The sequence below is a fragment of the Megalops cyprinoides genome, chromosome 4, assembly GCF_013368585.1.
Source record: "Megalops cyprinoides isolate fMegCyp1 chromosome 4, fMegCyp1.pri, whole genome shotgun sequence".
In the NCBI taxonomy this organism is placed as follows: domain Eukaryota; kingdom Metazoa; phylum Chordata; class Actinopteri; order Elopiformes; family Megalopidae; genus Megalops; species Megalops cyprinoides.
Genome location: NC_050586.1, coordinates 38,774,916 through 38,899,171, shown reverse-complemented (window position 1 = coordinate 38,899,171; position 124,256 = coordinate 38,774,916). Strand labels below are relative to the sequence as shown.

Here is a 124,256-nt window from a genome sequence, read left to right as displayed (position 1 = left end):
TATTCTTGAAATGCCTTTATTTGGTGTTCTTACCATCGGTCAAAGGCCCATTTGAAATAACATCACTGTCTTGACATGCCTAAATTTCAGGGAATAACAATGTCATCCCTAGATTTCAGTGAATAACAATAGAAATAGTTATTTCTGGAAGCATTTCATCTCAATAAGCATGCATGAGAGGTAGGACACTGTTGCTGTAACTTTTCCGTTCTGAAGGTACTTAATTGTATCAGTTTATTCCTGCCCTCCTGCCTTCAAATTGACTCAGCATGCGTGGTTTCTTAATTACATCCACATGGGAGCCTTGGGCAGCAGCCAAGAGAGCCTCCCTCTCCTCCCACTCCCATGCGAGCGGCCCACCTTCCCGACGCTCATGGACAAAAGGAACAGATGAGCCGTTCTCCTCACCAGCCCTGACACACAGAACAACAGCTGCGGGGCTAAATGTCCCTCCTCAAGGTGGGTTTGTCAGGTGAGTAAGGCACCGATCTTGCGTTGTTGGTATGAATAAATATCATTTTCTTGTGAAAATGGAAATTCTCTGATACATTTGTGTTTCCCCGAACAGGATTTTGCTTTGAATTCCTCTGGAGTTGAAGGTTTTGGAAAATGTTGTATTGTGCTGCTGTTCTTGGAATACATAAACAAGTATATTATGTCAAAAGCAGAACAAGCCGAAAGTGCTGCAGAGGAGCTAGCTATTCAGTGTTTAATGAAGGACAACAATTATAAAAATAATAAAAATCCAAGGAAAGGTTTGTTTGAGAAAGCAAAAAACAGCAAGCTGGAAAAAACAAGACAAACTTCCTTTGGGATGTGACTCCAAAAGGGAGTCATGGATTGAGCATTCTTAAACATCAGGTAGAACACCTTAAACGTCCCCCACAGTACCTCTGCAGAGGCAAACCACATTTTCAAACCCCGTTGTCCCTTATCTGAACCATCTGTCGTCATTGAAAATTTCGACGTCCTTGTGCAAACTTGAACTGCAAACACAATTATACATTCACAGCGCCGAGTGTATCATCTCTTCCCTCTAGAAAGAGACCTTTTCTACATTAACTTTCCCGGGGCAGCACCAATATAAAAAGGAGAGTTCTGACATTTAGGATTGTGTGTGTGTGTGTGTGTGTGTGTGGTGGATTTGATACCTCCTTCAAATTCTCCCTGCAGTCATAAAAGCTCACAATTCGCTTACATTAGCATTCACCACACACTAACTGAATGACAGAGAAAATAATTTTCTGCACAAATGATTTTCACTCACGCTAAAGAATGATGTTCATACGAGGGGGAATTGTAATTTAAGCGGAACACAATTGTTTGATTTTTTATGATTTTATAACTTTCATGCATATTTATTAGAGATGGACTCTGTACTTCTACACAGACTTGAAAAGTGCATAGACCTCTTACCTTGGTTATGCAAAACAGCAACCCCAGCATCACATTTTACAGTGAAAACTGCATTTGACGTTATATGCAAATCCTGTTGAGTCAGTAAAATATGATAATTTATCATGTAAATTAACTTTGTTGAGCACTGATTTAATGAAGAGCTGAGTGTGAAGACTGCAGCTGAGTCTGCCTTTGACTGAAGTATGTCAAAAATGTCATCACAATTACACATCAAGCACAGTGTCAAAGACCCGCTCACTAATCATAATTACGCAGCCAGCACAGTGGGTTTTTTTTAGTTATCATTTAACATAACAATATGACAGAAGCATATCAATCAAGTCATTATCATGTTAATAAATGTCATTTCATATCTCCAGGTGGTCTTCTGACTGTTTGTATTGTAACATGTTTTCTTCCCGTAGATAAAGGTATTTAGTTGGATAGGGACAGTTGTAAAATAGTATTCTGATGTTATAGAAGTGTGTATATGAAAATATGAGGAAATACATATGTGTTCATTAATTATAAATGCAGATTACAGATGAATGCATTTTCAGCACTACAGTCATTTCATTTTTTGCCAAAGAACATGGCATTGTTTGTGTTGTCATCTCCACAAATCCTTGAGGGAATACAACTCCTCCTTCTTACCCACCAAAGACAGTCATAAGTTACATGTCCACTTTACCTGATAATCACATGTGTCAAGCACATGGTCACTCCACCACTAGCACTGCTACTGGTGCTAAAGCTAAAGTGTATAGTTATCCATGTCTAGTTACTCTTTATCCAGATAAATGCTAATTAGCTCTAAACATATTCTCATGGCAAAATTAATAATTTAGAAGTAAACAGCATTATGCAAAACTAAATAATGTATCTCCTCTATCTATAAAATGTCATCTCTCAAAATCTCAAATTCTACAGAATGTCCATTGGATAGCAAGAGATTGCTACAGTAAGTGTTAAAAAACATTTGCCTCAAACACCATTTGTTAATGGTACATGTTCTATTCAACATTAAATATTAAGGTGCATGGTGAATGCCAGTAATTTTATTATGAACAATGCAGATTCACATTTTATTAAACATTAAACACGATAGCATGTGCAATACAACCAACCAACATGCAAAATGAAATATCACAGAGGTGAGTTGATAGCGGCCCTGAAATCTCATTAGCTGCCTGTCAAGATGTCATGTGATATCAACATGAAAGAGGGAGAGGGTGAGTGCTCTGGAGAAACGAGCAGGTTGTTCAGCTGGGGATGGGACATGGGTGTGCTGCTGAAACAATCTGAGAGAGATGACCTGTGTGTACAGGTGTTTGGTGAAAACAATCACACAGTTACAAGTAATGGTCACAGATAAACAAGACATATTGATTCCTATCATGTTAACATTTCTATTAAAGGACTGAGTAGGGTTAAAAATATAGATTTTTTTTTTATTTAAGAGACTTCTGTTGGAATTAACTCCAAGTGATGTATTAGGAGGTAATTGTCGCAATTATGGTTTTGACACCCAAATAGAGGAGAAACCCTTTAAAAGGTTCAAAAGCACAAAGAAAGACTGAATATTTTTCCAAACATTTTTGGAAAAAAAACCCTCCACTATTGCTATTGCGTTAGTGGAGTATTGCTGAGTGATATTTGCCCTCCTGCTTTCAAATTGACTTAGCAGGCATGGTTTCTTAGTTACATCCGAATGGGAGCCTTGGACAGCATATGCATACATTTGAAATTTAAACTATTTAAATTTCAAATGTGTGCATGATTGACAGTCATGTTTGGCCTTGACGAAACAAATCCATATGAATACGATCGTATTCAATTTATTTTCCAATAGTTCATATATTTGTTATGTTTGAGATTAAAGGCTTTTAGACAACATAAATGGGAAAGGGTTCTCAACCATGGCAGACAATGCAATGGATCATTTAATTCATTTCACTGTCAGCTGAATTGTAAATAAATACAGACAGCTGCATATGTTCACTCATATGAAAAATTCATTATCCCCACATTATAGTCTTCATAAGCATGATATCTTTTTGTATTTTTCCTGCATATCATCTTCCATGTGTGTATGTGGTAGTTCACATCCTCTCCCATCCTTACGTTTACAAACTAATTTGTTCAAAATGTTTCATACATCTGTTCATTCCCATTATTTGTTAATCCTGTGTAACCTTGAAGTCACTTAGTATTAACATGCTGAGTGACTTCATGATTATTTAAGAGTAACCTATGACTATAGCCTATTAGTGAATGCAAACTTTTAAATGCTGAATGTGTGTGATTCTGTAGATACACATAGACTCATAGAGAGAAGTTTGGACTTTTGATACGATAGTTACTTGCTATTATTCTGAGTCCTCTAGTAGACACGGGTTCATATTTCTGGATGAAACAGGTTATATATGAAGCTATGGACATTCAGGACAGAGCACAGGCTTGTTTAATGGTGACAGAAGCACATTTTGGAATAAAAAGGAGCAGAACACATATACTAATCTGTAGCAACAGAATGAGTTAGTTATGCTACTGGGGACAGTCATGACTAATGCAGTTTAGCAGCATGTATACTGAAGATGCATGTATGCTGTAGATTTCTTGTTTTTGATCAACTGCAAACCCCATACACAATACTTCACCAGCCCCTTAGCTGTTGAGGGAGGGACAATAAATCAAACTGAAAATGGTTTAGCAAAGCCCGCTCTGCCATTACATTTCCAGGCAGTGCACCAAAGAGCATTCCAATAACAAAAAGAAAATTGCAGAACAACAAAATAACTTAAGATACAGCCCTACCATACAAACAGGAAAACAAAAATGATTCCCTGAACACCACATTGTATTTGATCGCAATATCAACATCACAGCAAATACCTGAGCACAAAACAATTGTATCGTCGGTTCATATATTGTTGTCTGCACCTTTTTGCATCATTTCAAATGGTAACCAATCATGTAAACTGATCAAATTGGGGAAAAAAGCAATGCAGTGTGCTCCATTTATAAGAAATACTGATAGAAGAATCAGTTTCACACAGAGACACTGGGACAGTATAACTCCTATACTAACACGCTCCACTTTTGAGAATCAAGCATTCTGCTTACATTTATTTTTGGCTCACCCAGATGATATGATACTCAATCAATTTGCACATAATAAGCAAAAAGCTGTTAAGCATTTGACATTTCAGAGTTCATCTTGTATCTCGCAATAAATACTGGTACCTACAATGTAAACTATTTTGGGAAAGGGTTGTGCAGTGTAGCTCTATGCTTGGATGCTAGTCGATGCAGCAGAAAAAAGGTTGCCAGGAAGTGGTTCAGAATGCAGCAACAGAGTGTGGGCTGATAAATGGAAATAATGTATATAGATTTAGATGTAAGTAGTATTGTTGTCAGAGAATTACTGGATACATGTGCTTATAGGATACTGAAATATTAAAGCTACTAAAACAGGATCAGGCAGTGTGGGAAGAACCTAAAGGGGGTGAAACCTGAAAGGGTATCAATGAGGTGCAAGAGGAGGATCTAGCCTGAACACAGGACAACAGATAGGGTAGTGTAATGGTGGGAGACAGAACAGAAATATCAAGTCTTTAGGAAGGTATACTGGAGCAGCTGACTCCAAGACAATGGTTATGCAAATTGCCAGATTGCCTCGGGGACTATGTGGGATACATGGCAATGTGTTCTATGATTACGAGTTTGGTTATTTTTTCCCCCAATAACTGCATAGGAAAAATATATTCTGGCCAAGTGGTGATTCTTCTGGTACTTCCCTACAAGTTTTGCGTTCTTGTTAAAGTTTACATGGTGCACTGAACTACCTGTGTAAACCAGCTGAGGTCGCCATTGTGTAAATAAATCCAGAAGCTGATTGGAAACAGAAACTGAAGAAGCCAGTTCAGACTAGACCGTGAGGAGTCAGAAATAACACCTTTTTCCAAGTAATTTTCTTTTCGTTCATCACTTTATCAGTGTAGCTAGTAACACCTTGTCATTCACATTGCTGTGTTTATCCTGTACTCTGTGCATTGAGCACCTGTTATTATTAGTCTATTGCTATGAATGTTGTAATGTGTTTAGAAAAAAAGAAAAGAATGTACAGCCTTGGTTGGTGTTCTTGCATTCAGGACAGTTTCCAGAGGTAACTATCACTGCTATTTCAACACCAATAGGAACAAAATTCCATATTCATGTCTTCCTCATGAGAGATATTTTGGCTGGTAAGTTTGTATTTTACACCATAAAAATACAAATACTGAAGGAAAATTGGAATACATTTACATTTGGCAGACGCTTTTATCCAAAGCGACTTACATAGGTTACAGTTCTTTACAATGTTATCCATTCATACAGCTGGATATTTACTGAGGCAACTGTGGGTTAAGTACCTTGCCCAAGGGTACAGCAGCAGTGTCCCAGCGGGGATTGAACCTGCAACCTTTCGGTTACAAGTCCTGCTCCTTAACCACTATGCTACACTGCTGCCCCGTATACATGCCTCATTGAACCGGACATAAGATGAAAATTCCAAAAGCATGCTTTTGCCTACTTGAAGAACTAGTGTCAAGTGCAATTTATAACACATTCATACAACCATGAGTATACATGATAATGGAATGCATAGTGGTACGACACCCGAGTCACGTCAGCTGCTACTTAAAGGCATGTTTTCACTTATGTGACCAGGTTGAGTTCTTTCCTCACAATGCGTCAGCCTCCCTAATGACCCGGCGCTTTGCGTGCGTTGTTGGAGCTCTGTCAGCGTCACTGGCCGAACCGTCAGACGCAGTGTGAAAGAGTGTTGTTGTGTGCCATGCTAATATAGTCACATGTCAGTATCCTTCAACACTGTAAGCAATTGTTGTCCTTTGCCCAGTGCTGGAATGTATGCTGGGGGAAAAAATCAAGGAACAGACAGTAATTTTAGTCTTTGATGGTGATGCTTTGAATATTTCTAAACATTTTGAGTACATAACAGGTGCTTAGATGACACTCGAAAATTACATACCTTACAATTTGTAGATGTGATCAGTTTATACAGGTGGATATTTACTGAGGGAATTTGGGTTAGGTATCTTGCCCATGGATACAACAGTTGTGCCTAACCTAGGAAGTGAACTAAAAAGCTTAACACTCTCCCGGGTGCTGCCCCTAGTTTGCATTAAAATCAACAGAAAAAAAAACTCACTAAGCAGAGAAACTGAAAGCAAACAACTGAGTCCGAACTAAATGCATATAGTGTACTGTATTCTCTGTCCTCATATTCCGCCACAACCTTAACCATCATACCCATGAAGACAATGACAGAAAAAGCAACAAAGCCACAATGATTGTTTTTCAGGCACAAGAAGGACAAGGCCACGCTAAGGATGCAACAGGGCCAAAACAAGGAAAAAACAAGGACACTGCAGGGGCACAGAAACTGACAGTGGGAACATGCCATGTGCAAATCGGGGACACGGCGGACTGGACGGCACAGACACTGCACTCTGACCGACCGGCAGATGGTCTCTCTTTCCCCTCAGTGTTTGGAACAGCGTGGCAAGGTCGAGCCGAATGTGCTCAGCTTCGAACAACCCCATCCTCCCTGTGTGGGCACACTTTTGCCAGTTGAATTAAGACAATGAAACTTCATTCAAGTCAATGAGTCTGTCTTGGATTTATCAAAAGATCCCTATAGAAGGTATAAAGAATGGGCTTCCTTTGAGAAAGAGTGTCCTCTCGCCACTCTTTGAGGTACAACCAGAATGTGCATGAGTGAAATGTGTTGGTGAATTTAGATTCAGCTAATTTAAAAGCTGAAGGACAGATAAAATTGTAAATGAAAGTAATATCTTTCAGACGACAGCCCACTTAACTCCATATCTATGTTACCTGTGACTTACTCGGTGCAAGAATCATGCTGTATAACACAAAGAAAGAGAAGGAAAGGGGGCAGGCAAAGACTGGTTGACGAAAATATACAATAATGAGGGGAAACAGGCTAGGGTTAGGGTGATTTCCATGGATGTATGCCATACCTCTCAGAAAAAATGGGGAATATTTTGACGCAGTCTATTTTAGCTTCGCATAGCTTAACTTCGACGGTCTCGATTGTTTAAAAACAATCAGATCCACTGGGGGAAAAACTGGGTTTGGTGCGAACAGAATGATGCTCGCTGCATAATCCCCTTAATTAATTTTGCTCTGCAGGCGCACAGAACACCAGGATAGGTCTGAGTGGAGGATTTCAAAATCCGCGCCGGGGAAAGTAAAAAAACTACGACATTTGTTATCACACTACCCACAATTTCCAACACTGTATATTTATTATATCTATTTATTTATTTCTCGAAGGAAGAGAAAGGCAGTTTCCTTTATAACTCCACACATCACCCTTATGGCCACTGAGAAATGTGACGTTAATTTGGAGAGATAAGACTTGATCTTTTCATAACCAATGCGCCACAAACTCGTGGTTCTCTTATTACGTCCAACCGCCTGCATCTTTCTTTTCTCTCATAACAACTCGATTTTTAAATGCAGTCAGTCTCTGTCCCCGTCAGATGTAAGTGTACTGCCTACTACGGGTGCACAGTGAATCTACTCAACAAGGTACAGCAAACAGCTTCGGAATAAATGCCTGCGTGCCTACGATGTGGCTCAGATCTCGCGAGTTTTGGTTCCTGCCTTATGCCCTCCGCCACACTACTACCCACTGTACAGTGGTGCTGAAGCGTGAGAACAGCAGACTTGGCAAGTGTAGCTGGAGGAGTCGCAGAGAGGGCGCACGGCAGCATCCTTCCAAACCCCGAAAAAGCTGTGGAGATATATATTTTGAAACGATAGGACCGGACTGAAAGCTGAAATCTTTATCATTTATTTAATGCATTGAGAAGCACATCTTAAAGTTTGCAACGGTTTATCTCGATAGCCAGAAAACGTGACAGCTTATTAACGAACATTCCGTTTGCATCCAGGCTCGTTGAAGTCGTTGAAGGCTCCAGCAGTAACTGTCTTCAGGTGCGCTGTATGTTTATGGTGGACCAGCATGCATGGGTTCTGCTTTTTTAAAGTGAAGAGGGGTGATGCTTGGTACTTGCCATCCTGCAAGTTAGAATGACACTTTAAAATAGTTGGAGCGCAGTGAAACTAGGGACCGGCTCCGCTGTTGTTGCCTGACAAGTTAGAATCACGGAACTTTCCCAGGAACAGATCACCTTTAATACATTTAATTAACTTAACACACTTTAATCTGTCCACAGCTACGCATTCACCGGCTGGCTCGCCCAGCTGAAAAGCTTTTCAGCATGTCTGGGAATACATCGTCTACTTCTGCCAATCCGCGAGAGAAGCCAAAGGAAGAACCGACTGCGAGCCCCAAAACAAACCAGAGCAGATTCCAGGTGGACTTGGTGGCAGAGGCAGCCTCCGCTGCAGACAAGAGCAAGGGTGATGCGCCCTCTGCGCCTGCTGACAAACCCGCTCCTGCCCTGAGTAAGCCAACAGAGGGGCCGACAGGGGGTGAGGAGGCTAAAGGTAGATTTCGGGTGGTGAACTTTGTGGATCCTAGCGGGGTCGAGATCCCCCCAGATGCCGTATCTGACGCAGATACGATTAAGAGCGAGGGCAGCCTACACTCGTCCACCGGAGGTCAACATCATTATTACTATGACACCCACACAAATACCTATTACCTGCGGACGTTCGGCCACAACACCATCGACGCCGTCCCGAACATTGATTTCTACCGGCAGACTGTTGCACCATTGGGAGAGAAGTTGATACGACCTTCTCTCTCTGAGCTGCACGATGAGCTCGATAAGGTAAGCAAGGGAGTGTTTAACCGCAACAGCGGTTTGCTAACTTGTCCAACTTTGGGTCGTCGTACTTTCGCACGGGTTATTTAGTTGTAAGCCAGCCGACATTTTCACAATTTCGCATTTTAACGAGGCATATTGTGTACAAATAATAATACACATACAGTAACTGCTACCTAAATTCTTTACTCAAAGTTAAGCCCGTAACAGACATCCCACATTTTGTTACATTTTGACAGTCAAACGTTAGGCATCTACTTTCCAGAAATAATAGTCTCGAAAGAGGATTGATGAGAATAGCTTGATTTACTCTGTTGCAGGCTCCGGATGCGTAATGTTTCAGTAATCCATGTTACACGCATTAATAGCCCATTGCTCACTGACGTTTTTAAGAAGAGAAACGTTCCTTCCTCTGGGTGCGATGGGTGCCTGAACAGGTCAATAAGCGAAATCTGCAAAACACGCTGGCAAACCCTCTGTCAGAAACAACTGATATATAGATTAAAACTTTATTGTGGTGACCCATGAAATCGGATACAGCAAGTGTGTATTTGTACATTAAATAAAATCAAAACAAATCAAAGCATGTTTGATACTGCAACTTTTACAACCAGCGGTCGCTAAGAGCTTCACCGTGGGCATTTAAAAGAAGTGGAAAAAAATCGAAAAAAAGTTGTGAACCTTTCTTAAAAGTGCGATTAATATGTAAACACATGGTGAAAGAAATGAAAAGGAAATCCACTTTGCACAGCATGGCTACATATACTTTTGTCAATGTACCTGAGTTCTCAGTTAGGTTTTAATGAGCCATTAATTAAAGCATGCTTTGACATCACTTAAGTATTTGCTGTTAGTTCGTTGTTACAGATAGGGGTAGTTGGAAACACATCTCGTCTCAGGCAAGGATACACGTGTCTCTGTAAGTTAGTCATATTCATGTGAGTACCTCACACAAATTGATAATACAAGCAAGCGTTCAGATTAATTTATTAAGAGTAATTACTTACGATGGGTGCCTAGAGCAAGTAATTGGACAACTAATTATGCTTAATTGAGCCGGATTTACCAAACACATTAATGGGGCAGATATTCACTAAATTATGTTGTGCCAGCATATTATTTTTTCCTATTAGTACAAACACATCTCTAGCATTTTTATTTTGCAAATACATATTAGCAGAACAAATGTACAGACATCAAGTAAAGATCAGTATTCATTCAACAGCTCACTGAAATCTCATTAATTGTGAGCTCAGCTGGAATGAAAAGTAGCATACACTGTGGGTCCGCAGGACACAGGTTGAGAAGCACTGCTGTAGTGTATCCCTGCATTTTTAGCAGTAGTAACTGGCCTGCCCAGGGAATCGGTCTAACATCCCTTCCACACCAACAGACAGTGTTTTGTGAGCATGCAAAAAATACATCCATTGTAGTCAGCGGCGTCCCCTGTGCCGCTGTTGCCACACGACTCTCTCCCTTTGCGTGATCACTCAGATCGGTCCAATTTCTGTCTTGTTGCTGGGTGATTATCACCCTGCCAGGGAAGGGAGCCATTCAGTAGCCTCACGGATCAGCCCACTGACCCAACCCGAAACGGTGTGAGCTACATGGTTCTGCAGGGGAAGCGCTGTGGGACAATTGCAGCTTTAATAAATGGATTGTCACGGGGAAAGCTTTGATTTGTGAGACGTGGTAATGACCTATCTGGTGGCCCAGCAAAATTTCTGAGACGGCAGTGTGGCTGGGGTGCTGTATGTCTGCTCTCCTGCACAATTTAGCCTTACTAGCATAGTATACATTACCAGACCCAAACACTCAAAGGTGCCATTCAGAATTATTCCGTTTACCACTGTCTTTGCAAACATTTTTGGGTTGTAAAATGTTTGCTTGCCAATTACATGCATAGTGAACACTTTTTAGAGTACTTTGTGACATACACAGTGCATGTGCACACCTTATGTTAGTTATTCTAAAGGGGACAGTCATTCTCCTCTAGTACTCAAGAAATTCAAACAATCCTACCATAGCTCTTTACTTACCTGTTTTGTCAAATGTGCACACTGTATTGTGCAAACTGCATTGTTAACTGGTACTATAATGCATGTGGGTTCACTTTTAACAGCATGAATTCAACACTGGGCAGTAGGTTGAATTGGTTAATTAGGATTTTAACCCTTCAGAGCTTATGTGCAATGGAAAGCAGTTGTATTTCCTTCCCCTGTACAAGTGTTTTGACAACGCGGAAAGAAAACAAATGGAATCGATACAAGACAGAGCCTGTGTTCCTGTTGGTACACCATGTCCTCAGTCCTTAGTGCCGTTCACACTTGAGTAGCTTTCCTGAGGTCCCTAATGTGTGTAATAGCTTATGTGCTTCTCAGTAAGTGGTCCCATGTGCATTTGCAAGTGTCCTTTCATTACCACAATTTCACTGGCCATTTTACCTACAGGTTTACACCACAGCTTTACCTTGCAGCAATTGGTTGATTATCTGCTGCATAGCATTGATTTTGAAACTAAGGAAACAGCTTCAGCAGAAAAAGAAGCTTCATTTATTGAAGGAAATGTAAGCAAATAAAACTGTTGTCTTAAAACAGTGGAATATCAGAATAATATTTTCTGATTAAACAGTTTCATGTATGTTCATCACTATAATCTTGCATGCCTTAACATTTAACTGCCAGTCAAGGCAGATGTCTATACGTCACTGGAGTGTCACATTAATTTTTCTGCAGGTGTTCCTGCTGTGTTTGCACGTCATACTTCCTTTTCCAAGGTCCCCCAAGAGTCTTACTATTCATGTACACTAAGACAGGAGCTGAGATTTGAGATGCACTGGTCCCCTAGCATTGGCTATCTCCTGTCTCCGTGGCAACACCCCTCCCTAGGGTGGGCGGTCTGTTTACCTGCAACCGAGTCGTCATGAGAGGAGCTGACACACGTGACGGTTACTGCACAGCTGTAATAGTTTGCTGTCGTAGCAATAACAGCCCTGCAGAATGGGGCCTGTGTGGCTCTGAGCTGCCTGTGTTCTGTGCTCATAAGAAGCTCAAGAGGTGAAGCTCTCTGCCAATGCTAAAATACATTCCCTATCCACTGGTGAAGGATAAAGGCTTTTCAGGCTCAAGTGTCCTGTGACTAGACTGACTGGCTAACAATAAATGCTCTGATATAATTTTCATTGACTGATTGAATAATAACCCTTCCTGTGTATTTAAAGTGAAATGTGAGATGGATATAAATTAAGAGTTTTCCTATTCAAGGAAGTTAAAATGCCTCTAAAACACTAACAGTGATCCTACAGCCAGTACTTGCAGAGCACATGTCTAGCCAAAATACCTAAATGCATTTCAGAGGTATTTAGAAGGAGCTTAAAATAGTCTTTCACGTCTTTTGGTTTGTTTTTGTGTCCTAGAATGCTAATATTTACAAAGAGATCAACAGTAAAGGTAATTGTACTATGTTGCTGCGAAATTATAATCAAAATTATACAGAAAGGTTGGTTAGGTCTTATAAATACAGCAGTAGAGAGAAGAGTTAGTACAGTTTAAGAGATTAAACAACATTAATTTGATTCGTAATCCACTGATAAGGTTCTTGGGAATGAAAAAGCCAAATGAAGGTTTCAGGCGCGATTGATTTAAGATTTACAGAAAGGATAAAAAGGATTAAAGATTTTGAAATATTGCTGAAATTTATAGGTTGCTGTTTCTCACATCACTGATGTCCCAAAGAGGATGACAGTTTGCTATTTTTTATTTTTCCATTAGTTTTCCGCAATGACTACTTTATGACACAAAGCACTTCATTTGTGTACAAACTTGTCTGTCACAGTTGATTAAAATAAAATAAAAAGACTGATTTTGCATAACTGTAAAGTGCACATTTCCTTGAAAGCTGGCTAACTACACATACCTATTGATAGCTTCATAATGTACTAAAAACTGAGTCAATTCAAAACACAGTCTGTTAAATAGCCTGTTCTAATACAGCACAAACTTGAATTTAGGGCTCACCATGGTAATTCCTGGCCAAGTATAACTTTTTGAGTTAGCTATGTATGCCTCAGCAAAGTTATTAAGGAGCAATGTTTCCTATTATTTGTAGGATGTAAATCAATGCAAAATTTTAAGCCTATAAAATTCACTTTCTTTAAGCGGGATGAGAAAACTTAAAAACTTCTTTAATTCTACATGTCCTCTCTTCTCATCACTTCACTAAGCCCACTTGTGAAAACGTTTGCTTAAAGTGAACCCACATCATGCTTATTGGCCAACCACTAAGGCATTGGAAATCCTTTTAAGAGCATCAGGCCTAAAGAGGGCTTTCTCTTGTACCTTTGGACGGCCACCTCTCACTGACGCCATCCATAGTCGGAGCACCAGCGCTGGACCGCGGTGACGGAAACGCAGTTTTGACCTTGCCCGATACAAGAATGTCGTTCCCTCCCACCTGCACTTTTTCCCTGTCACTGGCACTTTGTTGGCCTGGCGGGTGTGATGTCAGAGGCCCAGCGGTCACATGCCGCTCTGACAATGCTCCCTCTCTCCGCGCTCCCCCGCCCAGGCCGGCGCGGCCCCTCACAAGTCTGTTGACGGCCCCGGGAGCCAGCAACAATGCCGCCGTGTGTCCGCTCCCACCCCGCTCAATGGCCCAATGTCCCGGCCACTGACAGACCCCAGCCACGCCGTCTTGTGTGGTTACTTGTGACTGTCGTAGCAGCATGGACAGAGCACAGCTGTGCACAGGCAGGACAGGTGATTAGTTGCCGTGACATCCTGACACACGCTGGCTGGAGCTGTTGTGCCATTCAATATTTCACCTGCCTGCTGCCCCAGCATTTCAGCCCTGCTTCTCTGCTATAGGCAGTCCCAGAAGTCAGGTTGACTTTCACCTACTCTGGTCCATACATTTAAATATATACACAAACCCCGAGGGGTGATCTTGTTACTATATTTAATTCTGAAATGTTTGCGTTTGCAAGAAAAGCAGAATGTGCCAGACAGGCTGTTCTGATAAAATTCAGTTTTCTTGTCCCTTGAATGTCGCTTCAAAATATAATATTTTCAAACTGAAACTAGATAAATACTGGTCAACAGCACAGTCTGAAAAAAAACAATCAACTTGATGGAAATTTTTAGGAAGAAAAGTGTTCATTTTGACTGTCCGGTCAGGTGGGGATGTTATAAACTTATACAGATGGAGTCTAACATTTCTGTTATGTAAAAGTTGGTTTTAATTGATATCAACCTTTTGTTTGACAGAAATAAGTTGAGGTATTTATGTATTTTACTAACATAAACATCATCTCTCTACTCATTGCTGTCACAAAAGACACTTACCTTTCAAGTGATGTCAAGCCTAGATCAGTTTTCAACTGACAGCTCAATCAGAGAGCACAATTAGAAGAGATACAGTACCAGCACACATCGTGCAGTTGAAAAAAGCAAGATGGGAAAGGATGGAAAAGGATTTATCTGATCCAGTGTGTCATTTGAAAGTATACAGTAGGGCACACAGAGGATAGAACAATAAGTGCCCTGCTGTGTCAGCCTGTAGACCTGAACGTGAGAAGGTCCGCTGTCAGAGCTGAGTCAGACTAGTCAATACAACCTCTTAGAGGGTAAACCATATGTTCCATTAGCATGCCCTGAAAAAAATAGTCCTAATTAATCCAGCTAATATGCATGTTACAGGTGTTCATAATTTAATATAATTAAACAGGAAACACATTTGTTCAAAGCAAAAATAAACAAAAAAGAGAATGACTCCATACACATATTTTTATTCCTTTACTGACTTTGCTTAAAGGCAGTGACACTCAAAGACAACATGAACAGTGATGTATCAATGAGTGAGAGGTGAGGACACACCACCACAACAGCCCTTTTGCTGCTGCTGGTTGATTTTGCCCCCTGTTGCCTGCCTTTCACAGGAGCCTTTCGACGATGGCCTCGCGAACGGGGAAGAGCTGACACCAGCTGAGGAAGCCGCAGTCATTGAAGTCACTAAAGAGTCAAAGGGTACGGTGAAGTTTGGCTGGATCAAAGGTGTCCTGGTGAGTGCCCATCCTCCTAGAGATTGTCTAAAAATGTGAAGTGGCACAGCATGCAGAATGAAATAGCTTGTGGCTTATTTATGTTCCAAAAACCTCTGATTGCTGCAAAATGAATGAAAATCTTTGCCACAGCGTTTGCAGTCAAAGGGGTTTTGAGTGGTGTCCCCTTTGTACTTGATTGACTTCTGTAAACCCAGTATGGAATAAATTAATGGAGCACCACCATACAGCAAACCCCTTTCTTCTCTTATGTAACAGGTGCGCTGCATGTTGAACATCTGGGGTGTTATGCTCTTCATCCGAATGACCTGGATTGTGGGCCAGGCTGGCATTGGTAGGTTACACCACCAACCCTGTCTGTGTCTGTGTGAATTTCTTTTACAGCTCACGCCTCCCCCTCACATTCTACAATTTATGGTCTGGTATCAATACGCTTCTGCATAGTGCCACAGCATGATTGCTTCTGTTCACACTCATTCATCTTTTCAGCATGATTGCACCTGTTCTCAGCATTACTGGATCTGAGAACAGTTCCCAGATAATCTGGAAGATTAGTTTCCAGCTAATCTGGGATATTAACTGCCACATAAGGGTCAATTATAGTACAGTTTGGATGTTATAAACAGATGTTCTGTCTTTATACAAATTATATATATTTTGCAATACAAATTATTTGTCATTTTGACATGTGAATGAGCATGGCATCTTAAAATGTGTTGCATAGTGGTTAGTGGGAGTAGGAACATAGGAATAGGAATAGGAATATTTCATAGAACAATTCTGTGCTTGTGTCTCAAAATGATAAAGCTCCCATTTGAATTGCCATGTTCCTTTGTGATTGACATGCCTTAACGTGAACGGGAAGTAGTTTATCATATGTTGATCATTTTCAATAGAGCACACCTCATAAAAATGTTTTCTTGTTGGATATTACAGATTTGCTTGGAAATGTAGGACATGGTGCCTTAGTGTGGAATAATCTGTTCTTGTGTTCTTCAACAGCTCTCACATGTGTGATTATTCTCATGGCAATGGTTGTAACCACCATCACCGGACTCTCCACCTCAGCAATAGCAACCAATGGCTTTGTGCGAGGGGGTATGTCATCATGTCATTCAGTGTTCCAAACAAACAATATCAATACCTGGTCAAAAACAGCACAGGTGAATTTTATGAACAATTTAAGACAACGTGATTAATAAATAAATGGCAACAAGAGGAAAAGGAATGGAAAGATGACAATGAAGTTTAACCTTAACCTTGGATTTAAATGATTAAAGCATACTACACCTAGTTTGAATAACTGCGTTATGTGTAGAACTAGGCATATTTTTCAGAAATTTCAGAGAGGGTACATTTTTAATACAGTTAAAATCCCCAAGGCAGCATGCTGGCAAATGTTGTCCTAATGCTGTATTTTTAAAACCTAAAGACCTTCCCACACAATCTGCCTAGGGCTGACACTAATACAGTTTTTCTTTGATCAAAGCTGTAAACAAGGGATGATGTCTGGCAATATAGAAAGGTGACATTTTAAGAGTAGGACTCAAGGAGACAGAATTTCTGAAAATTAATTTTATTTTCAAAATGTATATTTTTATCCTGTTCTATATGCATGGGCTTCCACATGTGCAAATAGCAACCAGATTAAAACTCAGGTAGAGACAGGAAATATGTTTTAAAAATTCTAATTATATGCATTACAGCATTAAGTACCATTCTCTGCTGTGTAGAAATATTTGGTAGGTGGTGCATGCATAATTACTCCTTAGAACATTGATTATGCAACCAGATTAGTTCCAATGAACAGCTTTTGTCACAATGCCCTCCTAAACTGGGCACATTTGATATGAGGAAACTCTTGGCTCGAGCATGGATTGTGGAAACTAGAAAGGACTGTGAAAGAAATATAAGGACTGTGAACTTTATTGAAAAATTAAGTGATCATCTATTGTGTAAAGAAGTTGGAAGAATGCAAGGAGAGGTGTGGACATTAGCAGAAGGAATATCATAAGTACCACATAATGTACTAGGACAGTGTAAGGACTTGTGACACGTGACATTGTAAGACCTAAATAATCCAACCATTTTATAAAACCAGAGTTGCATACCTTTGTTGAATGTGTCACCCTTCCATAACTGAGGAAAACTGTCCACCTAATTTCACTTAATATGGTGATCTTAGCAACGGAATTGTGTTACAGAGCACACGACAGGTGCATGCAGGGAAATAATGCAAATTAAAACAGAAACAGCATGAAGTGGAATGGAAAAAGAAGGAAAATGAGACTATGACAAACAGGAAACAAAATCCTTAGACTGAGAGTACAAATAAGAAAAAAGATATATTGAAGTGTGATATATTTAAGACAGTCAGTGCTGTAAAACAAACATGGCTTGTTGCAACATCTGGCTTTTATATGTAGTAAGGTAGCTCATTCATCCTACATCTGTGAGAATTTTTCCCTCATTCACTCATGCGTTGGACTGATCCCTGGTCCTTATCCTGTGCTCCATGTTATGTCTGTGTCAGCACTTGAGATGCTTTCAGAGGCAATTCCCATAGATCTCAACAAAGAGAGGGTGTGAGCCCATAATTCATAGCAGGACCTGAACACTTCCTCTCCAGCTTCAGCTGCCTTCACCAAGGATTTCTGAGATCACAACCGTAGTGCAATGTCACCATGTTGGCGGAGCTGTGGCGTATTTTCAGTGCTTCATTCGGAAAAGATTTCATCTTATTTACAGGGACTTACATGGTCTGCTGACTCCCATGCTTTATCTGCTTATACCCTTTTTGACACTGGCAGGAGCTGGCTGTCTTGAGCTGGAGCCAAAGCTGGCTGAAGCAGAACCAGAACAGCGTGATTGCTTTTCCATCGCATTATCCATAACCACAGCTCTTGCACACATTTGGAATGTAGTCATGCAGCTTGCATGACTCTACCCACAGCTCACTTGCAAGTAAACCAGCACCAGTAACAAATGCAGCCTGAGCTGACGCCACAAGTTCTTGTTTGACTGAAAAGAACTACATGTAAATGAGCCAGCCTGGTTCCAGTGCTAAAATAGAAAATGGGTTTTGTGAACCCTGAGGTAAGTAAGGTGGTAAAAAAAAAAAATAAAAAATAAGGATGGATGTGGATGTGTCATTCTATGTTATGTTACTTCTGAAAATGAATGAAATCTATATTGCGTGTTCTTGCCTGCTTACTTTCAATGTAGGTGGGGCATATTACCTAATATCCAGGAGTCTGGGCCCAGAGTTTGGTGGGTCCATTGGTCTCATCTTTGCCTTTGCCAATGCCGTGGCTGTCTCCATGTATGTCGTCGGCTTCGCTGAAACAGTCGTGGAACTTCTCAGTGTAAGCAGCTTTGAACGGGCATACCTTCTCTACCCACCACACATAATACAAAAAAAACTTTGACAGAAATGGTTTTCATATAATTTAGTAGATCATAGACTTAAAGCATTTTGGAAATCATGACAACAAATGACTAGAAGTCAGGTTTCACATTTCTCTATGGCACTAGGGGGTGGTTTGAGTCGTTTGCGCACCGGAGGCTGGCTGGGCCATATTGCCCCTTGTCGTTATTACATTTTTAAACACATCCCTGGTTTCCTGCCTGTGAAGACAGCCTTAATAGAGGATTACTTGGTTCCACTCTTGGTCATGATGAACAAGTGGTTTTTCTTGCTTGTTTTTATATTTTGTTTGTAACTCATGCAGCTTTCATTAGCACTCTGAGATATTTACAGTGCCAAGTGCCATAGCCTCCTTTACTGCACAGTATTGTACAGCTGTACAGCAGTGGAAGTTGTATGGCAAATACGATGCTGATATCCTGTTCTTAATGCTGCTTCTCTCCACCCAATGAATGACAGACTATAGATGCCCACATGACAGACGAGCTCAATGACATCCGGATAGTGGGCACCCTTACCGTCATCCTGCTCTTGGGCATCTCTGTTGCAGGCATGGAGTGGGAGGCTAAGGTAGAGTCACACAAAGGCTTTTCTCTCTGTAAATCTGGGTGGGCCCTGTGGCGATTTTTGCAGAGGTGCTATTGTGCTTGTCTTTCAGGCCCAGATTGTCCTGTTGGTCATTCTCGTGGCAGCCATCTGCAACTACGTCATCGGAAGCTTCATCCCCATGGAGTCCAAGGAGTCCCAGGGCTTCTTTGGCTACAGAGGTTTGACCCAGTTCTGCATTCACATGAAAACAGAAAATATTCTCTGTCTGTGTATACTCAAGTTATTGATGAAAAAGTATTACCCCCTTCCTGCAGCAGTGAATTGCTCAACTGCCCCAAAGTGCCCCAAAGTATAATAAAGGAAATCAGAAGACTAAATGATTTGAATGACTGAGTGGCTTTGTAATCAACTCATATCATAATTGACCATTTTGCTGTCTTTTAAATACAGCGTCTCAGATTTTTTTCTGTCATGTCTTTAAGCGGAAATTATGATGGAGAACATGGTTCCGGACTTCCGCGGTGAGACCTTCTTCTCTGTGTTCGCCATCTTCTTCCCGGCAGCTACGGGTATCTTGGCTGGGGCCAACATCTCAGGAGACCTCACGGTTAGGACCCACTGTCCGTCTGTCTTTTGTCTGTTGTTTCTGTTGTGCAAAGCATTGTTAGAACCTGCTATTTCACACAAATATCTGATCTATTTATGTTTAAAATATTTGATAAAATATTCAAATGGATGTTAAAGCCAGGAATATATTCATTCTGATATTATACGGCTCATAATCATTGTGGTTATGATATCCCTTAACTGTGTGTGGCCAGTAAGAATACTGTCTTTTCAGAACTTCTGTAGAGACTGATGTAGGAAAGAGGAATTATATAACTCTTAGTATTAGCTTTATTTTCCCATTATGAGGATGTTTTTAGAGAATGGCTGTATTCTATGTAGGATCCACAATCAGCCATTCCAAAGGGAACTCTTTTGGCCATCCTGATAACTGGACTTGTTTATGTGGGAGTTGCCATTTCTGCAGGTAGGTGATATCACCAAATATATCCAATCTAATTCATATTTATTTGCGCTCTGGGTTTGTTGGCTTTGGTTGATGTTTGTGGTTATGCTGTGCAGCTGTGCATTTATGCAAGCATCACTTTAACTGCCCTACTGTAGAGAAACCTGTGGGTAGTACAGAGCTCCAGAAACGATGTAGTCTTAGGAAAAATCAAAAGATTAAATACCTTTCTTGTTCTGAACATATTTCTTAAATAAAAGGCACAGGACAGCAGTGATGACATTGAATATGTCATGACTGTGATGTGTGAATATGTCATCACTGTGATGTGATTACGTCTGGATCCTCACAGGAGCTTGCCTCGTGCGAGATGCCACAGGGAACAACAACGACACCATCAGTGGCCAATCTGTGAACTGCACAGATGCGGCCTGCAAACTAGGCTATGACTTCTCTTCCTGTAAGGCAGGAAACTGCAAGTTTGGACTCCAGAACGACTTCCAGGTAAGTCAAGGGCAGTGGGAAGTTTTGGCTTTAACATGAATGAATCAGTTGATAGTCTGAGGTAGAGTGTTAACTGTATGTATCATTTTCTAACAAAGAACTAATGTATGGTTTGTTATTTATATTCATCATGTTTGAAAGTGCAAGTTAAATTCCTGCCTTTACTTTAAAAGAAGATGTCAGACAACGTAGGAGTTTTAATGAAGTATTGTTGTTCTAGGAGAAAATAAAACCCAGGGAAAGTGTTTGGGTGGAAAACTCTATAATTCAACTTTGTAAGGGTCATTCACTTGCTAAAGGTGTGGTATTTCCAACCAAGCATCCAATATCCCTTGCTCTCATCTTCAATACTTTTACCTAAGAATTTAAACAACTAGGTACATTGAGAGACAAGTTTTAAGTGTTGATCCCTTTTAGAGGTAACCCATTGGTTCTCTTTAAAAAAGTTACTACTGTACTCTTAAACAGTCATTTGAACCATGTTGACAGATCAAGTAGTCTCTGATTACATTGAGTTGCAATGAGGTGTGATTACATTCATTCCTGACATAGAAAATGTGACTTCCTTTCAGTAATTAATGCATTTCCTGTGGATGAGGCCTGGTTCAGCATTCATTTTGAATTTGTTTTGTGTGATTTGCTAAGATACATCCAACCCTGTAGTACTCTAGATTGTCAAGAAGAAAACAGATAAGAATTAATAATAGGAATCCTCAAAATGAGAACTCAATACCTTTGATATTCCAAAGCATTCAACATTGTCATTTGAGTTAACTCACTGGTGTCAAGCCAATTGGAAGGTGAGTTGGTGTGTACGTTCTTCCTGTTTCCACCAAAAGCTAGGGTAGATGCAGAGTCATGAACACAAAGGGCTGAGAGAATGGTGTTTGTGTGGTCACAAGGCCCACTGGCAAAGCTCTGAATGGAGGCATTGACTGCCGCCCATCGCTGCGGACACCCCGCCTTTCTGCAGCACTGATATCATGAGCGAGTGGCGCAAGGGCACGGCTGGTATTGCGGAGGCCCAGGTGCCCTGTGTCATTGTCCGGGACAGTGACGAGTATCGCCCTTAAAGAGGCCCTTGTCTTCCAGAGGGTGGAACGGAACTGGCAGTCGGCGAACAAACAGCCCTCACTGTTCGCTTTGTCAACAAAGGCACGTCACAAAACTGCCTCGGAGAATGCACACTCGTTTTCAGCCACTGTCTTTGTCTTCTGTGCGCACCTTGGCTTTGATGCCAAGTATGCAGCAGACAGTTGCAATACAGCATAAAAAATGCATGCAACAAAGGCATGAAATTCAAAGTTGATTAGAATTCCTGCTGTGTGGTCAGCCAGTGAATTTGCATCTCCGAGAGGATTTCACTTTGCATAGTACATTCCCACCCCTTCCACTGACACTATCCAAAGCAGTGGCAGAATACGAGCAAAATATAAAACATCAAACAGTCTATTGATCCTGGTCCTTTTGTTACAATGGTGCTGATACACACTGAGATGTGAGAAGAAAACTGAGGCACAGACTAGAGTAGTGCTTGAGGAATAGAGTGTCTTTCTTGGTACTTTGCTTTTGTGCTCTGCTATTCAGCACTTGTCACCTACTCACCAGAACTGGCAACCTACTGTACCACTTTGCAAGCTATATATTAACGCTCCCCTTGTGAGTCATGTACAAAGCAGTTCTTTTGAAGCTATGTTTAAAAGATAGGGGATTGTGGAGTAGTGGTTTGGGCTTTGGTTGGTGTGGGCTTATATGGATGAGGGTGTCGATAAGAGAAAGGATGATGGAAGCTCTGTGCTCATGCCTTAGATCATGAGCATGGTGTCTGGGTTTGGACCCCTCATCACTGCCGGCGTCTTCTCTGCCACTCTGTCCTCTGCCCTTGCTTCACTGGTCAGTGCTCCAAAAGTCTTCCAGGTGAGTCCCTTCTTTCAGTATTTATATAAACAACCAATAAACATCCATAAAACTCTTTTACTTTTCCTCAGCTGACTGTTGTTCTAGATCTGACCAAGAGTTTACACGCCATTGACTTTCTTGGAGAAGGTACTGTCAGTTATCGGACTACGGGAAGTTGACCAGTCCACATGGTCTTTGTCCTGCAGGCTTTGTGCAAAGACAACATCTACCCTGGCCTGAGCATGTTTGCCAAGGGATATGGAAAGAACAATGAACCCCTGCGTGGCTACGTCCTCACCTTCTGTATCGGCCTGGCCTTCATTCTGATTGGTAGGTTTGTCTTAAAATATTCTCACTTTTATGTGTTTTTTTTTCAAATTTGTAACAAGAAAAACTGAAACGCGTGTAGTGTAGTTGTCAAAGTAATATAGTCCATTCAAATAGCTATCATTGTGTTTTTGTTCTGTAGCTGAGTTGAATGTCATCGCTCCCATCATCTCAAACTTCTTCCTGGCATCCTATGCCTTAATCAACTTCTCTGTGTTCCACGCCTCTCTGGCAAACTCTCCAGGTAAGGCCTTACTGAAGCCATGAATATATGCATTCTCAGACGAAGAGTGTTCATTCCATCAACTACAGATTTACATTACGAGCTATTGTTGGTGAAAACATTGGAAGACAAGTGAGGTGTGACAGTACAGTACCTGAACAGTGTCCCCGTCTTGCAATACAGGATGGCGCCCCAGTTTCAAGTACTACAACATGTGGGTGTCGTTGGCGGGGGCGGTGCTCTGTTGCGTGGTCATGTTTGTCATCAACTGGTGGGCGGCCCTCCTGACCAATGTTATCGTCATGGCACTGTATATATATGTCAGTTACAAGAAACCAGGTGAGTCCTACATAATCAGCATGTCCTCTTTAAGATTTTTGACCTCTTTTTGTAAGTGTGAGACCCATTGGGACATGCTGACCTCAAATATATATATGTATATATTTATTTATATATAGTACATACCATTGGTATCTGTAAAAGATAAGGTCTGCACTGTATTGAAGTTATTACTGTATACTGCATTACCATCACTACCACTGTAATAACATACCAGCTATGTTACTCTCACTATATTATTATACTATAACCATAGTAACACTCTATCCTATATTATAATTGATGTGGGCATAACATTTAATTCCATGTACAATAGTTAATTTCATAATCTACACCCTTTCTATCTTATAAAATTGTCATTACTGTTACCACAGCTATACAATAACACACTTCAGGTACTGTGTGCACTTTTAGCTAGAAGCATTTAGCTAAAATGCTTCTGAATTGATATTTTGACTTTATGGTTTTATTACTGCCCTTTCCCAGTGGCTCAGGGTGGGGTGTACTCCATTCATGTCCTCTTGAATGCTATTTGTATTTTTGCCAGCCATTTGAACTGCTCTCTCTTAAGAGCATTCTATCACCCAACATAATTATTTCACAAGGGAATGTTTGTATCACAAACTCCATTTCGTGAAATGTATTGTGAGCTGAGCATATTGTCTCATTCCTACCTGTTCCGCAGTCAGTGATGACTTAAAGACAGTCTCATGAAAAGGTTCCGAAGCTCCTAGGTTCAGAGGGAATCCTGAACTACAGCATTCAGAATGACAGATACAGTCTTACCATGTTCACACTTGCAAACTGAGCATTGTGTTGTATGCAGTGAGACAGCAGACAGGCGTAGGTGTGTACAGTAATTAGCATGGGACTCTGACTGGTCTCTGGTCTTCTTTCAGGATGGCTGGAATAGGTTGTCCCGTCTGGCTCCTGTTGAGTTTTTCAAAGCTATAACGGGACCCGCAAAGGAGAACTTATTTTGCTGATTGCCTCAGCATTTGTTAAGTCTATCATTGTGGAGCAATGCACTAAATAACGCCGTAATAAATAATCACGACAGCACCATTACTGCAGGTTCCCATAAACCGGACCAGATAGGCATGTGTCCCTTGTGTGGTGACGGCTGAGATTGGACTTTCTGAAGTATACATAAAAGGCCATAAAATCCGCAGGGAATGATATCAGCACACTGTCTTCAGAGATGATTTAAGAAGCTTTTGACAGTCCATGGCTCTTATCTCTGGTCACATCAAAGAGACAGTGTGTACATCCATTGGACTACACATGATACAAAGCATGAACCCAGGATAATCCCTTCAGCAGCAGCTGACAGGTTCATGAGCATGTGCTCTGTGTTACAGATGTGAACTGGGGCTCCTCCGTGCAAGCACTGACTTACCATCAGGCGCTCACACACTGCCTGCAGCTCACTGGAGTGGAGGACCACATCAAGAATTTTAGGTAACTCAGCCATGCGAGCAGAGGTTTTACTGTTTGAGTGAAGTCCTTCACTAAAGGTGAAATTGAGATAAACTGCGGCATGACAGTAACACAAGAGCTGTGAATGTGCCTGTTGAAAAAAGATTTTGAAATTTTTGATCCTGAAAACCTTTTCTTTTTTCCATCCCTGTTTAAATGCCCATTCACTATCTAGCGACTCTCTAGGAAGGATGAGTGGTTGTCCTTTCAAAGGCTAACGACCAAATAAAATTTTTGAGAACTGAAAACAACCGTTGCTATGACTGCTGTTCGGCATCATAAAAAGGTTTTTGTCCATACTAAATATCAACAGGAAACTGGGCACAAGATGACCGATTTACTCCCTGTTGGGTTTATCATCAGGGTCAAGAGAGACGCTTAATTAAAGAGCAGTTGAGAACATCATGCAGCCATAATATGTTATACCCCAGAATAAATGCCTGCACTCTACTATTAGAGAGTAGATGACCACCAAAGATTCATCTCCTATTCATTACAGCGGTGTTCATTGATCACTTGCAACAGTACCATTAATTCATAGTGCCCTGGATAATAGTCACCACTACATCTAGCTTTTAGATAAATGCATTCCCTGGGTAGGGTTGAATATCAGTAAAGGTCAACCTGTCTGTGCTAACAAGGACAATTAAACTTGTTTATGAATTATATGAATTGAAATCAGAATTTATTTATGCACCATGTTCCCAAACATCAAAAAGGTCTGATTGCCTATATTCAGCTGCCCTTCACTGACTGTGCAGCTATATTGGAAATTGCCCAAGATTATTACTGAAGCAATGTAGCTCAGAGGAAGAAATAACAGATTTTAAAATTTAAAATTAAGTTAAAATTAAGTTACTTTAAAAGTTACTTTATTTGCATACATAGATTCTTTACTTCTTTTACTCAAGAAAAAAGCCTATTAAACACCTAGTCTTACAGTATATATGCAAAGTGGATGAGCAATTGATGACTAAGAATACATTTTGGGGTCTGTATCAGTTTTACTGACTATCAATGTATATCAATATATCTTTTATGAAACTAACAAAATTTTTCAAAAATTTTGAATTCACTTGTCCCTGTTTGGGCATGTGGCAAGTGGTTTGTTAGAGACTCTTTTTGTTTTTCCTGACTTCTATTGTCAGCATAGTGGTAGTAGGCATGGAAAATACACGCATACATACATACATATTTCTACATACATTTTCATCCGATGGCAATGATCTGTATTATGCTGCTATACTGCTGTATTATGATGCTATACTGCAATCAGCAGTATTAACTGTGGTACTCGTGTCTTTTGATGAGGGTATTCCATTATTTCAAAAGATCTATAGCTTTCTTTAAACCACTTACACTCACATAACAGGGGAGGGACCTAAGCTGGTTCAGTTGTTCAGTGGTTAGCTGGGTTAGGTAGTTGCCCAATGGTAGGAAAGTCTACAGACCTTACAGCCCACATATTTTGATCCACAGAACTTCTATTTGTTTTGATTACCATACTTCTCAAATTGGTGTCTTACAAAGGAAAATAAGATTGCTCAGGATCACAAGAGGTTTGCAAGATCAGTAAAATGCACATACACCTTAAAACTGTTATGATAATAATAAAGTAACTGATAAAGTTTCCCTCCCGTTGTGTTTTTCCTGATGACAGCAATGTCTGTATGAGATATGGGTGTGCATGTTCATCTTTGGTTTGACTCATTTTCCCCACAGACCCCAATGCCTGGTGATGTCAGGGTACCCCAACTCCCGCCCAGCGCTGCTCAACCTGGTGCACGCCTTCACAAAGAGCATGGGGCTCATGGTCTGTGGGCACGTCCGCACGGTGGGTAACCGGACTATTCGGGTCTAGCAAGGCCAGCTCATGTCACTGATTTTACCCTTACAGCATCATACTGCCGCATTTAACAAGGGTATGTCCTACCACTGCTCATTTCAGCTGTTTCAGATAGTGAAATGCGTGTGGTTTCATAAAAAACAATTTCATAAAATATTTTTTTCATAAAACACAGTTTCGTAGAAGATTATTTGTTGCAATTTATTAGACCTTAAATTCCTACAATCTATCAGTTTTATCCACCACTATTTTATGAGTTACTTTCTTTCCACGTTTAGTCCATTTTGCATTTTGGATTGAGTTCCTACCTCAACCAATGTCCAGAACAGTTAGTCTTTGATCTAGCTGGAGCAGTCGAGCTCCCCCACCCTAACAAAAGCAAAGTGACAATTCACAGATTCATGTCTGCCAGTGACCTGTTAAGGTAATGGGTAATGAAAGTAATAAAGGTAATGAAAACCACATTGCCTGATAGTGACAGGGTCCGCAGACCCATGCCAGAGTAGCAATCTCAGCCTGGAGAACTTGGAGCCTTCAGTTTGGCTATCTCTTTCTGTCAAGAGAATGAAAACAGTCTTTCCTAATTTTGGTCCATTTCCCAGCCTGGAGGCAGCATCACTGGGTGTTTTTTTGAGAATAGTCAAACAGTGGTGTTATGTCTTGTTTCATATTCAAAATATTTTATTTGATGACCACCCTGTGTGTAGATCATTATAACAGCTTCATCAACATTGATTTTCACTCCTGCATTTGGATATAACCAGTACTGTAGATGAAGTTCGTAATCATAATATGCACTTTCAAAGGGTGTAATTACAATGCTGTGCATTCACATCCAGTCATTTCAAAAGGCTTTACCAAGGTATAGACCTTGACTGGGTAGTGTCTAGCCATCAGAACACCATCAGCTGAGCTGGAGCAGCAAGAGTTTAATAGGGCAGTTAGACTGGGAATTGATTAGATGGTCAGATTAGGACTTTTGTCAGGGGATAGAGGTTAATACGCAGGGGTGCTGTTGGATCTACCCTCAATAAATTTGTAAAGTTGTAGAAGCTCCCACTTTGAAACTTGTTGCACTAAAAATCCTTATGATGTAGGATTAATATTTATGAAAAAAGAGGATCATAAAAGATGTTTTTGAAAGTTGAATATTCCTGTTTTTTATTTTAGGACATTATGCTTCTAAATCTCAACACATCATGAACTGTGAGGAAATATTGATGACATCTACAAGCAGTATGTACACACTGTTAAAGATACTGACAAGTCTGATGGTGTGTTTTTTTCCAGCCTACCCGTAGGCCAAATTTCAAAGAGCTGGCAAACGACCAAGCTCGTTACCAGCGATGGCTACTGAAAAACCGGACCAAAGCCTTTTACACACCAGTGTTTGCTGAGGACTTGAGGCAGGGTACTCAGTACCTGCTACAGGTGAGACCACAGGCTATGCTACAGTCACGAATGTCTTAGACTGGAGGAACAGCAGGTTTATCATTGTAGCATTCTGTTCTTTGGTAAAATTTTAATGGTTCATTTGATCATGTTTAGGAGAGCAGACATGATGGATGTTGATCTTATAGGATGACAAAATAAGCTAGACATGAAAGGAAGTAGGTGATTCAGATTTAATTGGGTTATTACTTGGAATGGGGAGCTAGCAGTGTGAAAAGGAGTTAAAAAAACTAATTGAAATTAAAAGTCAAACTGTTTTAAGAAATCCAACATTGTTTTTTAAGGCTGCAGGCCTAGGCCGCTTGAGGCCCAACACGCTGGTGATAGGCTTCAAAAACAACTGGAGGAATGGAGACATGAAGGATGTGGAGACCTATATCAACATGATTCAGTGAGCCGGCCCTGTCCCACAAAGCTGTCATAAAGATACCCATCAATAGCTTTATAGTAATAGTTTTTATGAGACCATCTTAAATTTCATTTGGTTTAGAGATAAAAACTGTGAGAGCTGAGGTTGGTTTTTGGCTTATTAAAACCACTTTCCCTACTGTATTTCTGATGAGCACAGAAAAGGAATTTTGATAAATGGTGAATGGTGAATTTACCTTTTTAGTGTAGGACTATCATAAAATTCTGAGGTTGTATTAGTTTCTTCCAGCACGTGAAGGAGTTTTGTTGATTTGTTGATTTATTGATTTGTTGATTTCTTTGCTGAAAAATAAGTCACAGCCTTTAAAGTATGTTATCCACATGACAAGTACGTGTTTAAACTAATGTAGTGAAAAGGATTCACGTGAAATGGTTAAAGTACTGGTTTATTTATCGGTCATAGTGATGCCTTCGACTTCCAGTATGGTGCCGTTATCCTCAGGCTGAAAGAGGGACTTGACATTTCCCATATTCAAGGTCAAGGTCAAGGTAAGCCCTCATATAACTCTCTCAGTGTACCAGTATGAAAGAAGGAGTATCTGCCATGTCTTTTTCATTGAGATTAATTAAGAACCTATGTCTGCTTTGTTTAAGGTGTCGTTTTTGTTTCTGATTTGCACAAGCTGTTGAACAGTAAGTTCTAGCCAGAGTAGCACCTGTTCATTTTATACCCCAGATGAGCTGCTGTCCTCCCAGGAGAAGCCTTCGGGGATAAAGGACATAGTGGTGTCTGTGGACCTGAGCAGAGACTCTGATGGCGACTCCTCCAGAGCATCCTCCAGAGTCTCCACAGCCCAGAGTAGCCCCATCATCCATAAAGGTGATGCTCCTCACAGCTCATTTCATGGCCCGCTTATATTAGAATTCAATCACAGCTTGCTTCTTAATCACACGTTGTCGACAGCATTTTCTTCCCCGAGGGAAACTGTAGTGAGAGTTATTATTTAATCTTGTAGTCATGATTGAGTCACCATGATGCCATATATTAATTTGCTTTTCTACTAATACAGTAAGTGCTACTGAGTAATCGTTTCATCTTAACCCGCTGTTTACACGTTTGTCTGCCATTGCTACAGCTCTGAACATTAACTGCACTTGTCTCTTTCTAACATGATTCAGATAATGACCAGGATGCAAGGGCCCCTACTCAGCCACTGCTGGAAAAAGGCAGGCACTCAAACCCAAGGAAATAGCATGTTTGGATTTTCTCATCCTCTTTTCTCTGGCCCTCTGTTCTGTGTTGTCTCTTCCTGTGCCTCCAGCGCAATCTTTGAAGCTTTGTTTTTATCCAGCTTGTGTGTATCTATCAAACTGCCAGAATCTCTCCCACTTCAGTTCAGCTGTTATGCTTTTTTCACCCCTTCACAGAGATTGGGCCTCGTCTTAATCTTTTCTTTCTGTGCCTGTGGACAAAGAAGGATTTTTTCTTTCACGCAGTTGGCTCTTAGATCAGATACTTGAGAGGAAAACACAAGATAGTTTTGCAAGCAGGGCCATTTTCTCCTAAAAGATTGATTCTTTCATAATATGGAGTTCCTTCCATTTCTACTTTACTTAAAGCATTGTGTTCTAGCCACAGCAGTTCAAGAACTATCAACTGATAACAAAAGGCCAGAAAGAGAGATTAATCAGGATTGTGGAGAGCAATTCATTTTCCTGAAAACCCACATTTTTTAATACCCGTGAAGATTTTCAGTGCCCTGTACACGGGCAAGACGTTTGTGTAAAATATATACGGCCTGTATTTTGTTTTTCATGTCATATTCTCAGTCAAAGAAGCATGAAGGTCTTTATTTGTCAGTGATGGTGATGCCATTTTCAGACCTGTCTCTGCTGTGTGACTGACCTGTCCCCCTGTGCGGTGTTCAGATAAAAAGATCCCGCCCGTGCCGCTCAGCCTGGCCGATCAGAGGCTGCTGGAGGCCAGTCAGCAGTTCCAGAGGAAGCAGGGCAAGGGCACGGTGGACGTGTGGTGGCTCTTTGACGATGGCGGTATGTTGAGCACAGTCGAGAGTTCCGTAACAGTCTCTGGGGACTGGGAGGTACGGTAGACTCACAGTAGGAGCAGCAGACTCATGATTAGTAGGGTAAATTTGATTGGTTTACCCCGCAGCATAGGAATCACTTCGAGTATCTTTGCATTGGAGGTTATTAAGTCCAGCCCTAAAGTGGTCTGGCCTGAATTTATAGTATGTGAATGCAGTGTGTGAATGCAGTGTTACAGTTTGGTCATAACTCACAGTGTATAACTTATAGTACACAAAGTAACAATGGACAACCTACGTAATGCTTTGACTGTGAATGTTGCAGGCTTGACGTTACTGATCCCTTACCTGCTAACCAACAAGAAGAAGTGGAAGGACTGCAAGATCCGTGTGTTCATTGGTGGGAAGATCAACAGGATTGACCACGACCGCAGAGCGTGAGTTTTCCACTAATCCCTCCTGAAAGCAGGTGTGACCACTTTGTTGTCAGTGGTCACGGTTTTCTACAGCTGTATTGGGATCGATGGTTAAGACACTAGGATTTTGATCATTCTCATATATTTCTGAATCAGCAGTTGAATTTAATTCCCTATCCAGATATGGTAAACTGTTATGTGTTATACTGTAATGTTTTTTTCTGTATGGAAAAAAGGTAACTTTGCTTCTGTTTGCTATCACTCAGTATTTGATAGACTGTGCTGTAGCAAACCTTTGAGCCAGTATGCATAAGTTTGTTTACAAATATACAGAATTCCTTGATAGTCTAGATAAATTTATTTTGAAAGCCCAAGCAACTCCTGAATAAATAAAATAATTCCTTCTTATAGTCATAAATAATTCTTTATAACCTTGACACACGTTCTGATCACTTGGGAGCATCAGAAGAGTATTCTGAGAATGCAGCTGCAACTGCAGAAATACTGCTTTTGGTCAGCAGCAGCTGAATTTAAAGTGTGGCCTCAAAGGATAAAGCCCCTATTGCATCATTCTAATCCCACTGGTCTTTTTGTGTAAATGCTTTTTTTCTGTATTTGGAGAGGGCCGAATTGCTCGGCACAGGGAACGATAGAGACACACGCTGATGTCGCATGTCAGGTTGTCCTCCACAGCTGCCCTCCTGTTCTTCAGCCAGCTAAAATTAGCACCACGCCAGCACAGAGCCTATTATCCTGGTGTGGAAAACCATTCGCTCATTAGCGGCCGAGCGCAAATTATTCCCGAAATCCGACGTCCTGCACACCCCCTCCCTGCCTGTGAAGGGCTTGAATCGGGCACTCCAAGCTTTAAGCGTATAATCCCTTCAGCATGTTTCAGCTCCACTCACAGACTCTGTTTCTTCTGTTCCCTGTCAGAATGGCAGCTCTCCTCAGCAAGTTCAGGATAGGGTTCTCCGACATCACCGTCCTCGGGGACATCAACGTTAAGCCAAAGAAAGAGAAGTAAGCTTTGTGCTGTGTTCAACACCCCTCTGAACCCGCCTGTATGCATGTTCTTTAAGGGAGCCTTTTGTCCCAGCTCCTGCAAAATAAAACACAAAGTGGAGGAAGATTTCTGAGAAGGCTGGCTCCAACCCACAGACTTATAAAGAGCTTTACAGCAAATGCGTATTGATGAAACAGGAAGGAGCGAATTTAGTGTCATGTAGTGTCACTTGCAGCAACACTAAAACAGAAGCATACCTGTTCCTCAGTGCTGTGTCTGGCAGCATTTCCACTGGCCCTCAGCCTGCTCTATGGGGGATTAGCATTCAGTGATCTTGCATTGAAAGGTGTGTATTGTGCAGGAATTGGTTGGGGCATATTTTGCATATGAATCATAAAATGTAATTCATTTATTATATATAATACATATAAATGTATGTGTAACTATGATTGTAGTGATGTACTTACTATGTTCAAAGAGCTGTGGTGCAAACCTTAATAATTTAGGTTATTTAGATTATTTATGGTGCATTTACATTACATTTAGTCACATGGCAGGCATTCCTATCCAGACTTATAAAGCAAACGGTACAAAAGTGTCACGTGAACCACAGTACATAGAGAAGATAACAGAGCATTCGTGAGTGTGTGCCAGTTTATCACACAGTGAAGCATTTTAAAGCAGCAACGTTGGCAGTGATTTACTCACACTCGCGCACCCCTCCACCCCCCCTCAGCATGGCGGACTTTGAGGAGATGATCGAGCCGTACAAACTGAGGGAGGACGACATGGAGCAGGAAGCAGCAGAGAGGCTGAAGGCCGAGGAGCCGTGGAGGATCACAGATAACGAGCTGGAGCTGTACAGGGCCAAGGTCAGCCTCTTATCTGCTCGCTGGCGGAGCCGACTGCAGCCGCAACCTGCCATCCTCTCCTGCTATCGACAGCGATCAGCAGCTCAGGACCAGGGGCCTGTCTCTGCTCTGACTCTAGCATGCCAAAACACCCATTTAGGGCCTCAACAACAGCATGAATGCCTTACAATATCAAATAATCTATGCAGCACCAAAAAGTTTGTAAAGGTCAGTTGAGGTGAGTTACAGCAGTAAGTGCCATGAGACAGCAAGTGTGTGTTTGGCATTGTCAAGGTTCTCAGACTGAACAGTGTGGAAACAGTCATCAGCGGTGATTTGTGCTGGCTGGTTAAGAGAAACGGAATGGCATTGATAAAGAGTGGAGAGGAAAATAGGGAGAGGACAGACTGGAGTGTAGCTGAAACAAAAGAAGATGGATCTACAACACCAAGGTAACTGCAAAAGAGTGTGGTTACTGCAAAAGAGGTATGAAAGGTTATTAATAAACAGGTTAATTAAAATAACTTCAGCACTGAGGGATGCTAGTCCCCTCCCTGTCAGTCTTGCCTGATCCCCATCACACTGTAATGTAGGAACTGTAACAGCAAAGCACATGTACTAATTGTCTGTGTCTTTGTTTCAGACAAACCGGCAGGTCAGGTTGAATGAACTGCTGAAGGAACATTCAAGCACAGCAAACCTCATTGTCATGTAAGGAGTAAATATTAGTCTGGAAAATACAGAAGTGTACTTTCCTATGTGTATCATGGTGTGTAGAGGATCTGATACTTGTGTGTGTAATTCTACTCTCTGATATGTTTGAAGTTGCACTCATACTTGAATTTGATCTAAAAGTAGGAATGGGAGAAATCAATATGGAATATAAATCTGTTTGTTTGCTGTTAGATTGGGATGAAAACACCCCAAAAAGTATGCCATCTCTGTAAACAAAAAAACTTTAAGTGCCTCTAGTTTGTGAAGGTGTGGTGAAGGTGTGAAGGTTAAACAATTATAGAGAGGCACTAAAACTGTTAATCTGAAAAATTTACAGAGCACATTGCTCATGTTGTGGTCCACTTATCACTGCCATGGGTTTTAAATGGGCTTCAGAAGCTGTGCCTGATTAAACCGCAGCCATTGATTATCAGTTGGTCAAAACATTGTCTAATGTCATAGGTTAAAATAAGTATTGATGCAATTTTTGTACTACAATATGATTTTTGAAAGGCAATATTTTGCAATTGAAAAAAATACCAAGTGACAAAAAATGATGGTAGTTGGTAGATTTTCACGGTGCGTATACTTCATTGGAAAAATTAACACATTCATGGTGTTGCTTCATTGGTTTTTATAGATCAGACACTTTACTCAGCTGCACCTGCTACGTCCTGATATTCCACAGCTTCTTTGGCCTCAGTACTGAAGATGGATGCATCCTATAGAAATCTGTAGAACTCTGGATAATGGATTCTGTACATTTTGCTCCAGGGCTGACAATGACAATGCCATCTCCCCCTCACTGTCCCACAGGAGCATGCCCCTGGCCAGAAAGGGGACAGTGTCCAGTGCCCTCTACATGTCCTGGCTGGAGGCCCTGTCCAAGGACCTTCCCCCTATTCTGCTAGTGCGCGGAAACCACCAGAGTGTTCTCACCTTCTACTCTTAAAGCTTTCGCCGCCTTTTTTTCGCCTTCATTTTTCAATGAATGTGTCTAAGAGAAAAGGATGAAAATGAGCAAGTGAAAATACAAAGATAATGATAATAATAATATTAATGTTAGTAAAGGTAAATCTGAAAACAATGCTTCAAAGACAAGCTGCACCTCTGTGTACCATGAATGGAGGTGGAGATGAAAGAGGAGTGTAGCAAGAGTAAATATATCCCTTTATTAACATCAGTGTGTTAAGAACAACCACCAAAAGTCTTGTATCATATTTTTTCCACTCTACTTATTCTGCTTTTGAATACCTGCACTTCATGTTATTTTTGGTATTGGCATTGACTTGTTTGTACAATTTCTCTTTTAGCAATAATCAGAAATTTTATTTTATAAAATAAATTAATTTTCTTAAGTCTTTTTCTTATGTTCTTGTAATGGAGTAAAATGGGAATTGTGTGAGAAATTGTTTTCACAAAACAAGAAAACACATAATTTTTTGTAGTGTGCATCAGCCTCTAGTGTTTCTTCATCACAGGTGTTCTACCAGAGAAAGAAATGATAGAGCCTGTTGCTCTTTCTTTTCCCTATGCTTGCCTGTTTATAGCCAAAGTGCTTTCTCCTACTCTGTGAGTAGTTAACCATGAGAATGAAATAAATCAACTAGTCCTTCTCAGAACTACACTAAAATAGATTGCACTATGATTCTTTAATAATCGGTGAAAGGCTAATATCATTAAGCAAATGGAATATTAATGGGAAAATTAATGCCATTGAAGACTATTTATTGTCTCCTTATTTATTTTTGGTTGTATTTATTTTTACTTAATGAAAATAATTTAACTTGACCTTAGACTGAGGCATCCTCCACCATCTGCAATACGACAGTTTCCAGGGACTGTGTGTATTTCTGTTCTTTATAAGACTTTGAAATACAGCTATTTTGAGAAATGGTTTTAAAGTAATTTTGGACCTCTTCCATTGGTACATCATCTGCCAGGGTGGTTGAAATTGAAAGCTTTTGATATAATACACCATAAATTATCAGTGGTGGGGGTTTTCTGTACTGTCATAAAGTTTAACATTTGTTACCAATACTTTGTATGTCCTTACTACAATAAATAAAAAGTAAATTGAACTAGATGCTGAGCTTCAACAAATCTATGTCTGTGGTGTCTCACTGTTTTTATAGTTCTTTTCTGAACTGAGTTCATCCTCATTGTAGTAGAGGAAATCTGGACCTCAAAGTGATAATTAAGTGATGAGTGTGAACCGATAAATCACAAACCACTTTTATCAACGACTGTTATAGAGTCTATCATTAATCCAGGCCTATTGTACAGTCTAATATTAATATTGCTCAATAAAATGACAAGTTGATTTACAATATAGTCTGTGTGTAATCAAACATTACTGAGGAACACTTTCTAAATTATTTAAAATACTTCTATTGGCATACTTTTGGCATGTTCATGTGCCATTAAAACAACAAAGCACACTTTGGGTAGGAAAGCATTTGTCAAGATGTGAATAAGACACTACAGCATGTGTTTTTGAAAGGTAGGAGAACATGTCATGACTTGAACTCGATCTAAAGGAGTCACAGTGATTACTTTTGATCACTATTCCTTTGACTGTAACACTATAGTGTTGCTACAGGGGCCAATTAGTGAAGATGATAAGATAGCTACTAATATACCACTTATTAGATGCTCTGATGCTTTGTTTTTTTACCATTAAGCAGGATCTGGAGCATTCCATAAGGGATGGATCAATCTGATATAAACGCAGAGAACTGAAAAGTGGCTATATTAATGAACAGAAACAAGGATACCAGGAATCACTAATGTAAAAAGAGTGAACAAAATTTAACATAAATGTGTTTTATTTCTGCTGGTATCCATTCGCTTCTCAGTATGTATGCAATATGTCATTACAAATAATTTAATAATAATAATGTGTATATTATTTCACAATAATGTATGTATTGTGTCCAATATATCCAATTGGTTACAATTGATCAAGGCTCCAAGGAGTTGGTTGCAAATCATTTTGTAGGAGAAAATGTAACAGCATTATGTGAGGCCATTTTTTGTCAACAGTTTCATATTTCACTGGCAGTCCCATTCAGTACCTCTGTGAAAATGTCACTTTCAAAAAAAATCTCTACTCCAGAAATCTTCTCAAGAAGCTCAACAGGCTGCATCAACGTATTAAGGAACACTGCAAACAAAAATGGCAGGTTATAGTGCAAAAGCTGAAAATAAATATGGTAGACTATAAACATCTGCATGACCAGTCATCCATGGGCAACCACAGATCAACCTAGAATTACTAGAGAACTTCCAAAATAACAAAATACATGACTGTAATACAACTGGTGTTGTACGAAGCACAGTGCTCACGGAAACGTTGTCTTCAGCTTGTGCAGAATTCGTACGCTGGTTACTCTGAACATTCACTTCAGGGAACACAGTTTCAACCTCCGTAAAAGAGAATACAAAAAAATGGTCAGCACACGTATTTGTTGCACAAAGTAATTTGCTGTGACACCCTAGAATATAGGAGTACAGCAGAACTCTCCCCACAGCTTGTAATCAGGGAGCAAAGGTGGCGATGGTTCTGTACTCATGTCTTGTGCTCCGAACAACCTCGGAGAAATTACCTTATCCATCACAACACAGCACAGATGGCACCTTTGCTGAACTCATCGTGACCCATGAAATTGACATTGCCAAAACCCAGAAAAAAACTCTCTCTTCAGTCTGTGCTAACGTCTGTGATACTGTGCCTTTGGGGCTTCTAATGTTTTATTGGACATCAGTAGCAGGGAAGACTGAAGGTTCTTTTTGTCCTTGCAAAGTAATCTGTTAATATTGTTAAAAAAGAAACAATTCTGATAATTATTTACTTGGTGTCCTTAATTACTGAGCTCAGTTTGAGGGGTCATGTCAATGGTGAAAGCCAGACACTGTAAACATACTGGTAAACAAAAGTTTTAAGTGCTAACCTATTTCCGTGCTTAATATATAAGCAAGCAATTATATAAGCAGGTAATACACAGACAATAATTCAGCATTGAGGCATTCACCGTTTCTAATTAATACACTTTAATTAAAATGGCTGGCAATCTTCAACATTGTGGAAAGGCTTATGATGCATGTTATTATCTACACTTCAGTTCCAGCACTAATATTGTGAAGTTAGTACACACCAGTGGGAGTTATGAAAGCATCTGCAATGCACGTCATGTCCTAAGGCACAGATTGACATGGGTCTATAGTATGTTTGTGTATATACTGGAGAACTGCTTATCTTTATCTGTAACTGCACAGTTATATTTATCTATGCCCTTGCTATGTATTTCGGTTGGAAAATTATATTTCTGACTGCACAGTCCCTCATTCTTCCCACTATGTGTGGCATGTCTTTCTTCTCCATGTCAATACTGCCACCTAGAGATTGAATACTCAAATGTGTGCTGCTTAAAGAAGCAGAGGAATTTTTCATATTGGGTTTTTGCATGTCCAAAATTTACAAGAAAGGAGAAAAAGGGTGTTCTGAAACAGAAACAGTATTTACAGTTAGTAAATAAATAGCATCTAATGTCAGATTAGACCCTTAAGATAGTCTGTTAGTGGTCACCAGGGTCAGTTTTACTGGTTCTAATGATGAAATTCTAATGTAGATGATGTATACTAAGGGACATTACCAGTTACCATGTTCATTTAAAAGCGTCCACTCATAGCCCTAGCCACAGCAAAATTAAATATGGTTTTCACATTCTGTTTGCCAAAAATTCATTTTTTCTCTTAAAACTTATTCATACCAGCCTTAGTGGAAATTTTACAGCAGGGAGTAGTTGCTTCTAATAATCATAGTGTAAAGGCATGTAACAGTAATAGCTGGGATATTTTTTTGAGAAATGTATTTGTGCGCACATTTGGACACTTTTTGCGTGTGGCACTTAGTAAAGACCACGGGAGGCACTGTTTCGCTTCTTCCCGATGCCTGGTTTTTGCGGCTTTTGTGGGGCAACTTGTTCCTTCCTCTTTCTTACCAATTTCTGCCCGTTCACACCTTCTGAAAGCGAACAACAGCCGCAACACTGTATTTGCAATTTTCTGCACAACCAAACAGCAACATACAATATTATCAACTAACGTATAACCTACCGTAGCATACCTGTTCGCTCACGTTCTTTGCATTGGGATTCAATGCACGTCAGCCCGGAATTTTCTCAATTACCTTCAAAGGTGAAAATATGATTTTTCACTTCTCTTGGAAAGGATATAAGCAGAGCGATTCCAGCTAATACTGGTAAGACTGGGGGTTTTACTTATCGATTGAAACGGGTCAGGAGATAAACCTCCCTTCTTGAAACAGACCTGTGAGAATGGCAGCTAATTATCAAAAGGATGTGCGGATTGCTGATTTAGCTAGTTAACAAGATAAACATGCTATCGGCATGTAAGAGAAAAATAGCACCTTGCCTTAAACCGTTTGTGTCATTTAACTGGCAAGATAAGTGACATTACTATTTGCTTAGTGTGACCTGGTTAGTTATGTTTTGTTCACATACGGAGAATGTGACTGTTGTTGCATGTGCAGTTTTTCCCCAACCATAAAATAATCGATGGATGGATACGCTTAGCGTGTGAATTCCCGCAGTGGCCCCTGCTCCTAGTCTGGCACAGTAATTACTACAACCTGAAAAGTCTTATTAATAATGTAGGCCTAAGCTTGAGCGTTGTTCCACTTTGTGGGATATATAACATGGATCTTCTGGACATGAAGGCAACCCTGTGTAGCCATGCATTAATAGGAGATTTTCCCACAGCGTTGGCACTTGCAATTAAAGCGTGTACATGCGTATCTTTAAATTTACTAGTATCAACATGAATATCGAATCTGATATCTGGTCACAGAGTCAACACATAAAATGTGCCATGTTCACAAAATCAGCTTATAGGCCTATACAATTCTCAAGTACATGTCTGGCGCCCAGTCACTGGAAGTATCAGAAGTATTATTTTTGGGCTTAAGTAATATTTTTTGGGCTGCAGCCTGAAACAGAAATACTGTATTACCCCCGATATAATCCAGGTTTAATTCTCCATAATATACATCATCCCAGTCTCTTCACGTCGCCCCCCAATTTTTTGTCAAACTAGCCATTGCTATTGCTAATGCTAAGTAGCAAAAGGCGGTGCTAAAGTGACCCAGGCTATGGATAGATAATAGATGCCTTCCTGATTAGTAGCGTGTAGCTTGTGTAGTTGTAGGTAATCGGATATGTCTACCTAGAGATATCATGTTTAGGAAAGTAGATAAAAAGCTGGGCAAGGTAGTAAAGCAGTGAGATGGAGGTACGATGCTTAATTATGTTTGAATTAGTGTTGATTTTATAAACACGTGTTGTTCCTCACCTTTGATAAAGCATGTGTGTATTCTTTTGTGGCATAATTGGATCGGCATCTGAATTTAGCAAGTTTCACCATTTCAGTAGTTACTGAGTTTTGCTTTTGGATGAGCCAAGGTATAGTGAACAAATCAGGATTGCACTGAAACAGGAAATACGATAACCCGTTTGGCCATGAGGAACAAGCAGCAAGAATGGAGGATGCAAGCATTTGTGAGAGCATGAGAGTTTGAGGGCAGGCATGTGATTCTGTAAAAGATGGAAGGAGTGGAGTGGAGTATTTAAACTGTTATGTAACAGGAATTGTTATTCAATTCACAGAGAGAACGTCAAGAGTGTAGTTAATTGTTAAAGGAGCTGAAAGAGTGTAATGGTACAATTACATACCTGGGGGGTCACATTACTAGTTTAGAGTTTGAGTTCTCCATCCAAATTCCCCAGTTTCTTTGCAGTTTAAGGGTATCAATGCAATCCGTCATTTATGGTACATGTATGTTGTAATTCCTGTGATACACCCCATGGCAGGTGCTAAAGTTGCACACAGTTGACCTTGGGAGAACCTGAACCTGAACCTGAATGTCAGTTGACCCTGAATGGAAAGGGGGCTTAATTTTGGAGGAAAGTGGTAGGGTTAGGGTAAACGGCCAGTAGGCTGAGGTGGATGTGGCCAGGCACTATGGAATATATGTACAGGAAATGCCCCGATCTCATCATTCATTCCCTTTTCGTGGATGTCAGGTGAGTGGAAAGTCAAAAGTGGTGTAATCATATTAGCTGTCATACTCACAAATTACAGTTAAGATTAGATTAGATTAAGATTCAGGTTTCAATAGGCCATTTTTGTTGTTTTACGGGCTCTAGTTACTGTATTTAGTCTGGTCTCTTTGGGTCATTTTGATTTCTTTGCCAAATTCATTAGCTTAAGGGTAGGTTCTGATAGAAATTACATTTGATGATTGGCTGCATGATTAGACTTGAGGGACACATTGACAAAGTTTTATTGTCATTCCACAGCAAGCTCAAATGCGTAACACTCACTGTTAAATGAGGAATCAGCAGGTTCTATCCACAGAGGATTAGCTGTTTACCTTTGTCCTGGTAATTTGATAAATCCCTGTTCCCTGAACAGGTGTGGGAGGAGAAGATCTTCTGGGTAATTTCTGTACGCCTGTGGCTGTAATTCCCCAGGTGCACAGCTGTCACCCCAATTTCACAGATGTCCCATATTCATACCCTTCACATCCCACCTCTCTGAAGAAATTTATCAACAGCACATGCCTCAGTCTGTCCACACAGGGTTGCAGCCCTGTAAAGATCCACAGTCAAGACCACTGTGGCAAATTGCTGCCTAAGAACAAAATCACACCACAGAAGCTTTTAGTTGCTTTTTAATGTACATTTTCAGTGCCCATATTTACATTTGTGTCTTTATTTACATATTTATAGTTGATTAATGTGTACAGCTTGTAGGGCTGTGAGTGAGTCTTGGGCTGGAGTTGTTGAAGGTCTTGGGTTACCTGTGAAAGAAGAGATGAAATAGGGTGGGGAGGGAGAAGGGTTAATTCGGGTGCGGTACAAGGCAGTACCATTTGCTATGTCATTATTCATGAGACTTGGAATTCTGTGCCATCTGAAAGAACCTTTTTAAATTTATAATATGTCTACAATGTTATGACAAGCATGATGTCTAATATTTAATTTACTTTAAAAGGTTAAGCAGTTGCAGTACTGGGATGTCTTTTGATTTACAGGTGCATTCTTTAGAAGTAATTTATTGACATACCCTGTTTCTTGAGCCTTGGAGTCCTGTGGTTGTTTGAGCAGTGGGTTTGTTGGGGAAACGCCTTCAGTGGCAGCACCGTGTCCAAACCAAAAGGTGCTGCAGGTGGCAGAGGCTGAAACAGGCACAGGGGCAGAGGTCATGGACAAAGAATAATTCGAAAGTCAAATGCAATGGTGGCATTAAAATCAATGGCTATAAATGCTAAACATCTAATTGATTTATGGTTTTTAAGGCAAGGCATTTAAAAACACAGCATTTTAAAGGAAAAGTACATGCATGTAAGGTGATGTAGAAATGACCATTTGAAGAAATGGTGTTAAAAGGGAGCAGATCCCACCTGTACAGTTAGCTATCGCAGGTACTGCGGACCCAAATTTAAAGGAAGAGACGGCAGTGCTGGTTGCTGGACTGAATTGGAAACCCTGTATTTTGGAGAGGATCTCAGGAATCTTCCAGAAGTCAGCTGGCAGGGGCTTGCTGTTCTGAGACATTCCAAATCCAGTGTTGTTGTCCGCGATAGACTTGGTTGAGATGCCCTGCCCGAATATGAAAATGCTGGGAGCAGAGGCTGGGACGGGCCCAGTGATGGGGACAGAACTGGTGCTGGCCCCAGTTATGGCGGGCGCAGGTGCATCGGGTACATGGATGAGACGGCCTGGGTATCGATACAGTGCCCGGACCTGCGGACGCTGCTTTTGTCCAGAGGCTTGGCTGGGCTCGGGGGCAGAGGTCACAGATGGAGAACAGGTTGAATCCGTCATTGAGTCTTCTGCATCTCCTGCAAGACCAATACAAACAGAAATAAAAATTAACAGTGTATGTTTATTATGGATGACAATACTGCTATCAAAATTAGCATGTTAAAAATGATATTACAGATTAGCAAGTCCAACCTGTAGAGTCAGTTGTAGCGGGCACTGCAGTCCCGAAAACTTGAAATTTGAAAACTGCAGTGTTGTTTGCGGTGTTGAAAATGAAGCCCTTAGCTTTGGAGAGGGCCTCAGGAGTCTTCCAAAAGTTAGCTGACAGGGGCTTGCTGTCCTGGTGCATTCCAGATTCAGAGATCTTGCCAGAGACAGACTTGGTGGAGACACCTTTCCCGAATATGAGGATGCTGCTAGGAGCAGAGTCTGGAGTAGGTGCAGTGCTGGTAAGGCGTGACCCAAATAAGATGGCTGAAGGCACACCAGTCTCTTTGCCTTGGAAATGCTGCGCCTGGACCTGTTGCTGCTGACCACAGGTGGGAATGGGCGCAGGGGTGATGGTTGCATCTGCCATGAACCCAACAGCTCCCTTTGAGACACCTGTACAAGCATGATAAATACAAACTTTTAACAGTGATCAGTACTATAAATTAAAGTGATGAATGTTTTTAAAACAATACAATTGGCAGTGCTTCCAGTCATATCTTTAGTATCTATAAATGTACCCAGCACAAAAAACCCTACAAGAATACACAACACATTCATACATTCTGTTGTTAGAAGGAATGTTTAATTTGCAGAAAAAATGCCTTATTCTCCTCACTCGTGGAGGTTGTCCCAAAGTTGCATGATGGCTTTAGGGTCTCGGCTGCATTGTTCTTTCCTGCAGGTTTGTCCTTAAAGAGGTTGAGCTCCCTGAAGGTGAAGGTGAATTTAATAGGGGGCTTCTCTACCTCCTTTCCTTCATGGCAGAGTAAGCCAGAGGTGGAGGTTGTGGTGGCCTCCTTCTCCTCTGGCTTGATAAAAGCAATGGTGGGGGCAGGATCTTGATGAAGAGAGAGGAAGGTAGATGTGGACACCACCAGGTCTTCATTCATTGGTTCAGTGATTGTGTTATCTTCTTGTTTCAGCTCGCCAGGGGAATTACTCCCCGGGAAATTCCCAGAAAAGAGGGGTGTCTCTGAGGAAGGGACTGGATTAGTCTCATGCTTATTCTGAGAAGCAGAGAAGATGAACTCTGACTCCTGCAATGTCAGTGATGTGTTGGTCTTCTCCTGAAGATTTAGGAGTTCAGAGGATTTTTCAGTCTGTACCTTGCCCAGTAACTTGTCTGTGTCGTCATTACTTTTGCCATCTCTTTCTGCGTGGAATAGCATTACATCACTGGCAATGGCTTTGAACTTGTCTTCATGGCTGTTCAACTCTACTTTCTCAACGTCCTCACACTCTGCTGTAGAGGAGCTTGTTTTGAATCTGCCGCTGAGTTTGATTTCACCCTGATCCTCAAATTCAGGGTCGCCTAAATTGGTGGAGGTGGGGTCAGAGGTGATATTAGAGGGGTTGGAGGAGGAAATGGAACCTGAAGGGGAAGAGGGGTATGTGTCAGCAAATGAACACATCACATCAATCTTCATACATTAACATGTTTGTACATGATATGCTTTGTAAAATGAAATAAATGAGGTAACTGCATGTCAGGTTCAGCGTTTTTTCATTCTGAGCTGAGTGGAAGAGACGGACACAAATGCAAATCACTTAATACAGAAAATAGAGTATTTGCCCTGGTATCACAGAAACAGAAGGAGCTGCAAAACAGTCTCACCTGTTCCCTCAAGGACATCCAGCACACTTCCCTGCTTCAGAGTCTTTGCTGGTTGATATGGATCATTAAATTCTTCCTTCTTTTTGGCTGCAGTGAGAGCACTTGGGGAAAAGTTCACTACAGAAAGCAATAGAAATATACCAACATAAAACTAGCTATGGGGATGATACACTCCAAGAGGCAATGATGACATTGGTTTCAGCATACAATATGTGACTTTCAACCTGGCACTGCGTACAATCAATGCTTACCTGCTGTCACTAATGAAGTGGCCTTTCCACTGATGTCAGACTGTTCTCCTTTCACAGCTGCCTCACTGAAGGTCAGGGGCAGGTAGGAGAAATTGAACTTGGGAAGGGAGAATGTGCTGAAGGGAAGTGAGATTTTGGGGAGCTCTGGCACCTCCACAATCTGCAAAGGTAGTATGTTTGTTTAATTTAGGAATGTGTTGCCACTGTCTTATTACAGTAGCTGAGCTTTTATCCGAAATGTGGGTGTCAGATAAGTAACAGCAGTAATAACAGTAATAATAAGTGTTTGCAAAGTTTGACAACAGCACCATAAGACACAAAGCCAGAGGTGCACAGGTTAATCAGCATGGCCAGAGCACATGCACAGTAGCAACAGATAAAATGCTGAAGCAGGTTCACCTCGCTCTTTTGGGCAGTTTTAGAGGAGGCGCGGGCGCCGCTCTGTCTCTTCATCTTCCCTGTGAAGCCCTTAGAGACGGGGGCGTTGAATACAGGTATGCTGGAGAGAGGACAATGACTGCTGGCACTGGGGTGACAAGAGGACGCACAGTGTTAGTCTGATACGGGTCCTGTGTGGGCCACAGTGGTATGATCGACATGGAGAGGTTAGCATGGATATGGAGCAGTAAACAAAGTGATGATTTTACAGGAAAGGAGGGGAAAACAGCTAGACCTCAGACAAAGATCATTAAAGCGAAGTCACTATCCCCTTAGTATCATGGCGCTTGTATTCATAATTTATTCTGAGTGAAAAGGACTCACCATTGAGAGGAGGACACTAAGGCCTCAGTTGTTTGTGTTGATCGTGCTGCAGACTGGAAGAAAGGAGCCGCAAAACCACTGACTTGACAGCACAGAGCACAAACAGAGCTTGTCTGTCGATGAATTAAGTTTGCTATGTAATTTCACCTTTAAGACGTATACGTACGAGAATTTTTTACAAAGACATGTTCAGCATAGACACTGATATATCAGAACTAATTCACAGGTGTTTGGAGCATGTTTAGGGTTGATTGGGTGATGGCGGCAGAGGTCCTTGCCTTGTCTTTGTCGTTCGATTTCCCAGATGTCCCGTTCTGGGTGTTGCGGGGCGTGTGGCAGGGCCTGAGAGAGGGCCGGAAGGAAATGGAGTGATTCCCCGTCACCAGGGTCACCAGCTTCTGCACAGGGGGCAAGCAGGAGTCCTCCTTCTGTGGGACAGGAGTGTTACTCAGAACCTGTTAAAAAGCCACTTAGGATGGTGTGGTGAGAACATGCATGACCTTACTAAGTGTTGTGTGAGTGGAGCCCTGAGGACTCACAGAGAGAAGGCTGGGTGTGTTCTCCAGTGACAGCAGAATCTGACGAGCAGCCCGGCTGAGCACGAAACAGGGCTTGAAGAACTCCTGTGTAGCTACTGCCCGTCTCCTCTCTGGAGCCTGGGATACAGCAGTCCAGTACTGCTTTAATTTCGCTTCTGCATTTCAGGGCTTTGATAAATGTGCTTTCTCATTGAACCTCACATGGTTAGATTTGTCAGATTGGACCCCAGCACTGCTCCTGGCTGCTGCAGCCCCCCCGTAAGTTGTTTTACCAGGGTAGAAAGGGGAATCCCCCAGCTGTCTGCCTTTCAGGTCTATAGTCTTGGCCCAGGCCTGAATATAAAACACATCACCAACACAAATGCAAGAGGTGTACAATGTCAATAGAGAGTAATGTTTTAAGTGCCCCCGGAAACTGCAACGGTAAGTGTTCTTTTGGACACTGCAGTGCTTTCTCTTTTTTGATGGTTTGGTATCTTTTATACATTTACCATTGATGAATTTGTTGCCAATGGCACACATGATACAATAATCCATATGTTTTGCTGAATATTTATTCCAATGTGTAACTGTGTTTGACAGTAGCATAAATTGTAACAGAAACATTGAAACAGCTCTGTCATTTATAGTGTGAGTTACTGCATATAATTAAAAAAAATCATTTTGGATAGCATGTATTTAGCCAACAGTATATTTCTTATTGGGTACTAGTAGCAGGATATGGGATCTGGTCAGTGAGTTAACGACTAGCTTGCTGGATAAGAAGTGTGTAGTACATTCTGGGTATTCTGGACGAAACTGGATGATGCAGTGGAAACTCTTACTTTGTCTATTTGGTTCCTGAGAGAGGCTCCACGAGAGGGTCTGAGGAGCATGTCTGGGATCACCTTCTTCTGGACAAGAGTGGACAACATGTCCTCTTTCTGTGGGGCAGAAGTGTTACACTGAGAACCTGGACTCAAAAGAAAATGTATGTCTTCAACAGTAAAATTCTGTGTTTAAAGTGTTGAATCTCCCAATAAACAACTAGTGTTATAATAAATACGCACTGCTCTCTGTGATTGATGATGCAAAGTGTCTCTACTTCAGGACTCGAGAACATGCGTAACCTTACAAAGTGCTGTGTGAGTAGAGGCCTGAGGACTCACAGAGAGAAGGCTGGGTGTGTTCTCCAGTGACAGCAGAATCTGACGAGCAGCCCGGCTGAGCACGAAACAGGGCTTGGAGAACTCCTGTGTAGCTACTGCCCGTCTCCTCTCTGGAGCCTGGGATACAGTAACACAGCAATGGATTCAGTACAAGTCCACTACTGCTTTAATTTCAGTTCTACGCTTCAGGGCTTTGATAAGTGTCTTTTTCATGTAAAGCCCATGGAAACTCACATGGTTAGTTCTGTCAGGTTGAACCCCAGCACTGGTCTTGGCTGCTGCAGCCCCCCCATAAGTTGTTTTACCAGTGTAGAAAGGGGAATCCCCCAGTTGTCTGATTTTCAGGTCTATAGTCTTGTCCCAGTTCTGAACAGAAAGTGTATGACAGACACAAATGCAAGACTTGTACACTGTCAGTAGAGAGTAATGTTCTAATTTCCTGACGAGACTGCAATGCTAAGTTCCCTTTTGGACACTGCAGTGCTTTCTCTTTTTTGATGATTTCATATCTTTTACAAATATATTGCTGTTGAATTTCTTGCCAATGCCACACATGATACAATAAAAACAGTGTACATTTTGTTGGGTATTAGCAGCACGGTAAGGGGTCTGATCAGTAAGTTAACTAGACAGCTGGATAAAAAGTATGTAGTATATTCTTTGTATTCTGGGTGAAATTAGATGATGATAGTGGAAACCCTTACTTTGTCTATTTGAATCTCGAGAGAGGGTCTAAGAGGCATGTCTGGGATCACCTCCTTCTGTACTGGAGGGGGAAAGGAGTCCTCTTTTACACTCAGAGCCTGAAAAAGGCACGAGGCAAGGGGTCCCGAGTTGGTAAAGGCACTAATCCCCAAATACACAATGAGCCCTACAGCCCAGATATTCACTAGTTCAAAACTGGGTGATGTCATTAATCAACTATTATTGTCCACAGTGGCAAAATATTATAAGCTTTGGCCTGCTAAATTGCTAAATGCCTACTTGACCATAACTGGTGCTGACCATTTGAGAATCTTTTCTGTCAAGGAGAGAGAGGAGGTCCTCTTTGGCAGCAGGTAGAGGCAACTGGCTGTCCTGGTGAGGCTCTGTTTGCCCCATACATGTCTGTTCTGCCTTTCCTGGCATCTCATATTGAAAGTATTTCTGCAAACAGCAGGAGTATGGAAAAGACAGAAATGTTAATGGAAGGAAGACAGGACCACAAGAGAAAATAATGAAAGCTAGATTATGTTTTACTGCTTTATCTTTTCTGGTTCTGCCATGCCAAAGTTGTCAAAGCTATCAAAGTGAGCTGTGACAACATGATGATATTTCAAAACAATCTAGTACACTGAGTTTTCTTAAGTAAAGTTCACAGACATTTAAGGACAAATCAGATATAAACAAGACACTGAATCGTATGGCTGTGTTTCACTCACCATTCCACAAACCAGATGGTGCCACCTGGCATAGCAGGTCTCCCATATGGCCTATAAAACTGCAAAACCGATATTTTATGATTTTAATAATGCTAGAAAAATGTAATGGTTCAATGTGAAAAGAAATGCTGTTCTTTTCTCTCTGTATTACTCGGTACAGTGTATTAGGGTTCTATACTTACCGCTGTAATAATGGAAGGTCTGCCTCGATTCTAGAATGAGAACTGTGATGTCATAAATGTTGCCAAAACACAGAACTTAGTGTGTAAACGAATTCTGGATACATGGAGTTTGCTAGATTGTAATGAAATTATTTTATTGACATTTAAATAATTACTGCATAAAATGATGTTTATGTTCAAATTTTGTTGCTTAGCAGATCCTGAGTGATAAACAACACAAGTTTATCATTATGTTTACATTTTTAACATACAGAAGATGCATGTATGACAATGTAATGTTATATGTACTCATCTTGTACATCGCTCTGGATAAGAGTGTCTGCTAAGCAACAAAATATAATGTCAAAGGGACTAATGTTAAAATTAACAACGTGTGTAAACATATGTATCATCCTAGAACATACAGGATCTTAGAAAGCTCTCGGACAATAAGGCTAATTTCCCTTGAACCCCAACTATGGCATAACCCTGAGCAATGTCTGTCTGTAAAAGTTAAGCTATGGAGAGAGATCTTAGACTTTCTGTTCAGAAGAGCTGGTAACACTGGATGTCCTTCACATAGCAAAAACCTACCTACCCAGGTTTTTCCCATGTAGCAGACTAGCTAATAAGTGAGTAGCGAAGAAAAGCCACTTATGAATAATTAACAAAAATGTTGTGGATCTAGCTATTTTGGCTATGAAATAACTTGATTCTTACAGCTGGTGATTATTTTAAAGCAGAATTTATGCTGTATGCCATTGTGGTGATGACCATAAATTATAATTACCACCAATGTATACCTTGTCGTGATGCTAATTTTGCACTATTATCTTTCATCATTGTTAATAAGTGTATAGTGCTGTCATATTTCTTCTGCAGCAAGTTGTATACAGAACAATTTTTTTATTTCAAAAAACATTTTAAAACACATCCATTGCTTATTTAAGTCTCTGTCACTGAAAATACATATTTTAGCACAGCAAATAACCAATACTTGAGAATGGGCCGCATAAAAAAGGAGTGTACTACATTGCTGCAGACTAGCAAGACAAAAAGATATATTCAGTGTCCAATCACCAGTTTAGCAATGCCTACAACACATATCTGGCACCTGGTCACCGGTTTTACAAGCATATAAATGCCTTATGGAGTTTTATATACGTATACACACCATGTAGAAGACAGAAAAGTTACAGTAAGGCACTACAGACACAAAATATTTATCAAAATTGACATGGCCACTGGGGATAATCATTTATAAAATGTGACACCTTGCCATATCTGATCTTAAGCAATTGGTGAGTGGAAAATAGTTGACCATCTAGAACATATAAATATAATTCTTTGGTTACTGTTTGCAGATTTTAAAAATAGTTCTTCACTTCTGACTTTTCTTCACACTCTGGACATTTGCTGTACCCTGCGTACGAGTGTCAGCAGGCTGGTTGAAAAAGGCAGGCCTGACATGTGATTGGTAAGAAAGGCTAATTTTATCCCTGCACAAGAAAATCATGTTTTGCCAATTGTGTGAAGTCTCTTATTTATATTTGAATATGGGAGAGACTTAATGTATAACTATTGTCTATAAAGATTGGAGATCATCTAATTTCAATGAAACTTTTGAAATTTTGAACTTTTGTATTTGAAATTGGGTCATCCACTCTGCAGGTATGTGCTCTGTGTCACATTAGGCTATTTATGTAGTTATTATTAGAGTTCTCAAGAGAGTTACACAAACGTGTTTGCCTCTTATCTGTGCATTTTGTGTGATCATCATCTCAGGGCTTTCCGTTTCTGGTATATACCTGCAATTAACATCCATTTTACTTGCAGTACTGTCAGAACACCTGTTTTGCAAGTGTGTCAAATAAACAGTCTGAATCAGCCCCAACTAATGCATATCCGTCATTGTTTGGCAAACACTCAGCCCACTGCCTCTTTGTAGAAAACCGTTGATTTCCCACATATCAGAGTTGGAATTTTTATATTAACTACACCACCTGCTGTGCAAAGTCAGGCTGGCAGACTGTTTGAACATGGTCAAAGGGAGTCTGAGAGCCTGCAAAAGCTGTATATGATTGGTGTCAAATTACAGAGCAGCAGCAAAAGCTATCCATATATTCATCAAACACTGCAGGTGGAGAGCCCATTAAAAACTGTATGGATGGCTTTTGCTGCTGGCCTGTAATTGGTTTACCAAAATGTTCCCATATTTTTGTCTGCGTATTTTCTTTCCATTACTACCCGTACACCAGCAGGGGGGCTGACTGTGATACAGTAGCTATTTTCAACCCCAAAAAGGGAAATCTACTGGGCTTTGTAATTGTAAACCACTCACAGGGGCCTTTGTTGCAGACACGAAGGCTCATTCAAGAGGGATTTTATTTGGGAAAAAAAGCCACACATTTTCCCTGGGTCCTAAATAATGGGGTCTGCTGCCAAGAGTGGTCACCTTGCTGTAGGTCTCCACAAGGAGGGAGAGAGGGATGTACAGAAAGTGAGGGAGATGGTGAGTGATGAGCAGAAAGAAAAAAACAAAAGATTATGTTAAAACAGACTTCCTACGCAGTATGGAAAATTATGGAAAAGTATGGAATTTGATTTTAGTAATTTCCAGATCTGGATAAATATGGAAAAAAGAAAAGAGAGTATGGAAAATATTTGTGTTTCCAGACTATTGCCCCTATTCTGTTTTCTACAATATAAAAATCAGAATTTCTAAAAATAAATCTCCAAACAAGGGCATATGTTAAGTGGGTAGATTAGATGGTAAGCGAATAATCAGTTCTTGTAGTCAACGTGTTGGATGCAGGAGAAATGGGCAGGAGTAAAGACCTGAGCGACTTTGACAAGGGCTATATTGTTATGACCAGACGACTGGGTCAGAGCATCTCTGAAACGGCAAGGCTTGTGGGGCGCTCCCGGTCAGCAGTGGTGAGTACCTAGCAACAGTGGTCCGAGGAGGGACAAACCACAAACCGGCGACATGGTGTTGGGCGCCCAAGGCTCATCAATGCACGAGGGCAACGAAGGCTATCCCGTCTGGTCTGAACCAACAGAAGGTCTACTGTGGCACAAGTCACAGAAAATTTTAATGATGGTTACGGGAGGAATGTGTCACAACACATAATACCCTGCTGTTTATGAAGCTGCGTAGCCACAGACCGGTCAGAGTGCCCATGATGACCCCTGTCCACTGTTGAAAGCGCCTACAATGGGCATGCGAGGGTCTAGCTACAATCTTCTGGCAATTATTTGGCAACATAATAGCATACACAGTCAAAATGTTACATACATGTTAACAGTTGGATTTTAAAACGATTTATTTACATAATAAACATCTAGCTATTTGGTCAAATATGGTCTGAAAAATCTACGGAGAAGTCTGGAAATCTGAGTCTGGAAAAGTATGGAATTTTGAAATGGAAAATGTGTAGGAACCCTGTTAAAATGCTTTTTATGTCACATCAGAGTCCATCAGTTGAGATTTCCTGTAACACTGTGCATTTGTCTTGTGCAAGAGGAAAGGTTCCTTTCAGTCTCTCAGCTACAGTTTGCCACAGTAACATGTGTGAACTCAGGGGGTCACAGACTCAGACCCATTTGTAACACAGGGAGGTTGTGCAAGCAGGAAAACTCTTGTGCCACCACCATGTGTGAGTGGCAGTTCTAGAGTGGTAATGCTTACCTCTTCAATTGGGCTGTGGGAAGTCAGTTTTCTGATTCATTTTTTTCAACAGCAAGGTTATACCTGTTACTTTTTTTTTAAGTACTGAGTTTCTCATGTACTGCGTACTTCGAGAACCTTAGTCCTGTTTTTCTGAATGTTCATATTTGTAATTCACTTTCTTTGCTGTATAAATGGGGTGTCGGGAATAGCTGCTTTAGGACATTATTAAACACAATATGAGTTCAGTCTTTTTCTTAAAGGCCAGTTTCTCTGTTTTGTAGTAAATTGTGTTTTACATCTCTTTTTACGTTTTATATTGCAGTGGAGCTCTGGAAACCCTATTACTGAGGTCAGACTGCTCCAGTTAGGTACAAGATCTGGTTAGCCTTTAGTGGAGTTAGGTATAAAGTATGGCTGGTTTCTCCTGAACAACAGCTGTACAGCGCATTAGCATACTGTGGAATCATGTCCCTTTTGAACTTTCTACCTCATTTCAACAATGTAGCATTTAGTTAGTTCAAAGTGATTTCCTCTGGACAGCACATGGTTATGGCAGCTTTTGCCATGCACATTTGTAGTAGGTGGAAATGAATATCCCAGAGAAACAGCGCTCTCTGAATGGGCATGTGCATCCCTAATGGCTTGAACAACCATCCATGAACTGTGCTCCACCTATTGTGCGTGGGAGCATGGGAGCTTCCTCTTTTGTGAAGGAATGAGTCCTTTTTGCCTACCGCAGGCACCCCATACCTCCAGTCTGGCCCACCAGGCAGTTGCCACCCTGGCAACAGGGTCCAGGACAGAGGAATGAGGGTGGGCCTGCAACAAAAACATCGAAGACGGTTGTTGTTGTTTAACGCTTTGGCTAATGAGCCTCACAAGACTGTGTGAAGGTATGAGGACAGGACCGGTGATGAGGACCGGTAGGGAATGCGGGTGATTACTGTGGCTGGAAAGCTGTTCGTCCAGGAGTCTACACAGGATGATGGCTTCACGGTCGAGATGAAATCGCTGGATGCACTGCATGTCAGTGAACCCCAGTATATCCAAACGAGGTTGGAATACTCGTGGCCGTCTTCTCTGCGGTTAGCGAGCTCTTCTCCATCTTTCCCACTCTCTCAAGAGCACAAGAAAATTAAGAGCAGGCATTTTGGTTTAGGATTGTTAAGGCATACTATAATATTGGTCCTATTTATACTCATCTTAATTGATATTTCTGTTTTATTCTAACTGAACTAATTATTTACCAGGCTTGTTCACAACACCATGTGATGTAAAACTTTTTTTTTCTGTTTAACAATGTAATATAGGGTTACATGAAATGTTATTGTAGTTTCAAAATAATGACACACAAATATCGTAAATTTTGAACTTTATTTGTACATGTATAATAATGTTAAAAGTAGGCCTACTGCCAACTTAAAAGACAATATGGTGTTTCACCATGTTGTGGCGCTTGACTTACTACAGCCCTCAGAAGCGCATAGCTGAAAAGCGTGTAAGTCAAGGGCAGAATATGCTTGAATGGTGTTTACATAAGAAATGCCCATATTTTGGGATTGCTCCGCCCGAAGCGCGTAACTGCCTTCATGGAGTTAAGTCAAGGGGAGAATGCGCGTAGGCTGAAAAGTGCGTAGCTGCACACTTTTTTTGAATTACACACATGGGAGAATACGGCCCTATGGGATTTGGGGAAAGTATTACATTTGAAACATAGGACAATGAAATGGATTTTAAACAATAATTAACAAAGACTGCTGGGGTGATGTTAAAAAAAGAAACCCCATTCAAAGTGTGCTTATCATAAATTAATAGAAAAGTATTAAAAAATCTATTGTATTATCATTTTGGTAAATGTATTATTCAAAGACCAGTCTTAGTTGCCTTTGATCTGTATATTCATAGGAGAAGCCCATGCTTACATCTTGCGTGCTGCAGTCATAGCACAGGTGGATAGCACAGGTGATGCTGATGTGCTTCTTTTGAATGTGTGATTCATAGAGCTCCCAGAGTTATTCTTCAGGAGTACAGCCACTTCACTGTGTTCATTGCGTCACAGCGGGAGTGACTTTGTGAATACCACCGGTCCGATGATCTGTGACTAAGTTGGGGACAGAGGCCTCTTGTGGGGGGGTGAGGAGTTCTCAGAGCGAGAGGTACCCCTTGGCTCTGCGCAGTCTTCTGACTCTCTCAGACGGGAGAACCGAGGCTCCTCATTCTTCTCATGGACTTCTGCCAGACACTCTCTGGTGTTCCCATTCCTGCCCCTGCCGGCCGTTCCATTCTTGGGAAAACGAGGTGGATGAGAGGCCTTTGGCAGTTGTTTGTCTTCCACTTGTAGATGCGGTGGACGTTAATGGGGGAGTGCTTGTGTGAGACGTGTCTCCTCTCTGCAATTATCCACAGCTATTATGCCGTCGTCCCCATGGAACTTCTTAACTAAACTTGATTTCACAAGGCATGCACAGCTCTGTATAGGGGTTCAGGCAGTGCTATGGACCGATCCTGTCGTTATTTGTGTGAGTGACGCACATGGTGTGTGACGCACGCGGTGTGTGCGTGAGGTGGGGGGGTGCGGTACCCATACCTATTCATGAGAGCTGCTGTTACCTCTGGACTCACCCAAGGCCTGGGCCCCTAACCAGCCTCTCATCTTTTCAGCTCTCTCTTTCTGAGAACAAGTAATGTACAGGCGTGCACAGCCCTGGAGAACAAAGGATAGCACTGTTCTGTACACCTCTCTGCAGAGCATCACACAAAACCTGGGCTCCAGCCACTCTGCAGCTCCAAACAGCCCCTTTGCCTGCCCTCTCTTTACAGCAGTCGTAATTAAGGTTGGTCCCTAAGGATGAATCTTGCTCGTTCTTCCTTCTTAAGCAGTGAAATGCAAATTTCATGCGCTTTCTGAATTTGAATGAGAAGCAGCTTTCTCTGCAGTAATATGCAATCGATTCCTTGTTAAAGATAAATCGATTTTGGCCTCAAGAGATAATGAATGCATACTAAAGAGAAAATGAATACATAGTTTTGGATTGATTTGTTTTTTTTGTTTGTTTAGGTTCAAGGCTGGATTGATGGATCTGTGTGTACTCCACACTATGTTGAAATATATAACATTTATTTACCTCTTTGTTTCAATTATGCATTTATGATGTCAGTCATTAATGGACTCTTTGATAAAATATGTCTGTTCATCTCAAGGAGACATTTTTCTTCAGCCATAACTTGCAAGTCTTGATACAGGCAGATGTACATTAATTTAAAAGATGCTACACTGTTAACAACTTTTTTTCACAGGCATCAGTTCTTGGCAGAAGCTGTGCATATCCATTAATTTTTCCATTACATGGATCCACACAGCTTCTGCTAAAAACTGAGGCCTGCGAGAAACTAGCACGTCCATCTGACGGCACCAGAGCACAGCATTTGGTTAGAAATCAAGTATCTTTTACTGCAAAAACAAAGTTCCTGGAAAACCTCCTGCTATACACTTTTACACATCACTTAACAACCGTAAGCATTTGTATCAGTTTTAGGATGATGGAACCTTAAACCATTAAATGCATTAAATGCATTACACCTTCATGCATACACTCCACTAGTTTAAGGCATAGTGTGTTCCAGCTGCCAATCCACAGTGTAAGGAAACCCCTCTCTAGATCCTACAGCCCTCAACGGTACAATGGTACATCTCCATTCTAATGAGTTCACGCTGTTGTGTTTAGACAGTGTAGTCTAGGTTAGCAACCAGTGGTTGGTTCTCCATTTTTCTGTCTTTGTAGTTCACAGTATTTGTAGTTTCAAGCATCAACCTGAAAGTCTGTGGCTGAAAGGGGAGGACCTGCATACTGAGACGCAACTGAACTGTTGACCGGCCTCATGTGAGATTTCATTAGCTTACATTCACTCTTATCTGTATTGGATGCTTGTTCCACAGTTCTTTGCACACACATGGTGCGTAGTTGCTATTGAGTGTACCTGTGAACACACAGTTTGATACTACTGTTGTCATGCCAAAATATGATGTTGCGATTGGTTTCAGTTTTCATGTTTCACAGTTTCACATGCTGCAGCACCATGGCTTGAATAAATGAGTGGCATATTTAATTACTCTCACTAAACATAATTATTCCAAACTGAGGATTTTCCCTCCAAAAAGGCGAGAAGGTGTAAGGTTCCAGCACGGTGGCACCACCACTGTCCCAGAAAATTATCACACAGAATAATAATATAAGTAAATAAACTGCATACCTCATAAGGAGAGTCTGTGTAAGAGTAAGTGCAGTGGAGAAACAGAGAATGTCCCATTGAGGCAGTAATACCAGAGCAGCCCTACATCCTGGTGTCATACCTGAGCATTCCTTTTTATTGCACCTCATTAAAAATGCAGCAGTTTGTCTCGTATGGCAGCATGTCGATATTCTCCTAAGGGCGTGGAACCACTGATTAGCAGTCTCAATTACAGCAGTTAGTAAAAGACACAATTCAGCGGGCTGCATGTTGGTAGATGTCCTTTTGCTCAAACACATGAAGGAGCAAATTAATTATGTAGTAATTCTAATCTGTGTCGGTACAGAAAGTAGATAAACCTGGAAACTTGTGTCAGAAATTAAGTGTCTGTCACTTCAATTTTGTAGCTATGAACTTTTTTTCTTTTTTTGAAAACAAATAACTTTTTTTAACTTTTGTTTCCATCCTATTCTTAAACTAGCGAAAGGAATGGAGAGTTTTCCCCGTTAGAATAAAATGTGGGATGAACACTGTATCGTTTGGGAATGAGGGCATTCATTGTTGTCCAGAATCTGCTTTTAGAAACATAATTATTTCAGAAACCTCCCTGAGAGTGCTTTTGACTTTGTCACAGGAGTTAGTGGTCTGTGAAAATTTAATTTAGAGGGTGGTGTCTCACTGACCTCCTTTACCAGAGGTGCTGTTTCATGAGATAATGCCCTGAAACGATCTCTCAGGAGAGAGACAGAGGCCAAAAGCGTGTCTCATATTCAAACACTTGGTGCAGAGCTTATCTATGGATCGCTCTTAGACAGCAATTATGAATTCTGTGACTTGTAGAACAACCTTTGTTCCCCAAAAGACTGCTTGCTTGAGATCTGTTCTAAAAGTATTGAAAGCTTTAATGAAATGGTATTTTTTGAAGTTTAGTTAATACTGTGCTCATTAAATCAGTTGGCAGTTTTTGTGAGTTATGCCAGTTCATACGACTAGACCTCCTGTGCTTAGTGTTAGGATAGAACAACTCATGCTTAGTCAGTGTCAGTCATCACAGCTACAAACTCATTGACAATATTTTTCTGCATGATTATTAGTATATGTGTGATGACTGTTGAATTAATTGCTAATGTCTCCCTGAGCGACAATGAATATTAGCAGCCAATCCATCCCTCATTAATGCATACTGTCTGCACTTCTGTAATGCTTGTTTTTTGTGTGTAATCATGACAATGAATCTACAAAGCAACATTCAGCTGTAAATAAGGGCCTTGTTTATTCTCGCCTGTTGCAGGTCTTGCTCAATGGGCTTGGACCAGACTGCCAGGGTGACTTGAATTTCTATCCCCTGCTTGGTCAAGGGTTGGCATGTTTTCCGTGAGGTAGAGCTCACCTCGACTGTGAAGCTCAATCTTCCTAAATCCGGACTTTGAGCACCCTCCATTGGGATCTACCTGCTGGTTTTTATTGCTGTCGTGCATTACCCTTGTGGACATCTTGAACTGGAATGAACTTGTAAGGACAGTTAAGCATGAGTGAATTCTGGTTGTGCTTCAGCTGCTGTATTACAGAACAGCCCCAGACGGTAAGTTTATTGTTGGGTTTCCTTGACCTCTGTTCAAATGATCCCACCATCACTTGTATAAATGTAGGATGGTGACAGAAGGGACTGAAAAAAGTAGCTGCCATAAATTATGGGATGTCACATTAGGGTTTTATAAGTCTAATTTAAGTCTTTCTAAACCAGAGGGAAATGGTGAGAAAGATAGATTTGTGGGATGTTGGCTGTGGGTTGTGAAGATATTACCAGAATTTTGTGAACATAGATTTCATTAAAGCTTGGTCGTGTGTGTATGAGCATTCATTGCTTTGAAAAATTGCATTGACCTGAAGGATTTCTAAAGACCAAGGGCATCGTATAAACGATTCACATCAGTACACTTTTATGAACATGCTATCCTCTCTGGACATAATACACGTACTAATCTTGTTCGGTGATACTCTATCATTTCACAGGTTTAAATGATGTTGTTTTGTCCATGCCCCTGATGCATTCCTCCCTCATGCTGATGTCTTGTACTCCAGGTAATTTTCTCTTCCCCTGCAGAAGAGACAGAGGCATATTGACCGGAGTATGATCGGTGAGCCGACAAACTTCGTCCACACCACTCACGTGGGATCAGGGGACCTCTGCAATGGCGTGAACTCTGTGAGTCAACAGGGAGCTCTTCTACTGAGGTTTAGCCATGGAGCTGCATGATATTTGATGTTAGCTGCTTACAGCTACGTTCTAGCTGTTGGCCATGTGGTGCCGGTATGGGATAAATGGTCTGTTTCATCTAAATAAAACATTAAAAATATATTTCACTTCCAGAGCCTTTATTGACTGGTTGTGGAAGTGTTGTTGGTTATATTTTAGGGTGCTCCTCTTCACTTAAGACTATAATGCAGTTATTGGACCACTTTGCAGTGTGGAAAATAAGTGGCATTCAAAACATCAACTAACAAAATGACTGCATGAATAACAATCTAACAGTAACAATAACCCACAATAATCAAAGTAATTGTGGTTTAATTCCACCAGAGCAGCACAGTAAGTCTTTTTAGATGTAAAAATGTACCATTCAAGCTTTCCTTGTCGTTTATAACAGAAAAGGAAATGTAAAAAGAAACAAATGTTTAACTATTGAAGTGCTACTTTATTTTTGAAACACATTTTGAGTAACATCACCTGTAATGGCTCGAAATGTTTTCCCTTTCCCCTACAGGTGAACTCCATTCAGAGTCAAATGCAGTCGAAGGGTGGGTATGTGGGCGGAGACGTATCTGGCAACTCCCAGATGTGAGGAATGGACACAAAAGCAGGATGACCTGTACAGAGAATGTGTGTGGTTATTGGCTGAGCTATTTCAGGAAGGAATTCACTGACATTTACCAGTGCAGAGTTTGGCACTGCAGAAAGATGAAATAAAAACATGAGAGGTCTGTTTCAAAACTGGCCCCAGATTGAGCCTACCTGCAATGTGCTTTGTTCTTAATTTTGTGTTAATGACTTTGCAGTGTTACTTTTTGGTATTCTTACGCAACAACATAAGTTTGGTGATTGCTGAAATTAGTGAAATTTCTTGTGTAAGAATTTAAAAGCACTTGACAAAGAACAGAACACTTTCACAAAGGAAATAATCAAGTGCACGTCTGTTAGACTGAATCTGGGCCATCATCTTTGTTTCATCTGACTTAACTGTACTGCCTTAAGTTGTGCCACAAGCTCAAACTTCTGTTCAGTGATGTATCGACTACATGCTAGCATGTCTGAAAAGCAGATGTGTTGCTGTTATAAGAGTCTGCAAATAAGAACATTTAACCTGAACAAAAGAAGATGAGTATGAATTTATGAGGTGCCTCTAAGGTGAAGACAGCCTTGATAATCAGTGCCACTGATTATCACTGGGTTCATCACATTCAGCTAAACTCAGAAATGTCAAAGAGCCTCTGTTGTATTTGAGCACTTAATGACGTCTGAAGATGACCACAGAGATTCATGTGAATTTTGGTCTTGCTTTGTTTTTATGCCAGTAACAATGTCTGTTTACTCATGCCTTTTGGACAAGACAGTGAAATACATGACAGCCTTCAGGATAATATCTTATTTGGTGTCAGGTTGGAGTAGGAGTCAACCCCTGTAGTGACCCTGCTGACAGGATTACTATGCCCAGGCTACACTTGCTGATGTGCTGATGTCTTATTTTGACTCTCTAGCTTTATTGTCTTGCATAATTGTGCCCCACACATCTTCAAAGCTTGCAACCAATATATTGCAATGGTCTAAACTGAATCATTTCAACTGGAATCAAATAAAACAGAGGAAAGCATGCATGAACACACCATTTGTTTTAAATTATAAACTGTTTTGTCCAGAGATGAGGAAATGGGTGAGGATTGTAAATAACTGTTCATCATTGCATATTGCTACAGAACTGGACTTACTACCCATAAGAAAGGTATTTAACTTGCAATGCATCCGGTGGAAAAATGGACCCCAGGTCAGATGTAAACAATGTAAGGGACCATGGACTTTTCTTAAACAATAAATTCTCCTTTTTAGGTTGTGTTGCCCTGTCTTTTTTTTTTTTATTAACAACTGCCAATTTAGATAGACTTCCCGAGGATTCCACTCTGTTAGTTCCTTTAGGTCGGGGTTCCTTCATCCTGACCCACTACTTTAAGTGAATGCCATTCACCCTCTTGGTCTGGCAAGAAGGAAGATCCACTGCCCACCTCATCTGTGCTAAGGGAACAATTCTGATGTGAAGAAACACACAGTTTTGCACTTGATCACTGTGAGGGTGCCCTGTCTGGCAGACTTGGCATTTGATACTGAATCTATGACCAAGGTGACCTGCCTCCATGCCGTGTCAGTTCAACAGCATTCTTGCATGATTTGCATCTCTGCAAATGCTGGACATTGTATTTCTGATTTATTATGAGCAAAAGTATTTTGTTTTTCTTGCTCCTTGCAGGTCTGGCACCTGCACATATAAAGACATTTTGGTTCAAGTTTAGATTCTGTTGTTTCTTTGTAGGCTCTTATATTTAGGCATACTTTAAAGGTTGATTATGACGTTTGTGAAAGTGTGTGGTGACGTGGGTCTACCAAATTGTTTACAGAATTATGCTTTGTTATTGGTTAGAGGTAAGTTTCAGCTCACTTCTCATGTTGTTCCAGTTCTCTTTTTCAAGAAGAAAAAGTCTGAGTGTTGTTGAGTTCTAACTTATGTTCAAAGCAATGTAACTGCCACTTGACAATTTTCTTTCAATTAGCTAAGAACATTTTCATTTGAAGACGTTTGAGATACTGTGTGTACTTGTCCATGCAGGTAGCACTAAATACTCATAGGACAATAAAGTTTACGTGTTTTGTTTGAATATCTGACTAATGGGCAAAATCAGACTAGTCAACTATCATAATTCAGTTTGCCCTTCCAGATGAATTTATGAACTGTGCACATTTGGTAGTAAACGTTCACAGCAATTTCCATATTTGTGTTTGAAATGCCCTAGGGTCAAATGTGTTGAGCAGTTCATGTGAACACATGTCAGTGCAGTTACCATCAACAGATATTTCATTTCTGCTTAAGGGCATTTTTGTCAAGATTAAAGTTACATTTCAGGTAAATATTAACAATGTTGAACTGTTATGTAAGTGTTATGCAACAACATAAATGTTACCCTTATTAGAGGAAAGGTGTATGGTCTAATTTTACCTGTACAATTAGATGCATCATTTGGGGTAAAACTAACAGGCTGTTTAGGGTCGTACATGTTTGTCTTCCCCCTCCTATTATTTATAAAACCACGAATATATGAATGAATGTGAATATTACTGTTTAAAAACGGACCAAATGTGCTGCATACTAGTTATTGTTAGACTTCTTTCATCCATGTAGGCTATTCATCTTTACCATGCCTATTCTGTTTTGTGGGTAGTGTATTCCGTGCTATCGAATAACATATTTTCTACACCATTTTCATGTAAACGAAACAACAAAAAATGTCTGTTACACATAATATGTTGTTGGAAATGTGTTTCTTTCACAAAAGTATAAGTGTGACTGTTTTGTAAGTTACTTCTATTGAACAGATTCACCATAATTGAAGTATTTAGCTGTTTAGGGGTGCTTAGACCAAGAAATTGAACAAGAAATTATACTTTATTGGGAGAGCGGTACCATTTTTTTCTACGGGAAGATACTCACAAAAATATTTTGAATGAATTTCCCTTTATATTCGCACAAACACATCTGTAACAGCATAATTTCCCGCAAGTAATATATACAACATAATCATAAGAGATACAAATATGTATTAATACGAAGTAAGAGCAGCATTTAGTTAACAACTAAATCAAACATAAACCAGTGAAGCTGACTCGGCTGAAATGGAATACGCAGAGGGTCCCCATGATCAGAACTGGGAAACGCTTCGTTACATGAAGTCAGACAACAGAGTGGAGAATAAATTAGTTAAGGAGTACTTCCATTTCAAAGCCCTAAGCTAACACTGCCACCCTGAGGCTGAAAGTGTGCTCGACTGCAATGCGTGCGCGTAAATAAAGAACCCAGAGCAGCTTCACAATGACAGTAGGGGTCTTTTTATATCATGTAACTCTTTATTTGAAAAGAATACAACAAATTTTGATAGCACTTTGCGATTAGTTTGCGTCATCATTTCATTCAGTTTTTATGGTGTCATTTGTTTTTTTTATTATTTATTTATTGGTTATTGATTTACACAGAATTTATTTCATTTCTCCAACGGTGTGCAGTTGCCGCGTCATCCTGCATAGGGTGGGCGGAGACGCAGGTCTAGCGTGTGAGGCTACACTGCAGCCCTGGACGGAATGTCCTTCCTTTATAATATCTAGGCTACACAAGAAATGCAAATAAAATGTTTTTGAACAACAAATAAAATATGCTCATGGCATCAAATGTTCAGTTTGGTTATCCTGTTATTACATTGACGAGCTTCATTATAGCCTATTTAAGGGGTTGGGTATGATGTGTCTATGCAATGCATACTCCTAAAAATTGTTATTGTACATTTACATTTTGTCATTTAGTAGACAGTCACGCAGAGAATATAATTCAAATTATAATAATATTAAAGTTATATCACAATTGTAATTGTTCCAAATATACGAGGCAAGAGTATGTTTTTTTTTGTTTTGCGATGGTATTTATTTATTTATTTATTTTCTTTTTGTTCAATAAATTATCTGAAACATGGATGGTCAGCTGAAAGACTTCTAAGAAAGTGCCACTCGGGACACACCCAGAGGTAATGGGAAAATAGGCTGTCTGCAATATGCTGTATCCATTTTAGGAAGGAGAGTCATAACAGTGTACAGTTTTGGCTGGCATTTACAAAATAAAAATAACAATCACTCTACGATTTTTAAAATCGTTCACACTCCGATTGCGCTTTGCTCTTGTGACTGGGGCGTTTCTTTTATTTCGGTTTATTTATTTTTGATTAGTTCCAATAAAAGAATAAGTATCCATACTAAAATGGTGAATCACTTCAAATGCAGGAACATCATCAAATCTCATAAACACGCCACCTCTGTCGGCTCTTGCGCCTTCTTTCAGCTGGGCTACTTGCAATTAGCTACGTAACACGATGATACAACGCTTGGCTGCCGCCTCTCTACTTATGCAATTGAACCATGGTTGCCAGTGTTCTATAAAAATCCCCATAAAGAGTTTAAACTCTGGCTGTAGTATGATTTCGATAAATCCCTCATTCGCCACCCGGAGTTATAGGTGATGCTCACAAAGGATTTTGTAATGTTGGCGGGGCTGTAAGAAGTGAGCTGCTACAGAGCTGACCTCTTGCTTTCATGAAGCAGTGAAACAGAACAGTGCGAGACCATTAGGCTACTATTGTTATTGTACAAGCTTATATTTCTGCAAATAGCCTAACCTGCTTCAGACACTTATTTCATTGTGTTGTCTTGCATTCCTTTTATTTTTAATAAATCGTATCGCTAAATACAGTAGCCTAATAGTACTGAAATGTGAAATAGGGAAACTCAGTTGGACATGTGATAAGAAGAGGGACTGTCTGTGACCGTAAATTTTAACTCAAGCGCTGCAGCTTTAGCTGCTACGTAATAGGAACCGTATGCTATTCTACATGGATCACTGAATCTTATCCAGAGAGACTCACATGGCTTACAAATTTCACATGCCACCCATTTATACCGCTGGATATTTACCCAGGCAATCTGGGTTAAGTACTTTGTCCAACAGCTGTGGCTCACCCGTGAATAAACCCGGCAATCTTTAGGTTATGAGCCCCCTTACCACATGGTTTCCCATAAAGCCACACTGCTGGCCCGTGCAATGGTGCTTTGTACGTAACTTTAAATAGAAAACAAATGTGATATTATTTAATTTTGAGAATTCTTAATTAACGTTTTCTTAATTTTCTTTGACTGATTCGCGAGACGAAAATGAAATGCAACACGGAAGGCGGATTTAATTTCAATACATGACCCTAACTCCTTTCTTCTCCATACTGGCAACCTTCTCCTTACATTGAAACAGCTTCTCAGAAGAAAATCATGAGCTTCTGTATCAGACGTTAGTTCTGCATCAAACGCGTCATTCTAGAGGCCTCTCTGACATTGGGCACGGCCAGACAATGTTGAATCGCTATTGGTTGGCTGAGCTGTCAATGACGGAGTCCTGCCAATACGTTGCTTCAGTGACCTACTAACACAGATCCGTGAATCAGACAGTCCGGGAGAATAAGGGTATCAAGAAATGTTTACTTCAATGCAATTGGATATTACCCAGGAAACTATTCTTGGTATTTCTGTCTAACGTTTGATTTAAAAATACACAATGGGACAGACAACCTCAACCTCAGCATTTGGTCGACTTTTGATGTTAAAGGCAAGATAAGGTAACTAAGCCAGATAGTCAGCTATAGCAACTGTTAAAGTGAATGTCTTGTTTCACGTTTGCCGGTTTGTTGAGGACAGAAGGTTACTGCTCATATTGCAGCATGTCTGCTGTATGGAACAGCACGCAGCTAAATGTTGGATAGGTAGTTTCTTGTTTTTTCACCACAGCTAGTTAGGTGTTATTAACCAGCTGGGTGTCTTTTGATTAAATAATTCGTTATTTGGTGGTCGTTAATGTGTTAAAAGATTTAGGAGCGATGCATTTAATGTAGACCTTAAATGCCTTAAAAGGGTAACGTCGCCAAGCTAGTCAGTGACCCAGAAAATGGATCATGTGAGAACGGGTGTCTCAAAGTGTTCTGTAAGGCTACTTGACATGAGACATTTAAAATTCGCGATCGTGGCTGATGTGGCGTTATGTGTGGATATAGTTTCAGATCTGGTGTTGCAACCGTGTTTTGTCTGTTAGCGTCATTACAGACCACGTTTCAAGCCTAACTGCTCCCCAGACTTTAACTTTTCCTGTATTAACATTTCGTCTAATAGAGGGACTCTATTCATTGCCCCGCTCTCCTTTCTTTCAGTGGGAATGAATGACACCGCCTGTAACTCACACGCGTTACACAACAGAGACCGAATCGGCGGCGCCGGTTTTGTAACTAGCTCACGAGTTAATCTTGACACAAAACATATGAATCGGGTGCACTAGATCACGAGCAGTAATGCAGCCAGGCGAGTCACATCGCGAGCGTGTGTCTGCAAGAAATATTTCCTCCCGTGGAATGAAAACTGTGTGAGCAGTCTGCCGTAATTTAGCTTGGTAGCTAGTTAGCTGGTCAGTCAAGTGAAGTGCACGGGTTGTATAACCCTGCCAAACTGGATATATTTAAAGCCATTACTTGAGGTTAGGTGGAGATAAAATTCCTTTCGACATATAATGTGTCTCGGTGGGTAGCAAATTAAGTGTGAATTTGAGTATAGAGTAAAAAAAAAAAAAAAAAAAAGCAGTGATATACTCAATAAAACGACTCGACAGAACAATGGAATTTGAAATTTAGGTGAAGGTTGAAGAATCTTCAACCGAAATGGAATTCAGTCCACCCACACTGTAGTCTTGGCTGCAAACCAAGAGCAGTCATTGAGAGTGCAATCGTCAGAACTGCATCGGTTTAAGTAACGCCACTTTCCACTGTTCGAAAGAGCATTGTCTAGTACATTCATATTCCAGTCATACGAAAGTAAACGTGCTTTGGCCAAGTCTGTTCACTGTATGGGTGTATCAGTCAGATCATTCTTTAGGATAGGTTTGTTTTTCTGTTTCCGTTCAACCACGTGTGATCATGGCAGACGGCATTCCTTTGTTCCAGTGATGGTTCCTAAAGCCCGGGGTTCTCCAGTGGTCTATTTGTCCAGGAGCTGTGATGAGACCGTAGTCACGTAGCCAGCTGTAGCTCTCTAGTGTCGCAAGACCCAGCGGCAGAAACGTTTAGACAGCAGTTCTGTGTAATCTAACCACCATTGACTGCCTGGAATTGCCACACCTATTATAATTTGGGTCATTTTAACGCTGAGTAGTTACGGTTCCCCGATCTGTTATAATAGCAGGTAGGCATGTGTTTAGTAGAACTGCGTTTAGTGTCTGCTCTAGTCTTCTGTAGAATCTGTTCTCAGTGATCAGATCAGACCTTTCTTTCATAACTCAGTCATGTCTGCATTAGGCTACTTTGTGTAAATTATTAATGTGGTTTACTTCATTGTATTGTTGACTTCTGTTTCTAACAGAAATTTGTCAAGTTTGAGTAAAATGTTACAACTTACATACATATACAGATTATATTTGAGCAGGAATGAAACCAAGGTGAAATTTGCAGTGGTTAATTATTGGTTGTAGAATGGGCATTTATGATGTCTGTTACTGTAATACAAGAGATTTCTTTGCTAATGTGGCATTTAGAAAAGATGTCTGAAAATTATATTATTGCCACTCATTGTCCATGTAATGCATACCACATTTCAGCACATTTTCCACTGAAATAGCTGTGCAGTTACCAAATTTATTTAGTCATCAGTTTAAATAAAAAGTATTTGATTATGAAACACTCTCTGTTGGGGAAAATTACATCTCTGCATCCTTTCATACTGAAAAATTTGGCTGAGTCATGGATTAATATCTCAAAGTGCATAGCAAAGATACTGAGTCAGGAAGTCCTGCATAGCAGAGGGGTATTAATCAAAACTCTTGATCAAGAGCAGAACGTTTGTTCAACTTCCCAAACTCCTTTGTCTCTCGATAGGTGTTTCAAGAGCAAAAGACAAAGAAGATCCTCATCTGGAATTACCCATTCTAAACACAAAGCAACTCTCTGCCTCATTTGTGCTTTAGATAAGGAAAGCTCAAACAAATATGACTTTGTAAGTTGAAGTGGGAAATTACAGAAGGCTGATGAAAGCTGATGGAAACATGCAAGCAATCAAGAAAGAGCAATCTTCCGATGGCTCCTGCCATGAGGAGGATGTGATGAGTATTGCAGAGGGCCCGCAGGACTCAGAGACCGAGATGATGGAGCAGAAACTGCAGAATGTTGCCTTCAAGGCCAAAAGCTCCACCTGCCGCAGGAAAAGAGAGTTCATTCCGGATGAAAAGAAGGATGACCTGTACTGGGAGAGGCGGCGGAAAAACAACGAGGCGGCCAAGAGGTCGCGGGAGAAGCGCAGACTCAACGACATGGTCTTGGAGAACAAGCTGATGGTCCTGGGGGAGGAGAACGCCAACCTCAAGGCCGAGCTGCTCTCGCTGAAGCTGAGATTTGGCCTGGTAAGCTCCTCGGCTTATGCCCAGGAAGTGCAGAAGATCTCCAGCTCTTCGACGGCCCTTTACCAAGACCTGACCTCTCCCGGCGCCAGCCATGCTTCCCTCTTCAGGGATTCTGAGGCCTCTCGGTTAGGAGGTGGCTGCATTTCCGTCATCAAGCACTCGCCGCACAGCACCCGCTCCGATGTGTCCGAGGCCTCCGCAGTGGCCCGCGACCGCGCCTGCAGAACCCCAGAGGTCATCAAGCAGGAGCTGGTGGACAGTGGCAGCTACCCTGGCGAGGTGAGGGAGGGGAGCAGTCCGTATGAACTGTACCCAAACTACGTGGCCAACCCTTTCTCGGCGAGCTCCTCCCAGCCGTCCCCGATTTTGCCAAACACGAGTTCGTCCAGCAACTCCCCCAGAACCTTGGATGGGGATGAAGGGGTCACCAGCAAGTCGTCAGACGGGGAAGATGAACAACGGGTCCCAAAAGGTCCCGTGCCCTCTCTCCTTGACCCAAAAGGTGTCATCATCTCCACCACCAAGGTGCCAGACATCAGCTCCTCTGCCTTGCCCCACAAACTCAGGATCAAAGCCAAAGCCGTCCAGATCAAAGTAGAAGCCATTGATCCTGACTATGACACACCAGGGAGGCCTTTCACCCATGTGGACATGTCAGTAAAAGGTTACCAAGCGGCCCAACCTGCAGAGTCAGATGTGATTCGGTCCCCTCGTTGCCCGTTGTCGCTCCAGGTCACAAACACCCAAGACTGGGCTCAGCCTGAGCACTGGCACACAGAACGCCCAGAGACACTACAGAGCGGTTACAAGAGCAGGCTGTGTCCCGGTTCACCCGGCCCATTGACAGACAAGCTCAAAGAAAGCTCTTTCGCTGATTCCAAGTCAGAGAACTTGTATCTGAAGCAAGGTATTGCTGAGCTGTCAGCAGAAGTAGCATCACTGAAGAGACTGATTACGAATGGGCAAGTTTCTGTGGTGGAGCTGAGCAAAGACACTGCTGAACATAGCTTGCTTTCAAGAGGATGTTATGGAAAATGAGTCCTCCGAGTTTGTACAATGCCTGGTTTCCTCTGCAGCTGTGTTTGTTGTTGCACTGTACGGTTTATGTAACGTCAAGGTAAAGCAGTTTGCTCAAATGGATGGTGTGCTGTGCACGTGCTGTTGTAGCCGTTGTGTCTTGATTACTCCATCTGCACCGCCTAGCAGCCAAATGCCACTGTTGGTGTAAACGAAATGTAAATGTTGTCTCCATTTCTGTCAGAATTCTGTAGGTGTCTTTAATAAATGTGTTTCAAACACTTGAAACAAGTACTTTGGTGCCTTTATTAAACATGATGTAATCAGTACTTGTTCTGTTACAAACAAGTGTGAAAAATTTCTCTTCACAACGTCTGGTATCCATCTGGTGTCCATGTGGTTGAAATGTTTTTCTTCATCGTAGTAAAATACTTTAGGAGCATCAAGTACTGAATAAGTACCCATCATTTCACACCTTAAGTAGTACCCCTTTCCTTTTTGCCATAGAAATTTAACACCTTAGGTATTACCCCTTACACTTTTGCGCATACAAATATATTAACTCAAAATATAATTACTATTATCAGTTTTAAGGTAGGAAAGGAACTCAAGGACTATTTATTTTATGGACCAATCCACTTAGACATAGATGCAATATCAAACAATTTGATCATGTGATTGTGTCTCATATCATTGTCAGACATTATGTTTTTCCACATACATTTCATAAGGACTAATATTTGTATTACATTCACACGAACGCATAGTGACCACCCAATAAACAGTCGAATGTGGCTTTAAATGAGACCATCTACTCATATTTACTCATCATACATTTCTGTCAGTCTGTATCCCTGGCCTACTCTGTGTCCAATAAATAGCCATTTCAGAGACATCAGACAGGCAGCCACATGAGGAGTGTGAATTTACAGTAATAAGCAACCAATGAGGAAACAGGGTGTCAGTTTTGTTGACGGATTGCAGAGGACAGCTGAAAAGGGGTATGACCTGATTAATCTATGACCTGGAATATGAGAAACAAAGCAGAGGTAGAGGCAACAGCCATTACATTTATTAGGACACTGCTGTGAGGGGGCATGATTTCAGATTATCTCCTTTGTCTTAATCATCTGCAGCTGATTATTGTTTTGCATATTTCTCCATCTAAGAAGTTTACTAATCATATGATCTCCATAGGACTGTCTGTTTGTTGAATCAAATCAGTAGGAGCAAGCAGTGGACCTCATGGGCTTCAAGAGAATACAAAACAATCCTCTAAAATTAGCTCTGTTAGGGGATGGGAATTTCGTGGTAATAAAGAGCTGGAGGTTTCACAGAAATGTCAATACAATATATGTGTGACATTTGTAAATATTCTACATGTTGCATAAATCAAAGCACAAAACCTTTTGAGGTCAGGAAACATTTTTATATTCTTCAATGAGGTTATAGGCCTAAAGGTCCTGGTGAGATTGTCTTATCTGTAATATTGAGCCACCCAATATAATTAAACCAACACTTTTAGCTACTTGAAGTTTGTGGAAATAACTTGACCACTGTGATAATGGCTTAGAGTGTGTATGTACAATATGTAGCTGCTTATAGTCTAGCCTCACAAAACATGAATAATGAAAAAGTGACATAAAACTGGGAAGAACTTGCTGACATGGTTCATGCATTAAAATTCATTAAACTGATAAAGACAAATTTGATGTTTAAGCTGTACATATTGGTTGCATGCACAAAAAACAAGTTACTTATGTTAAAACCTATTTACAATCTTTTTCTACCTCCTATCATTGTCTCTAAGCAAAGCATTCACTTGACATCTCTCTAGAATATATTAACGAGTATTGTAGGTACAAGAGTTATCTTTATGGAATGACGCCATTCCATTCAGCCGATTGTATTGTCAGGAGCATTTAAGCATTAGATATACCATGAAGTGAAACAAAATGAAATTACTTCTAAATAGAGTCATTCTGAGAACTGAATTCTCATTCAGCTGGCATAGAGTAATTTCAATTTTAAACAAGCAAAGCAGCGTTGTTTTCCGCTAGAAAGCTCAGAATTCTGGGGAGACTGTAGTCTGTGTCAGAGGGGCATGAATGGAAGCAATGCAGGGGATGGATGATTCATACTGGAGTGATACAACTTATTAAGAAGCACCTCAGTTGCCAGAGCAAGTCTCTGCTGCTGATCAATTAGACCTCGCTGTTTCAATTTTACAGTAACCATGGTGAAACATTTATGGCGAGAAGACATGCTTTCTTTTGTTTCTTGTGTCGATGAAGATCGGAAAGGCAGCTGTAGGCTATGGAAGAGAGACCGTTGACAAACAGTGTCAACTGAAATGAGTTTGACACCCCATCGCTTCATTTCTTTATTTTCATAACTCACTGCGTAATCATTTCAATTTTACCCAAGTGCCCAGACCACAAAGAAGACCTACTGAGACAGACAAGAGAGGTCTCAAAACCCACAACTTCATTTCTGTTTCTCTGTCACCATGACATCATTACTCTGTGTGTGTGTGTGTGTGTGTGTGTGTGTGTGTGTGTGTGTGTGTGTGTGTGTGTTTAGATTTGGATATAGTTAGGCAGGCTTGAAGACACCAACAACAGCCCAAGCTTGTTTATGAGTTCACCTGTTTTGAAGAATTCATGTAGCATTAGATTAATTGCAGAATTCATTTTGCAGCTGATTTACAAGATGAACTGAACATTTCCTGTGAATGATATTTTTACAGTCACACTGAGAGATTCTTCACCCTTGATTAAACCCTCTCGCATGCTTTGGAGCAATTAAGGTAGTTAGAAGCAGTGGCGGATACAGCAGAGTATTACTTATTGCTGATGAGTAATGTTTTCTGTGAAAAGCACGTTAAGAGCTGTCACACTCAATGCCTGAAATGTGCTGGCAAAAAAGCGCCACGTTGGATGTCTTCCTGAAACAAAATCAGTACAAGTCCATAAATACAGAGCCTATGATCACAGTGTCCTTTAGATGAGTGTACGTACAAGGCATGAATAAAATGATTCTTTGTTAGGGGTTAGCAGCTGCTTGTGGGCTGCTAGTGTGGTAGCAGAGAGGAAGGATTTCTTGCTGTGTCACCTCCAACGTGACGGATGCCAAAGTGAATACACACATACTTCATCTTAGCCAAAAGGCCAAGAAGCGATGCCAAAGTGAATAAATCAAGGTCAGAAAATCTGAAGGGGCTATTGTAAATGCTTGGTTTGAAAAGTCTGAAGAATTGTGATACATCAAAGGAATCCCTTGCATTGCTGACTTGGTGTGCAGTAGTGTATTTTCATTGCTTTCCCAGATACTTCATGACAGCATTCTTTTGACCATTACTTTTAATCGCAAGGCACATTACATACATTCAGTTCCTTCCACGCATTCAAATGTCTTTCACAGTCCTCACAAGTTTAGCTAAACACCACAGAATGCATCATAAAAATAACTTCCCCCTTCTTGTAAAATTTAGAATTTTAAGTTCCTGTCTAGTCACTACTCGCACTTGTGTCCACACATGCAAAAACCGTCCCAGGTTACATTATGGGCCAAAGAAGAAGTAAAGTTAAATCCACAGGTTTCTGTTTATGCTAGTTTTGCCCACTGTCTGTAATGTGTCTTCATAAAGGAAGCTGACTCAATCAGAATGAATGAGTTCATAACATGACTTTGCTCTGGGTCTCACTGTAAAATAAACTGAAAAAGTAACTGAAGCCACATATATGTACCAATGAAGTTCAATCTGCAACATTGATGGACTTACCCTTATAAATATATCCTTACAGATAAGGTACAGGAAGAATTGAAACAACAAATGAAAGTACAAAAAAAATCATTTGAAAAGAAGTAACATCATGCTTAATTACAGCTCCTGCAACAATAAAAAAAATGAATAATGTGTATATTCATATTGACAAAGTTTCTCAAAGTTACTTGACAAAATACCAATTAAATATCCTTGGTTTGGATCTGAGAAGATAGCTACATTCACATGGTTGGCATATTTAATATGATACGTGTCAATTTCTTATAACTTTGCATAATCTGCTTGATGTAAGCATACAAAATGTTATAGTTTTACAGTATTATTCAGGCATATATCAATTGACATTACTGTGTGTTTGCCAGTAATTAGTCAAAATAAAATATAACATAATGTTTACATAATATATGAAATATAATATGTAATAAAATATACCCAAGGCTAGGCCTTTCAGTTGATTGTTTCGTACGCCTCCACCCTTTTTAACGGTAGAAGCTACCCACAAAAGAACCAATCATGATTTCGTTGTGTTACGTAGCCTGCTCACGATTACGTTTTGACTACAATACCCATGGGGACATGTAAAAGATTACGTCGGTTTTTTGTCCCATTCTCCTGTGATTGGTCCAAATTATATTTTATTATCATAATATATTCTTCACATTACAACCAGTCACAGGAGTGTATGCGTACTGTATGAATTACGGAAGAAAAAGCGACGAACACGACCTCCACCGGGACTACAAATCCCATCATCCACTTTTAGTTTTTGGCAATTACGCAAGTCAGATACATAGAGGTGCGTTCTTTCGGCTTTGGAAGTAAGGTTAGTCACCAAGCTTGGTTAATTTCGACATATTTATGTCGCTATCTTCGGCCAGCTGCAAACTTCTTTCATACCAATGTTTTTAAGCCTGATTGTATGACATTTATGTACTTAAGATTATCGGTTTAGTGTTTCACCATTGCAGATCCGGCTACATGTAGCTAAATTAGCTGGTTACATTTACAGATATTCATTTAGCAGTCGCTTTTACCCAGAGCAACCTACAAAAGTGCATTCAAATAGGGTTTGGCACGTAGAATCATTATTCCCATTCTTGGAATGTCGTTTCATTGTGGGGAATACTGCCACAAAGGGGATGGCAAGTTACCGGTCTTCTGTGTACCTACTAGCAGTGTAATGTGCAACTCGAGCGCACACTTAGTGAGCGAGCTCTCATACCGAGGACCCACATAGCCTCAGGCAAACCAAGGAGGTTCAGCAGGTGAGCAGGCGCAGCGTAGATCCTCTGTCATTGTAAGGACGAACGTAATGCATCTTGGATGAGCTGGCAGCACCTTTGATACGCATCCGTGTTACGTACTTGAATGGAGTTTTAAGCAGCTGTGAGGTAAAATGCTGAAGCAATCCCATTGGCACTGATAGCAACGTTTTCTAAGGTTTTTAAATCCAGGCACGGTACGAATTAAACTGCGGTCCAGATGATCGATGTACCACTGTAACTACGATCACATGGCTCAAACACTATACCTTCCTTTAGAAAAGCACTCACTTGTAATTGAAGTTTAGTGCAGAGCCTCAGAGCACTTAATAGGGAATATTCAGCATTGTTATCTCAAAACCACGTACATTTAGTGTTTCATTACATCATCGTCATTTGGCGGACGCCCTTATCCAGAGCGACTTACACAATGCACCTAACAAAGTATGAAACGTTGCAGAAGCAGGACACCAATAACCACGCAACAAGCATTAGTAGTGCTGAGATCGCAAATGTGCCTAGGCTGACATGTAAGTGCAAAGCAATATTTACAACCTCATGACTGTATCTGAATCCTGATCCGAATCTGCATCCTGAATGATCTGAGCACAGTGGTGTGGCCAGTGTGTAGGGCCAGGTAATCAACTGAAGATAAGAGGGATAATTAGGTGTTTCATACTAAAAGGATAATTTCATATCCATCAACAATTGGAAAACAGTATGTGGGTCTTTTTGTTATTTTGTTTGTGGGGAAAATTTAGCACACCTTGAAAGCAAGAACAGAGAAAATGTTAAGAACGATCACACTTGCCGGACAGTGTGACATCACTAGGGAGAGCATGTAGCAGGGCATTCCCACTTTGTAATGAGGCATTGCCTTTTAGAATTGTGGTAATATTGCTGTGCTGTGGAGAGGGAGACCAGGTTTTTGTTCCCAGTAGGCTTGTTGCCTCCATCCTGAGGCAAACCCACCATTTGCTCCACTGGTGTAAAAGGTGGGATGGGTCCACATGCATCAGGTGCAGGGGATGTGCTCAGTTAAAGGGGAGAGCAGTGTAGTGAGCACTGCTGCTGGACAGAGTGACTGTATCAGAGAGTTTATAGAAGGGCATTTCCACCTTCCTATGAGGCCTGCCCATCTAGCAACATGATAGTGTTGCTGTGTTGTGGATTTGGAGACCAGGGTTCAGTTCCCATCTTCAAGCTTGTCCCCTCTCCTGGATTTTCTCATTTGCCACAGTATGCACTTAAATGTTAGTTTGTAGGTTGTTGAAAGTGAGTGATGTAGGATGGAGTGACACTATGTATTTATACTACACATGACCTTATCCAGTGCGATTACAGAGCATTAGTGAGTACAAGAGTAGATTATAGTTCAAAGTGCAGAATACATGTAGCACGATGTATACAGTGTTACAGTGTTATACGTACTAACATATCACAATTACTAAACTAAACGACACACATTCTTTATCAGTGGTGAGTGTACTGAAAAGAGCTGATTAACTTCTGTCATTGTACCAATAAAAAAAGCAATTAGCTTGGATTGGAAGAAAGAACTTATTTTCAGTGAGACTTCACACTGAATCTGTGGAATTTAACTGAATCCGTGTTGTACATTGTAACCATCCTCGTAACAGTGACCCTTTATTTGCTTGAATTATGCAGAGGAGCATGCTCACAGTCTGAGCAATGGCAAACCTTCAGATGAGTCCGAGAGACGAGATGGTGGCGCGGTTCCTCGATGCGGCTGCCAGGGGAGACGTGGCGAAGCTGTCTGCGATGATTTCTCAGTCTAGCTCCTTGGTCGATGAAAGTGGGCAGAATGGTTGGACAGCACTGATGCTGGGTGCTAGAAATGGCCACTTTGAGGTGGTGAACACTCTGCTCTCCAAAGGGTAAATATGCTAAAAACCTCTCAGTACTGCTTTCAGTCTATCCTTTTGTTTGATGCAAATTAATATTAATATGTATAAACAATTAACATTAACATTGTTAAACATTTGCCAGTGTTTGAACCTTAGGATAGTATGAGAATATGGGATTAAATAAACTATCAAAAATAAATAGCACAGGCATATAGCACATACTGTATTTGTACAGTGCGGTAGTGAAGATTGATTTTCTGTGATAAACCAGTCATAGCTGGATAACATTGATTAATTTCTACATGAGTATATATTCATCATTGTCAAAACCCATAAATTCCAGAATTAAATCAGAGAACATTTGTATTACATTATAATGAGCATACTCTGTTTTTCTCTGTTTCCCTCTCTCCAAAAGCTGTGATAAATCTTTAGTAAACAAATCCGGTCAAACAGCCTATGATATTGCCAAATTCTGGGGGCATAAACACATTGCCAGTTTGCTGGCCAACAGCAAAGATGGTAACAGTCATTGGTTGTTGCCCAGCAGTGGCTTAGCAGGACATGAAAACTACTTCAGTAGGGAATTTTTGAACAGAATGAGTGAGAAGAGGACTGACAGTGTGTGGCTGGAGGCGAAACAGTCCTCTCCAGACACTGTCTACATTCTCTTCTTCAACCTTAACCCGCTTGTCACGTTGGGCCCAGACGAAACAAGTGATAGCAAACCAGATATTAAACTGTGTCGACTCAGTCACGGATGTATCAAAGAATTGCTGGGGAGCCCGGGAACGACTTCAGTATTCCTGGGGGTTGAGAAGACGGTGAAATGTACTCCTCCATCGCCACCAAAAGATGAGGATGGACTTATAGTTTGGTTCGCCCTGAACACAGACAACAACCCCATGGAACATCTTAAACTCCCAAATCCAAACAGCTTCTTTCTCAAACCGCCCATGCCAGGACTGTTAAAGTTAGGGGCAGATGAGGCTGGTGAGTATAGATTCAGGGAAGTAGAATACTCCTCATAAATTATATTTAACACATTTTGCAGTTGTATGCCATTTGCTTTTTGTTTTCTTTGCTTCTCAGGGGTTGTTGCCCAAGCCAGAGCAGTCTTGACCTGGCACAACCGGTATAGCTTTTGCCCAACATGTGGGAGCAGAACAAAGGTAGATGAGGGTGGACACAAAAGGACCTGTTTAAAAGAAGACTGCAGAAGCCTCCAAGGAATCCATAACACATGTTATCCGCGAGTCGGTAAGTGATTTTCCATATTTTTATTTCACATTATTGTTCAAATGGTTGAGTGTGAGTGTATCACTGGTTGACTAATTGGCCTCATGGTTGGAGTGGCTGCTTTGACAGTTCAAGTTAAATCTGTGGCTGTCAGCACATGAGATGCTTGACCTGATTTTTCTGCCAACAGTTAGTCACTTCTTCAGTTTAATCAACAAACTGTACTAGTGCTTTTTATCCTAGGTTGTTCTAACTCCTGTTCAGGTCATCCTGAACACTGTAAGAAAGACACACAATGCTTGCCTTGGTACTTGGTTAAATCAAGGTAGATTCTGGTAGTGTCATTTCGATGGACTGCCATCTCACCAAGGGGGTGTATTGCTATGCCATACTGCTTTACACTGCTTTACACCACAATCAAGATACACTCCAACCATATGAGATATCTAGGTTTAGATGCCATTTAGCCATCTTATTGTGTACATATTAATAAATGTGGAAAAAAATACATCAGGAAATATGTAATAACTGTGTGGAAGGAGTATGGTTGTATATGCAGTGTTCACTACTTTGCTACTGTATTACTGTTTGTATATGTGTATACAGAAATTTGAATGCTGTTTATTACACTGAATTAAAGCATCTGCTTAATCCTGCTACTAGTAATGATAATAATTGTTATCAATATAACAATGACAATGTCCTGCAGATCCAGTGGTTATAATGCTGGTTATTCACCCTGATGGAAACCAGTGTTTATTGGGCAGAAAAAAGACATTTCCTGCTGGAATGTTCTCCTGCCTCGCTGGATTCATTGAGCCAGGTAAATTAACCCCTGACTCCTAAATTCAGACTCACATTCATTCTTAAGTTTGGCAGCAGACTGATCCAAATTCTTTCTCTCTGGTGTCAGGAGAGGTGATTGAGGATGCTGTGAGGAGAGAGGTGGAGGAGGAAAGTGGTGTCAAAGTTGGCCCTGTCCAGTATGTGTCTAGTCAGCCATGGCCGATGCCCTCCTCTCTTATGATTGGTTGCCTGGCTGTTGCAGTATCAACAGACATAAAAGTCGATGGAAATGAAATTGAAGAGGCTCGCTGGTTTACACGGCAACAGGTAAGTAATACAGAACATGACCTTCATGTACAGCAGTGCTGTAAAATTGTTTGCGGGGAAGTGATTTTTGCGTGGGGTTGGTGGGAGAATGGCAGCACAGAAGCTTTAGCACAGGATGAAAGGCCTGTTTTGATTTGCAGGTCATCGATGTCCTCATGAAGAGTGGGCAGCCAGCTTTCAGCATGCCACCAAGACAAGCAATTGCGCATCAGTTGATAAAGCACTGGGTTGGTATGAGCGCTAACCTGTAACCTCAACAGTGATCGCAGGTGCTCAGGACAATTGTGACCGAACAGTTTGCAGTGTGTTCAGAAGAGTATAGATAAAATGTGATTGACACATTTTTTTTTTTTTAATGGCATTATGAATTTGATTAGCAGTCAGTGGACACAAGAGATCCAACATATAATGAATTGACCATGATAGCAGTGTCTTACCAGTGGTAATCTTGAAGTTGTTTTTTGATTTAATAATTCAGCATATACAAGATATTTTTCAAAATTAAAATACAATTACAATTAATGTGGGTTGCTTGGCATTATGTATAGTGAGGTTATAGGCAAGTATGTTTTCTTTAATGAATGTTAAAGGGGCCATGAAAATTGAAGCACACAATACTGTAAACACCTACCAGACCTTGGGTACATCTACAGTATGTAATAGAAATGCTGGACCTGCTACATTTTGCAGAAAGTTCTGGGAGTCTGTATCATCGCTGAAATAATGATGAAAGGTATTAGAAATGAAAAAAATAGTTTTAGCTAGAACCTGTGTAGTGTGATATTCAAATTCTTCTTTTGTTGGTTGTTCAGTTTAAGATGCGGTTATAACTGTCAATCCTAGACATGCTGCATTCCAAACGTCCATAAGATTTTGAATTGAACAAGGTTGTAAAATGTTATTCTTACAACACCATCAGATCCAAATTGTACTATTTGAAGCAATAATTTTCTTTCATCCTACTGTATAATTTTATCAGATTGTTGCAGATTTGCCAAAGCCATCATCAATAAACTGTGCAGTGTGAACTGGCCAAGAGGCCTGCAAACTAGATTATAGTTGGGATTTTATGCACAGTTTAATGACTAATGACAATAAATGTGCGTCCACATATGTTCACTTTTTTTTTTTTTTTTTTGAATCATGCATTTCATCGTTCCATCACTCTTATTTAAAAAGGTCATTTTAATTCTTTTTAAAAACCATTTGAGTACTGAATGAATAATGAACAAATTGTATTTATATACAAATTTTACGTACGAATTTATGTAGGAATCTCAAAGCTTTTATTAAGGAGAGAATTTGCCGTTTCCATTTGCAATCATTTTTCATACTTAGTTTATGTGAAATAATGTCATATACATTTGCCTTAACTGACAGTAATGACAGTGATATGCATTCCTCATCTCTTCCTGTTACTGGAATTTCATCCAGAAACGTTCCAAAAGTAATGATTTTGACCTGGGTATTGGCTGCATGTATACAAGGCTTGTTTGCATCCTAGAAATCTGTCTCAAAAGTTTTTGGAATCATTTTTCCTTATGTTATGACATACCTGAAACAACAGGTATATTAAAGACAACAAAAAACTGTAATTGTTGAACCATTACTATGTGAATAATAAATGTTAAGTATAATCATCCTATTTATTTTTTTTGTCTCATGTATTCTTGCAAAGTAGTCAAGTCTCAAGGTGTAGTTGTAAGTAAACCTGCATTATTAGTAGTATAGACCACTCCAGATATTGAAAAGTGTATGAGCAAGGTACACAATGTATCAAGTAGCCAGGACACTGCCCACAATAAATCATTGACATTCTGACAGAGCACTAGTCAGTTCACAAGGGAAGAGACAGCTTGGTCTCAGACCACTGCAGATACTGAAAAGACATTGCATTGGCTGTGTTTCTGCAAGAGGACCAAGTGGAATGTATCCTGTCAGCAATCATACAATGCTCACACAATTCTGTAATGGAAAAATGTTTCTACAGAATCTGTTGGCTTTCTTTATATTAACTATAAACTATTTGAAAAACTGATTTAGGAGGAGGAAGAGACATCACAAGCGCAAAGACTAACTTGGAGCAAATAGTTCATGGTACTAAGTTTGTCAGCACTAGCAGCAAAAAGTCTGTATTGCGTCATTAAGTAATACTATTTTTGAGGAAGAATATGAACTGCACATTTTTGCAAGCATCACTTCATATTCATTATTATTTATTCGTAACCTGACTAAACATGCACAAAAAGCATGCAATAGAAGAAAAATACACTTATTGGAAAAATTTTCCTAAATGTTGTACTCTAATCTTAAAAGCATTGCACAGACCGAAGTCATATTATTCACAAATAATGGAAACAGTGTCAACTTGATACACATCCCTGCAATTAATGTTTTAGAAATCTTTTTATGGGATGAACTACACAGACAAGACATGTCGGTAGTGTTTTATAAGGTTCTGGCACTTCTGACAGGGGTTTTCTACATGACTCCTTGCCAGAATTGCAGTTGGTCCTCCAGATCTTCTAGTTTTTGTTGTGTACTGCATTCTTGAGTTTGAAGTACAAATGTTCAATTGGAATGAGATCTTTAAGTCAATTTACAACATTAATTTTGTGCTCACTACCCATTTCTTTGTACATTTGGATAAATACTTTCAATCAATGTCCTGCTGGAATGTCCATTTTCAACCAAATTTGAGCTTCTTGGCAGAGGGAACCAGGATTTTGGCCAAAATATCTTGGTATGCGTTTATAAATCCCTCAATCTTCTTTATCTGTAGCCATAAATTTCTCAGTAGACACTACTGTGAAAGGTGGTACATTCAGCTTTTTTTGAATTCCTTTACAGCAATTTTCCCACTTGAGGACATCACTTGATGTTTGTTGGCAGTCTTCAGAGAGCTCTCTGACCTTAATCATGATAATGCACATTACTGATGAATTTCTATTCTCTGCGTCACATCCTTTTAGCAAGCAGGAAGCCTTTGGATGCCTCTCTGTTTCTAGAAGTAAGCAGAGTGCTGGTCCTTTTTTGCATGTTTTGTTTAAAAGGTTACTGAAAGGTCTCAATAAATGTGTTCCTTTTGTTTTCTGGATTTAAATTTATATGTAAACAATTTGTTAAAACTGAATTTACTCTGAGCAATTCTATTGGGATCCAAATATAACACAATGTCTGCAGAAAGAATTATACGATATGTACATTTTATTCTGTGGCGTGTTTTTTTGTCTCAGGTTAGTCAGGGGTATGAATAAATGTGCAGGGGATTACATCTGGAAGAGTGTTTTAACAGCGAAATGGTTCCATGAACAGTAGGCTTATCTGCTGTGTATATGCCATCTTCAATTTGAAAATGAAACATTCCATTGAGAGTTCGGTTATTCCTATCATTTAGACAAGACACAAAGATTCAACTAAATATAGAGCTGTTCCCTAATGCTTTAGAGCTTTTGCATGAAATATTAAACTGGACAAGCTTTTAATCTGTCAGGTTACATAAGCAGAGCTTGGAGATAAAGGAAAGCAGTATGGTGCAGAAATCCCAGGCCCATTTTCTTATCTGAACAGTCTCAATCAAGGCAAAGGGCAGGAACTACAATCAACTGGAGAAAGAATATATATCACTGGTTTCATGATATATTTCAAAACCCAAACATAATATCAACACTGGCAGTGCCTCTTGTGAAAATATGGCATACTGTGTGACTTAAACCCCATTTAGTGGTTATAATTTAAAATGGAGGACAATCAAGAACTAGATCTGTCATAATCTCCTGTGGCCATTCAAAATACATGCAAATTATACAAACTGGTCAATGGTAATACTGACACATGACACTCTAAGTGAATTTTATTTGAAAGTGCCAATAGCTATCTTAGAGGTAAATTAGTTAGAGGTAAATCTTTCACTGATGGGTCTTTGATGCAAGCTGTGACTGGTAGCCAGCTGAGGGGGAAGAGGAAAAGGAAGACATGGCCATGTCGCTGACAGAATGTTCTCTATGAAGGAGAGCTTGTCATCAAGGTTGTTAGTGGTCTGAGGTGGGCACAGCATAGAACCATCCCGAGCTAAGGAGAGGTTTTGGAGTGGTGAGGGTTTGGCCCTGTGGGTAGCGCTGAGCTATCCTGGATCTTGGATAGATTTAGCCATGGTTAATTTTTTTTATGATACTGTTAAGTTCTCCTTTGGAAAACATGCAAAGGGACAATCACTAAGTGGCTTAGTGTTTTAATAAGGGTGTCAAGCGTAAGAACAAAATGTTTACAATCAATCACATCACCAAGCATACAGACTCATTCAGTAAAAAAAAAAAAGCAACACTAACTTGAAACAGAAAAGGCAGGCAAACTATATATGTCTATGCATATTATAAACAATTATTAAAGCATACGTTAAATGTAATATTACAAAGGTCCACACAAGCCTTTCAATGAATGTAACTTATAAAAACAAACAAAAAAAAAAAAAACAACCCCATTAAGAATGGCAATCGTGTTGTCAAGTCGACTCCAAAACCTTCTTGTGGATGATAAAATTCAAAAAACAAATCTCCTCCTTGACATTAAAAGACTAATTTTAAATTGAGCTATTACTTCTATTTTTGATTAAAATTGTACAAGACCACAGTTACTGTTCCAGTCAAATCTCCCACAAGTCACAAAGTAGCAGCTTTGACAGGGAAAGACTCCTTGTGCGTTTTCATATTTTCATTAAGGAAACCTCTGTAAATAAGTTCTCTCTGAAATCACCAGTGCTAACACTCACTTTATAAATGTCACCACTTTCCCAACGCACACGATCTGTATATATAGCCTAATGTCCAGACATTTTGAAAGTAACATCCCAAGTTACTGTTTGCAGCAGTATTCCAAATTAAAACAGTGCAAGAACATTACAAATGTGCAAGATCAGTCTTAATGTGGTTTGACTCTGACTGTCCCTTAACATAAATGGAAAATGTAAACAAGAACATAGAAGGTGTTCAATTCAAAACTAGAAAATTCAAAATATATTAATAAAAATACCACAGACTAACAAAACATTAATATCCAACAAAATGATCACATCTGAACAAACGTTATCCAAAAATGGATACAAATGGCAGCACATGGCATTTCCATACAAATGTTTCAATGGATAGTAAACAATCATGATCGCAATTCACAAATTCTCAATTAGTCCAAGTTTACTTTCTAATGTGACTTTAACTGTAACTCACATCAGCCATTTTGTCAGAGCTATGTGAGAATAATTGATTTTGGTGTTTGTTGGTTTTTGTATTTTTGTTAATCTTTCTCCTCACGAATGTACACTTTTTATGAAGTAAACACAAGGAAAAGCAATCTTTCTAAAATCAAAAATGAAAATGAAGAGGAACTACAACCAACACTGGGAAAAATGTAGATAACTACACCTTTGACCACAAAACATGAACCCCTTTAAGCGTATTGATGTCTGCATTAACCTCGTGGCAATTCTAAATGACATATTCAAGATCTTGAGAAACATGTATGCAGGCCTATACTGTGTTCCCAAGATCACAGATATCTGATATTGAACAAATATCCACAATAACAAAAGTAGGCAAGTTCAAGATCAAATTAAAGTGAATTTCATGATATGGGGAGTGGCAGGAAGTATTTTTTACTTAATAAAACAATAGGATTTTTTGGTTTTCACTGCCCATTTAAAATAATAAAATTAATTGTATGTAGATGTTATCCTTTGGTTTCTAAGGTTATGTATTAACATACTACACACCTGTGTTTCACATGAGATTTAAAATGTGATGGGTGTAGATTCACTGTAAATCATTCACCTTCTATTTAAAATAAGTGTTTTCAAGAAAATGCACCCTCCTACACAAAGGAACTGACAAAACTAAATCTGAAAACATTACATTTCTATAACATTCACATTTACTATAGCATATGGTAACTGGGATTTAATTATGTGGAAGGATCAGATCCTAACACAAGCAATCAGTAAAGTAGTCCTCTGCAAACCCTCTCAAAAACCTATGGTTTAAATATCAATATGTTTCTTTAACAGTCATTGTTTCATATACAGTTGCTTAGTTATTAAGGTCCTTAAGGTAGAGATGGCCATCTGTAAAGGATTGGGGGCTGACAGGAGTTGGCTATAGTTTCTTGATGTATTTGTAGTTCATACACTGTATACTCCCATGGCTATCAGTGCAATTAAAAAGGCAGAAAAATAAATACAACATTACAATGGATGTACTTCTTAAAACCCTCATCAACATAAACATACACAAATACAAACATATTCGTATTATTGCTTACACTGAATTACTTCATCTGCCTATTTTTATTAGCCCTCTAGATGCACACACATTTTTTAAAACCAAAATAGTCATCTTTCAATCTGGCTAGTGGAATCTCAAAGTAGACCACAGAGTTAATATAATAGGATCAACAACCTGCAGGAAACTAATGAAAGGACGATTAACTCTTTGTTCAGGAGCCCTTATTCATGTTTTGTTCCTGGTGAACATCCGCTCCCCGCGGAGGTTAAGGTGCTGGAGCTGGTACTGCAAGACTTCTGTGTCTGCAGGCTCTCTGATGCTCATCTTGTCCAGGTTGAGGTAGTCCAACGACTTGGAATGTGCTCTCTTTCCTTTCAGAAGGCAGAGCGGGAGAGGGCCATGGAGGGCCCTGCTGGGCTCCATCGCCAGAGACTTGAGGCACACGTCACCTGAGCTGGGCATCCGCCTCCTCCTCCGGCCACTGGCCGCCGGAATGTCGTAAGGCTGGTAGTAGCGGCTCTTGGTTTTGTAAACACGAGAGGCCCGGTGAAGGCCCAGGTCTATCGGCTTTGTGCACGGGCTCGGCAGGGCCTCCGCCGCCGCCGCCTCTGCGCCCGACCACTTGTGGGCCGCTTTGAGAAGCTCCTCACCCGTGGTGAAGCCCACGAGGTAACTGGAATCCATATGGAGGATCTGGTATCCTGAAACAGTACTTTTGATCGGGGAGCAGGGCGTACTGGAGCATCGCGGCTTCTCGGCCTCCGGTGTCAGAGTAGCCTTCATCTCAGCAGCAGGCAGAATGGAAATCGGCGTCCTGGACACTCCGCTGACTTCCATCTTCACCTTTAAAGACATGACCTGACTGGTGGACACATGGAAATATGGACATATGAGTATTATAACAGCAGGTATCAGTTACAGACAACTACTATGCTAATCCTTCAGACTGAACTTAAAATTAACACACCTATGCAATTATGTTATCACAAGGAATTTAATCACAACTGTATAAAGGAGAGCTCTTTAACTTAATTATAATTTCTAAAAAGAGTTATCCATGTACTAGCCTATTTCTTTTATTTTTTGTTTCTTCTTTCTAACAGTCAAAACCAAGTGCTGCCAAATTGAAGCTCGTGTTAAAAAAAAAAAAAACTAAACAAACCCTTTCCAAATCACCTCTCTTCTTCCCGGCACACAACACCAATTAGAATTAATCCTTTCTGTACTTCTGTAAGTAGCCAGGAATTTAAATGTTGTTTACATTCCCAGAGCCCCTTCTATTTTAGGAATAGCAGAGTTCAACATTAGGTCTAAATGGTAGAAATGATCACAGGGGCCTAGTATGACTGGTCATATGACTCCATGACCCAATTGGTGGATAGGAACAGCAGCACCACTCTCAGTCTGGCGAATCAAAGCGAGCTCTCCCCACATGAAAACAATTTCTGTCTTTAACAAAAACACCAGAAGGACCATGGGAATGTAGGTCGGGGTTATCCAGCTTGCCAACCGGTAAAACAGTATTTGTTTGGGTGATATCAAAAGGCAAAACCAAAATCTGGCTGAAGCCTGTAGCTTAGCTTCAGACCTCAATGCACGTCCTTATTTACGTTTGGAGAGCTCAAACTGGAAATTACGTTCAAAATCTGAATACTGCTATCCATGCTTACATACACCAAAACTATATTTAATAGTAACAGATGAATATCCAAATGTCAAAATACATAGACAAGCTAATGCTAAAAACAATGAATGAAATGAAAACCCACCTATGGAAGGACACCCAGGTCGTTAAAGATGTAGGCACACTTTAGTTATACAGTCGCTAGTGCATTTTAAAGAAAATCTAAAACTGAATAGACCAATTCCACAGGGATACAGGCTACCGAGAGCAACCTAACATTGATAGAAAATATCAGCCTAACGTTACAATCCAAACTGACGTGTGAAAAGCACAAAAATCTAGATATCCCACACAACAGCTATACATTTAAATCGAATAATCGTCATTATTATAGTACGTTTTTCAAGTGTGCCTGTTACCAAGAAAATGTGTGCACTTATAGATAAAAAAAAAAAAACACTGGGATCTTTACAAATGTTACACGAATAAAGCTCGTCACGGAATATTTTATAATTTAACATCTGCAACAGCATCTCTTTCCCTTCCCTTTGGATTACATCTGTTTTGTTTCAGACAGGAAATTTGTATGAAAACCTCTTTTTTGAAATAGCCTCTTGGTTTTAGCCATATAACCTTTACCGCCATGCTTTAAGCACCTGACCTGTGAGAATAAAAACAACACATTGCGGAAGCATATGAGGAATTGTCTTAGCTCGCCTATCTTGCTCTTGTAGCTATAAACAACACAGACCAGTATACGGCTCTAAGAACATTACCTGAGAATGAACCAGCTCGCTAGGCCTGTCCAATGAAATTATTTACTCCTGGATAATTGTCGAGAGGATTTTGGACATTTTCATGAAACCTACCTCGCTTTGCTAGCTAACTTTAGCTAGCATCACCTTGCAAGAGCTGTGATCGTCAGCGGACAACCTTCTTGATAAAAACGGACATAATTAACATCAGTCACAAAGAACAGCTCCAGTCCCTCACATTCTCCATTCTTTTCTGTGTTGACAACATCAGCTAGCGACCTAGCCAGTTACCCCGCCTCATGTTGCTAACGTAGACAGAAGATACAGCTACCTAGCTAGCTACGGTAGCTACAGGGCAGACATCGAAGTTAAAGGAGCTACACTTAGTGAGCTCATCATCCAGTTAAGCACAGCTAACAGTTAGCTTGCTAGTCAGTCTCTCGTAATACGGAGTATCTGGACAGTTCCTGAAAAACCAGCGCTGATAGTGATGCATCTAACTCCTGTAAATCTCTATCATTTTTTCGTTATATTTCAGCTTGTTTTGTTTATCTGATATTCTGAACAGATCAGATGTCGGGTGTAGCACAGCATGTAGGCATATGTAAAAGTAACCAGGGCGACGGATAGCACTGAGTAAACATCCAAGGGAAAATATACAGACCTGATCTGGAGATGAAGCTAGCTACTCTGCACCCACACCTCTTCATAAATCCAAGTCCGAAATGCCCAGTAGGGGTGTTGTCCACCTTGTATGGCTTCGTCACTGTCGGGGCGGAGCGGCGGCTAGAGGAAAACTACGTGAGCGTCTCTTTATTGGTGCTCTTCAGATGCACTACTAACGTGACATCAAAACCAGGATGGGTTTACGTAGCTAGCTAGTTATCCAGCTATATTATTTTAAGTGCCAACTTTAGATACGTTGCACATATATTATGGCAAGGGAACTTACAACCGCCTTGAACTCTTTCAGTAATTCGCTGGCTAATTAGCCAATGTGTTGCTAAAAGCTAGCTATTGATGTGACGTTAGCGAAGTTAGCTAACGTTGCCTGCATCCGGTAACCATGGTTACTAAACGGAAACATTTTCGTTGTAACTGTATGGTGGATGCGAGTTTAAGTAATGCAAAACATAATACCAAATTTAGGGACTTTGTACTTCGGAATGACCACAAAACAGAGTATTAGTTTGCTATTCTAACTTAAGTTCTCTTTATATCCGTGAGCACCAACACACGGAGCATTCACATCCCAGTTTCTTCAAATGAAATGTTTTGTCCATTATGAATTAAGTCTCCTTGTCTTGACTTCATTAATTATAGTTACTGTTAATCAAAGCAATCATTCAGCACACTCAATTTCACAGATCGCTCCATACTGCTAAGCATAACAGCACTTCAAAGCATTCATAACCCAATAAACAGGTTAATTAGATGAGATATGTGAAACTTATGGTTTTTTCCCCAAAATCTTTTATTTACTATGAAGACGAACACCAAAAATGTCAACATTATGCTATAAAATGTTTCCATTGGCTAAACTTTTCATTAAAATATGTTGATATATTTAAAATTACAAAAAGATACAATTTAAGCCAATTTTTTTTCTTTACCCAGAGATTTAAAGTTGCTTGCACAATAAAGGCGCTAATAGAAGTTAGCCCTTAAGCCCTGGAAATCTTCGAAGAAGAGGAGAAAAACAGTAAAATAAGATATATATAGAGAAAGTGAACTTTGGTAGAAGAAAAAAAAAAAACCTATGGGACACCTGAGGTAGTAGAGACTGGAATAAAACAGCAATAGACGTTATTTACAAATCAAAAGTACCAAGTGATACAGGAAACAGCACAAAATTCCATACAGCAGTCCAGCTACAATCCAAAAAGTGAATAATATTACACAATTTCTGCTTTTAAAATAATAAAAAAAACATAAACCTGCAAGATGGAGAAGACAGGCAAATATGAAAAGAAGTCAAAGGCATTGGAATTTGTAGGAATTACAGGCATGATAAAATTAAGTAATACTGAGTAGCTTTTATGAATCAGATAGAAACATTTTTTCCAGTATATAAAAACATATCACGAGTGCATACATTTAAAGCTCTTACAAAAAGTAAGAAAAATAAAACAGGAAGTGGTATGAAGTGGTACAAAGAAACAAAAGTCAAGTACATTACACATAGCTACCAAAAGTCACATTAACATTTTAACTCTTCAAGCTTTGTCCAGGTTATATTCCATAGAAAGAAAAATCTCTTTGTCCTGAAGTTTAGATTTAGCTTTTTGTTTTCTGTGGCAACCATCAAAACCATCTAGACCCCTGGCTGAATGATTAGTTATGTGGTACTAAGGAAGTAATCAAATGACACTGTAAACACATCTTTTTCCATTTTAAATATTTAAGATACATATTTGCTTTCTTCACAGATTATAACCTGAACAACATAAAGGGTTAAAGTCCAAAAAATTAAAATGATTGATGAATACTTTCTAAAACTATTACAAAAAAAAAATTATTTGATGTTTGATAAATGTATGTATATGAATAGGCTGTCATTTGTTTTCAATACTGAACCCAGAAATTTACATCAGACAACCCCCTCCCTACCAAAAAAGAACAGATATTGCATAACACTGAAATATCATAGCACACAAAATCCCATGTGGAAAAGATTTTGAAAAACTGATGCATATATTTGTTTATATAAGTATAATTACACATATCTTGTAAATAAAAACTGTCAATGATTTTGCATGATCAAAACAGGAACAGCACCAAAAACAAAATGACAGAGTAACAATGAAGATCTGAGAAATATTTGATTTAAGGATTAAAAAAATATGGCAAGGCTCAATTTGAAGACCTAAGGAATGACAACATCTAAATACACCTCTTTAGATTTACAAGGCTCAAATGTTAACAGTGAGATTGCGAAAACAGCAGGATGGTTACTGTGCCCTGATTTCAAACTTTCCCCGAAACCTTTTTCCATATAAAAAAGGTCTCAAATTCATAGGCTAGATTTGACTAATAGGATCCAAATAACATCTAAAACCAAAGAAACATACTCATTTTATATAACTTGTGTGTGTGTGTGTGTGTGTGTATGTGTGTGTATCCTTTTCTCTACTTAAAAAATCCAAACGCAAAATGTCAAAACATCTTTGAATCAACATCATGCGCTTTCACATTCAGCATTGTTCCTAATTTCAACATTTTTTTTTGTTAGATATCACTTTTCCCTGAAACATGTTAAAGGAAGATAGCTTAATCATTCTGATTATTCAAGCTAAATGGCCAAACAGTAAAATGCACAAATCAAGAGAATGTATATATGTATTTGTCACTGCATTTAGAGACATGATCACAAAAATAAAAAAGAATCTTTCAGTGACTCTAAAAACTTATGTGTACAACAATGGACAATGACATACTCTGAACTGTAACACAAAGTATATTACTCCATTGTGAAATGTTTGTGGTCCAAAATATATGTAACTTTTGAGAGGATAAAAAAAAACACATCAAAAACAATCTGCAACAAAAAATGGCTGCAAAAGTGCTCGAAAAATAACTGTTACTCAAAGAACTGCCTTCATAGCGTGAAACCATATATTACATAAATAGTATATCTTAAAAAAAAAGATGTAGGACTTGCCATTAAAGCTGGTGAAATGAGGACTGATGTCGCAATTCTAACAAGGCACAGTTTGGGAGCAGATATTGTGTCTTGTTTTGCATTTTGTGCAAAGGTACAGCAGATTGTGGCCGCTGCACAAGGAAGCACGGGTCAAACGCGTCTCCTAAACCAAAGTTCACCCGCAAAAACTCATCTATGACCGCCCCGATTGTCGCACTGCGTTTCCATAGCAGAATTGCATGATTTTGGGGCTGGTCTGCAGGTTGGTCTGCAATAAGATTCCTACCTTTATGGGGCAGAAATCGCCAAGCGACGCCTTAGAAATTGTGTCTAGCTAGGCGATCGCTCAGTTGAAAAAATGTTACCCGCAATGGCGGTCGTGATGTAAACGACCCCAGTTGCTGTTTTGGAATGTGGCTATTTTTTCTCACACAATTCCAGTGAAAATCGCCTGTTAGCGTGGAAGGCCTGTGACCATGGCTTTGCTCGTGATTGGTGGTTAGGTTAGCTGCAGAGCGCTGAGAGGAGCATCCTTGCGAGGCCCTCTGTAGTGTTTTGACTCTCCAGGCCTGAGGCGCGGTGTCTACCAGTTGAGGCGGAACACGGGGTGTTTCAGGAGCTCTCGGGAAGGGGGGCGATCCATCGGCTGCAGTTCCAGGCAGCGCAGAGCCACGTCCCGCAGGCCCGGGGACAGGTGGGCTGGGATTGTGGGTGCGGTTGTGGCACTCGCGATCTGAGGTGAACAGCAGTAATGAGTACACACGCACGTGACAATGTTTCACATAAAGAAGTTCATTCCTCTCCACCAACAGGTGCCCAAAAAATTATATTGAAATTTTAAGCAGAGGATTATGGTTTACAAGAGCACACTTTGCAGAGAGGCGTGAGGGTGATACTGCCAGAGGGAGCGAGAACCTGGGATCCACACCAAACAGCCTGTGGATTCCCGCCTGCGTTGTGCACCGCTCACCTTGAATATGAGAGCCAGGTGGTTGGAGTGTTTCTCTGCGTTCCAGGGCGGCTTGGCACAGGACATCTCGATGATGGCACAGCCCACGCTCCAAACGTCACAGCTGCGGCCGTACTGCTGCCCCCTCAGCACCTGCGATGCACAGCACGGTCCGTCACACCGACACGCAAACCCCAGCAGCAGCTGTGAAGAGCTGGCCACCCACATATTGAGGTCGTCCCGATCATTTTCCACTGGCCATTTTCCACAGGTCATTCTCAGCAAAATTTGGACCATACCAATTCAGCAAGGTGTTTGTAAAGCCAGCTGACAAAAGAAACCACCCAGACTTTAGAAGTTAATCATCCCTAACAGCCCCTTAGCATTGCAGACATTTCCTTTGTCGTAAGAGAACTCTGCCGATGGAAACGTTTCGATGAGAGAATGGAAATGTTTGCATTCTTATTTTCTCCAGTAAAACACATACGATAATTATAATAACACGCTGCTTTGGATGGGACATAAATACACCCTAACCTTCAGAATCTCACCATTATTTGTGTTCTGTTGAACAGAAATGCACCACAGCTTCTTGACTTTGCAACCTTGCCCGTTTCAGTTCTTCTCTCTGTTGTAGTGTGTGGCTATTATGCAGTGTGGTTTAGTTTAACTGTATTTAAACCTCGTTATTTTATTGATTTGGGATATGAAACACCACAATAGCAATAAATCGGCATATTTGGAGTGACAATGTTGACCTGTGTGACAACAAGGTGATATAAAAATCGGCGTAGGAGTACAACATAATTTCTTCTATTTTAATTAGGATTAGAATATAAACACACACAGTAGCACACTTCACAAGCTTTGCAAGCTTTAGCTCTTGGCAGCAGTTGGCTTTACATATACTAATCATACCTGAGATTAAAATACTGTATCTGTTTACTCCATGAGAAAAAAATACATTGGCTGGTCTTTTTAAAGAGCGCAGCAATTAAAATGGTTTGGACCACAGCAAAAACAATTAACTGAAAGGCCAGGTGTTGTTGGGGCCTCAAAGGGCTACACTTTTCTTTTATTTCTGCTTAATGAAAAATCAAAATCCACTTAACCTAATTTGCTCATAGACACGTGACTCTGAATGCAATACGTAATGATTGGTAGACAGCCCCTAGCTTTGTTTCTGTGGCAGTGACATTTAAAACATGACTACAAAAATGTTGCAGATTCCAACCTTATCCAGTAAGTTCTCAGAGCTCTGCATAGAGGTGTGAAAAAAGTCCTTCCCACTCACTTAAGACAAATTTTCAATGTCACATAAAAACATATTTATCATCTATCCTCGTTCATACAAGCCTCATAGGCTTATTAGGGGTGTTGAAGTGTAGTCATGTCTGCCATGTTCACCTGATTTTTATACAAGGCCTTTTATACAAGGCCTATAGGCCTATGCTGGTGTTAGCTGGGGCAATTTTAACCCTATTTTAAGAGTCTTTTCACACAGAGATCTAAAATCTGCAATGTAAAATGTATTATTTGACATGTTTATTTTTTCCCCCCCTTATCCTTACCTCAGGAGCCATGAAGGCGATGGTGCCCAGCAGCTGGCCCTGGAACTCTCCGGCGCCCGTCCCCTTGGACGCCAGCCTGGCAGCGGCTCCGAAGTCGGCGATCCGCAGCCTCTGGCCTGTGCTGTCGATCAGCAGGTTGGCACCTTCACATCGCAGAGCACCACAGAGGGACATGCAGTTAGCTCAGAGGCTGCAGCCAGGGTGGAAGGGCATACACCCATATACCCTCACAAAGCCCGAACACGCAACCCTCTGCACTCCAGCATTGCTTCAGGACAGGGGCGGGGCTTTCTTAGTGCTACGGGAGAGCCGCTGTCTCCTGATGTGACTGCAGAATTGGGCCCCGGTAGGGCCCTGGCAGGTAACCCAAAAGGAGGGCCCCTTTCGGTGAGAGGTGCATGCCCCTTGAGCCGCTCACCTTTGATGTCTCTGTGGATGATCTGGTTCTCATGGAGGTAAGCCAGGCCGCGCAGCAGCTGGTCTGTGTAGTTGATTATGACCGCCTCCTTGAAGGGCCCGTACTTGTTCAGCAGGTGAGACACTGAGCCACCTGATTGGAGCAGACGGGTGTACCGATTTTATTGGGTTCATTCATACACAAATGAACATAACAAAAAAATAAAGAGCTTCACATTCAAGCAGGAATCCACTTTGACTGAGAAACTTATGCAGACAGGCAGCACGCCAATCTAGATGCAATCTAGATGAGTACGAGTACCTTTGTGAAATGGCACGGACCCAAATGAGCTTACATCCTACCACTTGACCACCACGGCTGATGGGGAAGCATTTCGGCACCATTTCGGTTGCGGCCTCACCTGCCATCCACTCCACAAACAGGTTGTAGTTGTTCTTCTCGCAGGTGGCGCCCAGCATGCGGATGATGTTGGGGTGGTTGAGGTGGCCCATCATGCGGATCTCCTCCCGCAGCGCCTCCACCACCTCCTCCTGCTCCGACGACGTGTTCCGCACGTAGGTCACCTGGGGGAGGGAGGGGTCAGAGAGAGGTTCCACTAGTGTTTGAGCACTACAGCTTCTGTTACATACTAACAGAGCTTCTTGTGTCTTCACGTGGAATCACCAAACCTATTGCTGCATGATGAGGCATATGCCATGGGGCGCCTCATTACATTACATTCCAATACTGTCCATTATTATGCAGAGGGACTTACATAGGTTACAACTGTATCCATTTATACAGCTGGATTTTACTGAAGCAATTGCGCCCCCCACAGTGCCCCAGCGGGGAATAGAACCAGCAACCTTTTGGTTACGAGCCCTGCTCCTTAGCACTACGCCACACACCTGCCTATGCCTACATGCTTCACACCTACACAGACAGCTGTTAACGTGCGTCTCCCCTGTAACCCTCTGCCCAGCTTAGCCCAGCTCTGCTGTCTCTGTTCCCTGAAGGTCTGGGGGGGGGGGTTCCTTTTCACCTGTTTGACAGCCATCAGCGTGCCGGTGCCCACATCCTGGGCCTGGTAGCAGGAGGAGAAGGCGCCCAGGCCGATCTGCTGACCCTTCAGCCACTCCGCCCCCTCCCTGTAGGGCTGCTTCACTTTGGTATGGCCAGACAGAGCCTCTGGGGTCTGCGGGTGACACAAACGGAACATTCAAGAGCAAACCATCATTACTAATGGTTGTAATGTGTGCGGTTTGCCAGGCTTCGTATTGTGTGTGGTTTCTTTTTAACAGCTGTGTAATTGCCACTTACAATTTGTGTGATGTGTAACATCTTGTGTACTGTTCCACTTTCAATGTATTGTTTTGTGTACTGTCTACATTAATAATGTCGCGCAAGCTTTATTTGGTGGAAAACACACTTGTGTGTCAACAGACAATGATCTTGCAAAACGTTGTTTTGGAGTAACATAGTGATTTATTATTTACGAATGGCAAATGCTAAATAATGACCTATTGCTGCCATTGGGCAGTGAGGGTGTGCCCACACCCACCTGGACGATGATGACGTCCTCCCCTTTGTCCACCTGCAGCTGGGGGATGGTGGGCAGGGCGTCCTGGGACTCGGACAGGGCCATGACGATGGCCAGCGCCTCCTCCTCCTCCGCCTCCATCTTCTCCTTGCACCTCTGGTTCTGCGCCACGTCGTCGGTGTAGGCGTCGCCCCCCGTGCCGGCGCTGTCTGGGTGGAGGACGGCCACCTCCGACCTGAAGGTGACGGTGCTGTCGTCGGCGGGCGCGGACACCTCCAGCAGGTCCTCCATGCTGGAGTTGAGCTCGCCGCCGGCCTCCAGGCCCCCGTAGCCGTCCTCCACGGGCGTGAAGGCGGAGTCCCCGCCGGGGACGGGGGCGGGGCCACAGCGCGGGACGTCCTGGAGGTCCAGCTTCAGGCCGCTCCTGGCCGGCTGGCAGGGCGCTTTGCTCCCCTCGCTGGGGGAGGCCCGGGTGGGTTTTGGTCTGTGGATCTGGGGCTGTGGGCGGGTGAATGTGGGGGACAGTTTCGCTGAGCCTTTACCGGCGTTGGCGTGCTTCTGCAGCTTGCGCTGGGTGCTCGGGGAGGCGCTGGCAGGCTTGGCGGTGACGAGGTCCTGTGGCCTGGCTCTGGGGCCGTCAGCAGAGGAGAGCGGGAGGGAGCTGGAGGCAGGCAGGGATGGGGCGGGTGGAGAGTGACTCGAGGAGGGGCGGTCCAGGCACTGGCTTGGTGGCCTGCTCTTGTCCTGCACCGAATCCAGCGCCGGGTGTCCCGTGGTGACGGCCGCCGGCCGCTCTGCGACGTCCCCCGGGCCGGCCTCGCACGCCCCTCGGCCCGTCGTGGCGGACAGCTGCACGGTGTGGAGAGGGGAGCTGCTTCCGGAGACGCTCGGGGAGTTCTGGGGGGCGGGGGGCTCGGCCTCCTCGAGGCCCAGCTGGACCGCCTCCAGGATGTCCATCTCCTCTGCGATGGCCAGCAGGCGGCGCCGCATGCGGGCGTGGTTGGCGGAGCCGGTGGCGCTCAGCATGTGCAGCAGCGTGACGAAGACGCGGGGCACCCGGGCCACCATGCGGGCGGCGCTCAGGAACACCCGGCGAGACAGCTTACCCACCATGGAGTGGGAGTGGTCGATCGACCCTAGTGCAAAGCTGAGGAGAGCCAGCAGCTTCTGGTACCTGCAAGTGGGCAAAGATAGCAGCAGTGTCACAGACACAGAACACTCTGTGCATAACACTGGCCAGTATCTCTGTGAGGCACTAGCAGTGAACGTGAGCAATGCAGACAGGAGCAGAAAGGCTTTTTGTCGTAGCGCATCTGTGGCTATACCAGAGAGATCCAAAAAGATGCAATCACATGCACAAAACATTAGTAATACATGAAAAATGATTTATGCCAATAGTTACGCTTTAAATGATAATAAATGTAAGAATTTTCAGTTTATAGGACTTAATAAGGGAGACACTGCCAACCTTGACCGTACAAAACTAATCTCTAATTTCTACTCTTCATAGTCATATAAAATTTCAACACCAACGACCATTTATAAAAGGAAGCCACAACACAAGTTTGGACAAATGTTCTGTAAAACAGATGTTGCTACTTTCCCTCCACATCTTGTAAAATTACAAGAAAACTTTCAATTTTGACTCTATAATAGCTACTAAATTTGAATGCCAATCAACAGCTTTTCCAACTTGAAAGAACATAGTGAGCCAGACCGTACAACAATTGGTGTCGACTGTGCAATGACTCACACTTTTTGATGAGTCATCTGAACACCGTCACAGCTGACTGCTTGAGGATTACAAAAGGATAATCCCTGTGTCATATCAAGGCCTCGAGGAATAAATAAACGAGGAAGTCCTGCTTCACGAGTGCGCCGTAAAGAGCACCACAGTCCGACTGCAGAGGTGTTTTATTCCAAGCACGCGCTCAAATTCCCCTTTACACGGATCTCAGTATAATCCCGAAATCGAAAGGCGATTTTACCCACGTACCTCTCGACCAGAGTCTGTGACTGGGGGCAGTCGCCCCCGGAGACGATGTGGGGGTAGAACTCGGCGGGAAACTCCAGCAAGAGACGGTCGATGAGGCACAGGCGTCCCAGAAGCCCTTGCCAGTTAGCGGCCTCCATCTCGGAGTCCAGGATACAGTTTAAGACATAGTCCACCCCTCCAATCCCTATGGATCCTGCAATATGGAGAAAACTGTCGGTCAACGATTGCAACTTGTCTCTGCAAAACTACACATGAATAAAGCCGATAACTTACAAAAGGGAATCAAACTCAAATGACCATAATAAGAGAATGGAGAATTTTATTCAAAAGCATTGGCCTCAAGTTAAACACCAAGTCTCCAGCTCTTGACAAATTGTGAACATATAACGAACTGTGATTCGCACCTGCTTTGAGGATCTCTCTGCCCACAGCAAGCTCCCCTGCCTGTCCCTTACTCAGCTCCAGCAGAGTGGACACAGACAGCTGGCTGGTTCGACTGAAGACAGACAAATGCCATGAAAGACATTAACTCTGATGCTTCAAGGGTTAGACCCTTCAGCAAGCAAGACTTAGATTGTCTTAGATTAGCTGGGTTAGGTCTATGAGTGCTTTTAAAAGCTGGACTATCTGCTGGATTCCAGCTCACACAGACCAGGGATGAGGAACCTTACACTAAACCATAGTGAATGAAACCCATGTCATGCAGTCATGCAGTGAGCTGTGTACCGTATTTTCATACTTTATGTGCAATATCACATTCTACCACATGATGGCACTACATACTAACAGTAACAAAAAGGACTCTGGGACTATCAATGAGGATCATTTTAATTTCTTTTAAAATTGGCTTCTTAAGAACAAATGTCATGTTTACATGATTCCCCCAGGCAAATATTTTGAAGGTTCTCTGATTATCTGTACATGTCTAATAACTGATAAATATTTAAAATTCATTTAAATAATGCATTACAGCATTATATCTCAATTTGTTTTTTGTGTTTTCATGTATTGCCTGTACATGCGCATGAAAACACAAATAATTAGTTTTTTTTAACATAATAAAACAAAAACATAACCAAAATCTATTTAAAATCTATTCAAAGTTGGTGTTATGCTTTCCATACAATACATAATACTAAAATCTGAGTCTTTATGGAGATCCTCCTGTATAGGTTTTGAATGTGCAGCCAAAGTCATTGGTCACATCTGAATAGTCAGTGCAGTTTTTGAGCTATTTGCACCTCTCAAGGATTTTTCTGAAAAACAAGGAGTCAAAACACAATAACCAAAAAAGCTCAAACATCCAGGGAATTCACCAGAAATGCGCCATTCCGTGACTTGTATATCAACCTATAGATTAAAACTACCATTTAGATAATTTGCAAAACAATGAGAAAATTTTAGTGTTTGTGAATTTATGCGTTTGTGAAAAGTACCAGACAGCTGGCAACTCCATACACACTGCCCTTGATACACGGCCCAGCCTGGTTCGCTCGCTCAGGTGAAATTACCTGTTGGCGTCTGCACACTTGATCAGGATGGTTTCCACCACCGGCTGCAGCAGCTTCTGCAGGTGCGTTTGCTCTGAGAGACTGTGGCAGGGCGTGTACACCAGCATAGCCCGTAAGGTTTTCTGGACACAGGGCACGAGACCATGCAGTTTAACCACAGAGCAAACTAAACACATACATCCACCGAATTTTAGCATGTTTCTGTAGCATTCAAGATGAGTCTTGTCAAGGCAATGAATACGACAGTAATTCTTGTTGTAATTATCCAATTCATCGATAGATACCCTGACAAACAATAAATCACATCATTTCATTAAGTCTCCCAAAAAATCACTGATGAAATAAAATGGATGTTCAGACCATGAAGTGCACCTACCAGTGAACACTACCATGTAGACAGAGAGAGACAGAAGTACTAATACATTCAGTAATACACTGAAAACGACAAGAAACAAAACAAAACCAAAAAAACCACCACCATGTGCCCGCCTTGTTGACTCAGAGGCAAAACCACTCTCAGATGATGACCCTTCCCCCCACTGACATTAACAATACAGCTCAGCTTCACAGTGTGGCCTGCAATGCAGCGGGTGTGCGTTTGGAGTACCCACCAGGGCGGCGACGTAGACTTTGTACACGGGGTCAGCACAGACCATGGACAGGACGCTGCAGCAGGATTCCACCACCACGTCCCCCGACACCCCGCAACCTGCCGCCGCGGCCCCCAGCACCACCCCCGGCCCCGCCCCGGGGCCCGAGTGCTCCCCGTTGGCCAGCAGCAGCGCCCCGCTCACATCGTGGGACAGCCTCCGCAGGGCCATCTCTCTGATGTTCCAGTTCCTGGAGAAGAGGCAGCCCACCAGCTCGATTCCAAACACCTGCAGACAAACGCACACACATGCGTGGTTGAACATGCAAACTCCAACCCCAAAACTTCATACTTGAGTCCTCAGGATCTGGTCAGGATGGACAGCTATTCACCACTTGATATATATGTAACCCTCTATTTGAATGTGAATGTTTCCCTTAATATGTGTCTGATGGAACAGTCTGTGTTAGGGCTCAATGAGCATGAGGCTGTCTTTCCTGGAGAAACACAGGTGAGCAGACACGTCGTAAGACAAACGCTGCTCACCCTAACCCAAGGCTCGGCCAGCTCTTTGTAGGATTGTGGGATTTGCTGGACTCCGTAGTGGGGCAGGTTAAAGTCACCCTCCTGCGCCCGTCTCTGACCCTCGCTGTGGGATGAGGCCTGGCTCTGGTGACCCTGAGACTGGCCCTGATGACACGCTGCACTGTCCCCCAGGCCAGCGGCCTCGTGGCTGAAGATGCAAGACAACACAGGCAATACAAGACACAGACGTCAGTTCTAAACAACCCCCATACTCATGGTGAGTACAGGTATTCCTAAAAAATGCTCAACAAACGATTCCAGTTTAAATGCATTATTCATTTATTAGTGTTTTTGACGGGGTAGAATTAAGTCAATATTTTTAGCAGACAAATACAATCTTGCATTGATCAGTTTATTGAACTGGTCACCTGGGATTTGCCACTACCATTTACAATATGTTCAAGTTGCATTTTGACTTATACTGAATATTTACACTGATGTTTCCCTGAAAGCAAGCCCTTGAGAATGTCACAGAAAAGTGAGGGAAATTACAAAACATCTGACCCCAAAAAGGCCCCAAACCTTTCAAGCAAATTAAACCTAAACTACATTTTCAAAACAAGTTATGAACAAAAGGATTTGATAGAATATTTGGGCCATTTCTGGCTTCTTTGGCACTGGTTGCATAACAACATAACGTCACTGCAGCTGTAGAATTAGCATTCAAATCAACTTGGAAGCAGGTGTGCACTGGATTTAATTGCAAAAAACTAAGGTGAACACTGGCATAAGCAGACATACAACAAAGAAATAGGGGAGGATAAACTCAATTCGCAAGCGAATTCTTAAAAGAAACAGAGGTCCCAGCACAAAGGCTGCTGTCAGTACCTGTAAAAATCATGTGTCTTCCACTTGGCTCGACAGAGAGGGCAGATTAAGGCTTCATGGTTTCTGCGACATTCCTCAGCCCCTGTGATGAGACAGAGACAGTTTCTCAGAAGAGAAAACATTGTTTAGGATCACCCATCAAAGAACACACAACTTCAAAAGAAAATACCATTCCAATTAGACAGCACTGGACAGCACAGCTTAAAGGTTTACTAGACTAAACCCTGCACCCAGCAGCTGTGAACTTCAGGTGATTCATTGTCTGAAACTGATTCAGTGACAGAGGGAATTAGCCAGTGAATTGCCTGATCTAAACATTGGAAGAAAGTACAGGTGTTAGTCATGTTCCCCATCAATCTGCAATGGATTAGCTCTCCACACATTTCATCAAACTAGTCTATCTTTGACTCAAGTGTCCAAATGGTTGCACGATCGCACGTTTTGATCAGTGCAGCAGTCTCTGACTGCGGAGAGTACTTCTGTGATTCTTTGCCCATCCGTATAAAGACATGTTTTTCTACACAAATATCCATGCAGATCACACTCCACAAAGGAGGGAAATTCTAGTATTATTGTCTTCAACTTCATTTTTTTTTTTCTTTTGGACTGTCAATAGCTATCCAACTAATTCCCATTTCAACTTGCTTTTGTAAAAATCTAATATTATTTACTTATGGTGTGGCACTGTACATGTATCCCTACATCCTGCACATCTTGCAGGCCCAGGAGTGCATGTTTGTTCCTCCAGCACACCCGGGCCCTGTGTGTGGGCGGGGCGCTATTTGGCAGGAAGTGGGGGCTGGGAGGGGTGACTCACAGATGGACATGCAGTGGTGGTGCAGCTTGTTCCGGCAGCCTTCCTCGCACACGGTCAGGCTCTCCTCGTCCAGCATGTCCAGCAGGCAGATGGGACACATCTGCTCCTCCTCGTCCTTCAGGCTGCTGCTCCGGACAGTGACAGTGACAGAGAGTCCGTCAGATGCGTGCACTCACACGACCGGGAGCCCTTCCCGTGGGGCTGCTGCATTTACAGCTCGCTACCAAAACAGATCTGTTGTTGATAATGCTATTCACGCCCCCAGTGCCTCCCTCATCTTAACTTGCTTCAAATATTTATCCCTCAGAATAAAACAAAACCAAGCAGAAAATACATTATTAAAACTGTAGTATCACAGGAGCAATTTACAGTCAGTTAGCTACACAATAAAGAATTAAGAGTATATAATATTTTACAACATAAATAAATGTGTTACAAGAACTTCGTTTCACTACCTTTCCTCACAAAACTGTGGTAACAATGTCCACTTTAAGCCTTTGAAATTGACACACAATGGTAAGGTGTTAAAATGTCACAGTACATTGACTTTGTGACCTTCAAATCAAATCTGAAAAGCAGGTTTACAACAGATGAGGTGAGATCTGTTAAAGGGAGGTAATGAGGTGAGGCTCCGCTGAGCGTGTCGGAGGCCCGGGTGACCCACCTGCTGTCGTTGCTGGAGGTCGAGGCGCTGGACGCGCAGGACGTGTGCGAGTTGGACAGGCGGGAGACAAACTTCTGAATGGTGCTGCGAGAGGGAGCTTTGATCCGCGAGCTGCGGCGATTGTGGTACTTCTGAAACAAGCTCTCCACCTGCACCAGGAAACGCACAGAAGTTTACCCCTGTGTTTTTCCCAATATAATAATGGCTATAAAACCAAAACAGGCCTAACTGACGCTGATAATCTCACACCGGCTCTAGATTCCTAAAAATGAGCATGTAGTACAATGGTCAATGATCTCTCACTCGTGACTGTAGCTGCTCCGTGAAACAAGAGGAGACACCACAATACAATTAATTTTTTTAATAAGGAAATAAAATAAAAATATATTAATTACAATAAAAAATTAAAACAATATATTTTTATTTATAATAAATTATGTCTATATATTTTTAACACACTTAATACATTTGTACATAGTATACATGTTTGCAAGTTGCCAAGACATTACTTACTATGTTTATGTTTGCTGTGGCTTCACTATTTCTACTACAGTGAAAGCAGTTTATCATTGGAAATAAATCCTACGGAACTCTTATATGTACCTGAGGAGCAATAATTCTAACAGAGGTCTAAAGTCATCGCCCACTATGCTCAGCCAGACCTGGCCAGGTCACAGGTAGCTGCAGCCTTAGCTGGGCATGGAGGGGAAGCAGTCTGTTTGGACATGGGCAGTGGACAGGGTTAGGTTTTTACCTCAAAGTTCTTCAGGGTTTTCCTCCAGAGCAGGGGGTCGGAGGGCTCCAGCTGGAAGACCCTGAGCATGACGAAGAGGACGTGGATGCAGAAGGTGCCCCGGCCGCAGCTGCAGGTCTGAGAGGAGAGAGCGCCAGAAGGCACGTTAGGGACACACTGTCCTCCCTTGAGTTTCGATTCAGCAGCTCGGGTTCCCAAATCCTGCACTTCCTGCAAGGCTACACTCCGAGCCTACTTTTAAAAGACAAAACATTCAAAAAACCGGTACAATAGAGGGCGCCTAAATCTGTTCCCCTGAAAAGAAATCAGTAGTTTATCTATTTTAATATTTGATACATTTATTTGACTGGAGACTTGTGATCCATTTTTACTTTTCAGTAAAAGGACAGTAAGTACTTTAAGATGAGAAATATGACTAGTTGGACATAGCAGGCACACACAAAATCCATGGGCTTTACATTTCATAAATGTTTGGTACCTCCAACTAAACAAAGTCAGAGGGCTCCATCTTATTTTAGAACAAAAATAAGATGAAACTCTTTGAACATGCCGAGAGTGGACTTTATGGCAAGAGAAGAAACCTGGAAACATCTGATATTCAACTTAAAAGCCCCAGTTTGTACAGAAAATCTACATAAAAGAAGAAAAAATGATGATACAGCTGTTCACTGTAAGGACACTGAAGATAATTTGCTTACCTGTGGACCAATAAAAACCCTGTATTTGTTGTCAGGGCTGTCTCCTCCAATCAGGAAAGAGTTTGGTCCTATCTGCTGTAGCAGATAAAGGCGGGCCCTCATAACCTTGTTGACCCTGCGGTTAGTCTCCTCTGGACTATAGGGGGAAAACCCATCTGGAGAGGGTGCCCGCCGAGGGGGTGTGACTCGCCCACTCTGAAACTAAAGAAGAACAAAAGGCATGTAATCAAGACCAATATATTTATGCAGAAGCGTGTCAGAAGACACGCTAATAGACATGTTCCAATAGTACTTTATCTGTTATAATAATTCTTGTTAGCGTTTTCACTAAAATACTTGATCATCATGTACTGCTAGTGGCAAAGCTGGTGTTTTTATCTTTTTCAGCATTTAGCATGAAAGACGGCATCATGAAAGTAGTACTTGAGCACAGACATTAGCCCGCCATTAGCCAGCAGTAACATTTCAGCCACTGCGTTCTGTGACTGATTCCCGGTGCGGACGTTTGTCTGACAGTCATGCGGATGTCGACTCACCGGGACGGGGGACGCCCTCTTCACCCGCACGCCCACGGACTCGGACTTCCCGCCCATCTTGCCGGAGGCGGAGGAAGTGGAGGAAGAGGAAGAGGAGGGGCCAGGGGAGGGGCTGCGGTGGCCCCGGGGCCGGGAGGAAGCGGCTCCCACCTGCGTTTCTGTCCCGGCCTCGCTCCCGTCCGGTCTCAGCGGAACGGGCTTCACCACCTGAGAGGGGAGAGGGGGGAGAATGCAGGAACAGCGTGGCTACAACCTGCACGGCCACAGCAGCCGGCTCTTATCACTATCATTCAGGACAGATGCCCCTGTTTTAAATGACTAAGACAGACTCTTCCAGTCTGCGACCTGGGCCTGCATACTTCCTTCCATTTGATTTTCATATTTCACAATGTAAGTCACAAGTTCAACTTCCGGTTTAGTAACTACAGTAGGAAATGGGAAGATGGACTTACTGTATATACTAATTCAATAGATTAAGTTCATTCAATGGATTCAGATACTTCATAACCGTACATTTCCACAAACAAAAAAAGGGCTAAATGTTTATTTTGCTGAAATTTATAATTACATTTAAAATATAATTCAGCGAACTAAGTCCCACATGATGATATTGGGCTTTCAACAGTATGGAGTTACATATCAATTGTTAGATACAGGTATAGATATAGATATATTCAACTCATCAGATGTGTATTTTTTATGACCTTTCAGTTACATTCTGAGGATAAATAAGATTTTTCTCAGTGAACACCAGCCTTTACGGTCTTTTGTTAGTGCATAACCGTGTGATAACTGCATACTAACACAGATATGATTGATCACAGAAGACAGTGAGCCGGACAGTGAGCGAGTGAGCAGAGATCTCAGCTGCAGTAAACCAAGCTTAAAAATAGATTTGGGCGATTTTCCGTGACTCGCTGGGGAACAGTGACGCATGTGTGGTTGTGGCGGCCGGCCGGGCGTGGCGCCGGGCTGTGGCCGTGGGGCGTTCCCCCCCCCCCCCCGTTTCGGCTCTCTCACCGCGGGGCCCGGGGCCGCACTCACCACGGGGCCCTTCCGGCTCCGCCGCTCCAGCCACTCGTGCTTCCAGGCTGGCATGCAGGTGGCCTTCAGCTTCTCCCGGATCATCCGCTCCTCCGGACGGTCCTCCATCTTCTGCAGGCTCCGCAGCGTGTCCTTGCCGTCCATGTCCCGACTGGGGGGGGGGGGCAGAGAGGTGGGGGGGGGCAAGGTACGTTAGGGACGAAACACTGCAGAGGTGAACATGCCCTGCTACGTGCTACCAGGCTAATTATCTTTCCTTCCCATACACCTCCATTTCAAGGCACAAAAAAAATCACATGAAGAAGAAATTACACTGTGCTGTCTTACTCTACATATGGAGAAGGACATTCAGCAAGTTAGCAAATTTACCCACTATGGCAAATGCTGTATCCCTGTATCTACTGCATTGAAATAATACGATGTAAACAACTAGACCAAGAGTCGTATATCGCATATATAAGACATAGGCTGAACTCAGTCTAGAACTTGATACAATGGCCAATTTCTCCAGATTACCCAGATGCATTTGAATTTAATGCTCTTTTATAATGTATGTTTTCTTTAGATTAAGGCCGGTATAATGGTCCTGGGATGAGCAAGGACACAGAACAAGGCCAATAAAGTAACAGCCAGCAAATCTGTATTATTTGCCATGTCATGTAAACCTTTCACAAAAATGCTACAAGTAATAAAGCACATTTTTGACGAGGATGGTCACTGCAGTTGACGGTCCCTTCCACACAGGCCAACACAGCATGTTCTCACAATGTGAGGCACCACATACTGTGATGAGCTTGCATTTTGTGCAATGAATCAAGTGAGAAATAAATAGCTCACAGGAATCAAATAAAATTTGCAAGTCTGTCTGAATCACAGTCACTGCATTTGTGCATAATAAGGTCTCAGCCAGAGCCAAAAGGTGCCATTTCTACCATTAACTGCCAGGTCATTAGTATTAGCATATAGCTTCAGGCTAGTCAGAATAAAATGCACACAAGTACCACACATTCACTTCATTATGGATAACATAATAATTAAGAAATAACATTAGATATACAGCCTACAAAACACAAAAACATCCTCCTTCCTGCTTTGAAGGATGAGTGCTTCAGAATAACCAGAGCAATCTGAGCCTGTTAGATTTTCAGTACATCATACAAATGAATGCTGACAGCATTGTTCCCTGTTCCCTTTCTGCTGTGTGACTGAGCGCTTTCTGCACAAAATATTTAGCCTTTAATATCAGCTAAAGAAATCCCATGTAAGAATGTTCTTTATAAGGACATATGGTGTCATATCAGCACTTGTGCACCTAATGGGACATAAGGTGACCTTTCAATTCATCTGCAAAAGGATTTGGCCTTAAATTTACAGAACAATTTTAAACTAAATGCTGATGACAAACACAAGACTTTGGACAATGGTCAAAAATGCACATTCTGTTGACATTTTGTTTTTAGAAATGTGGCAAACATATATAGAATGAAAGAATTCAAAGCAAAACATTACATTACATTAATTTAGCGGACCCTCTTATCCAGAACGGCTTCCAGTACAAGAAACAACAGTGCTGTTTACCACAGAGGCTACAGCTGGGTGTGACTAACCACATGCACCACCACACATCAGCCACCACACACACTTTGCAGTCCCTGCCTGAAAAATGTGCCAAAAATGAGATGAATAAGTGCATGCTGTGAAATTTCACCAAAGTGTGGAGAAAAACATTTTGTCACCAGTCAAAATTAGTGAAAATGCTGTTAGTTTCTTTTACTGGAAACTGTAAATCAGAATGAATCTCAGCAAGTGAAATGGCTGCAGGCAGACAAGCCTGATAAGCATGAGGAGGATCTAGTCAGAGTTGGTTGATGTGAAGAATGCTACAGTATAATTCTTCCATAACATCAGCTTTATCTGCAGCTAACTGACAATTTCAAAGCCAAATGTGATTTATTAATTCTGTTCACCATAAAATAACATCTACAAATGAAATGAGCTGGAGCCCATTCTCTCTCAGTCACCTCTGTGGACACAGGTAATAAGCAGAGCCCTCTGGTCTTGGAACAATGAGTTGAAATAGCTGGAGTGCACAGCCCTGACTGACTCGATATGAAAAGGCAGCAGCAGAGGACCCCGCTTCTCGTATGACAGATATCCCACAGTGCAGTGGGCCGGGAACAAAGGGACACTATGTTGTCTGCGCGGGTGGGACCTGGAACAGCTCGCGGCTGGGCATCGATTTCAAACCTCCACGTAAGCGGAGACCGTGTCGCGCTGGGCCAGGCCTTTCTCACAGGCTGCTGTGGAGCCCGGACTCGGGTTACCACGACAGGCGGGCCCTGTGCACTGCCGCACATCGCACCCACAACAGGGTGGAAGGGCTCCACGAACACAGGTTAACCTACCGCGACTGTGCGTCAAACTGTGATACGGGCATAGCTACAAATCTAGGAGGTCAGACTGAGAAATTATGAATGTAAGACAAAGTCATACATATTACGCAGTAATTTAACATACAAACATAAATACTGCGTGCACAAGTAACCATGAAATGTAATGTGTGAGGATTCTTCGGATAATGAAAATATAACATAGCATTTATTGGCATTAATTCTGTGGCTGCTAGATGGTATTCAAATCACTTCACTCAGTAGAGGCTCTAAATAAGTGTCATCTTGGGCTAGCTTAGGTTGACTGGTTGGATAATTTGATTTTTCTCCCCCTCACAATGTGGAAAAACTGTTAGATATCACATAGAAACAATAACTAATGTCTATAGGCCATTTATTAGTGCATTAGATGTGCCACACTGAGATGTACAGCACAGTGATACTGTGAGAATGCTGAGCAGGCAACAAGAGATTTCTCTCCATGAAGGGCATGTCATGTGAGATCAGGCCCTTCCAAATCTAAGCCCAAATTCATATTTGCCTCCAGGGGAAATGGAAGTTCTGAGGAGTTGAGGACTTTGCACTAGTGGTCTTCACGGGTCAAAATAATCATCATAATCATGTCTTTTTTTTTTTATCAAATTCTTTGACGTTATCCATAAATGTCTCCAACACTTTTTCTCAGTCATTCTTATATGTTGTGCTCACTCTTTGCTCTCCGGTTTAGCTCTGACCTCCTTTTTAAGGTTTCAGTTGTTTTCTTCTTACTCTAATGGTAAAATACATGCTTATCGTACAAGTTAGATAAGGATCAACCCAGTGTGTTCTTGTCTCTGGTCCTCAGGTCCGTGGACTTTTGAAGACCTATATTACGAATTATTATAAAATTTACAAGGGGGAACATACTGGAGAAGGGTGACAAGTGACCGATACTGTAAGCAACAAACAAGACTGTAACAGGACAAACACTCTGTGCTACAGAGTGATTTCTGTATGTACGGCCCAGACTACCAGCTTCCTCTTCAACACTCAAACAAACCAGAGGGAAAATTAACAGGAAAAGAGCCGCAACAGCCTTCCTGCAGGGCAATCGGGCGGGTCAGTAATTAGAGCCACATAACAGCTATCACGACTGTAACGCTCAGAGGCCTACTGTATGTAAACCATAGGGCTGCGTGTAATTACGAAGTCCAACAATCTTCCATGACACCCAAACGACTGTTCCTAAATTTTGACCTCTGAAGGGTACGGCCTGTGCCATAGCTCTGAGAGCTGCTGCTGCTGGCTCGCAATGACTGCACTGGGACAGCGCTTCCCGGATGCACAGCGCGGCGGTTTAATGTGCCCCCGGACACAGAACTGAGCAAACAAGTGTGTGCGTGAGAGGGGGAGGGTGCTCAGTGCACTGCCTGTTTGTGTTATATAACACTATCTGCTCTGCAGCAAAAAAAAATAAAAAAGTTCACTGTGACAGAGGCATTTTGGAGGACAGATGATAATAATGAATATTTTACTTAACTTTATCTGGCTGAGGACTCAAAGCTATAAAGATTAACATCGAGGTTTAATGTGTCACCATAAAAATCTGGTAACTAAATTTGGTGCTTAGAGTACCCTCTCTACTCTAGCATGCAGTGTATGTTAAGGTACGTTTTCTGTGTCTGCATAACCCTTTAACATTTACTTGAGATTTTATATGTTAATTACTTCTGGATATTTATTCATCGTCCTTTAAATTTTGTACTTAAACTTTAGATTTGTTTGAAATGACAACGTTGCAAAGGAACCATTTAGAATTGATCCTACAAGCCTACGTAGATTATGAGCTAGGTACAATATGTACACATTAAGTGGTTTCAATATTTGTTGAAAGGAAATATGTACAACACTAAAGGTGAATTGTGACAGAAGGTTTCTTTCTGGTCCGATATATACACGTAAACTTTTGCCTGGAGTGAAATTTAGTGAAAAAGTGAAATCGTATGCACCAAATGAAATGCTGAAAAGCACCATAAGCCTGCACTGTAAGCCTGTGCATACTTTATCTACATTACGTTAATACATGTTAATGGTCTATGAAATTTCTGGTGCATTAGCCAGCCATTTATTTTTTTATACTTTAAGATGAAGTTAAGCGCTTACAACTGAAGGTCATCCATTTGTAGTCTGCAGGTGGGAGAAATTTATTTAACTGCAGGTCCCAGAGCTGTGCTTTGGAATGTAGTAAGAATGCAGAGAAATGTGTACCTCCTACAGCTACTTGCACGCTCCCCACCTCTTAAACACACATCTGAATAATACCATTGAAAGACAAAACAATGTCGAACAAAATCAATACCCCTCGCCCCCCCTCCCAAATAAAAATAATATGTCATAAAGTCAGTGCACTCATAATGGTCTTACACAAACACAAGGGCTTTGAGGCTCCACAGCTGAGCTTAAAAACAAGAAAATAAGGAGCCCATTCAGCACTTATTCCAGGACTACAGAGTTAAAATTCCCAGAAACTCGAATTTCGCACATTTACAGAGAAGGAGGAAGGAAGCAAGTCTTCCATTCAAATTCAGGTTTCTGCCAATTTCAACCGGAGCAGCTATAGGCCAAGAATAGGCACTTCCTGCCCTAGAGAGCCTGTTTGTTTTCAAGTTATCTTTCAACTAGTAACACACTGACACCTGACACACCACATTTTCCAGGCCTCTATGACAAGAAATACCCATTTCAGACAAGCTCTGTTTTACCTGCTGCCACAGGCATGCACTTAATTATATTTTGGGATGCTTTATGAGAATAACTTGTGCAACAGTTCATGCCTGTAAAATGTAAAAAGGAGATATTTCCATTAAAGGACATATTTTCCACTATATGCATCTATATTCATGTATCAAGCAGGGCAAACTCATGCACAGCTTGCATAAGTACAAAAATCTGCTGTAATCACCGAAATATTCAGCTTTAAGATACTGATACATTTAACAACCATCTCACAAAACGCACTGACCTGTTTGTGATGGCACTCACTATATTGGAAAACAAATCAGAACGAATCAAGAAGCCAAACTTCAAACGCTCAATCATGACGAAAATTAAAACGTGAATCCAGGCGCAGGCTTACAGGGATGAAAGTTCAGCAGAACCACTCGGGTGACATTTCATAGGAATGAAATTTTCATTTACCGGATTTAATGAGCACAATGCAAATACAGGATGCAAAAATACAATGCAAGTAGTGAGGCAAAAACAATGGCAACTGAACAATTCTGAGGTCTGTTCCATCTGAACACAATGGGCTGCAATGGATTTCCTTATGAGGCTCACCAGATTGAATATACCGGCCAGTGGTGGAGGCCGTGTCATGTCAGAAAACAAAAATAGAGGGAGGCAATCCACAATCATATCCAGTACTTGCATTTCTCCCTTTTTTTGTAATTATTTCAAAAGCAGCGCCCAAGTGAAGACAGCTCCCGATGTTTGGGCAGGAAGCCTTTGTGAGGGGTGAGAGATGTCATCTGAGAGGCCCCCTGGGCGGTGGTGCTGCCAAGGGGAGAGCCATCATTCTCTCCGGCCCAAGAAGGACAGTGAGAGTGTCACAGCAGTCAACAGAACCCCCCCCACCCCCAGCGAGATTCGGTGGAGCCCTGTCCCAGCAAGAAGCTCTCCTGTGCTGACACCTGCCCGTTCTCCACCCTGCCTCTCTGTTCCCGACGCCCCAGGTTGCGACCGCCAGCTCCGCTCCTCCTGCTCCGGGTAACGGCGAGCACAGAGTTGACAGGCGCGCTCGTGGGCCCTACGAGTCACATGTGAGAAAGGCCCGATTCATGCAGCGTCAGTATCTGTGCCAATTCCGCGCGGGGAATCACATGCATGGCCCCTCTGTCTGCCAGCGGGAATTTTTTCCCTCTCAAAGAGAGAACTTGAAATGGAGGTCAGAGTGGGGTGGGGGGAGGACAACTGATTAACCATGTTCTCAGTTAAAAGTGTCTCAGTGTCTTCGCCCACCCCCCCCAGTTATATGTTGCGAAAACCTCTGAACCGCAAAGAGCCTCTGATCAGGACAGTTGTTCCATTGAGAGATACGTGTCACCCCAGTATGCTACAAAGTGCTGACTAATTTCCTTGCTGCTCCAGCTCTTCACGCTGTGCACACACTTGACATCTCTTTCTTCAGGACACAGTTCACCTCAAGGTGAAACCAAGGAGAAGTGTCTATGGAGCTACTATTGCTTCAGAGATAGTGAAATGAATTCATCAAAAAATGCCAGGGAGTCCATCAGTGGCAGACCGCATAAAGATCAAGATCCAATCATATTTAAGTGAACAGTAAAAAAAAAAATCTTTATTTACACTTAGCATGTGGCAGATCATATTACTGTATGCATATCATCAAGCTAACCGGCATATCTGAATGTACACAGTAAAATAAACTGAAGACTGGAACCTTGCTTTGTGGCACTTCCATGTAGGCTTACCAGGGACAGTAGACTTAACCAGAAAAAACACTGCAATTAGAGCAATTTCCCTAATGTTCCCAGCTCTTATTAATATTTAGCTGGCCATAATACACAAATAGACAGGCTGTGTTTTGCAGAGTGGATTCTCATTCCCAGGATGCACATTAACAAAACACTGCATACTTTTGAATGAGCTGAGTAACTAGGTAGCTATATGGCAAAGTCATATGAGCAATGCTTAGCTAACTTGCACAAAACAGACAAGATGTGGCCTGCATTAGCTTGAAACGGGTCTTTAACCCAGTTCATAGAGTGCTGTGAGTGTAAAAGCAGACAGAGGTTTACAAATGTATGCGAGTAGATGAGGCAATGTTGAGTTTAGTATGACATTACTTTCAGAAAGCAGTGATCCTGCAGACCTGGAACCCTTTATGTTACATTTACCTATAAATGCATTGCATACGTGGGGAAATACATCCAAAACTTACTCTGGGCAGACAGCCACATTAACCACTTCTGAGAACTGAAATCACTGAATCCTCTGCTGTACTTTCTCAGAATCTGATATATGGCTGCGCTTAGACAAAAAAAAAAACCCTACATGAGTTCAACGGAGCCAAAAAACAAAGCCCAATTTGTTGACGCAAACTGAACAGAAACCGAGGGTTCGGGCCGAGAGACTGACACATGTAATCAACAGTACCCCATGGGAGCCAACCATATGACAAGCATCCCACTCAATGATGAATTACTTAACACACCGAACACCTGGTCACTCTGATGTACAAATAATTCATCAAATGAAGTAATTAAGGGCGGGGAAATAAAACACAGGCAGAAAGCACAGCCGTTGGCAGCTACGGTTAGGCACCTCTCTAGAAGAAATCAGAGCAGTCCTCAGACAGCGTATACAACAGATAATGGCAACATATGGACCGTATATTCCATATGGTTATAAAGTGGAGTAGAGCAGCTGCTATATACTGTGTACGGCAGACACAGAAGGGGTCATGGTCATGTTTACGTGCAAGGAAAATAAAATTACTAAAAATGACAGACTACAGAGGGCCTGGGAGGCAATTTCTTTCTTTTTTTTTTTTGCAATTCTACGTTTCACTTGGGTCTACTTAAAATTTAAGCAAATTATTCAATGGACAGCACATCTAGATTCAACTCTGTGATTTTGTTTTGCGTCTCCCTCTTTTTTTTTTTTTTTTTTTTAAGATTGCCACGCTGATTAGATGATTGTTGCATGGTAACACACACAACAAAGCAAAACCCTTAAGGCAAATGTGTTTCAGCTGGAGAAGCAAGAGCAGTGCTTTCTACACTGTCGGCTATGAGGCTGCGTCCAGAGCGTGTTCCAGCTGAAGGCTCTTATCATGCATCAGACCGACGGCCCGCCAGACAGGCCAGAATGTCCAAACTCCTACCACATCCGCTGGAAATGAAAACAAAAATTAACTGCAACCCCGTGGGCTGGGAACACCCATCTGAGATATCCCAGGTTCTTCCGTTCTGAGCGGAGCTCCTCCAGCAACAGACACACGCATTCACAAGACTAAAACGCAATACGAGGCATCCCATGACCTAGCTTTCTCCCCTACATTGCTAAAGAGTTATTATCCATTTTCAGCACAGAAATAGGCATATGGAGGGAATTTTAATTGGACAACTGTTGGACAACATTTCATGTCCATCAATTGCAACCTCCATGAAGTTATTCAGACACAAATCACCTATTGCAGAAAGGCAAAACATTCCTAATATGGAAAAAATAAAACTCACAGGACACTGAACATGCTGTCCTAATTCATTTACTCAGCCAAAATTATGTCAAATGGTTTTCCTAGCATTTCATCATGATAACTTGGGGTATAGGCTATACATAGTAAGCATTCTAATAATGTTTGCAATAGCCCATGTGGTCCTATTCATGATTCACAACAAGAACATTCTAAAATGTTATCCAAAATATTGGCAATTGTGCAAAACTTCCCATGGTTCATGAATACAACTGAAGCTTTCTTAAAGCTTCTAACCTCTGAATGTCCAACATTGATAATGAAACATCCCTCAAACCCTTTTCTCGTCTTCTAACAAGGTCACTGTTCATTTCTGATTATTGATGGAAAGTACAACTACTACACAATTATGTTACAAATACATTAGAACAAAAACAAGGTGAATGCAATACTTGCGTACATATGCTGAAAACAGCATTCATTTATCTTGCACAGCTTTCATTTGTCTAGTATCACATCTACAATTATCAGAAGAGCAGCACTGAAATCAAGAAGTCCGGAGTAACCGCACCAGAATGAAAATGTTAAAAAATTGGCCACACATCATCTACTATAAACACATAATGAGACAATATCAAAATATGCTTCCAGAAATAGTCTTTCAGGGAACCTTAGGAGTGAATATGCTATGATTGAGGCATTCTGTTTATGCACTGTGCTCATTACAATGCAAATTAGTGCCATTTTAAACTTATGTTATCTGCTCTGTGGTCTGCTGCAGGCTGAACAATCAAAAGGCACACCAGAGCGTTTGCATTCCCCAGTTTGATTTACCAAAAAGCGAAAACACACATCCAGAAAACTGAGTATAATCTTCACATGAATGCATTTTAAAGTGCCATTACTGGCCAGTTTCAAGCAACGTTTTTTTGTTTTTGTTTTAATTCAATAGTAAATCAGCAATAAATGCCAAAAAAAAATCATTCTCACTTCTAAACTCTAAATAAATCTCTCAACAAATGTTAAAATTACACTATGGGCTATACGACTCACTATACGACACTATACGACTAAATAAAATCAAAATGTATATTTTAATCAATAAAATCATATCTTAATTGTTTAACAAAGTTCATCATAATAATGGGCTTATTATTACAGATTGGGAGGCAAGGTCTCAAAAAGGAAAAAAAAACAAACAAAAACGAACATCTCATGTATTGCACTGCCACTCAACTGACTTCTGCAATACACTGATCCCTAAAGGACGAACAACAACTAAAGGAAGCACCTGATTTGTAAAGCCTCTCCTGATCTTTCAAAAGCCGACTAAGGTAGATTTACCTGACACAGACTAGTGTCTGTCAAGGGCTTTTCCACTGTCTGAAACGGAGTCAGGTGGACTGGCGAAGGTCTAATTCCTGCTGCTTTTCCATTGTCTTGTCTGTCAGAACTAGAACCACACGATGTGGAACTATTCTACTTAATCCCTGTAATGAGCCTGGCGCTACCAAGCAGGAACCAGAGCTGTGGGCGGAGCTGAATCGCCTGCCACCAGGCTCAGCCAACCAGGTGAGGGTGGGAGGTATACAAATCGAAATAGTTATGTATTATGTGAAAGGACAGAAATTTTGATTCCTTCCCCTCCTACTGATGCACCTCGCCTCTGCTCAGCTCCCCCTGCTCATAACACACTGCAGCCCACATCTGTTCCAAACATAAGACACTTGCATCCCCAGCAGCCCTCTGGGATGCCTACAAACCCCCAGCTCTCCCTAAAGCCTTGTCAGCTCTCTCCATTTCTCTAACAATGACCATCTCCCCACCTCTCTTCCCCCCCTCAGCCAGTGTCCTCTCATTTAAACTGTGGCCCCTCAGAGGTGCAATGAGCTATACACCACTGTTGAAACAGCAGTCCCTCATCAAACTCTGTCACCTTTGGCAGAGTAACCTTTTCAAGCTGTAATTTTGGTTCCCCATTTCTACCCTGAAACCACACAACTGGACTCACAATCAGACTACCCAGACTGAACCCAAATGCAGTGGTCTCTGCCCTTACGTTTGAATAGCCTGATGAAATTCTGTGTTTGCTGACTTTATTCATTACTTCAACAGATTAGGTTCAACGGAACTTTGAAACAAACTGCTTGCTTGACCATAACAGTAAGCATACATCTAAATGATATACATGTAGTAATGGGCTGACTAAGTCTGGGACAATTAGGACCAGTACCTGAACATTTGAAAAAATGTTAATGCTTCAGCCATATACCCAGGTCTGGCTCAAAAAAAACATTTAAATTATTTAGTTTAAAGGATGGAAGGTTTAAGCTAATTTTCTGCTTTTTCTTTTAACTTTTTTTTTTATCTTTTAAACTCATTCTCCTGAAGTATCACTGGAAAAACATGACATCAGCGACTTTTCAAGTGATGATCTCATATTGGTATGCATGAATTGGGTTCTGGGGTTCACTGGAATTCTCTCTTTATACTTAGAGTCGACTCTAGTAGTTTGCTGTGTACAGTAACTAGCACACAAGTATTACCACAAATTACTGGAGTCTTCTTCTCTATTGCTTTATCTGTCATCATCCTTTTCCGCATTCTCTTCTGTCAAGTTTTAAATCAAGCTCCTCGTTTTATAAGCAGCACACAAGCCTCACAATCCTCCTTTTCAAAAAGATAGCATCTAAACAAACTCTGTACTATCCTTCATAAAAGCTTTATGCTAACCAACAGCTCCTTGCAGTCAAGCTATTTTCATAGTACAATTGTCTATACTGTCCACAAGTACACTCGATTTCTGCGTCTACTCCCTTCTTTTTCACTATTTCTAGACATGTGGTTAACAGTTATTCTCGAATCTATCCCCATGCCCCCCGTTACTAGAAAACGAATTACATTTTCAAATACTAAGTATAAAGTAATCCCACCCAAGGTGTCAAAAGGACACAGATGTCACGATAGATGCTAGATATCACGATATGTGTTCCACTGGTCTGCTATGACAGCAATATTACAGCACAAAAACAATTTATGTCATATAAACATACAACATACACAGAATGAATCCTCAAGGGATTAGTAGTTAGCTAACTGTTGTCCTGTGACGCTGAATAACTCGGAAGAAAACAACCATTCAGGATAGTTCACAGACAATTCATACAGAATTGTAGTAGTTAGCTACCTAAGGAGTAACCACTTTTCAAGATATTGATTAGTGCCCACCTAAAACAGACTAACTTTTCAAACGGTGCATTCCCATAAAACAATCCTGGCATGTCCCAACTGATGACGATTGCAAAAAATAGCTAACACATCAAAAATCTGAGCAAATTACCTTGCATATTAAACACTGTCCATGTAAAATACTTTGAGTGGCACCCGTTGGCTAGTTTTATGTTATGTGCAACTTGAAATTTGCACATACGAAAGCAAGTTACCACGCTAATTAGCTAGCTGGGTAATTTTAAAGCTAACTTTTAAATCTATCTTCTTAAAAAGTTAGTCAGCTAACTTTTTAAATCTGGACAAATCAGAGACTGCCTTGCAGTAGAAGATTTTCATAAACTCTTGCTCGATTTAGCGCATTTCTGAGTAACCTTAAAGAGCATGCAACAACTTAGTGGAAATTGGATAGCAGGTGATAATTTTGTTACATATTTTTAAAACAACGTTACAAGACTTTCATATCAAGTTAGATGGCTACTGATAAACAGCTTTACCGCTGCTTATGGTAACTAATGTCTTCCGTTAGGGAGTTATCTTATGGCAACTGGTAAATTAGGGCAGGATGGAGACACAACACGTACCGTTAGCTAAATTAGCTATAACGCTACGAGCTCTCCTAACAGTTAACTAGTTAGCCACCAAACTTTACCAGAAAAGGAAACGTGGGCGGAAACACCAAAACGCTACTAGCTAGTCATAGACTTAATGGTACGATGCCTTATCTTACAAGATGCATGCTCCTAAGGCAATCTAAGCAAACCGGCAGTGATAGCTAAAGTTATAGTAATTGATCTTACCCATTTTGCGGGGTGGCTATCTCCAGAGTTCCAGTGACACCATCATCCACAGTGCGGTGCTCACTGCTGCTTTTAAACGCAGAACTAAACAATTCCTGAGCGGTTGTAGACAGACTATTGGTATCACTCGTATTGCCAGAAAGTGGGTGATAAGTTAGTGAATTGCTATGCCGAAAGCTGTGGCTCTGATGAGGCAGGGAAGCGCGGATCCCGCCGGACGATGAAACAGACGAGAAGCGCAACTCCGATACCGAACTTGTCCCGATCTCCGGTGACAGGAGCAGCGACTCTGCCTTATCGAGATCCACGCTCCTAACTTTCCTCAACTCTTTGCGTCTCCATTGCGCGTTTTCCCCGGCGCTTGTCTTCGCTGATCGGACACCGCTGTGAAGACTTAAGTTACTTTGATTGCTGTGGGAAAGATTTCCAGTATTTATGCCGTTATCCGAATCTGATATTCCCGACGACGAGGTACGGCTCCCCGCCGCCGCCATTTTCTGAGCCCGGAGATTATTTATCATTCAAACTCAATGGGAGAGGGAACGGAGGGAATTGGGGGAGGTGCAGGGAGGAGGAGCAAAAGAGCCTGGTGATGTTTACATACGACCGCAAACAGCGTAAAGCGATACACATTTTTTGCGTAGGTGCAAATGTGAACCACTGATTTGTGTAACATGCGACACTTGCTCTACACAAACACGCCGGTATATGAAAATATTGGAGGATGCTGCGATATGTCAGTGACATCCGCTCCAATGAATACATTTTATGTAAAAGTAAAAAAAAGAAACGCACAAACAAAACGGTAATGTATAGTACAACATTATGAAAAATGTTGATAATACCTGCCATTAATGTGCTTCCTGTGAGCCTTCCCCCTGACTGAAGAAAATTGTCTAGTTTTCGAGAAGTAATCTGACAGGTCCATGTTACTCATGCTGGATTACACCTACAGCACGACGAAATTATGTACAGAGAATATTCTGATAGCCACGATAATTTAAAGTTTGGTACAAAACGGGTGTTGGTTTCATGTGTGAAATAGTATGTGTAGGCCTGCTCCGTTGTCTCATAACTGCATCTGACAACTGCATAACTGCATGAAATTGTATAATTGTAGTGTCCCAAAACGAGAGATTTTCTTCACACATGTTTTCTGCCAATGAAAAACCTGACTAAAAATGCATGGGGTGTTTAGCCAAGGTCTTTCCTCACAAAATAATGCTTCTTTCAAACACATGAATTCATAATAATGGCTAGAAACACATTAAAACTGAAACTCTTGAACAATGAAAGCATAGCAGACATCTAAGACATCTGCCTTATCTAATAGGAAGACATCCAATATGTAATGTCTGCAAGATTTTTTCGGCACCCTTTTGTACTTATGAGTTTGAATGAGTAATGAAGAGCTGGCTAATATTTCCACTACAGCAATGGCCTTCCCTGAGCATCCATAGGAGATTCATTACATCCAGGCACGTAGACTCAGATTGATTCACAATATTTATAAACCTTCTGGACAAGGCTCACATATACATGGGTTATAGCAACGCCTTTTACAATGGAATGTTTAACTCCCTAGAGGGATTGTGCCTGAGCTCAGGTATCAAAAATATGACGACTTGACACTCTCAATGACCAAAAAAAAAAAAAAACTGTCTGAATGATGGTAAGATGTCTTTGAACTTGCTATTTTCATTGAACATTTAGTTTGAAATCTGTAAAGATTTAAAATAGAAACAAACTACATATGATTATTATTGGTTGACTCTGCATGCTGTAGTTTTCGCTGTCAAATGTTGTAAACCAAACATAAAACTCAACTTAAATAGAAAACTATGTAGATATGCCAAACTCTAAGACACATTTGGAATCCCTCTTAACAAACATAACAGTGGAGAGATACCACAAAATTGTTACGTTGCTTGGTAAAACACTATTTTGTCAGATTTAGAGACATCACCAGTCTGTCATCCATGAGGCCAAATTGCACACAGAAGTCAATGTAAACACAGTTCTCTACAACTTATCCTGCCTGAATTATTTCAGAACAAACATTAAATCTGTAATGCATTTTCAACAGGTTCTGCACGGTCATACTATTATGCAGCATTAGACTTGTGTGTACTGATTATTTGTTTATAAAAACAAAACAAGAAAACAGAGATATGATTTACTGTGTTGCATGTCAACACTTTTAAAATTCTGCACTTATGAACTGGTCCCATCACACTGAAACATTACACTTATTACTTTTAAGATGGTGTTGAATATTGATTGTACAGATGGTTTACATATATATTCATGTGTCTGTGAGTGTTAAGCAATGGAGATATCGTTTGTAACAAAAATAATGATCTTTGGTGGAACCACAAGCCGCTAGAGTTGATAGGGAGGTATTTATTGAGAGGAAAGGGACAATTCCAGTCATGCAACTAGGCCACCACAGAGTAACCACCAGGGTCTCTGACAGAACTAATTAAAATTCAGCAGGGACCAAGAGTATGGACTCAAGGAGACTGGACATTTGACAGTGCCTGCAAGTGCTGCTTAATTATCAAAATGAATTTTATAACTTTTACTTGTTTCAGGCATTTCCCAAGAGACATGCCACACGTTCTGTTCGCTTCAAATAGCCACACTCTAATAACTTTAGTAAACCCTTTCTGTCTGTCAGTCTGTCTGTCCGTGTTGAATTTATGCATTGGCTCCCTGATGTCTGCTTTAAGACCGTGTTTAGCCTTGTGTTAATTCCCCATAAAATTGAAATCCCAATTCTTCGGTCCGAAGCAGAACCCATGTTGGGTGTACTAAGCCCTTGCATGATGTGGCCCCAGCATCTGTCAGATTGCTTCGGGACTCCTGCCCAGAATGCGTCAAACAGAGATGAATGGGTAGCTTTTGTTTCCTCCCTCATGCTGAGTTCAACTGTGGTGGTACAGCACGGATTGAGGCCCCCGAGGATCCTTAAAATATATTGAGCTTTGTTAGGTCCACTTCCCGGAATGACAGTTGATCAATGCTTTTTCTCCCAGAAAGTGTGTCTAATTTATGATAGCATGTGAATTGCGAATAAAATGCAGAGTCACCACTAGGTAATGCGCTTCGCATGTCCCAGATTATCTGCGATGCCTCTTAAAATCTCATCTGAAGAAAATGTTTTCAATAAAACCATGTGGTTTTAAGTTAAAAATGGTGAATAGTGAATGTATATGGCATGTTCCAGTACAACCACAACAAAAAACTGATAGCTATCTAACCTTTGTCTGTTCTGATGTGACTGGCTTAGGAGTCACTGTGTTAAAAATAAATTACACTGTTACCCCAATACAAGTAATGGTTTCAGTTTGAAACTGAGATAGAGCCAACAGTCACCAGACACGTAGACGTAGCAATTATGAGCATCATATTTTCCATTGATATTACTGTCTGGATCAGAGGCATTGATTTATCTCCAGTCAAAGAAGTTGAGGCAAAATTCTTTTTGCCTTTTTTGAGGCAAAGATTCTTGTTTTCTATAACCTTTTAGAGAAGTTTTAAGTCTAAGCATTAAGTCTTAAAAAGATCCACATTAGCACAGGTCTTGAATCCAACAGTTGTAATTTAGGTTGACTACACAGGAATTAGAATAAAGCTTTGTTCTTGGAACATCCCCCATTGTAATGGTTTCCCCCTGTGCTGGTTGTGGATAGCAGCAGACTGTACTGGTCCTGATCCAATCTAGTCTACAGATCTTTCATTTATACCCAATAAGTTGTTTGATTGTTACAAATATCTTTATGCTGTGTCTAAAAATGTAGATATTTTTATGTGCTTTCACTGATTAATCTGTACGGCAACAACTAGTATGTGACTCGAAATGCTTCTGGAGCAGTTTCCATGGTATTTCAAATCTGGTGCTTCATCAACAAAAAAGATGTTGTTTGTGATTGATGGATCCCAATAAGCCCTACATAATGTATGCTGCTATCAATTGGTGCATTGCATAAAGGCTGTAGTTTCATGATTATATGAACAGATTGGGTGTAAACAGTGAAAAAAGGTCTTTGCTCAACCTTTCCAGTTCAATTTGACCAAGGCCTGTGAGAGTCTCATGGGGGGTATGAAGTAACGCAGAATTAAGTGGGTGTAACCGGGAGATTAACATCAGACAGGGAAGAAACCCATTTGAGATACCATGTAAAATAAATACTGTCATCAAAAACTCACAGGGGATGAACACAATGACCTCAACCGCTACACCTCATTAACTTGGAGGGGGCCTCCCCTGCTAAGGTCTTGGCCAAGCAAAATCAGATTTGTATTTTTATGCATGACGTAATGCACACGGTAATATTTTGGACTTTTTTGATACTGTTGCAGTAAAGATTGAAAAGTGATTAATCAAATGATCAATATAATTTACAATATTATACAATATTATAATGAACAATATTAATCCACATTATGCACTTCATATAGTGTTGTTTGCAAGATTACAGAGCAGTGAAAATACTGCTTTGTAAAGTGCTGCACCACACAAAATTCATTAAAGAAAGCTGGCTATGAAAATTGCGTATCCTTGCCATGGTTCCACACGTAAGAGAAGACCACTCTCCTTTGCAATTTAAAGAGGCTATCTGTGTGTCTTTTTAAAAGCCGAAAATGCAATCCAGGGATTTTTGGGGCAGGGGGGATTTTCCAGAAGTAAAATGTAAAATACAATTATTCTGTACGGTTCATAGAGTGAGGTATGTATATTTTTGACCCTTTGAGGTGTAGGATTACCTTGAAATGCACCATGAAGCACACTTAGGTATTTCCCATAATGCAGTGTGATAAGAAGAAAAAAGGAACTTTCCCCCCTTGGGCCAGCTCTCTGTTGCCCTCTCTCTCTTTCTCTTTTTTACAGTCCCCTAGTTCTTAGTTCTCAGGGGATACGAGTTTTATGTGGTCGTCAATCAAGTCCATGTATTATTTCCAGTTCAAAAGAGCCCTCCTCCAAGAATAGAATAACACATAAATGTCAGAGGGGCAAACATGCAATTCTGTGACCAGCAAGTTAATCTTAAATAACTTTTGTCTGGCGATGTTTAAAAAAAAAAAATGTAAAGCCGAAATGTATTTCCCAATCCTGTGCATTAGAGTTAAACTGTCCAAACAATTCATTTGTTATGATTCCCACATAGCAACATTCCTGAAACACATTTTCACCTGTAAAATGCCATATGAAGCAATAGACAGTGACAGGGTTTTGTAAAGAAAACATTCAAAAATTACCTATTCTAGAACTAAGTTGTGAACAAACAGAAAAAAACACACCGCTGCTTGCTGCTTTTTTCTTCAATTTCTTCAAAAACATTAAGTCCTATATCCTGTTAATGCACACACAGATCGTGCATCAACACATTACAATGACATTACATTATTTTGATTCTGAAGAGCTCCTGCATTGGAGAAATAGCTATGATGTAAACCTGTTAAACTGCCTTTAACATTTATATGAATTCCAATAATACCTAAAAAAAAAAAGTACAATAAAATGACAGGAGGAGGAAGGAAGGAGCTTGTTTGTTCTTTGGCACATCCTTGTAGAAAAGGTCATTTTGAAAAGACCATTCTTTGAATATCATGTACTGTGTGTCACATATTAATAAATCTGCAGCTATAATATCCTGCTGTGTACTGCCCCATGCCCTTTCAGCTGGTGTCCTGCTATTATCGGGTTTGTTTAACAAAAGTTGATTACTGTTCTCTTGTAATCACCTTGCTGCTTTTTCTCTGTGAACAAAATCTATGATATTGTGGACCGACCGCCAATTTTTAATATAGCCTCTTCTACCTACTTAGGTTCATTTCAGTTCAGTTCAAGTGTTCATTCCAGTTACTTCTTGGTATAGCTAATAAGATTATACAAATGTAGGATGAAGTCTTGATTATTGTGCAGTCTAATGCTCTGTGACACCCAGAAGTACTGTTTTTAAGAATGTAATTAATTATCATGTAAGCCATGACCTTTACGTAATATGTCTGTCAGTTAATGTACTCTGATACCAGTGTATTGGAATTGAGTATGCTGAGTAAAAAATATTCAATATGTTATGAGTGACGCAATTTCATAGTTACAGTATATTGAGGTTGTTTTTTGGGAACTATTATCTTTGGCCCTTATGTGTCTTGTCTTTACCTATGTGATGGGAATTACATGAGAGACTCAATAAATGCCTTCACAGTGGAGTTAATAAGGATGCAAGTCATCATTATGTCACATTTTGCAGATATATTGCAATTTACCAAAATGGCAATTATTTACATATTTTAAATATATATTTTTTGATATTTTTTGATATTTGAACCCCAAAAAGGATTTCCAGAACAACATAAACATTGATACATGTGTGTTCTTTTGGTACAAACAACCCATGGTGCTTTTCAACACCACAGTGAGACATAAGTAACTATGTGCTGGATGTTATGTTATTTGTGTTTCAGAGCAGGCTTTTGCCTCTTTGATTTAAACATAGAAATCTTTCACAAGGTGGGAAACAAACTCATTAAATTTGTCTGTCTCCATGGGAGCTTCAAAAAATATCCCCAAACAGTCATTTTTATGTCCTGGTCGGTGTTTGCTCTGTGATGGGGGGTGGGGACAGAGCCAGAAAAGGGGTAAAGACATTTTACAGCGCATCACAGTCACATGGATGTATGTGCTTATTCACC

General features: G+C 41.1%; 6 protein-coding genes across 7 annotated transcripts; 4 read left to right on the top strand and 2 right to left on the bottom strand.

Annotated features, from left to right (window-relative positions):
• Window positions 1-8,086: 8,086 nt before the first annotated feature.
• On the top strand, window positions 8,087-34,699 carry LOC118776002 (solute carrier family 12 member 2-like). Its single transcript, XM_036526016.1, has 27 exons — window positions 8,087-8,427; window positions 8,670-9,230; window positions 15,160-15,282; window positions 15,541-15,616; window positions 16,285-16,380; window positions 18,508-18,647; window positions 19,169-19,279; window positions 19,368-19,476; window positions 19,741-19,865; window positions 20,207-20,291; window positions 20,623-20,774; window positions 22,584-22,691; window positions 22,880-23,003; window positions 23,143-23,244; window positions 23,407-23,562; window positions 24,924-25,023; window positions 26,764-26,875; window positions 28,178-28,318; window positions 28,624-28,730; window positions 29,172-29,257; window positions 29,445-29,588; window positions 30,638-30,760; window positions 31,079-31,190; window positions 32,106-32,192; window positions 32,912-33,047; window positions 33,670-33,737; window positions 34,557-34,699. Exons 2-27 carry the CDS (start codon window positions 8,715-8,717, stop codon window positions 34,690-34,692), a joined length of 3,375 nt encoding a protein of 1,124 aa, XP_036381909.1. The 5' UTR covers window positions 8,087-8,427; window positions 8,670-8,714; the 3' UTR covers window positions 34,693-34,699.
• Window positions 34,700-58,035: 23,336 nt separating this feature from the next.
• Window positions 58,036-59,845, top strand: LOC118777203 (CDC42 small effector protein 2-A-like). Its single transcript, XM_036527970.1, has 3 exons — window positions 58,036-58,181; window positions 58,704-58,805; window positions 59,365-59,845. The coding sequence occupies exons 1-3, from the start codon at window positions 58,128-58,130 to the stop codon at window positions 59,440-59,442; spliced, it is 234 nt and encodes a 77-aa protein (XP_036383863.1). The 5' UTR covers window positions 58,036-58,127; the 3' UTR covers window positions 59,443-59,845.
• A 5,063-nt stretch (window positions 59,846-64,908) lies between these two features.
• Window positions 64,909-69,091, top strand: LOC118776946 (nuclear factor interleukin-3-regulated protein-like). Its single transcript, XM_036527602.1, has 2 exons — window positions 64,909-65,065; window positions 67,361-69,091. Exon 2 carries the CDS (start codon window positions 67,510-67,512, stop codon window positions 68,917-68,919), a length of 1,410 nt encoding a protein of 469 aa, XP_036383495.1. The 5' UTR covers window positions 64,909-65,065; window positions 67,361-67,509; the 3' UTR covers window positions 68,920-69,091.
• Window positions 69,092-73,466: 4,375 nt separating this feature from the next.
• nudt12 (nudix (nucleoside diphosphate linked moiety X)-type motif 12) lies at window positions 73,467-78,795 on the top strand. The gene is made up of 7 exons (XM_036527786.1): window positions 73,467-73,508; window positions 75,616-75,845; window positions 76,234-76,808; window positions 76,908-77,075; window positions 77,764-77,877; window positions 77,968-78,167; window positions 78,308-78,795. The coding sequence occupies exons 2-7, from the start codon at window positions 75,640-75,642 to the stop codon at window positions 78,416-78,418; spliced, it is 1,374 nt and encodes a 457-aa protein (XP_036383679.1). The 5' UTR covers window positions 73,467-73,508; window positions 75,616-75,639; the 3' UTR covers window positions 78,419-78,795.
• A 5,319-nt stretch (window positions 78,796-84,114) lies between these two features.
• On the bottom strand, window positions 84,115-87,559 carry LOC118776974 (macrophage immunometabolism regulator-like). 2 transcript variants are annotated; one of them, XM_036527648.1, is made up of 2 exons: window positions 87,483-87,559; window positions 84,115-85,301 (listed from the first exon to the last, which is right to left on the bottom strand). In XM_036527648.1, exon 2 carries the CDS (start codon window positions 85,292-85,294, stop codon window positions 84,665-84,667), a length of 630 nt encoding a protein of 209 aa, XP_036383541.1. In that variant the 5' UTR covers window positions 85,295-85,301; window positions 87,483-87,559; the 3' UTR covers window positions 84,115-84,664. The 2 variants fall into 2 exon arrangements, with proteins under 2 accessions (XP_036383541.1, XP_036383542.1); XM_036527649.1 differs by lacking the exon at window positions 87,483-87,559 and adding an exon at window positions 86,933-87,339.
• A 2,745-nt stretch (window positions 87,560-90,304) lies between these two features.
• LOC118776737 (mitogen-activated protein kinase kinase kinase 1-like) lies at window positions 90,305-118,054 on the bottom strand. The gene is made up of 20 exons (XM_036527266.1): window positions 117,555-118,054; window positions 104,941-105,091; window positions 103,897-104,103; window positions 103,361-103,561; window positions 102,663-102,779; window positions 101,909-102,057; window positions 101,245-101,369; window positions 100,428-100,509; window positions 99,561-99,747; window positions 99,037-99,303; window positions 98,426-98,547; window positions 97,319-97,410; window positions 96,915-97,107; window positions 94,940-96,092; window positions 94,421-94,573; window positions 93,800-93,962; window positions 93,400-93,531; window positions 92,982-93,124; window positions 91,432-91,563; window positions 90,305-91,194 (listed from the first exon to the last, which is right to left on the bottom strand). Exons 1-20 carry the CDS (start codon window positions 118,046-118,048, stop codon window positions 91,045-91,047), a joined length of 4,413 nt encoding a protein of 1,470 aa, XP_036383159.1. The 5' UTR covers window positions 118,049-118,054; the 3' UTR covers window positions 90,305-91,044.
• Between the last annotated feature and the right edge of the window lie 6,202 nt (window positions 118,055-124,256).

Bases quoted from the DNA above. Each gene is read 5' to 3' on its own strand.
- nudt12 (XM_036527786.1), top strand. From the start codon at position 75,640: ATGGCAAACCTTCAGATGAGTCCGAGAGACGAGATGGTGGCGCGGTTC. The intron at 77,076-77,763 runs GTAAGTGATTTT...AATGTCCTGCAG, and splicing joins CACATGTTATCCGCGAGTCG to ATCCAGTGGTTATAATGCTG. The intron at 77,878-77,967 runs GTAAATTAACCC...CTCTGGTGTCAG, and splicing joins CGCTGGATTCATTGAGCCAG to GAGAGGTGATTGAGGATGCT.
- LOC118776974 (XM_036527648.1), bottom strand. From the start codon at position 85,294: ATGTCTTTAAAGGTGAAGATGGAAGTCAGCGGAGTGTCCAGGACGCCG.
- LOC118776737 (XM_036527266.1), bottom strand. From the start codon at position 118,048: ATGGCGGCGGCGGGGAGCCGTACCTCGTCGTCGGGAATATCAGATTCG. The intron at 96,093-96,914 runs GTACGTGGGTAA...GCCCACTTGCAG, and splicing joins TCACAGACTCTGGTCGAGAG to GTACCAGAAGCTGCTGGCTC. The intron at 94,574-94,939 runs GTGGGTGTGGGC...TGTCACCCGCAG, and splicing joins AGGACGTCATCATCGTCCAG to ACCCCAGAGGCTCTGTCTGG.
- LOC118776946 (XM_036527602.1), top strand. From the start codon at position 67,510: ATGAAAGCTGATGGAAACATGCAAGCAATCAAGAAAGAGCAATCTTCC.
- LOC118776002 (XM_036526016.1), top strand. From the start codon at position 8,715: ATGTCTGGGAATACATCGTCTACTTCTGCCAATCCGCGAGAGAAGCCA. The intron at 19,866-20,206 runs GTTAGGACCCAC...TATTCTATGTAG, and splicing joins ACATCTCAGGAGACCTCACG to GATCCACAATCAGCCATTCC. The intron at 26,876-28,177 runs GTGGGTAACCGG...GTTTTTTTCCAG, and splicing joins TCTGTGGGCACGTCCGCACG to CCTACCCGTAGGCCAAATTT.
- LOC118777203 (XM_036527970.1), top strand. From the start codon at position 58,128: ATGAGTGAATTCTGGTTGTGCTTCAGCTGCTGTATTACAGAACAGCCC. The intron at 58,182-58,703 runs GTAAGTTTATTG...CTTCCCCTGCAG, and splicing joins TTACAGAACAGCCCCAGACG to AAGAGACAGAGGCATATTGA. The intron at 58,806-59,364 runs GTGAGTCAACAG...TTTCCCCTACAG, and splicing joins TCTGCAATGGCGTGAACTCT to GTGAACTCCATTCAGAGTCA.